Raw genomic sequence first — 142,773 nt, 5'->3', positions numbered from 1 at the left:
ATACCTGTCATACAAAAAAGCACCGTGTGTGGTGGTTAACAGTGGGGTATCTCAACAAGAGTGGGAGAACTTCCCCCTACCCCACCAGCAGCCTACAAGAACAAGATTTAAGGAAGCAGAGGATGCTCCCCATGGGAGAGAGGTCATGAATGTTATCCAGGAGAAAGGATCCACCAAGGCCAGGGCTTTGATCTGAAAGGAAGCTGTGCACCTTGATGCCTACCAACCAGGATTGGGATTGTGTGGTGATCTCTACAGAGCAACATTCTTTCTTTATTGTCTGACACAATCACTGAACCATCTTGCCTGTGTCTTGCTTGTGGCCTCATCAGACAGTTCTGTTCTAAAACACTCTTTTCAGGAGATCCTACAGCTGACTGAAAGGACCTGGACAGCTCCTGTTGTCCAGGGTTGTCTGTGTCCTTCAGAACAGGGGTTAAACCTGGCACAGAACAGACTGGCAAGTGTGACCCTACCTGCCCAAGAGGTTGCAGCATGCAGGGTAGGTCTGTGGAATTTGTGCAGCTGAAACCAGGGGCATAGGGTGGGGGCGGGGGCAAGTTGTAGCTGGAGATCAGGAGTGGATCTAGTGTGCCAACTAATCATAGAAGATAACGGAGTGACTGCTCTCTTCAAGGTAAAAGTGCGGGCTCTGGGAAGGATTAACCTTATCTCCAGCTCCTTCCACCCTGGATGTTGGCCTGAAGGGTCACAAGCTGTTCAAAATCTTAAAGCCTCAAGAGACAGGAAGAGAAAGGACTCAGCACAGCAGAAGCCAGAAGCCAGAAGCCCAACCCAGACAGGCAGGCTAGCAGGACTGCTATTTATCCTGAGGACGGCCCTGACCTTTCCCCAACAGGGACAGATGCGGGGAGCCTGGCTACATCCTTCCCTTTAAAACGAGAAATGGAAGCATTACTCACAAAGCCCAGCCATTTATCATGGTCTGGGGACATTAATTTGACAGTGTGTCATTTTCCATTTGGTTCGGGCCCGGTGGAGGCTGCCCTCGAAACACCTTCAATTAAATGCAGCTAATAGCACAGAGCTATTTTGAGCAAGAAGGGCCTCTGCCTCCCCCCAGGGCTGTGGCATGCGTGTGCTGGGGGAAGGGGTTACTGCTGGGAAGTGTGGTTCAGGGTGATCCAGGGACGGATGGCTCTTGGGCTCCGTGTGCAGACAGAGTGCACGCAGGGTGGACAGAGTAAAAAGGTGTCCCCTTTGCCTTTTGGATGTCCCCCCAAGTAGGCAGCACTGTGGCCCTGGACGTAGGAAGAGGATGAACCAACTCCTTACCTAGCATGAAGAAAGTTCAGGATTCAGAGCCTTGGATGCGTGCCAGTGGATCTGCTCTGTCTCCTAAGCTGTGACCTTAGAGCTGGGCCTCAGTTTCTTTTGTAAACTGGAGACAAGACTTCTCCCACATTGCAGTTTGATGGTTTCTATGACCTTGTAAACACACACCAAACAACATACACCAGAGAGGCATTCATTTATAGGTGATAACTCTGAATAGCTTTGTTTACCTTCTGAATTTTAAAAATGATGGAAAGACCACTACATCCTGAACACCTGGGTCTCCTCCTTCATTGGAACTCAAGAAGGGCAGAGTGGTTCAGGGTAAGCTGTGAGCTCCAGGGGTAGAACCTAGATTGCAGTCTCAGCTTGACCACCTCTGTGGTCCACTTAACTTTTCTGTACCTCAGTGCCCTGGCCCGGGAGACAGAAACCAGCCTGCCAAGGCTCCCTGGCAGCGGTGATTGGGTGAGAGGCTGAGTGACCGCCAGCAGCCTCGTCATCATTGCTGCTATGCTTTTCCTCGCCTTAGCCCTGGGCCTAGAGGACAACAGTGATGTCACTAATTACCTCATTTCAGACGTGTGCTCGTCATTAAGTGCAGAGGGCTGTGTCCTATCCTCATGGCGTTAGATGGCAGGTGGCATTAGAATCTGGGTCCCTATGAGATCTGTTGTTTCTATTTTCAAAAATGTCTGTAAAGGGCAGGAGGTGTGGCTCACTTGGTAGAGAGTTCTCCTAGCATCCATGAGATCTTGGATGTAGTAGTAGTATGTACAGGATCCAGGTGTGTGTTTACAAGGTCATAGAAACCATCAAACTGCTTTGTGGGAGAAGTCTTGTCTCCAGTTTACAAAAGAAACTGAGGCCCAGCTCTAAGGTCACACAGCTTGGGAGACAGAGCAGCTAGATCCAGTGTCAAGCATCCAAGGCTCTGAATCCTGTACTTTCTTCATGCTGGGTAAGGAGTTGGTTCATCCTCTTCCTACGTCCAGGGCCACAGTATGCCTGTATGTAGTGTATGCCTGTGATCCTAATACTTGGAGGTAGGGGCAGAAGGAACAGAAGTTCAAGGTTATCCTCAGTTACACAGTAAGTTTGAGGCCCCTCCAGGGTATATGAGACCCTGTCTCAACAAACAAACAAACAAAAACAATTTCAGGCTGGGCCTGAGGGCATAGGCCGATTATCCCAGATTATCCCAGCTCCTAGGGAGTCAGGATAGTATAGTAAGTTCAAGGCCTGCCTGCCCAAGCCACCAACAGAAATAGACCACAGCCAGACTGGGCAACTTTTTGAAATCCTGTCTCAAAAAACGAAATGAGGACCTGGGGTAGCACTCACCTCTGTGGGGCCAGGCCCACACTCTCCAGTACCGGAGGGGAAAATTGTGGGCAATTTCACATGTTCACAATCACACCTTCTGCTGTACTGAGAAGGTCCTTGGGCCTCAGCCTGCTATGCTCAAGGCTCAAAGGTGAACAGTGGAGTCAAGATGTTTTGAGACAGGTAGCATCAAAGCCTGTCCCTTCAGTTTGTGGAGTACAGAGGCCTATGAGAAGCCCCAGGCTTTGAGAAAAAAAAAGGGTAATACAGGAGCCCTGTTTCCACACGTTCATCCATTCCCAACTTGAACCTCTTGGTTCCAAAAAGCTATGGTCAGTTAGGGGTCTAAAAGAGCTAGTAAGAATCAAAACAGTACTTTATACACAGGGAGGGAGGGGCACCCAAAGGTCAAGCCATCAGGCTCTCCCGGATTCTCACTCAGAGTGTCAATGCCCAGTCAGAGCTTATCACAGGAAGACCTCTCACAACCACAGGCACTAGGAGCCCCAATTTACAGCTCATCCAGCAGAGCTTCCTGCTAAGTGCCTTATCGATTCCTCCAGAGCACTGGGCTGGAGGTAAGCCCCTGCTCAGCCTGTACTGCCTCCAACATGCTGTTTGTAACAAGCTAGATGCTTTGAGTACCAGCCATGCTCCAGACCTGCCTGATTCAGAGAGATTTCCTTAACTAGGCAGCACCAGTACCCTGGACTCTTTACCAACCTGAATGGGCTTTTCTGTGACCCTAGCCTTGCACTGGCTTGTTTCTCTCTCTGGGCCTTGTCTACAAAATGGAACCCTGTAAAGAAGGGAGCTGGAGTCAGGCACGCCGGTACAAGCCTGTAATCCTAGGTACTCAGGAGACTAAGATAAGAAGGTATCGAGTTCAAGGCCAGCCTAGACAGTGATAGAGAGCTTGCTTAACACATTTCAGGCCTTGGGTGCAGTCCCCAGTACTAGCTGGGGCTGAGGGGGATTACCATGGTATATACCTGTGGCTCCAATTATTGAAGCAATTCAGGAGGCTGAAGCAGGAGGATTGTAAGTTCCAGGCTACGCTTCAATACATAGCAAGAACCTGTCCCAGTTCAATGGACACAGAGGGATGGGAGGTGGGACAGACAAGGGGAGGAGGGGATAAGGAAGGAGGGAGGGGGGACCACATTCTTTTTTTCCTTCCATATTATTCTTTTTCTCACTGGTTGAGCACAATCCTATACAGACATGTCTTAGCAAAAATGAACACCTTTGTCAGCCTCCCTGGGTTCTCTCGCACATGGGTGCCAGGGCTGAGCACAGGAGATCTGAATGTCAAATGAGACACCACACATAGCCACCAAAACCTAACTTGGTTTCTTGAGAGAATGTTTCTTTCTCTTCCCCACAGGTGTGAGAGTTTCTAGATGGCAGCCTGGCAGGATGTGTCAGGGTTTTACAAAGGTTCATGTCCTTCGTAGCCGCCCCATGGCAAGGAGGCCAAGTACCCAGCACACAGGTGTTCCTTGCTGGGGGGGAAAGAAAGCCAAATACACTCGAAGCCACAAGGGACTCGCTGGTTAAGTAACCATCCCTTGTCTTCTTGATGAGATATAAAATATTATATCGCAATAAAGAAAGAAGTCCATAAAACTCAGTTACATGGGAAAGTTGATGTTTTAACAGTAGGAAAAATAAATCATGGTTCCAATCCGGTGAAACATAGTCGATGAAATGTGTCCTGCCCTTCTCTCACTAGCAACATTCCCTTACATTAGCCATAAAGGAAGAAGAAGAGTAAAACGCAGAGTCTGGAGTGGTTTGTGACACCAGTGGATGAAAGACCTCAACAACTACCTGGGCTCTGGAAAGCAGAGGGGTCAGAACGCAACAGAGTGGGGAAGGCTATAAGCCACAGTCCTCCCAGAGGAGAGGCCAGTGAGAAGTATGGATTTGTCTTAGGAACTCCAAAGAGACTCTTAACTTGAAAGCTTTAACCTGCAAAGCTCCACAGCTGGGCAGAGCTGAAGGCAGTTAGAAGTCCCCAGATGGGGCAGCTCCCCTCTCAGGATTCTCCCACCTCCACAGCAGCAACAGATGGACGGACACGGACAGATGCCATGGTGTCTGAGTTCATTTGGAACTACAGAAATAGATGACAAGAGCATTACGTTTTTAACACATGACAGGAATATCATTTCCAACAGACATCTGTACTTAACCTGACCATAAGTCAAGCGTGAATATGGATAGGTGCCTCTCAGACCAGCGAGGAATCCCTTGAACCCCTGCTTAGGAAGTTACCATAGCATGTGCTTCAGACAAACAAGATGGTAAACAAAGAAATGGAAACCTGTTGAACACTGGGATAGAGCGGACCTGAAGTACTGGCGAATCAGGGATCTGTCTTGAGTCAGGCAAGCACCAGGGGCAGCTCAGCAACCCGGCATTCTGCTTGGTTTGGGCTATGAGCATTCCTCTCTCCAAATAATGTACCAGCAACTCATCCCCTCCGCTCCACACTACACCGACCATCCATTCCTTTCAAACACTGCTCCTAGCAACCCCAGAAACCCACCTATGTCAGGCTGTGACCCTCTCTGATAACTATCAGCCTTGTACAGTTTCTGTTTCTCTGGTAAATCCTGGTCCAAGAGTAGGAGGACCAATCTAGCCTGAACTGGTTTAGGGTACATACATGCTAAGGTTAAACTGTGTCCTCAAGTGAACTTTTAAGGGAGAATCTTTTATTTGCCATCTTATGCTTGTGTATAACTGGGTATGCAGATGAATAAAACCTGGTGCATGATGGGAAGGGATATACACAGTAGAAAACTTAAACAACTGAACCAATCAATGAAAACATAGCATTGTCCTCATGCCACCCCTAGTAGCCGAACCCCTTCTCTCCAGCCCCGTTAAGGAGAAGCCCACACAGTATTCAGAGGGTATGAGCACTTCCCTGCCTTGTGGCTTGCAGAACACTCTGGCCCATCCGATAGTTTTGCTTTGAGTCAAACGTCCTTGCTATGGGTGCAGTCTGTGTGAACCTTCACTTCAACTCCTTGAATAAAAGGCCGCGAACCTGGAAACACCTGGTCCACACCCCTATTACCAGTAAGTCACAGAAGTACAACTGAAGGATGAGGTGGGGGAGGCTTGGAGGCAAATTTTAAATGTTATTCAGGGTGTTGCTTTAGACATTTAGAAAGCAATATTGGTAGACACTCAGTGCAGTTCTTAGAGCAGAGAAAACTGAGCAGATGACAGAGGCAAAGAGATAAAAATAAAATAAAAATAAAAAACCAAACTGATGATGTCGTACCAGAGGGAACAACAGAATCTTAGTCGTGCGGCAACGGTGTCATCACAGCTATGGTAATGTAGACACAGTCCCAGCCTGTGATTTAAGAAGACAGCACCAGGTGGGAACTTCTGAGCAGGTACAGCAGTGAATTCCTCAGTGATCAAAGCAAGAAGGCAACAGGTCATGGGGGCAGCCTGGCAGTAGGGCGTTTAGAAGAATGTGAAGACAAATGGGGGAGGGGAGCTGGGATCACACTCAGCCCCACACCACACAAGGCTTGCAGCTGGGCGCACACCTTTGATCAAGGTGCACACACTTGATCCCAACACTTGGATAGGCAGAGGCAGGCTGATCTGTGAGTTCCAGGCCAGCCTAGTCTACAGAGGGAGTTTCACACACACACACACACATACACACACACACACACACACACACATACAATATATATATATATATATATATATATATATATATATATACATATATATATGTGTATATATATACACATATATATATATGTGTATATATATACACATATATATATATACACATATATATATATATATACACATGAAAAGAAACACAAAGCAGCTAAGGCACGCGAACCTTTCCTTGGAGAGCAATGGAAGGGCGTGCACTCGGAAGCAGCATCCGGCTAGTTTGCATCCCAAGCCATTTAGCTTTATTTATATTACTTTGAGAATGGTAAGAATTAATTTCCAATTTTCTCCAGCTCTGTTGTAAATGTCAGCTCCCTGTGTGGTTTGTGAAGCCAGGCTGACCCATCTCCACATTTCAGCCCAGCGTAACTGCTAAGGGCGAGCAGCAAGGCTCAGTACACTACTGAGTTCATGAAGAGGGCTGTGGCTTCCTGTTTGCCCCCAACCTGATTCTTTCACTTTCCTGTTCCTTGCTCTGATCCCCTACAGGGTGTCCATATTTTTGGCCACTGACGTTCTGTGGTTTTAGAGAAGCTCTTGATTTGAGTCAGCACTTCAATCTTGGTTTTCTCTCCCTCCTCTCTCTCCTGGGTTCTCACTGCCCAGGATCAAGGGTTCCCACCCCTTCCCACCTTGCCTGCCATACTCACACTGCCCCTACCCATCAGCCTGCTGCTGTTGGAGTGAAGGTGAGTGCCACGCCCAAGCACAGCAAACCCAATCTTTGGGAAATGTGTAATTGAGTTTGAGAGTTAGCCAGCCAAAGGGGCTGTTTTCTCTGACACTGGAAATGTAAATGAAGACACTGTGGGATGGAAGTGTTCCAGGTTATATGGGCATGAAGGGCAGACAGTCAAACAGTCATCTGGAGAGAGCTCAAAGGAGAGACTTAGACAATCAGCAGGAAAGTGGCTGGAGAGGCAGGGTTAAGTAGACAGGCCAAGGGAGGAGGTGGTTGCTAATGGCTCTTCTTAGGGCCTTGAATTCCATGAGTTTGTGTTTCATTGGGTCAAAGCTCCTCTCATGATAAAGTTAACTTGAACTAATTTTTGTTACTTATGACCCTACGAATCTTAAGTGAAAAGCAATTCAGCTCCTCATCCTACCCCCAGCCTGGGTGAGGCAGCTTTAAGGAGACAGCGACACCTCTGAGCCCCTGGTCTCCCATTCTGCTCCCCAAGACCTTCAGCGCTGCTGTGAAGAGGTGAAGGCTGTGGCTCACTGGGGTGAGAGAGTAACAGGCTCCCTCCCTCCCACTGCCCTGCTAAAGCCAAGGATGAAGTACAGGGCCAAAAGACTTCTAAGCAGAGATGGGGAAGGTGAGGGTGGGCTCCTTCCCCACCACAGCCGCTCAGGGCCAGTACTTCTGCTTCTTCCCTTCTTGTCTGGGTTAGCCTAACTTCCTCTTACATGAAGCCCGAGCGCCCTAGGGGGAAGGAATCAGAGCAGACTCTATGTGTAGGTCTTGCACGTAGCTCCAACAGTTTCTCACGGAGGCTATGCCTCATTTTTTGAGAACTGTGGGGACAATGATGTTCTCAGTAGTAATAGTTGTAGAGTCCGGCTAGGCTTGGCAGGCAATGGTCACTTTGGAAAGAGTCCCCAAATGACTGATGGCCACTGGACAGACACAGTACCAGAGAGGTGGAAAGGACTCAAAACACCACAGCCTGCGGATCTGTGGGGCCTGACCTAGGGGCTGGCTTCTTGTGGCTGTAGGAATGTGTTCCGGTGTTTGTCACCTGGCTACCTAGACCTGGGAAGCAAGCTGGGACTCAGCTGCAGGGAGACTGTATAGTGAAGACGGAGTTTGTTTTTCTCCATTTTTGTCTAAGAATTCCATCTCCTTCCCCTGTTTTCACACTGTCATCTCGGTAGCCATGTCTCTGTCCTCTCGTGTCCAGATTCCCTTCACTCCCCCCTCTCAGATAACCACATGTCATAATTTTTCTGTCACTGTGATAAAACACTGACCAAAAGTAACTTGGGAGAGAAAGGGTTTCTTTGGCTTATTCTAACAGGTCCCAGTCCATCATTCCTGAGAAGTCAGGGCCGGCCTGGACTCAAGCAGAAACCATGGAGGGATTCTGCTCGCTGGCTTGCTTGCAGACCTCTCTATGCTCAGCTATCTTCCTTAGACAGCCCAGGTTACCACACCTAAGGATGGTGCCGCCCACAGTGGGCGGGGCTCTCCTACATCAATTGATGCTCAAGACAATTCTTCACAGGCCAATCTAATTTAGGCAATTCCTCAACCCGGGCTTTCATCTCAGATGACTCTAGTCTGGCTGTCTCAAGTCAACAAATAGTGCTAACTAGGCCACCACGTAAACTTAGTATCTATCCTTTGTTTATATGTAAGTGGGTCCAGTCCTAAATAGACTTTAATAAGAAACAGAAAAACAGGTCATAGTGTTATTCAAAATATGGATCATGCTATACACATTTTCCTGCATCTTGCTGTTCTCTGTCAATATTGTCTCCCTATCCACAGTTAACTGGAACTGGTTCTTTTTATTGGGTTTATGCACTATCATGCATTCAACATTCTCCTAACAAAGGTGCCACTGTGCTGTGTGCATGTGTGTGTGTGTGCACGCCCACGTGTGCATGTGGGCGTGCACACAGACACACAAGCACCACTTAAATAATGCTGCAATAAACATCCCTGTCCTTATGTTTATACCTGATGGGGTTTTTATTTCCCTGGGCGAGATTCCCAGGAGTGAGATTGAGAGGCCGAAGGGTGTGCGCACTTTATTTTATTATTTTTATTTTGGGAGCTGTTGCCAGGGTGCTTCTGACAAGCATTATATCTCTTTTCATTTCCCCTGCAATATGAGAGGGTACACTTTCCCTACATCCCCTAAGAGTAGCAGAGAATACTTAAAACATTAGGAGCAGTAGCCTTGGGATAGTGCGACAACGGAAGGTTTTCTCCCCTGTATATCCTCTAATACTGTTTTTCAATGCTTTCCCTTTAATAACAGGGAAAGTGGCAATGTGTCTGTTTTAAGCATCCTTACCCTCCTCCTCCACGCAGCACCCCTGCCCGAGCCGCAGCAGCCCTCGGCTCCATCACAGTTTCATTAGCTCATTTTAGCGTGTGGCCTGACCCCCAAAAACTTGAGAATGCTGATCATCCTGAAGGTGGTTCACAGAGGTCACCTGTGTGGACGGTACGTGACACTGCCGTAGACAAACTTCTGGAACTGGTCCGGAGATAAAGAGTGTGCCTCTCCCAAGTCGTGAACCTGGGAAATGAACACAGCACAGTGACTGTGCCCCGCACAAGGCTGGAAAGTGCTACATGTTTAATAGTCAGAAATGCTTAGAAGATGCCCGGCTCTCGGCCAGATGACCTGGTCTGTGACACATGTTTCTCTCATGCTCTCCCCACCCCCACACCCCCACACCCCGACACCCGCCCTCCTCAGATGCTCCTCTGGGCATGCCGAGAATATACAAAGGTCTGGGGTAGGCCTGAGAACGGAATCTTCCTGGGCTCCGTGCCCTCCTCTGCACTGCCCCACACAATTCCTCCCCTTGTTCCTTCAGGACCTTGCAGTTAGGGAAGGTGATGTGTCTGCTCCTCCAGTGCTGGCCTGCTCGGCAGCCTGCTCTCGACAGGTCCTGCATTTGGCACTTGAATTAACTCACTAGGTCACCATTTTGAAAGTCATGAGCACTGACCCCCACCTGATCTGTTCTGTCCTACACGCGACCCAAGGTCTCATGTATCCCATGTTGGCCTTGAACTGGCTGTGCAACCAAGGATGACCTGATCCTCTGATCCACCAGTCCTCAGCTCTTACCTGCTCGGATTACAGACATGCACTGTCACACCTGGCTTAGTAGTGCTCGGCGTTGACTACAGGGCTCGCGCCGGCTAGGCAAGCACTGTCCCTCCTGAGCTATTTCTCCAGTCCCGTAAGTGTGTGTTTAAACAGAGTCATCTGAACAGCCAGTGATACTGTTCCACCTTCTAAGTGCTCAGGTCTCACCGGGAAGAAAGCTACAGAAAATGAAGGATACCAGGACCATCCGTGGACTAGGCTGCGGCCACTTCTAGCCTCGGCTAGAGTCAAACTCCGTGCCCACTGTGCAGTGCTGAGCAAGTTTCTATAAACCAGAAGACAACCAACTGCCGCAGTGGAGGGGTGGCTCTGAGATTTCCACTGTAGGCCTGGGGTTGAGATGAGAGTCACTGGAGTTATCACCTGGCTCGGAGCTGAGCTCAGGCAGTCTCTGCCTCTGTGAAAGGCCTGTTTTCCAGGAGCTTGTGGCCCTTCTAGCCTGTTTTTGGTGTTCTCCAGTTGGCCTTACTGGGGGGTGCACACTCTAAAGTGGGTCCTCCTCTCAAATGAGGCCTTCCCTTAGCTGAGAGGAGGTAGCCTTCTTATACACATGAGTCTGGCTAAGACAGGAAGGCCACAGAGCTTTGGAGTGATGATAGGCAGAATCAGCAAACCCGAGGTTCTTAGACGTCCCCTGATGTGACAATCAGCCCATTTCTCCTACCCGCATATCCTGGGACAACACTCATCCCTCGTTTCTCAGCGTGGTCCCTTCTCTTTTCTCCACTACCCCCCCCCCCACTGTCTTCTCTCCAACATGGGGTCAGGCCTGGGGCACGGGGCAGGGGTAGGGGTGGGGGGTGATGGCACTGGATCAGCAGCTGCCACTCTGCTTTGAGTTTGCAGAGAGTGTGGGGCTCTGGAATGACTGCCAACATTTCACAAGCCATGCTCAGAATCACACATGGGCCTAAACTTAGACTCCAGGGAAGGCCTGCTGAACTCTGAGGGCTGAGATGTAGGTGAGACCCAAGTCACATGGCCAGTTCAATTTCTTTTACCAGGGCATTGATGCTGGCTAAGCAGGCTGGGCTATGTCTCGGTGGGCGGAATATGATCTATTGCAAAGAGCTGGCTCACTCCAGCACCCCCAGATTCAATCCTTAGCACTGCATGAGACCAGGGCTACTGGTACACACCTGTAATCCCAGTCCTTGGGAGGTAGGTCAGGAGTGCAAAGTCAGCCTCTGCTACATAGGGAGTTCGAGGCCAGCCTGGGATCCAGGACACTCTCATTCTCAAAAGTGGGAGTGCCTCTGATAAACAGCTGGGACTAAGTTATCCAGAGCAGTCTTGCTAAAAATTTACATTCATGGCCTTGAGTCCATCTGACGTCTGTCCTGCCTCCACTACTGCTCCCCCCACCCCAAATTCCTCCAGGGTTGGTCTTCTGCCCTGAATGAATTTAAACTAAAATTTACATTTTATAGAATGGTTCCTGTAAGCCCCGCCTAAAAGTTATCCGGGCTTTCCAGCGCCTGTCCCTCCCTGTCCTCCCCCAGGGTCGTCCTGAGGACAGGGGGTTTACCAACTAAGGAGGAGCAGGGATGTCACATCCCCAGTATCAACGAAATTTATGAGTCATGGGTACCGTCAGACCTGGCTTTCATTTGCCTTCACTCCCCACTTCCTTTCTCCGTATTAATTTCTCCCAACAGCCCACTTATCTTCCCTCTTGGAGCCCTGCCCACCCTCACTCTCCCTCCTGATACAGCCCTATCTCTAACAGGCAAAAGCACTCAGCGCTGCGATTTCGAAGAGCTGGCTCGCTCCAGCACTCACAAGTAACATGCTGTGGCTAATCAAATGTCAAAACAACCTCCCAGGTGATTTAGAGGAGCCTGGTGACAGGAAGATGTTGACCACCAAGCCACCAAGAACAGACCACATTTGGTTGGCAGAAAGCAGGGTAGCCAGCTTCCATCGCGAGGTGGGTTCTGGGGGACCGAACGTGGCTGCTTGTTCCCGGGATTGACTCCTCTGTGGTTGGTGGCCCTTGGTTTTTTAAAATTTCCTCTTTTCCTTTGAAGGCAAGGAGATGCTCTGTACCAAAGGTCAGTTGAGTAATGGTTGGATTCTTCTTTTTTTTTTTCAGTGACAAAATGTTGCAAGGCCTCTGAATCATAGCAGCAACAGTGTGGTGAGGGGGGGGAGAAGACGCTTTTGCCTTCTACTTGGGCAAGTTGAAGTCACTCTGAGCTTGCTTCCTCTCCTGGAATCCGAGTGAACTGGGTTAAATGGTCCCGAGGTCCTTGAAGCTGTAGGGTAGAACACTTCCATGCCTGCTGCTTCATTTGATGTTCACAGTAACCCCAACTCGGAGCCAGGAGAGGTGTAATTATCTCTATTTTATAGCACCAAAATGAACGGATCCAGGGCGCCTTCATCTCCACCCAGGAGCTAGGTTCAAGCCAGGAATTCATAGACCTCCCTGTCTACCTCAAGGTCTGCTGAGAGGGAAGGAAAAGGCCTCCTCCAGCTCATGCCACAAAGCAGTCCGTCCTCCTGGCACATGTAGAGAGGTGTCCCACTGTCCTGCTGTCATGGGTCCTGTAGGAGCAGGGCCCAGAAAGAGTCTCTGAGAAGGCTTGGGCACACTGGAGTTAGCACGTGCTACTGTCTACCTCTTGCCTTGAGAAATGGTCACTGTTCTCCCTGCTGCTGTTCATGGTGGAACCCTTCGAATGCACATGGAGACTGCAGCTCTCGGGGTCCACAGCAGCCGAGGCTCCCCCAAAGGCCCTTGAGTTCCCCAGCGGTGCCACTCACTGCTCCATCTAACCCAGGCCTGAGTGTAAGTGGTTCTCTGTCTGCAGCCTGTACCCACCCTGGGGTCACAGCAAACAGCTGGCAGGGCCTGACTGGTACAAGGCTGCTGTGCCCACTCCTTCCCTGGCACATGCTGAGTCTTCTAGGCACGGCTCTGTAGAAGCAAGTGCTTCCATGCCTTCTCCCAGGCCCCAGGATCTAACAGAGCCTTTGTGTGCACTGGTCACATGGTGACCAGTGGTCTACAGAACCATCTTCCCCTTGGCTCCTTGGAGGCAGAAGCTGTGTCCTATTTCTCTCTGCAGCTCCCATTGGACTGCAGCTCACTACTGTGAAGGGAGGGGTAGAGGAAAGGAGCAACCTGTTACCAGGAATGCCCTACCTTTGACACTATTAAACTATGTTGACATCTACAAAGTTCATATCCCAGAACCATGCAATTGAGCTGCAAGGCGGGGGTGGGGTGGGGTGGGGGTAGGGGAATATCCTATTTAAGTTCATGAGTTCGTGTTGGAATTCATTCAAAACTATCCCCGTCCAGGTGCTGGTCCCAGGGTGGACTGTGCTATAAAACCCAGTTCTATCTCTTACCAAGCCTCCCCGAGTCTCAGTCTTCCTATCCGATAAACAGGGACAACAGTAAGACCGATTTATGTTATTCAGATTAAAGAGAGCAGGATCATAGCTCATCCCAGGCAGAGCTGCAGCCACAGACACCACCTTTCTCGGGAATTCCCTGGAGATTGCTGTGAGCACCAAGAAAGCCCCAAGGTATGCAAAGTTTGCAGCACGGCCCAGGGGGAGCTGGCAGCGCCTTCCCCCACTCCCTCCTCCAGCCCCACTTGGTCGGGAAACCCCTTTGTCAGAGCAACCAGACGGCTGTGCTGTTTTCTTTTCCCCTGTTGACACAGGGAAGACCTGGCTACCCGCAGAGCCTGGCTGGGCCTCCCTCTCTTTGAAGTGCAAACACTGCGCTGTGTGTTTTGGGCCCCTCTGAAGGGCTGTTCCTGGAGAAAGACCAGGTTTTGAAATACTTCGCCCCTTGTTTGCTCTTGGAACCTTGTTGGTGCCCAGGTTTCTCCAGGCCTGTGTTCCAGTGTTCCAGGAGCTAGAGGTTCTGTGTGGCCCCAGCTGGGACGTACCGCCCTCTGCTCCCTGACTGGAGCTGTGGTAACGGCCTGAGGTGGAGAGGTCTGCTCCCTGACTGGAGTTGTGGTAACCGCCTGAGGTGGAGAGGGTCCGGTACCCAGACGTCCAGGCCTAGCATGGAGAAACTGTGAATGGGTCTGCAAATCTCCTCAGCAGGAACGGGGGTGGGGGTGGGGGGGGCGGGGGGGGGAGTTTGATCTGCTCTCCTAGGAGGATGGGGCACAATCTAGATGTCATGTGCACCTGGAACTTTACAACCCTGCATACTCTAAATCTCCTGAGATGGTCAGGACCAGCCCAGGCCACAGACAAACCTGATGGAGGTCAAGCACCCAGGTGCTGGACCACAGTGAGGAAAGCTTGTTCAGAGCCTGCACCAGTGAGTGATCTTAGATGAAGAGGCTTTGAGGGAGAGATTGCTGACCGAAGGGCCTGAGTTTCCAGGGAGTTTGGGACAAAGGCATCAAAGCAAGGCAGGTTGGGGGCCTGGTCTGGTCATATAGGAAGTGGGGAAGGGCTGGAGAGATGACAGAACTGCCCAAGAGAGGACTTATGGAAGGGCCTCCAGCCTGGCCTTGTATGTCACGGGAGCTCAGCCAGCAGTCACATCTGAAAGAGTAAATCCTGATGGAGTCCCAGCACCAGGGACCCCTAAGGAGAGCTGAGAGATCTGCTTCAGAACTGATTCATGAACACAGAGGCCTCCTGAGTACTATGTGTTTTAGTTAGCTTTCTGTTGCTGTGATAAAACACCATGACCAAAAGCAACTTGAGCAGGAAAGGGTTTATTTCATCTTACAGCTTGTAGTCCATCATCCGGGGAAGTCAGGCCAGGTGCTGATGCAGAGGCCATGGAGGAATGCTGCTTACTGGCTTGCTTCCCAGGGCTGTGCTCTTACACAACTCAGGACCTCCTGCCCAGGTGTGGCACCACCCACAATGGGTTAGGCTCTCCCATATCAATCATTAATCAAAAAAATAGCCCACAGATCTGCCCACAGGCCAATTTTATGGAGGCATTTTCTCAGTTAAGATTCCCTCTTCCAGGATATATCTAGGTTTGTGTCAAGTTGACAAAAACCCAACCAGCGCACTAAGCAAAATTACCAACTTTCTGGAGTTTTTGCCCCGAGCTCAGGCACCTTTTTGGAGCTGAAAAGATGACTCGGTCAATAAAGTATTTGTCATGTGAGCATTAGGACCTGAGTTCAATTTCCATACTTCACATTAAAAAAATAATAACAATAAACTTTTTTTTTTAAATTTGTAATCCCGGAGTTGGAGAGGAGGGTCGGGTATAGCCCTGGAGTGTCAGCTATTTAGTTGAAAACCCTGGTCTCCCCAACCACAGGCAGGCCAGAACCTCTGGTTCAGAATGGTGGACATGGGGGATGGGGAGATGGCTTGCTGAGTACAGGCACCTGCTGAGTAAGTGTGAAGACCAAAGTTTCAATCCCTAGCTCCTACCTAAAAAGTCAGCATGGCTACCTGCACGGCTGGAACTCTCGCAGTAGGAATAAAAGACACAGGGTGATTGCTAGGCTTATGGGTCCATAGCCTAGCTCCAGGTTCCAAAAGAGACCCTGTCTCAGAGGGATAAGGCTGGCCGAGAGTGAAAGAGGACACCTGGCATCTTGCCCTGGCCTGTGCATACGCACATGGGCATGTGCACGTGCACCTGTAACCCCCCCCCCACACACACACACACACCAGGATGGTGAGGAGGCCTCTGGGCAGGCATATAGTCTGCAGAGGGAGATACTGCCAGGAACTGACTGGGAGGGAGGAAGCACAGAAATCCAAAGCAAGGAGAGATCATGACTCAGATGGAGCATTCGCTAGGGTTGTCATACAGCAGAGCTTGCTGATGGGGCAGCTAAAGATCCCAGCTCAGCTGCTGCCGAGCTAAAAGAATGGGCCAGCTCCTGCTGTGCTGAGGCTCACTGTCCCCATCTAAAAAGTAGTTCTGAGATTACCAGAAAACCACAGGGATTAAGGATACAGGACACCTGGGCCAAGGAGCACTTGGATGCTATGTTAGATGATGTATGTGCATGCATTGTGAACACATGTGTCTGGTCATGTATTTGCAGGTTCACATGCATGTGTATGAATATAGGAAAGGCAGAGGGTATTGCTTAGTTGAATACATTGTTTTGATTTGTTTTCAGACAAGATTCCCCAGTGACCTGGTGACTACCCATTAGGTTAGGCTAGGCTGGCCAGAAAACACCAGGGATCTCCTTGTCTCCAAGTCAGAGCTGGGATTGCAGGGATGTGACACCACCCCTGGCTTTATAGGGGGGAGGGCAGGGGAGAACTAGCAAAGGCCAGATGGCAGAAGAGTGTTCCACATCCTGCCCTGTCCCCAAGCTGGTTGTGAGCCACTCACCATGGGTGCTGGGGAAAGAGCTCAGGTCCTTTGCAGAAACAGCAGGCACTGGGAGGGAGAGCTCTCTAGCCCCTTGTACCTTGGCTTTTTATGTGACTTCTAAAGATCAGACTCAGGTCCTCATGAATCTGAGGTAAGTACTGTACAGCCCAGGTCCCTAGACGTTACTGGAGGGAAACACTACTCCTCAAACTTGTCTACATGCTGGCATCGTCAGGGAAACCGTGGTAAACCCTCATGGTGGCCTTAGTCTGCCACCCAGAGACTCAGGCTTAAGCGGCCTGAGGTTAGCATGGGCATCAGGAGCCCTCAAAGTTCCCAGGATGGTTTGAATGTGCAGCTTGGGCTGAGAACCACCCTTCTCGAAGCCATTGTAACTCAACCCAACCCAGAAACAGATGTGGAGGGTCCAACCCCAGTTGCTGAGAAGCTGCCAAACCGCTGTCTGGGTGCCCAGGGTCTGGAGGCAGTGCTACATGCTTAGGAGAGCCTTCTGTCAACGTGGTTAATGTCTTTTAAGCTTTGGCTCTTGGGGGAATAAAGTTCAATTATCTGGAAAACTCACTTACGTGGAACCCCTCATTCCCTAATGACACTAGCTAAATGAGGTGTTACCGTTCTATGGATTCTCAAATTGGAGTCTTTGTGACTCTATGCACACGCACACGCACGCGCACGCACACACACACCCAAAAGCCTGTATTTGAAGTACACCCTGTGGCGCCTCAGGCTGCTGGGACCTGGTGCAAGCTTGCCTAAGGGCAAAGCCCCTTGGTACAGTGGGAAGATTTTTACTTCCAATCAAAGTGACATATCCAGTCAGCGTTGCCTCAGTGCCATGGGACCCTGTAGCTCATTTGTAATGAAACAGCAAGTTCCTTTCTCTTCCACAATTAGTAAGCATAGCATACCCATCATGCCACCCAGGGACACTCTGCCTCATCTCACATCCTGAAAAGGTCACAGATCCTTGGAGCATCACATAGTTTTAAAATATATGAAGAATGAGCTCTGGGGTTAAGGTGTCTCTTGGGTGGAAGAGTGTTTGTTGTATAGCACATCGGAAGCCCTGAGTTGAATTACAGACTGACTTCGGGTGTATGTCTGTAATTCCAGCACTAGGGAGGTGAAGACACGAGGCTCAGACGTTCATCCTCAGGTATACGTGAGCTACATGAGCTCCTGCCTTGAAAGGAAATGGGAAAGAAAAGTATAATAGAAAGATGTTTCATTTGCCATTTTTTTTCCTGGTTCAGTATGGGGGTAAAAGGACAAAGAGATGCTTTATTTTAAAGTCTCATTTTGTTCTTAGGTAGACCCAGAGATGGAACATTTCATCAGTGGATTTTCCTCACATAAAGGAAGCATGAAAAGAAGGGGTCTTGGCCCAGGTGCCCCCACTACCATTGCCAAGCAGGCACTTGTCTGTTTACTTACAGCCTGGCTCCCCACTGGAAAGGAAGTCCCAGAAGAGACAGTGTCCCATTTGTCTACTTCCTAGGATCACAAGCAAGTGTGCAGCAAACGTGTGGGATGAAACTGATCTGGGAACTCAGGGAACCGTGGTCTGGGTCTCAGTCCTGTGATGATGCACTGGGACCGTTTGCTTCATCGTCCACTCTAAAAAGAGCTCGAACCTTCTAAGCATCTCTTTTTCTTCTTGGTGTAAAAAAGATAAACTTAGAGCTGATGCTATAGATGTTGGTAGAGTACTGAACCTTGAGTTCTAACCCTTGTACCATGTAAACTAGGCACAGTGGGACATGCCTGTAATTCCAACATCACAGGGTTTGCCGGTAAGGGATATAGAGATAGGAGAGTCTGGTGAGCATGTTGTGGGGGAGGGTATGTATATCTGTATATGGGTGCTTTTGCGTATGTTTCTGCACATGTATAGAGGCCAGAGGTCAACATCAAGTCTTACTTGATCACTCTCTCCCTTATTTTGTAAACACGTTTTCAGGTGTTTTGTCTATGTGTACACGTACATATACACGTGTGTTCGATTTTACTTATTCTTTAAGTTAAAATTTTTAACTCAGCATTTAAGGTATTAGAGATCAAGGCATTTTTGAACAAAGTATGTTTTTGTGATTCTTCTTCATTGACCTACTCCCTTCTACCTCTGTCCCCAGGTGAGTCCTGCCCACCCACTGCTCTGCTCCCATTATTTTTTCTTCCCCAGGGATGTCCTTCATCATCACTGGAAAGAATAGCATTAAACAGGGTGACCCAAATTCAAAAGAACAGAACCCCACATTCTCTCTCATATGCGGATCTTCACCTTTATAAAGTCATTATAAACAGATACAAAGCCTGCACGAACTTGGGAGAGCCAAAGAGGGTAGAAGTGGACACTGCTTAATAGTTTTTGTGTTTTTTGTTTTCTTTTTTTTTTCTCTTAAATGGTACTTCTTAAACTTGACAGCCCCTTTGAATCAGGCGGTATACTTCACAAACAGCCAGATGCTGTGACAGGACCCTGATGTCATGTGGCGAGCGAGGGTGAGGCCTGGGACCAGAAGGTTCCAGCAGTCTCTAGGGCACAATCAAGACTGAACCTGCTCCTCTGTGAAGCAGGTGCTCGGGAGGACCAGGGTGCTCAGAGCCTGCGCGTGGGTAATATGACACGAGCCACACTGGGAAGAGGGTCCTGAAAATCTGCGACACTCCTCGGGGTACAAATGTGCTTTCCTCCAGACCAGCCATCTGTGAATGGAGACCAGCGTGCGGCTCAGTTCAGCCTTGGCCTCCAGTTAGGCTGTCTGCAAGGCGGGGACGGGCCATGTGGAGGCCAGCTAGCTTCCCAGAGAGATAGCAAAAGGAACCCATAGGCAAGGAATGGCCATCCAAGGTCAGTGTCTTAACCCACAAAGATTCCTTTCTAGGGTAGGCTATGGGGCTTTGGATTTCCAGGTTGTAAATGTGTCCCCCTGGCTCTCAATCCCTGGTCTTTATTCTCTTTCATCCAGGATACCCTTTCCTGCCTACAGCAGACCTGAAACACTGAAACACCAGCCCAGCCTGGAAGGGCCACAGAGACTATAAAACTTTCCCCCAACCCTCACACCACACACACACATACACACACACACAAGCGCGCACCCACACACCACATCCCACAGAGGGGAAGGGGAGGGAAGTGGGAAAGGGGAAGGGAGGAGAAGAGAGGAAAGGATAGAACAGGACTAGGCAGGACACAGGACAGAACAGGACAGGACAGGGCAGGGTAGGAGACAGGATCAGATCTTACTGAAGAGATTCTTGAAGCAAAATCAGAAAAGACCAATCAGGTATAGAGGCCTATACCAGCATTCAGCAGTCTGAAGGTGACCTACACAACAAGACCCTGCACCTTAAAAAGGAGTCTAAAATATAGCTAGGACTGTAAAGACCAGTCTCATAGAAGAGATGGATGACAAATAAGACATAAGAGGGCACAGTTCAGAATCGTCAGGTGAATGGACCAGCCACATACCACGCACAGTTGACAGCCCTGAGACTGGGGTGATCTTTGCAAAAAGGTGGCATGGTGTGGGCATGTAGGAAGATGTCACCACTTGTTCAATGGCCAGTTCACAGTCATCTCTTATGGAGAACCCTGAGGCTTTGTGTTAGATCATTCCCCAGAGGTTTTTCCATGCCAGTTTGTGATACTTCTCCAGGTTTCTGTGTGTCTTCTGCTGAACCCCCCCCCCCAGACTTGGCTACTGCAGAGATTCAGTCTCCATGGAGAGGCATCTGTGACCCCTTCCTAGTCCAGCCCAAACATCTACTGCCTCTGTCCTCTGCCCCAAACCGCCAGCTTGGCTTGGCGACGGTCTCTGTTGCTCTCTGGCTGGGCGGCAGAGGAGGAGTTGATTGGTTAGTTTCAAGTCCTTCACAATATTACCATGGAGGGGAATGAAAATCGGCCTTGCTTTTAGGGGAGTGTGTGATACTGCGGTGACCTGACTGCACTGCAGTAATCAAGGCCCATCCGCAACGCCAGCTGACAACTAAAGCCTCGGGGACCAGGTCTCAGTCTGCCAATATGCTGATTCCCAGAGCCTCTGACTTTGGACCTTGGCAGGGTCCCTACTTGAGTATGCACTCTGACTTCTGTGTAGCATCATTTTCTTTTAAACAATTGCTTTATTTATTATATGTAAGTACATTGTAGCTGTCCTCAGATAGTCCAGAAGAGGGCGTCAGATCTCATTTTGGATGGTTGTGAACCACCATGTGGTTGCTGGGATCTGAACTCAGGACCTTCGGAAGAACAGCCAGTGTTCCCAACCACTGAGCCATTTCACCAGCCCTCAGTGTAGTATTAAAGGGAGATCTCTGCATTTGGGGAAAGCAAGGGCTAGACTGGCCAAAGGCTGCACACTGGTCAGAGGACGACTGCTAACACCAGGGGAAGCAGCCATGACCCCTCACAATTCCAGTCCTCGGAGCTAAGAGGGTTGGAGACCTCGTGATGTGATCAGAGGCAGAGCACTTTTGTGGTGACCTGGTCCTGAGGATGGAAGCCAGGACTTTCATGCATGCTAAGCACACGCTAACCCTGAAGGTATATATTGTATATACCTTCAGTATAAATATATACTTTGTATATATTTATGCCCTTCCCTGATACTGACATACAAACATCCTTCCTCCTCCCCACTGGCTCTGAGATGTAAGTTGTTAGTTTACAAAGCAACATGAGGTCTCAGAAAGGCCACCATGAATCATAAAGAGCCACTGGCGTGGCACCCTGCTCAGACTCTGAGGCTAAGAGGGCTTATTGATGTGGGCCAACACCTGAAAGTCAAAGGTCGCACTGGGAAGATGGCTTCATGGATAAGAACACTTGCTCTGCAGTCACAAGGACCTGAGTTCAAATCACCAACACACACAAAAGCTGGGCATGTATTGGGGGTGGGGGAGAATCAGGCAGATCCTAAGAGCTCACTGGCTAGCTGAAATAGCAAGCTTCCAGTTAAATGTGTGACCCTGTATCAAGGCAAAGTATCAGACAGTGATAAAGACAAACACCTGCACATGCGCATACTTCTCTCTCTCTCTCTCTCTCTCTCTCTCTCTCTCTCTCTCTCTCTCACACACACACACACACACACACACACACACACACACACACACACACACGATGAAAAGAGAAAAAGAGAAACCTCCTAGGTATGCTGTCAAGAAACACTGCACTGGAAAATGGTCTGCAGGCCTCAGGGCTATTCCTGTGCAGGGGACTGTCTTTGTCTTTAATATTGTGACCAAGTCATGAGGTCTTTCTTCTTACCCAACCTTCCCTGGAGACAAAATCGCCTGGCCTGGTGTGGGGGCGGGGTCATCTGGCTGGTGTGGGGGCGGGGTCATCTGGCTGGTGTGGGGGCGGGGTCATCTGGCCTGGTCTGGAGGCAGGTGGGAAAGCAAGTCTTTTTAAAGATGTATGTGTTCTTTCTCTCCTTCCTGGAATAGCATTTTACATTATTCATCACTATACCACAGCTGAGCAGACCTGGCAGACAGATAACACAGAGGGTGAACTCAGCCACCACCGAAAGAGCGAAAGAGCAGGACGGCAGACACTCTGGGCCTGAGGTAGCATCTCCTCCAGTGTTTGTTTTCAAGTCATTAAATACTTAACAGAGAGGGAGACTGAGTGTTCCAAACCACTGCCGAGGGAGGAAGCAGCCATCAGAAATGAAGAGAACCAGCCTGACATTGTGGCGTTTCCTTTCTGAGGGCAAGATCATGTCCACTGAAAGATAACTTTAAGAACCCTGCCTGACAGGAAGCTATGCAGATGAGGCATGCATTTAGATGGGAGACACTTGGCAACTGGGCCCTCAGCTAGGTATCCTCCTTCTTGTCTTACATGTAATGAGCCCGGTGTGGGGTTGGCAAGATAGCTCAGCAGGTCAAGGTGCTTGCTGCTGCCAAGGCTATTAACCTAAGTTCAGTTCCTGGAACCTACATGGTAAATGGAGAAAACTGACTTCCAGAAGTTGTACTCTGATCTATACACACACAAACACACACACACACACACTCACACACTCACACATTTTCTGGATGATGAGGATGATGATGTTACCCAGTGAGTGTTCACAGACCTCCTGAAGCACCTGCTCATGAAGGCTAGGATTAGATTCCAGAAGGTGAAGGAATCATGGAAGAAGTGCTCCTGCCTGCCTGCCACTCCACACCTTGCGGAGGGAGGGATCACCTTCCGGTTCTCTCCTTTCATAAGGTTCCCTGGCAGAGGCCCAGTTGTCATTGGTGTGGCAGTGGGCCCTGGGCCACACAGTGGATTGCACACTCCCTGACTACTTCCTCTCTTCTAGGTCCTCCTTCAGTTACATCATGATCACCACAGTCCCCAGGTGACACCCACACTTCAGGAGCCTCACTATACCCATCAGAACCTGAAGGCCTGGACAGGCTGAGCTGCCTGTCCAAGCTGCCTGTATGACACGTGTGGAGCCACGTGTGAGCACAGCTGGATTCCCGGGCCTGCAGGCTTGGCCTCTGGGTGGACAGCTGGCCCCTACCCCAAGCACAGGAGGCGCTTCAGCCATCTTGGGCTCCTGGATCCCACGCTAAAGATGGGAGGGGAAAACCTGGTGTCAGCCTTTTCTAACTGGTTCCTAATTCTGGTGTTTCTGAAGTTAAGGCTTAACTGCCCCTTCAAAATGCAATAGAGGCCACATTTGGGGCCAGGCCTTCTGCAGAGTCACTTTGGCACTTAATTGCTTATTATTTAATTGCTTTATTGGGTAGTAAAAAATAAAGTGATCTACTGCAAAGTTATTAGCGAATTCTAGTTTTAAGGGAATAATTACTGAATTCTCCCTGTCTGGGTTGAGTAATTCCCTCCAAGATGCTCAGGGACATTAAGTATCTTCGCTGGGGCTGCTCACAGCTCTGTAATATGCAAATAAAGTAACTCTGTAATTACCAATAAAATGCTTACTGAAGTGACAAATTTTACTCAGTATCGAATTGGGTGTGTGTGGGGGGGCATCATTTGTTTTTAAGGCTCCTTTAACCTTGTTAGCTGGCACTTGTCTTGGAGCTGTTTCATGGTCATTTAAAAAGACAAGGAAGCCGGGGGGGGGGGGGGGGGGGCAATAGGTGTCGAGAAGGCCCTCCTGGAAGGCCTCTCTTCCCACCAGCCCTGCCCTGCTTCATTCTGTGGGGCCACTGTGGATGCACAGGGCAGGAAAGCCAAAAGATTTCTGCATATGCCAAGCACATGTTTCAGAGCTTATCTTTCCAGATGGACCAAAAGAGACCCATCCCTGGCATCCTAGAGGCAACAACACTGAGCCCAGTTGCCTGGGCCCTCTTGACTTTCAATAGTAACGTTTAATCAACGCTACCTCATTCCCAGAGCTATCCAGATCCTCACAAGGTTTGGTTTTGGGGGTTTGGTTGCTGTGATAAATACCCTGATGAAGGCAACAGTCATCCCGAAAGGCCTTTCTGGTCTCCAGTCTCTCACTGAGACTCCCTTCCCAGGTAATTCCAAATCCTGTCATGGAAGCAATCAACACTAACCAGGCCTTGGTCAGCGTGGGCTGGATGAAACAAGTCCAGACCTCCATGGTATAAGTAATCAAACTGAAATTCTTGCTCACTAGTATTCTCTCTGTATCCTAGGTCAGGAGGCACTTGGCAAAAAGAAAGCTGGGGAAACAGCCACCTCGTCAAGCACTGCTGGCCTGTCACCATTCAGGAAGAAACAGGAAGTGCTCGTCACCCTAGAAAGACGGCTACTTCCTCTCATACATCATTGGCTGGAACTGTCCCCATGGCTCCACCAAAGCACATTGGGTCAAGAAGTGAAATTCCACCCTGTGCCCGGAAGGAGAAGCAGGAGTGTAGTGCAGTCGCTACCACAGCGTGGGCTTTAAAAGGAGAATGAAAACCCACAAGACAGCTCAGTGGTGAAAGAGCTCGCAGGGCCAGCCCGGTGACATCTATTCAAACTCTGGGACTCACATAAAGGCAGAAGGAGAGAACGCCATAGTTTTCTGTCCTCCACACACTGTCCCTACACCTACACACACACACACACACACACACAACTTTAAAATTGAGTAGGAATGAAATCCTTTGCTGGGGCGTGGGGAGGGGACTGAGCATGCGCACATGCAGCGAGTTCAGCACAGCACCTCGGCTAAGCAATGTTGATTGGTACCGGATGCTCAATGCATGCTTAGAGACAAACATCCAGGTAACTCCAAGTACTCTCTTTGCCCCCTCTTTCTCTTTACTCTCTGGGTCCCTACTAATTGTGGTGAGAAGAGAAAGCCTTCATACAATGGATGATGATCGGAGGTGGATAATGATGGACGGAGGGAAGGTGTGGACCAAGGCTGGGAAGACCATGTGCATAGTCAGCAATGGGGGGACAAATGTCATAGCAGAAGGTCATTCGCGGATACTATCTACCTTCAGTAGAGGGCTCTTCTCAATTCATGAGAAAAGGAGCTTCGTTCTGAAGTCAGTGCACCAATCAGGAAAATTCCTTGGTATGCCTGCACAGAACTCTGAACTGGAGAAATTCCCTTGGGAAATGAGTCAGAGTTCGCTGAGCAGAAACTTCGTTCTGAGCTCTAGGAGATGGCTCTGTGGATAAGAGTGTCTGCTGTTCAAGCATGAGATCCTGAGTTCAAATCCCCAGTGCCCATGTGGAAGCCAAGTGACCCTCTTGTAACTCCAGCACTGAGGAGTGGAAACCAGGGATCCCAGCCAGCATCACCCCCTAACAGTGAGCTCCAGCTTCAGTGAGACCCTGTCTCAAGGGGACTAAGCAGACAGTAGTAGATCAGAGCACCTGAAGTCCTCTCCCACTGACTAATTCACGTGAACACGGTCACATGCCACTACCCTCAGTCTTAAGACAAAGGTGAGAAAGATAGAAACCTTTATCTGAGACCCAGCTCCCTGCTGAGGGATACACCTCCTGACTGAAGTCCTCAGTTCCCTCCAAAGTCCCAGGACATTCTCCCCAAAGCACAGAGCCTGACCTTCTCTTTCTCTTTCTGTCGCCAAAGGCTGCATTTCTGGGTGACCACATTTGCCCTGGGGATAAGTCTTTTCCCTTCTATTTGCATTAGTAACTTCTCGGAGTCCCACGAGGTCTTGGAGCCCTGCCAGCCACATCCTCTCACACTGGCCCAATTGTTTGTGGCAAATGCCTTGCTTTTGAACTCTGGACCTCTGAGAGGAAACAGTTTCAATAGGAATAACTCGGAACTCTCCCAGGCCCTGCCATCTGGGCGTCTGGAAAGACGCTTCCAGGATACGTGGCTCTTTTGAAGGAAGCCCATTCAATTGATAATTGTATTCTCATTTAATATGCCTGGGCGTGGTCTTGTATACTGGCCAGTGGAGGGTTTTATTTATTTATTTTTTCATTCAACAAACACTATCTCCTACTGTGACTGAGATACTGAGATGGATATGGGGGAAAGATGGGGAAAGCAGAGACCTTATTTCCTTACTATTTATTTATTTATTTATTTACTTACTTACTTACTTACTGGGAAGGTTGTTTCTCAGACTGGCCATGAACTCACTAGGTAGTTAAACTAGAACTTCTTTCCTCCTGCCTATACCTCTGGAGTGCTGGGATTACAGATATGTGCCCCACATTTTATTTAATTCCTGCTTTTAGTGGGTTTGGACAAAGAGCATGAAGAATTAAATTATCTTTAATGGGGCTGAGGAGATAGCTCAGCAGCTAAAGAGCACTCGTTCCCTCTGCAGAGAAGCCAAGTTCGATTCCCAGAGCCCACACAGTGGTTCACAACCTACTGTGACTCCAGTGCCAGGGACCCTCTTCTGACCTCCTCAGGAGCCAGTCACACACACAGTATACACATCCATGCAGGTGGAACACTGATACCCATAAAATAAAATGAATAAATGTAAAAATGTTTTTAAAGTTATTGTTAAATAGCTTCCTTGGCGCCCTGGGTAGGGTAAAAGATGTGTACAAAGCAGTTTCTGGCTCTGAAATATAGAAGGAACCAGAATGTTAAGGAATGGCCTTCAAGGATGGGGGACATCTCAGCTCTCCTTCTCGGGCCCCATAGCAACCTATGACAGAGGCCGGTAAAGCAGCTTCAGCGTCCCTCACCTAAGCCCGCCCCTACAGTGATCAAGGGCCTGAGGACTCATCCCACATCCCTGGCTCAGGTCATTGGACAGCTCCTGGCAACTCAGGCCACCACAGATGCCACACAAGGAACCTTGCTCAATCCTCCCAGGGCTATGTTGACTTTGTCTCTGAGTGAGTGGCGTGTTGGAGATGGGGACCCGTTTCTGGGAGACTTAAAAGCCAGACCTGCCTGGGTCCTCTCTATCTTCTTTGATTCTCTGGCTCAATAAAAGAAGCTGGGCAGACAGACGTAACCTCCCTTGGCAGTGTGCAGATAGATGATACTTCATGTTGGCCTTGGGGTAGACGGGGAAGCACTGGAGCCCATCTCTGCTTTTGAACCCATTCCCATCCAACTGGTCTCTCTCAATCATCAAGTTTCCTCTGCCCCACCCCACCAATCTTCACAGCCATCCACCCTAAGCCCTGAGAGAAGTGCCAGTCACCTCCTTGGCCTTGGTCCAGTCGGAGCTTAGACAGTGTCTCCTCTTTACAGAAGCAATAGACTAAGCAGCAGGCCTGCCCAAGCTGTGTCGGATGACCACATGCATCAGAGGATAGCTAAGAAGGTGATTCAATACAAGGTCATTAAATTGCTTAAAACATGAGGGTTTCTTTTATAAGATATGTTTTCTTTTATAAGTTGATTGCACAGTCATAAAGTCCGAACTTTGCAGATGCAACACTGTTGCCATGTAAAAGGGCGGGGCATCTCTAGAACTGGATCCTACCTCAGTCATCTTGGAATCTGACCTCCTCCTGCCCCAAGCTATCTCACCCTCCTACCAGGAAAGAAGGAGCCCAAGGACTCATTGTCCATAAAGAGAAGGTTCCAGAATCCAAGGCTCCATGCCTTTCCCCTCTGACTTTTGCTCAGCCTTGTATCCTTAGGGGAAGTCCCTGGTCTCCTTTGGGTGCCTCTCCCAACCCAAGAGCACTTATCTCTATCACGGGGCGGCTGGGGGGGGTGGGGGTGGAGAGGCTAATGAACAGTCTGCCAAGGGCTTTGAAGATGAAAAGCAGCCTTCAAGTGTAGCCTATTATCCCTCAACATCACTGGAGATAATGAGATCCTGGCTCCTAGAATCAGGTAGAAAGGAGAAGCGGTAAGGGCAGGAGAGAGGGTGGAGAGGGGTTGCTCTCTCCTTCACCTTCCCTGGCAGACCCACAGGCTGAAAGCGTGTGACCTGAGTGTGACCTGAGTCCCTGTTGTACCCACCAACCACCTTAGTTTCTACAAGAAAGAGGCCTAGCGTCCACAGGGTCCTGAGGCAAGTGGAGGAGTGGGAAGGGGCAGTTGGGGTGTAGACCGCTTAGACGCCATAGTATCCCTAGCATTGAGCCCAGAGCCCGGCACCAATGCAAGTAACCCAGGACTGTCTGGAGACAGAGAAGCTAGCTGCCTCTGGTCTGATTTTCTAGGGTTCTAGGACTTTAGGTCTGTCCCAGATTAGCACAAATAGCAAGGATGATCCCTCTGGAACCTCAAGAGTTTCCCAAAACTATATATCTCTATCTGTCTTACATATACACATATGTACAAATATATGCATACATATATACATACATATATATATATACACACACACAAATACATATATTATACACATTCACACATACGCATATACACATATATACACATATGTATACACACAAATATACATATATGTACATTCACACATACGCACACATATATACATACATATGTGCACATACACAGATACACACACACACACACACACACACACTATACACACCCAAAGCCCCCTGCACAAGGTTGGGTAGGGCAGCTGGAGTGCTGACCTCTTCTGTCCAGTCCCCACTGGTACCTCCAGGATCAATCTCATTTGCCTCTGGACTTTCAGTGCCAGCCACCCACTGGGGCAAAGTCATACAGTTAGATGCAAACTCAACAGTCTTGAAATTAACTGGTAATGATATTAGATTAAGGGGGCCTTGGCAAAGTCCTGTCAAAGCAGAAGGGTTGGGCATGGAGTTCATTTGGCAGAATTCCTGCCTAGCACGCAGGAAGCTCTGGGTTCTCTCTCCAGTACTGCATAAACTGGATGTGGTGTCACAGCATCCAGAAGGCAAGCGCAGAAGGATTAGAAGTTCAAGATCACCCTCAGCTATATAGTGAGCTCAGGGCCAGCCTGGGCTAATGAGATCTGGTTCAAAACAACAACCATGTCTAATCCTTGATTCCATCTTTGCTGCTGGAATAAGCTGGTTTCTCTGCCTGATTTGTTCCCTGTAAATCCGAGGGCCACAATTGGGCTTTTTTCTAGGAGCCCAGAGTCTGGGATAGCATCTGACTTTGTGCTAAATAAAGGCTGCATTCGGTTCTTATTATTTGGCTGTGACTGTGATCTTTATTACACAGATATCACTCTCTCTGCTTCTCCTCTACCACCTGAAAGGCCTTTTGCCTCTTCACAGAGAAGGGACATAGGGAACTAAGTGGCATTTGGACAGTCACAAAAACTAACACACATTAGCACCCAACAGCCCATGATGTCTGATCCTTACCACGGGCTTAAAACCCAACAGGACAGGTGGGCCCTGCTTTCCCCATTTACAGGTGAGAAGGAGGCACAGCCAGCAGGGAGTGGTCCTCAGTGACAGCTGAGTGGGGCAGCGTGCAATCACTACGGCCATCTGGAGAAAGGTTCTGAGGCTGAAGTGTCTGGTACTGGGTTGCCAGGATATAGAAGACAGAATTGTTCCCATCCTAGAGCCAGTCTAGAAGACAAGCCAGGGAAGAGTAAATTAACATCACAACTTGTCAAGACTATAAGGATGGTAGGCAAAGTTTTATACTCATAAGTAAAAACAATTCTCCAAGGAAATGCTAATGAGGAAGATTTGAACAGAACTCCCAAAGAGAGAGACCTTTGCTTCTGGCTGGCTGGCCACTGATTCTTACTGAAGTGGCCAACAGGTCCCAGTTCAGAAGCAGCACTTACAAGTGGCAGGAAAGAGGGATTTAGAAGACAAAGTGGAGCCCTCGGGGAGGGAAAAGAAGACTCTGGAGAAGGAGAAGGCTCAGAAATATGGGGAGGACCTGCCAGAGATAAGAATGTGGGTTGCAACTTCCAGGGGCTTTGCTAAAAACACAGAGCTGGGCTTGGAGGGCAGCTGAGACATTCCTAATGACAAGAGAGGAAGAATGTGTGGCGGCTGCAGCTCCTGAGAGACAGGCAAGGATTTGAAGGCAGCAAGGCTGAACATGGGAATTGTCTGTCCTGGGCAGGAGGATGCAGGAAGAAGGGAGAGCCCCAGATAGAGCAGACAAGAAAAAGGGCAGGGCAAGTTTCCAGCGAGCACTTCACTCACCTGTCCTGCCCTAGGCCCCTTCCTGCCTCTCCCCCTCCCCCACTCCTGTGTGTGTGTGTGTGTGTGTGTGTGTGTGTGTGTGTGAGAGAGAGAGAGAGAGAGAGAGAGAGAGAGAGAGCATGTGTGAGTGGGGGTCAGAGGTCATGGCTAGTTGTCTTCCTCCGTCATTCTCTGCTTTGTTTTTTGTTTTACTTTTTGTTTCCTTCCTTCCTTTTCTCTCTCTCTCTCTCTCTCTCTCTCTCTCTCTCTCTCTCTCTCTCTCTCTCTCTCTCTGTTAGACAGGATTTCTGTCTTGGTTAGGGTTTCTACTGCTGTGATAAAAACCTTGACCCAAAGAAACTTGGAAAGAATGCATTTCTTTCCCTCACACTTCCGGATCACACTCCATCATTGAATTTCTTCAGAGCAGGAACTCAAGGCAATGGAAGTAAAGGGAATGATGCCAAGACTACAGAGGAGTGCTGCTGGCCTGCTCCTCAGACCTGCTCAGACTGCCTTCTTATACCATCTAGGACCAATAGCTCAATGTTGGCATCATATTCCACAGTGATCTGGGCCTACACACATCAATCATTAATCAAAACAATGTACCTTGGACTTGCCCACAGGGCATAGCCTATTGGGACATTTTCTCAACTGAGAGTCCCTCTTCCCACATCTTGCATCATGCTGGCATAAAATGAGATGATAGCTCAGTGGTTAAGAGCACTGACTGCTCTTTCAGAGGTCCTGAGTTTGATTCTCAGCAAACACACGGTAGCTCACAATGATCTGTAATAGGATCTGAGGATCTGGTGTATGTCTGAAGAGAGCTACAGTGTACCTACCTAACCAGCCTAACCAGGACAGTCTCTCACCAGAACTCACCCACTGGCCAGACTGACTAGCCCTCCAAGCCCCTAGAAACCTTCTAACCCCACCCTCACCCACTATTAGGATTACTGCCTCAACCAGATTTCTATTGTAGGTGTTGGGGATCTTAACTTAGCTCCTCATCAGCTCCTGAGTCTCTACCACAGACCCCATACTCTATTCATCTTGGAAATGTGACATGCACTATCCACCCATGTTGACCTGAAATAGGCAGGCGTGACCAGAAGCAGAGTCTCTAAGGAAGCCCCATTGATGCTGAGGTGAAACTAAAGAGAAAAATGTGTTCCCAGCAGAAGACCACCTACCTGTATGGCGATCTACTGGAAAACTGCTTCCTTTGGACTCTGAGTGGGGACATCTGCCCATGACTGTGGTGTAATGCCCTCTTCTGTCTATCACTTAGCCTCGATAAGTAGCATTAGGCAAACAAATGGCTAGGTATTGGATCTGAGCCATAGCATAGAACAGCAGAGCTGCTGGCATGGGTGGGCCCTGTAGGTCTTTGGAGGCCATGAGCTTTTTAGTGAGCAGGTGGCATGTATAGGCAGTGGCTTCAGTCGTCTGCTTCTTCCACAGCTAACTTTAGTTTCTTCCCTGTTGCTGTGATAAAACCGTGGACAAATACAACTTAGAGGAGAAGTGATCTGTGCTGGCTCACAGTTCTAGGTTACAGAGACATTCATCCATTATGGAGGATGTCGACTCAACAGGAACTTCAAGAGAATGAGGGCCCACATGATTGCCCTTAGTTTGCTCTCTCTATTTTTACATAGTTCAGAACCCAGCCTGTGAAATTCTGCTGCCCACATTCAGGGTGGACCATCTCACCTCACTGAATCATTAAGACAATCCCTCACAGGCATGGCCACAGGCCAGCCTAATCTAGATAGTTCATTAAGTCTCTCTCTTCCCAAGTGATTCTGGGTTGTGTCATGTTGACAATTAAAGTTAACCATCTGATAGCTTGCTGCACTCAGAGCTTTGCAAAGTAACATCCCTGCCAAGAGTGCCTTGTGTTAAGTAACTGGGAGAGAATGGATGATGGGCTAGAGCCTCATAAGAACTGCTGATGGCTTTTTTTTTTTTTGAGACATTGTCTCATGTAGCCCAGGCTAGCCTCAAGCTATGTATACTGCTGTGATACTCGGGTTGCAAACTGCCTCTCCATAGCTCAGTGCTATAGGAACTGTAGAGGGCCCAGGTAATACCTTTGCAAGATCCTTAACATCTAACACACAGAGATCCCCAGAAAGTGCCTCAGTAGTGAAGAAGCCTGCAACAAGTACAGCTGCAAGGGAATCAAGCTTGTAACAAGTATAGCTGCAAGGGAATCCTCCATGAAGATCATGGCCACTGAGTGACATAGGGAAAATGAGGCCTTTATGATCTGTCATCTTCCTGGATGTGGATCTGTGAAGTTTATCCATTCTGGCTTTCCCAGGTTGCTTCTTTCTATTGATTCAGTCTCAAAAACAAAAAGTTTAATACATTTTAGTTTTTCACAGACCTTTTGAGGTTTGTAGAAAGACTGAGTTAGGTCCCCTAGGTCCAGTGGGTAAGGGCTCTTGCTGCACAAGCCTGGCAGCAATTCCTCAGGAGAGGAATTACTCCACAGGGCTGTCCTCTGACCTCTGAAATAGTGCTGTGAACTAAAAGACCCCTTTAGTTAATACATTTTAAAAACTGTTTATCTTATGTGTGAGTTTTTTGCTTATATTTCTGTATATGCACCACAAGCATGCTTGGCACTTGTGAAGGTCAGAAGAGGGCGTTCAATACTTTGAAACTGGGGTTAGGGATGGTTATGAGCTACCACGTGGTGCTAGGTCTCAAAGCCAGATCCACTGTGAGAGCAACATGTAGTCTAACCCCCTGAGCCAACTTTCCAGCCCCTATTTTTGTTTTAATCAAAAGCTAAACTGCATAGGAGATTCAGAGGATACCCTGAGACTCCCCCACACCCCTTATCTCATTATCAACATCTCCTAGAGAGGGCCTCTGTGCTTCAGTCCATCAGTCAACACCGACACGCCATTATCATCTGAGCCCATAATTTACACAGGAGTTATACATTCTCTGACTCCTTTTGGAAATACTTCTATGGGCTTGACAAATGTGTAGCACATCCTATTATTTGACAAGCATATGACATACATTGGTACCTTACTATACGGTAGAGACAGCTGTCACAATCTTACCAAGGGCAGGTTTATTATCCTAACATATCCCCCTCGCTCCACCCCATCCCTCCTCTTCCTCTGCACCAGCAATCACCATTCACCATTTTGCCCTTTCTGATCACTGTGTGCATCCCTTTCAGACTGGTAGCCACCTTCAGTGATTTGCATTTGTGGTTTTTGCCTGTCTTTTCAGGGCTGAGGGGTATACATCCCCTTTTTATCCCTGAATAGGATTCCATGAGTTGTATGTACTACAGCATATGCATTTGCATCTTGAAGGACATATATCCTGTTTGTTTCCAAGGTTGGGAAGTTCTAAATAAATGAAGAAAGTCGCCAGGCATATCTATGTGCACATCTCTAGAACAAAAGCTTTCAATTCATTTGGGTGATTGTGGAGTATTATGCTGTTGCTTGGTTTTGTTTCTGTGATGGAGGGAGTAGAGCCTGGGTCTCACACACACTAGGTAAGCCCTTGTTACTGAGCTGTATCTCAGCCCTATCTGGGTGCTCTTTGTAGGATAACTCTCACCATCTCCTGGTCTCACCAAAGAGTTCTTAGGAGGCAAAGGCTGTGTCTTGCCCTTCTATATCTCCAAGATTTACATGTAATATGTCCTTAATAAATATCTGCCAACGTGGAAGATGCAAATAGATGCCAGATTTTTCAAGGCACCTCAGATTTCCTGTCATTTTGTTCCCTACAGCAAAAGGTGATTTAATACAAACACAGTCATGTAAAGATTGAAAATGCTGGGTAAAGCCTTCTGTGTTAAAACATGTCACCGACTGATTTGAAAGTCCTCTACTAGATGAGAGTCTGGCTATTCAGTTGCCGGATACCACCAAGGCCCCTGTGACCTTAGTTGATTCCATATGGGGTTCTTGTTCTCTCCTGCACAATTAAGCACAAGGTTGGACCAGCACACTTCCAAGTTCTTTCATGGGGAGAGATAACCTAGGATCTTGAGCCAAGGAACCTCCTCTACCGCTCCCTTGGGTAGACAGGGGCAGAGGAAGAAGTTGAGTTAGTTGAGGTTAGGACTCTATCTAGTGAGGGCTCACTCAGTCCTGTCCCCAGCCCTGAACAGGGAGGAGGAATGTAGGAGCCCTCCCCCAAATTGTGGGGATGCTGTTTTATTCATTCCTTTCATGTTTCTAGTCCATTCATTTCAGCATATTAATCCTATAACATCCTCTGAGCTTATTGAAGGCCAGCCTGGACTCTGTCCCTAATGGATTCATGCCTACCCACTCCCCCCCTTTCTCTATGCTCGTGTGTGTGTGTGTGTGTGTGTGTGTGTGTGTGTGCGAGCGCGCGCGCGCGCGCGCGAGAGCCCCCGGATAGCTAGAGCATCATTACTTAGGGACCATTCACCTTGTTTTTTGAACAAGATCTCTCACTAGGTCTTAGGGCCTACTGATTAGGGTAGACTGTCTGCCTAATCAACCATAGGAACTCTCCTTTCTCTACTTCCCCAGTGTTAGGATTACAGGCTTGTGCCACCCACACCTGGCATTTAACATGTGTGCAGGTATCACCAATTTACACGGCATATGCTTTAGTGACTGAGCTAATGCCTCAGGCCTGTGTTGATTTAGTTCCTGCCTTGGCTTACATGTTTTACTGAGTGCATCTCCCTGCACCCAGGGCTGCTTTAAAGCTCCAGTAGTGAACAAGGTGGAGGCACTGGCCTTGTGGGGCTGATCCTCCAGGGCACAGGACAGTCAGCTAGTTGGAGGGAGTTCCACGGTTCATCGGAAATGAAGTCACAGGGTGTTAGGCTGAGTAAGACAGAGTGAGGCAGACTTAGCTCTTCAATGAGTGATCAGGGCAGGCCCTGCTCAGAGCTGAAGTGTCCACGGGAATGTGGTGGAAGTGGGAGAGTGCGGACATTATAGCTCAGTGAGTTTGGGGGAAAAAAACCTTACAAATAGGGGTGAACCAGTACAAAGGTTTATAGGGAGGACTATGTCCAGCACCCAGGGATGAACCAGTCATGGGGGCAGAAGACACCAAGACAGGTCTGTAGGGCCTGCTGGACCACATAAGGACTTGAGCTTTCTCAGATAGAATCGGGAAGCCAGTGCAGGCACTGGAGCAGCACAGGGGCATGGTACCCACAACCTCCGTGAGTAGCAGACTAAGGGTGGAGGCCGGGCAGGCTCATGGGGCTGTTAGAGTCACCAGCTATCCCGTGGTCCTGACGCTGCTGCTCCCTGACACTTACTGAAATCTTGACCTGGAAGATGTAACCTCAGCCCTGTGACCAGGGCAGCTGTGGTGACCAGGGGACACCAAGGAAGTGGCCAGGAAGCAGACAGAGGAATGCTGGCACTCAGCTGACTTCCCTTCTTTCCTCAGTGCAGGTCTGCAGCCAGGGACTAGTGATACCCACATTTAGGATGAGTCTCTTTCCTCAGGGTAACCAAGTCTAGAATTTGCCTTGGAGACATGGCCAGAGGGTTGTCTTTTTGCTGATCCTGGATCCCATTAAGTTGACAATCAGTGTAAACCTTTATCCATGTTACTTCCTAGAGGAGAGCCCTACAGATGCCCAGTTGCATGTGGGTAGGACACCGTGAGTGAGGTCATCACATACCAACAAGGGCACTTGGGTAGCACAAAAGAGATGTGACTACTGCAAAGACTTTGTAGAAGAAAAGGGTCTCGGAGCAGAAGGGAAGAGGGGTCGTCCCTCCGCAGGGTCCAGGTGGAAGGAAGGCCAGGGTATGAAAGGTCCAGGCTGGTGGCTACAGGGAGCTAGAGAAGGGTTTCAAGCAGGGAAGTGGAAATGCCTACGTTGTTCAGAGGTCACCCTGGCCGAGAGAGCAGTACCCAGAGGGATGGCTCTGCTGGATGCAGCCGCCCCCATCCACTTCTGCAGCTAAGAGTGGGGGCTACTGAGGGTGGGAGCTTGGGCCAGGCTGAGCCAGCTGGCTGCCTGCTCCCTTCCCCCCAAGCTTACAGCCCCTGGGAGACCCCAGACTTGTTTGTTTTCCCTATAAAGGGGGGAGGGAGTCCTGCCCTTTGTGGGATTTCTGCTTGGGATGGGGAGGAGATGTCTCCGTGGGCTGTGCCTGGATTTCCAGCTATTGACACAGACTCTGACAATGAAAGCAAAGGCCAAGAGAGGCAGAGACAAGGTGGCTGATTAAAATGTTCTTCCAGGGGGTTGCTCAGCCCTGCCTGGGAAGGCCGGCTGGAAAACCCGAGCTGGAGCTCTCTTCTGGAGCTGCGGGGAGGGCACTGAGATACAGGTGGTGCCTTAACCGTCCTTGGGTTAGCCTTTGTATTCCACCCCAAGTCCTGAAACCCTTGCTTTCGTTTTTGCTCTTCCATAGAAATCAAGGTCACACATAGAACCACAACTCTGAAGTCCAGCTTTCTGTTTCTAAAATGGGGGTGCCACTTGTTGGGGTTTTAAAAGACTTAAGGTAGAGGAGAGCTGCCAGGCAAACAAGAAAACACAGTCAAATCAGAATGTTAAATAAATGGGTTTGTTCCTTGGTTTAGTACGAATTTGTCCCAGGCAATATTTGAGATACCATCCTGCTAAATAACAGCTAATCATTGTTTAAAAGATCAAACTAGAGGCCCCGCATTTTGATTTGCTAAACCTGGCCAAAGCAAAGTATAAAAGGTTCTGTGTGCCATTTTGGAAAGTTGGATGGGGGAGGGGAAGATTGGTGAAGTCACACAGAGGCGGGCCTCCCACTGGGAGCTCTGTAGGCTTTCCAAGGTGCTCTAACCAAGGAGAGGTTACAAGCCTGTCTATGTGCACTCTGACCTGGAGTCCCTGGGTGCTTGCTGGCTTTCCTGAGCAGGGGGACAAGAGCTTGGACGAGGTAGCTGTCTTCTCTGAAGGCTGTCCCTGGGGTCTTTGGTCTAGTGGTGCTGCAAAGCAACATGTATGCAACCTTGGTCCTTGTGCCCTACAGTCTCCCATGAGGTGGTTGTGCAAATATGTCCAAGTCCAATCCTGACACCCACCCAGTTGTTATTGATTTTAATAGTGTGTGAACACACAGGCCAAGCAGCTTAGCCAATAGCGGACCAGGGCCAAGGCATAGGCTTCTGTGGGCTCTCAGTCCTTTTGGGGAGCCCTTCCTAATTGTGTATGTTAACATTTCATTTATGGGTCCCGAGTTCCCAGTCTCCCTGTGTTGATGAGCTCATGTGTCAATCTTCACCAGCTTGCAGCTCTGTTCTCCTGACAATGCTATCATGAGGTCTCTGAGACCTGTGTGTGTGTGTGTGTGTGTGTGTATGCACGTGCACGAGCGCTCCTTCCAAGTAAATTAAATGTACTTTTTAAAATAGTTTTAGCCGGGCAGTGCTGGCACACGCCTGTAATCCCAGCACTCTGGGAGGCAAAGGCAGGCGGATTTCTGAGTTCGAGGCCAGCCTGGTCTACAGAATGAGTTCCAGAACAGTCAGGGCTATACAGAGAAACCCTGTCTCAAAAAAAACAAACAAACAAACAACCCCCCCCCAAAAACAAACAAACAAAAAACCCAAAAAACAACAACAACAACAACAAAAACAAATCCAACAAACAAACAAAAAAAGAGTTTTAAAAAAAAATGGGAAAAGATATAGTCTCAATGGCCCAAGTCAGGCTGAAGGCATCTTGGTAACGAACAGAAGAAGCAAAACTGTATGAGGCCAGGCCAGACACCGGGACCAGAAACCATGTCCATTTCCCCCATTTGAAACAGGCTATGCTAATAGAAGGCTATAAGAGAGGCCTGGTCTTCAGGAACCGATCTTAAAATGGCAGAGAACCCATTCGCCAAAGGAGGAGAAGGGTACCTCTGTTATTTTAAGTGTAGTAAAAACACACAGTACATAAAATTTTCCCGTTAAATGTACCAAGAATCGTGTTAACTATACACAGTCACACCACTAATTTCCAGACTTCTTCATCTTGCCAAGCTGAATCTCTGTAGCCCTAAGCACCCCTCAACGTGTCCCTCCCCAGCATGGCAACCAGCATTCCCCTTTCTCCTTCTCTGAGCCCAACTCCTTTAGTAGCTTATGGGAGCCGATCCATAAGACATTTGTCTATGACCACCTTCCCCTCCGTGTCAGCCTCTCGAGACTCATCCTCACTGTAGCTCGTGCCTGGATTTCTTTCTCTTTGAAGGCTGAATGATATCTCCTTGGATCTATGTGCCACATACTCTCCATCCGGTTGCTTTCTGGCCTACATTTAGGTTCCTTCTACCTCTTCCTCATGCTGAGGAAGGCCGCAATAGCCCACACAGTTGTGCAACTATCTCTTTCAGATTCTGTTTTCAATTCTTTTGGGTATATACAAAAGAAGTGAGACCGCCCTGTCCCATGACAATTCTATTTTTAACTGCCACACTGACCTCATGGCACAACTCTACAATCCCACCAGTAGCACACAAGGGTCCCTGCACAGCCACAAGGACACCGTTTTCTGTTAGACCTTAAAGTTTGCTTTTTTGTTTGTCTGTTTATTTGTGTGTGGGTATGGTGTGTGTGTGTGTGTGTGTGTGTGTGTGTGTGAGAGAGAGAGAGAGAGAGAGAGAGAGAGACGGGAGCAGCACACATTTGTAGGCCAAAGGACAGTGCTGCGAGTCAGTTCCCTCCTGTTCCTGTGGCATTCAGGAAGTGACGTCAGGTCTCAGGCTTGTTGCACCAATTACCTTTGCACTCTGAGTTATCTTGCTGGTCCCCTCCTTATTTTTATTTATTACCTTAAAGTAATTTTTTTTTTCTGAGAAAGGGTTTAGATATATAGCCCTGGCTAGCCTGGAACTCATTGTTGATCAAATTAGATTCAAATTCACAGAGATCAGCTTGTCTCTGCCTCCCCACTGAATTAAAGATACATGCCACCAGCCCAGGCTTTCCCTCTTTTAATTGCATTCATTTATTTATGTGCTTGTATGTTAGTTTGGGTGCTCCATTATGGGGTTGGAGTGGATAATGAAGCCAGGAGGTCAAGGGTATATATTAGGGGATCTAACTGAAAGCACCAGGCCTTGCTTAGCAGAACAGACGTTGTTTCACTGGGATCTTTTGTAACGAGAAGGAGGCAGGACACTGCTGAGTGGCCTGTGCAGTGACCATGGGCACCTGTTCTGTAACTACTCAGGCCAATGTGTAAACCCTGACCTCTCATAAAAGTCACTCCCAGCTAGGTCTCTCTCCAACCTCCTCTGTCAAAGGTGAGAGAAAAGGCTGGCTCCTCTATGGAATCCATGTCTTAACCTCTGTAGGCCGCTCAGCTATTTCATACTGGACCTGAGCTTGGCCTGCCTTAGCAATCTGAGAGGCAAAGCTAGAAGAATTGGAAGTTCAAGGCCAGGCTTTGTTCTAAGAGATCCTGTCTCAAACCAAACCAAACCAAACCATACCAAACCATGGGGCTGGAGAATGACTCAGTGGTTAAAAGTGCTCTCTGTTCTTGCAAAGGACTGGAGTTCAGGTGCCAGTACCCACAGCAGGCAGCTCACAGCTACCTGTAAATCTATGTTTTGTGGATCTGATGCCCTCCCCTGATCTTCACAGACACCTGCACACAAGTGACATACATACCTTGAATGTGCACACTCACAAAGTAAGACTAATGACAAAAACAAAGAACCCTGATATTCTCCATAATAGTTCTGGGGTGAGAGGTACTCCCCACTTCTCTGGCAATGGTTCCAGGAGTGAACCCTCAGGAACCCTCCCTTGTAGGGCCCTTACACAGGAATTGGCACTGCTGGGTTGGAACAAGCAGACTCTTTATGTGTGAAGAGAGCACAAGGGCTGATGGTGTGAAGCACCCAGGACACATCCCCACTCATGGAACTATAGCCTTGCTCTCCGAATTCAGCAGTCACACCGAGAACCTCTATACTGATGCTAGGAAGTTCAGAAACCCTAAAACTATTTTTAAGCTCCAGGAATCCACCTGGCCCCCCAAAAGAACTTTAAGTTAGTCTACATGACAAGATAATAATCAGAGCTATTCTGATAGAAAGTGTGTGTGTGTGTGTGTGTGTGTCTGAGGTCACAATCTCTACTTCCCCATCTTCTCCCTGCCCTATCACCTTTTGAAGGTCCCAGGACTTCCCCGGAGGTCTGTTTGGAAACCCTGACTGCTTTACGGAAAGAATCAGTTTCAGTGTGTCAGAAGACCTGACTTTCACCACCATGTTCTCCCCACCATGAAGGACTAGACCCTTAAACTATGAGCCAAAAACGAAGCCCTCATTCCTTACCTTGCTTTTGTCTTCATTTTGTCAAGGCAACCCAAAGTAAGTACTACAGAATATACAAGTTACCTAGTTTTAGCACTGTTATGATTCCATGCTGTGGTGGCTTTTCTTGACACTGTAGTGTGCTTAGAAGCCTTCACTCTGACTACCTGAGTTCCATTCCTAGGATGCACGGGGTGGAAGGAGAGAACTGACTCCCTAAAGTCATCCTCTCACATCCACATACACACTAACAAAGAATAGTGAGAGAAAATAAACAAATAATAATTATTATTATTAATCACAAGCCAGATAACAGTGCACCCCCGTTCTTGAATTGGGACAACAAAAAAATGTCTCTGGATATTGCCTAATGTCCCCTAGAGGGCAAAATCACCCTCAGTTGAGAACCAGCAGGTACGAAAACCTGATAAGCAATCAAACTGTCACTGTGTATATATGACAAATACATTTGTAAATCCACTTATTAAAAGGACAGAAAGAGAGTAGAACTGGAAGGGGAAAAAAGCTGTCAGGCAAATGCCCTCCCCTCTTTCCTCCAACTGCTCAGCCACACCATCACAGAGCATGCGCACCGGGCCAGAGTTCTGCACCAGCCTTCATCCAGACTCCATGCTTCCCTGAAGCGCCCATCACCAGCCTGCCCCACGCCACTGGCATGGGTAATTCTTCTCCACCCTTGCTAAGATGGATGCGTTAATACCAGCAAACTATTTCTTAATCTCCTAAGCCTCAGCTTTGAATCTTTAAAAAGGAAAGAGAAACGGCACAAATCTCTTAATTAGGACGCCCAATCACTTCGATAAATATTTACCCGGTTCCAGCATGAGGCATGGAAACCCGGCGCCATTAGTCAATAGAGGTCAGCAAAGTGCACCTTGGGAACAGCAGGATGCAATTCAGCCTAGCTTGGAGGAGGTGTCAGGGAGAATGTTTCCAGTCTCAGGCTCCTGCTAAAGACAGGTGAACAAACACATTCCAGGCCTACAATGCACACCTGCCCCCCACCCCCAAGTCCCAGGTGGACATGGTAACCTATTTGTAAATCATCACCTGGCAGTCTGGTTGCCTGAGCTTTCTGGACAGAGGTAGTGAGGCTACGGAGCAGATCCAATATTCCGGGACTCTCCAGAGAGTCCTAGCTGAGCTGCTTTGGTATTATTGTCTGGAACTCTACTCTCAGTCAACCAAGGTCACAAGCACTTCACAGGCAGCTACCCCCATTGTCAACTCCAACTCTTCTGTCCAGTATTATTTCCTGAGCCAACTTCTAACTCTGCGGCTCTACACGCAGCCCAGACTCGGATAGCCTTCTGTCTATTCAAAGGCAAGGGCTTCTCTCACATTCTGGTACTGCATACTGTAGGCTCTCTGTAAGCTCCTGGTGGACTAGCACCCCGACACCATTCTTCTCGTTTTACAGCTGTAGCAACAAATACTGAAGGAGTCGACGCCTCACTCCTCATCTGAATAGCCAGCCTTCAGGGACATCCTCCGCTGGGTAAGTAATTCTAAGATAGGTTTGGGATGAGGATGAGGGGTTTTTGTCCATCTGTCTGTCTGTTTGCTTACTTATTGTTGTTTTGTTTTGCTTGTTTTTGGAGAAGCCCAGGGCTTAGCTTCTTTCTTCCTCAGGACCAAAGGACAGCCTGCTGGGCGGTAAGGGAAAGTCTCTAAAGGAGGAAGACTACCTTGGAAGGCTGCGGGAGAGAGACAGCTTCTCTTGGTCTCCGCTGCCCACGAGAGCTTCTGTCTACACTCCTGAGCTGAGCTTGAGCCCTGTCTCCCCAACAGGTCCTCAGAGAATCCCTTCACACTACTCACATTTCCTCTGAATCAGATTACTTTATATATATATTTTTTTTATGAACTCAACAGTTTTTCTTAGAAAACAGGACTGTGGAGGTGGTCAGATTTCTTTCTGCCTCTACCCAGCCCTAACCCCTCAAAGGTTAGCTTTGAATTATCTCCCCCTCCCATTCTTTCTTTCCCATCCACACCCAAGCTTTCCCAGTTGGCTTCAGCAGGGGGTAGGATATCCAAGGTTATCAAAGATTATGGAAAAGAATGGACATTCCAGAGTCAGGAGACAGGTGTGTGTGGCTTTCCTGGAGGGTCTAAGGGAGCTAAGTGCTCCTGATGGGCTTGGGTCAGGACTTTGCTGTCCTCTGGCTGGAACACACACACACACACACACACACACACACACACACACACACAGAAGAAATGTTCCAGATGCTATATCCCCCAGCTGTTGATACTTCATCAGAGCTACCGGAGCTAACTGTTATTGATCACTTAATGTGCCAGGGCTATACCAAGTAGTACTTGAACAATCTCCATTGATCTGGGAAGCAATGCTCCAAGGTGGACAGGGCTATTCTCTTCACACAACAGAAGAGGAAATAGAGGCTTAGAAAGAGTTCACAAGTGCCCCTAAGTCACAAAGCGTGACCCAGCTAGAGAGTTGGAAGACGGTTTAAGAGACTGTGGGAAGTCCCTTCACCACCAGGAGCCTCAGCCTTCTTTGCTGAAGTGAGCTGGCCTCTTCTTACAGGCCTGACTGGCAGGGCAAGTGTCTTTAAGTTGCGGACTCTGGAGCTGAGTCGCCTGGACTCAAGTCCATCAACCCCCATAGTGACCTTGAGGAAGTCATTGTACCAAGGAGTAGTATCAATTGCCCATCTGCTCCGGTGTGGGTGACATCAGTGGCACTGCCTTCATTCTTTGGGTGAGGATTAAACTTGTTAATATTTGCCCAGTGCTTAGACTGGAATCTGGTGCAGAGTGAGCACTATGTTAAGTTTGTTAAACAAATAACAAATTCCCCTTCTTCTGACCCCACAGTGAGGCACTAGCCTGTAGGGGAAGATCTGGGATTAGTGATGGATGGGGGTGGAGGTGGGGGTGGGGGTGGGGTGAGCTTGCTCTAGCAATGAACAGGTCAGAGGAAGAAAACCACAGAAGCAACCAAAGAGAGGTAGCTGGCCATGAGGGAGAAGACTCTCTTTTTTGGCCAGCTCCAACAAGAGGTTCCCAAAAATCCCAGCCAGTAGCTGGTGGGGGTTGGGAATGGCGGGAGAGGAGGTTTACAACCCCACCCTAGGCCCCTGACATCAGTTCCTCAAAGGACAGGCCACAGTCTGGTGGCTAGCCAGAGGCCGTTTTCTTAATTCCGGGGAAAAACATATAACACTCATCTAATGTGTGTTTTGGATTTATTTTTAAGGAACCAGAGAAGCATCTCTGTCCCCACCCCAAGTTCCCACAGTCATCCTACATCCCAAATGAGGAGCTGGGGGCCCTTCGCTGCTTCAGATCCACCCCAGACTTTCCATCTCACCGTGTGACTTTTTTTTTTTTTTTTAATGTGCCAGGAATTCCTCTCCCACGTGGGGTGGACTCCGAGGTACTCAATTAAGCAGCCAATGAAAAGTAAGCTCTCCGGTAGCAAATGACCCTGACACTTCTTGTAACATAAACAGTTGAAATGCTTCCAATTAGAACTGGAGACAGAGCTGTTTGAAGTCTTTTTCTTCAGTCCCCTCCTTCTTTAAAATAATTGTCAAGCCGCTTCGGACAGTGTGTTGTGTGCATCTTTCTCTAGCATAAAATAAGCTCATTTCCATTTCTTACAAAATTTGTGAGGTGGCATGGGGGCGGGGGTTCTAAGCAGTAGCGAGCTTTGAGCTTAAGGGACCTGAACCTACTTATCGAGGTCCCTGCTCCCTTTCGGGGCTCTGGGTTCTGGTAACAGAAGAAGAAGGGAAAAAAAAGACGAGGTGATAAGGCGAACTGGGAGCCAGAGGGTCCTCAACCAGACCTTCAGAGAGTGCTAGAATGAATGAATGAATGAATGAATGAGTGAATGAATGAATGAGTGAGTGAGTGAATGTCTTTCAGTAAATGTTCGTATAGATTCGGCTTGCACAAACAAAGAAGTTCCTGAGTTTGGCGGTGCATCTGGCTGTCCTGGATTCCAATTCTAACCTCTCTGCCTAGCTCGCGGCCTATTGCTAAGCTTTGTTTGTCTGTCGGCCTCTCTTCTACCCTATAAGACGGGCCGTCAGCCAGGCCTTGGGAGTGCAGTGAGGACGTAGTGGGTAACCAAGGCCTGCTTTGTACCTATTAAACGCTCAGGGCTGCCCTTCCTCACTGTGGGGAGCTCTGCTGCATGCAGTTCGTCTCTGCCGTGGGGGCGGCGCTCCGCAAAACCGCATCCATCACGCTCATCCTCCGTGTGGCAGGCCGGGTGCTGGCGCCTGGCTTCGCAGGAGAACTCACTGTGGAGTCTGCCTGACACTAGCTCACGCTGACGAGTGGGGTCCTGGGGAGCACCACTGCCCGGGCAGGAGACGCGGAGACCGGAGACAGAGCTGCGGCGCTTTCCCGTACACAGTCCGCGTAGACTCGACCTGAAAGCCCAAGGCATCGGCGGCCGCCAGCAGGAGGGCGCCGTCCGAACCAGTCCAGAGGGAGACTGAGGAGAGCCAGGCCGAGTAAGGCGCCTTGGCTTGGGCATCTTGAAGGCATTGTGTTTAATAAATCTGGGCGACAAGCACACCCGCTCTCTCCCGCCTCTCTTCTCGGCTCCCAAATCAAGACCTGCTGTAGGACCCCCAGTTTAAGGGGTCTTAAAACCCCTACACTTTGATTAGCAGCTTCAAAGAGATCCCTTTAAAGTTCTCCTTTCTCCCCAACCTCACCTCTCCTCCCCTTGACACCCTTCCCCCAGCACTCCTAGGACCAGGACAACAACAACAACAACAACAAAACCCTAAATGCAAGTTTAAAGGGGGGCGGTGAAGAGGGAGAATCTCAGACTTCTCCAGAACACGGCCCATAGAAATTACCTATTTCAGACGTGCGCAGGAGTCAGAACATCGTGGAGTTGGGTTTTGATTTTCTTTCTTTCTTTTTTCTTTCTTTCTTTTCTTTTTCTTTTTTTTTTCAGAGTTTGTGTGTGTGTTTTTACCTTTTATTATTTAAATTGATACGTTTCATTACTAGGGAGAAAAATAAAATATTCCTTTGATACACAAAATCAAATTGATATTTAGCCTCTGCTTACTTTTTTATGCATGGCTCCTTTATACCACATGGTAGTGACAGATTGTTTGAGCTGGAAGGAAAAGCCATTCAAAGCTAATTAAGCAGCCATTCCAAGCACTATTTGCAAGCGGGAGGCTCAGAAGCCTCGGCATTTGTCAGCGCTCCCCCACCCCTCGTGGTTTTGACTGACAGCTCCGGCCAAGGACTGACAGCTCTCGGAATCTCCACCAATTACTAGTCGAGAGTCTCTTTGCTGGTCTGTGATTGGTTTCTAGACTTGCTCCGGGACGTAGCCAGCGTGCCCCACGTGGGGGCTGGAGCGAGAAAGGGGCGGGCCGGGTAGGAAGCGGGTGCGCCCACCCGTGACGTAAGGGGGAGGGCAGAGAAGGGGGAGGGGAGAGGGAAGCTCCAAAGAGGAGCCATTTTGAGACTAATGGATGCTTTGGCCAGATGCTCGCATCTGTCGAGCTAGGCTTCTCCCTGCCCCCTCCCCTTTTCGGTGCGCACCGTACACGATTTATGTTTTTATTTAGGAGAATAAATAAATGAAGAAGGGAGCGCGGTCGAGGCCGGAGCGGGCGCTGAGAGGCTCCATCTCGGGGCGGCCGCTCACGTGGAGGTCCCCGCGCGCTCCCAGCTACTCATTAAGATGCAAACGCGAAACTCAGGCTCCTAATGAGGGGAAAATATAGATTCCGGGGGCGCGCGGCCGGCTCGCGCGCGCCCGCCGTGGGCCTGGAGCGTGTGCTTGCGTGCAAGCTCGGTGGGAAAGCAGGGAGGGTCCCGAGGACACCTGGGCGGTCCACTCGTTGTTGGCTCTCCGAGGCCCGCGGACTTGGGTGGGCAATGTGCCCCGACGTGACCCTTGTCTGCGAGCAGATGGGCCCCATAGTCGAATGTCTATGCCTCCTTGGGTGTCGATGCTGGTGACCAGGGACGCTCCAGGCTCGCAGTCGCTCTTCCACGGGTGACTGCCAATGCATGTGCCCGGGCAGGCCAGCAGGCCAAGAAATGGGGTCTGAACTCTGGATCGTAGCCAGGAGGGCCCCAACTCCGTGCATTCCCTTCTTCACCATCTCGGACCCGGAGCACAGCTGATGTACCCGCCTTGGCAAGGCTGTGGCCAGGACGTAGCTGTCCCCAAAGGGCAAGAGCCCCAAGTGGGGCTAGCCGCACTACTGAGCCTGTTGTCCGCAGACAGCCGGGCCCTTCCATCTGCGCAGCCCGCCAAGCCAGAGTTCTCAGACTTCCCCCTTGCCGGCAGCCGCCGTGCATCAGAGGCGCTGTTTATTTGGCTTTCTGAAAAGAAGGGCGAATGAACAAAGGAGAAAAAGCGGGGCGCCCAAGGGTGGGAGAGGGGGCAGAAACGGATAAAAGAAAGAGAAACTCAGTTTGGAGAACAGTCTTAGAGGTCGGAGGTAACTTTGGGAGCCAGCATTTTATCGGTCCTAAATCTTTTGAAGTGAAAACATTAAACTGACAAAGTGATTCTGTTTGTTTTATAGTATCTAATTGGGCTGCTTTGCAACCCTAATGAGATTAGAGGGGGGCAATCGTTCGCCGCCTCTGCAGAATCAACTGATCCATTACTACCAGCCACAGGTTTTAAGGATTGTACAGCTTGTCCTTTTTTCCCCTTTTGTTGTTATTCGTTTTCTCTTTCTCCCCTCCCGCCAAATAATTATTTGCTAGTAGATCGTGGGAAAAAAGAGGGAAAAAAAACCTAGCAGCCCAGGACTATAATATATATCTATTTATTATATGTCTTTCGGTTAATTCCTGATGTGAGGAGCGCTGTTTTTCACTCCCAAGCGAAAGTCACCAGCGGGTAGGGCCTGATTGCTACTTTTCATGCATAGTTTTAGACACAAGAGGGCATTGTGACGTCGCGCCCGGCGGCGCCCAGTCGCAGTCCGAGTCCCGTGGCCCCACGTGGGAACCTCGCACTCCCATTGGCCAACGCTAGGCGAAGCCGCCACATTATTTTGTTACTTTTCAGTCCCTATTTGGAACTGCTCTCGCGGCAGTTCAGACCTCGTGCTCGGCCCCCTTCGCCTGTCTGTGTGTGGTATCCGCAGGTCCGAGGCACTTTTTTTTTTTTTTTTGAGTGCGTGTACGTGTGTGTTGAGTGCGTGTGTTTGTGTGTTTTGGGGGTTTGTCGGGACGCGGAGAGGAGAGCCAGGCTGGGAGGAAGGAAAGAAGCCGCAGAGCTCCCGGGCTCGGGCTACGTCTCCCCCTCCGGTGCTCTCCAGTCTGCGCGCTCCTAGGCGGCAGGGACGCCGACCGCTCCTCGTCAGAGACGCGGCCGATCCACTTGAGAGCAGAGGACCCCTTCGCCGAGGCTTCCTATGCCGGCTGGAGTTAGGATGCCAGGGCTCATTATTTGCACCGACTGAGCCCGGAGTTCCTCCTCGGCCCTGGGAAGGGCTGGCGGCGGCGGCGGCAGGAGCAGACGAAACAGCAGGCTCTCCTCTCCGAAGGGGGGGGGGGGGCGCGTCGAAGCGCCCTCGCTGGGCTCTAGCCCTCACCCACGGTCCTCAAGCCGTCACCTCGGTGGCCTGCTTCCTTTCTCTTGTCGCCGCGAGCTCCGGGACCGACCGCCTCTGGGATCTGACCCGCGCGCCCCGGATGCTCCGGGCTGCCCAGACGCGCCCCCCTCCAGCCTCATCGTGCTGATTGACCCGTAAGGGGACAGGAGAACCCCCCCAATCCCACCCCCGGCCTTGGGATCCCGCACTGGAGCCGCCAGGGAGCCGATGATGTCCACGCAGACCCGGCTTCTGACACTGTCCACGCAGCCGGGGGAAGGTGGCCGGCCGAAGCCGGCCGAGCCCTAGGCGCACAAAGCGCGAGCCCGCCGCCGACTTTGCCGCTCGCTCCGCCGCTCTTTGTCTGCACTCGGGGCGCACGCCCGACTCTGGGATTTCGCTGCGAGAGCGGGCTGGGGGGGGCCGGGGGCGAGCTCTCGGTTCCCCGGCCGCCCCCCGCTCGGGCTCGCCTCCCCCCTCCCCCGCACATCCCCGGCTCGGGCTCTCAGCGCTTCCAAGCTCTCAGAATCGCGACCCCTCCCTGCCATGTATCCGCAAGGCAGACATCCGGTGAGTAATTGCAACTAGGCTTATTTAAGCATCTATCATGGCAGGGTAAACGAGGCAGTTTATCTAGCACCTCCATTTTGCTTGTTGCTACCTTTATGGTGCGCGCGCGTGTGTGCGCTCACACAAAGGGGCTGGGTGGGTGGGGGGCGCCGTAGAGAGCCAAGGGTAATTGCGCTCGAGTGGCCCGGGCGGCCTGCGTTGGAGGGGGACGCTGGCTTCCGCCCCGGGCCCCTCTCCTAAGTCTTCCAACTCGCTCCCTCGGCACTTGGCAGCCCCTTCTGCTTTGGGGGTGGTCGGGATGCCGGCTTCCCGGCTTCGTCGGGAGAGCGTTGGAAAACTTACTGGGAAGGTTCTGGGTTGTGGGGTGGTGGCCTTGCCGGTGGCTCCCTGCGGGGAGGGGCCAGGGACCCAGAGGAGGTATGGGGCCGCGTGGAGCCCTTCTGATGTGCCCACTCCTCTCCCCTATGTCGTCCTTGTGGGCTCCAGGCACCCCATCAACCCGGGCAGCCGGGATTTAAATTCACTGTGGCCGAGTCCTGTGACAGGATCAAAGACGAATTCCAGTTCCTGCAAGCTCAGTATCACAGGTAAGGCGGGTGGGGGTTGGCCCCGGGCTGGCGAGGAGGGCAGCCTTGCTCGCTCCTGCTACCTCCCAAGGGGCCGAGGGGGGGGGGGGGGACGTCGACCCCCGGCTGCGGGGCGGCTGGGCCTCCGCCTTTTGTTTCCCCTCACCGAGCGCGCAGCCTTAACCCTTTGCGTTCCGCGGTCGCTCAGCTCCCAAAGCCCGCCCTGTCCGAGGGTCGGGGTCTTGCTCCGGCGTCCGGGCCCGCCCCCGCGTGGCCGAGACAAGTCCCCTCGCCAGATCAAGGGAAGTTTGGAGTTGGTATTGCTAGGCTCCGGGTAGTGGGCAGCTACCCTCACTGCCCGGAGGATGCTGGATAATGGGGGTCCTCAGGGTGCGGGGCAAGTAAAGTGGCCCTCCGAGGCCCTAGGGTCCGGGTCTCGAAGGAGGCCGTGTAGAAGCCAGGCCTGAGGACCTCCTCCTTCCCTCACAGCCTCAAAGTGGAGTACGACAAGCTGGCGAACGAGAAGACGGAGATGCAGCGCCATTATGTGATGGTGAGAGGCAGCCCGCAGCAGGGCGGGGGGGAGGGCAGGGCACCCAGGCTTTGCGTCCAGCTGGGACAGTCGCAGGCCAGAGCGAGGCCCAGCTTCAGGGCAGCCCCCCGGAGGGCTCCCTTCTTCAGCTTCCTCTTTTCTGCCACTTGGAGGACCGGCTGAAAGAGAAACACATTCCTGGCCACCTTTGTAAAGAGCATTTCAGTTGTGTTTTGAGGGTTTCCCCGAGGGCTGGTTGCCTTAAACTGGTTAGAAACATAAGAGTTGGATGAACCCGTGTCAGGGTTGTATAAAAATCCCTCTTGGAGCCCTCCTGGGAGTGTTCGGAAACTTTTGTTTGGCAGCTGGGGTCTGGCTAGAATAGGACAGCAGCGCCTACCTTCCTTCCCCAGAGTTTTTCCAGAGTGGAGGAGCCTTTTTAAAGCCTTCTGCCTCCGGTGTTCCCTCAAGATTTCCTCCGTTGGCAGTCTGGTCCTCCCCCAGCTAGACCATCTTTTAACCCTGAGTTCAAGTTGACATCTCTCGTTTGGGAGTGGGTATGGGAGCCACGTAAGGGCAGGCCAGCAGCAGGCTTTCCACATAAGAGACCTTCCACCTAGTGCTAACCAACTCTCAGAGGACAAGAGGGGGCGGGTACACAGTGTTCCCTGTAGAGCCCGCACCTTGTATAAACAGCTGTATGGTATATGGGGTGCCTGTGGGAGGGGAGGGGAGGCCCAGCCCATCTTACTTTTGTGTATGATGTTCAGAGTGGGGAGGAACACCTCCCCCTCTCAGCTTCTACACCTCCTATGCTGGTGGGTGAACTTTAGTGGCTTTGGACCCAGTGAATGGATTGGTTAAAGCCTTTCTGGAGTGAGGGGTAAAATGAGAAGTGTCCCTTGTTGCCTGTCAATGACCCCTTCCCCTCTTATGTTGTAGTACTATGAGATGTCCTACGGCTTGAATATTGAAATGCACAAGCAGGTGAGTGCTTTTCTTTCTATATAAATAGTATATATTTACATTATAAGATGTGTGATTTCTTTGGAGGGTCGTCCATCCTCTCGTTTGAAAAGGAGCCTGGTTCTTTTGGTATTCCCGCTTGGCCTAGAATGGTAATACTCGGTGAGTGCTCTGAAGGGCGCCTGGTGTCTGGACTTTGCTGGGTTATGTTGAGCTTTTAGCATTTGTGAATTTAGGCCTGGTCTGGGATCTGGGTGGAAAAAAGACCTACGGGAAAGTTGTCCAGTAGGTCTCCCAGATCTGTGTGACTCCTAGAGGGAGAGCTGTCTGTCTGCTTCTGTTTTAATGTAAAATTCTCAAAAGGGAAATATAGGCAGAGGTCCCCCCCTTTTCTTTTTCTTGCAGAGAGAGAGAGAGAGAGAGAGAGAGAGAGATGTACTGCCTTGATAAGATTACACTTCAAGGGCCTTAAAAGCCAGGCTGAGCTGTCGAAATGTAAGGGAATGAACCCACTAACGGCCTCAAAAACTTATGAAATGCAATCCTCGTGCCTTGCGTTTAGGAGCGAGTTTCTCAACTCTCTTTATTTGAAGGCAGCTGTGTCCCATTTCACAGGAGGAAGCTGAGCCCAGAGGTGAAGTAACTTGCCAAGGGGCCAGCCTCACCAGGCCTTTTGAGCTGGCTGGCGGTTGAGCTCTGCTTTGTAATCCTGAAGTCAAACCAGTTTAGCTAGTGTGGTATCCTTTGATGGATATGTAAACTACCTCACATTGTCACCCTCTAATAACAGTATACCTCAAACCCAGCAAATACAAACACTCTTTATCTCGAGCATATCAGTAGCTAGTCCTGAGCTAGGCCAGGCTGTGGGAGAGGCCTGTTTGTCTATTTGTGTTCCAAGGAGAGGCTGCCTATAATTTGGCTTGGCGGACGTTTAGCTTCGACTTGGCACGTATAAATGGCGAAGGCCGGTTGTTCTTTTTAACAATTGGTGTTCTTGAAATCTCAGAAGGCTGTTGACTCATTCTAGCCTTTGGTGACCGTGACTTGAATGGATTTTCTGCTCTAAATTAACAGTCATTTACAAGGTTTAAATTTTGCTCTTTAAAGGGGGCAGGGCCTAGGGCAGGTGAGAAGGGCAGGTGACCCAGAGGGGAAGTGTGCAGATTCCTGCTCGCTCCAGTGGCTTCTTACTATAGACCGTTTGAATCTAGTTTTTTCCCCCTTCCTGTATGGAGCCCCGCCATTGGGTGAAGGGTAGCCAGAGAGGGCCCAGCATTTAGTGAGTGATGTGGGTAGCCAGCTGTGGTTTCCTGAGGAATTGGTTCCCTAGGCGTGCACACATGGAGACTACCACATTTTGAGTTCTTGGCCCACAGAAATAATAAACAGACATTGCTTTATATGTAAAGAAGGTTCTGGGGAAGGATAGACCAGAAATGGGTTCTGCCTCCTTCTAGGTAGAACTGGTCCAGGGTCTCTGGTGTTTTAAGGACTTTGGTGGGTATTTATGTTCTGTGCAAGGTTCCGCCACTTCCTCCCTTTTCTCCGGTCCTCCCCCTCCTTTGTGAATAGTATCTTGGGTGTGTTTTAAAGAGGGTAATTGCACCCAGGTTCAAAATTTATAGCAGTAGTTGTTGTTGTAAGAGCTTCTAATTAAGGTGTAATATGTCCTTGCATGTTGAGGGCTGCATGGGTGGTGTTGCCCGAGTCTGAATACATGGTTGCTTGGCACAAAGAAGTCACCTTGGCTGGCAGAGCAAAGCTATTCTGAGCCCCGGGGATGCTATGAACTCAGAAGAGCTAAGCATCTCAGTGCTCTCTCGGTGGTGGGACTTAATGTACAGAGCAGCTGTGTTCATCTGGGATATCTGGCCATTCCTCAAACAGGGCTTTGAGATGAGAGAATGCCTGAGATTTGGCCACCTTGTCTTTAGTCCTCTCGGCTGCTGGTGGTGGGATAGAGGGATCTTTGCCCTCTTTTTTGTAGGTGGGGAGACCAAGGCATCCAGGAAGCCACCATGGCAAGACCTAAGGGCTTGTTTCAGAGCCTCAGAGTTGTGCAGCTGAGTGAGCCCTTTGCTCCAGGTGCCTTACCTTTGCCTTCCAGCCCCTTCCCAGCATGAAGGAAGGCTGAGCAGTCTCTGGGTTGGGTGAACTCACCCTGTGGCAGTGTAGGAACAAAGAGGCAAAGAGGTGGAGAAACCCTGGCCGGGAAACCGGGCCATACACCCCTGACCTAATGGCGTGCTGGCCACTCCCTAGGCTTGCAAGGTTTTGTAGAAGAAAACCCTGCCACTAATTGTAGTGTGGGTCTCGGGTGCATTTGGCGGATGGTGGTTAGGCCTGAGCAAACAAGTTTATCAGCTGACCTGTTTAGCGGTTGACTGGTGTTTTATCTGCACACACAATCAAGTGACTGGAGTGCCTGAATTATTCATGCAGTGTCCTGCCCTCTAGACTTGACTGTGTGATTACATCTGCCTGGAACAAACAGGCTGGATTCTTCATCTTTAAGCAAGTAGGGGTGGGGGTGGGGACTGTATGTACTTTTATATAATGGATGATGGTCTACAGAGCTAGCATCTTGGGAAAAGTGTGTCTGGTCATCTTCAACCTACACACACACACACACACACACACACACACACACACACTTCACCACCACATATTTTTTTTCAAAAGCTCTTCTTCACTGGCTCCATGGGAAATACCAATTAGCCGAGAACCTTTCGTTCTGCCAGATGGTCCCTAGTATTGACAGAGGGCAGCTGAGAGGTACGTCCAGCTCGTTTTTATTTTACTGAGAGGTTAAACTCACTGAGGCTGGCTCTGTCCCTCCCTGTCCCTCGCTGTTTTTCTCTTCCCGCCCCCTCCCCTCTCCCATCTCTCTTTCAAGCTGTCAAATTTCAGAGAAGTAATAAATGGGTCCTCCTACTCTTCTGCCTCCCTCCCTAATTATGGTAAAGCAAAGATTACAGAATCACTGGCCTGGCCTGTGACTTGAAGAGGTCACCACCTCCCCCAGGCTCCTGCTTCCAGGCAGAGTGTCAAGGATGATTCAGCGAGGGCCAGGGAGGCGATGACGGCTGACCGGCTCATCAGTTCCCTTCTTGTTCCTGCAGTGCCTTTCCAGTGTCAGCAGCAGATGACAAAGCCAGCTTAGAAACAGACTCCAGAGCAACTGCCATGCAGTGGCTTTGAGACATGGTGCTGGGGGAAGCCGGCAGGCTGGCCTTTCACCCTCGGTTGGGGAGCACTGATGTTTGGCAAGCTGACTCGAGGCATTTTGATTTGGGGGCAGCATCATGCCAATACTAGACAGTCACTATTTTCAGTCACCCGAGCGAGTCCCAGAGCCCCAGAGCTGGAAGAGCGAGAGCTTTGGCTTCTTGTCCAAACCTTTGAAGTCATAGATGAGGCTCAGGGACTGGAGCTGGCATACCCAGACTGCCACAGTCACAGGTGGTGGGTCCAAATGCTGTACTGCAGGCTTGCCCTCCCTCCCCCGGACTCCACCGGAGCCAGCCCCTTTTGGTAACTCTAGCGTGCTGTTTCTTTAATTACCTCTGCTTGTCCCATGCTATTATCCAGCCAGGCTCAGGCTGCAAAGTTGACTCCACCAAAGTCCAAAGTACCCCATTTGGGGTTGTATAACTGTGTCAGCTGAATGCTCTGTGTCCACAGTCCTGTCCCCATTTGCCAGCTATTTGCACAGCTAATGATTGTGTGTTTGGTAATAAGACAGAGGGCAGGTTCACAGATGAGGTGAGGGTGGTAAAAACCCTGACTGTTTTACCCTGGCCACAAGGTGGCCATCTACACAGGGCTGAGGACCGCAGGCTGACCGCAGGCAACCGTTTTCTGGAAAGACCATGCCAAAGAATTGCCAGACCTTGGTGGCAGTAGGATGGGGATGCAGGTACTGGCGTTAGGGCAGTTTGTGTGGCATCTGGGTTGATCTGGGAGCTCCTTCATTCACCCACCCACTGGGTTCTTTGCCTTTAGCTGTCCTGTGACTCCTTGGAATCACGGAGGTTGTGTGATCTCCCCAGCAGGGTACCATCCTTGCTGTACCTTGGGAATAACTGAGCCTGAAGCTCTTTTTACTTTGTCCCATCCAGCTAGAGGGTGACCTCACCCTCAAGGCTGCCTCTCATCTCGAGCTTCAGTGGATCCCTGTCTGTGGTAGAAGATAGAGGTGTACAGAGCAAAGCTTTCTGTACTCCCCCCGAGTCTGTTCCTTGTACATCTGAGCATTGAGAGGACCCTAGGACTAAAGACAGAAGCCCGCTGGGAAACCCTACTCCCAGTTCTTCTATTCTAGAGGCTCTTCTGAAGCAGGATTGTGTGATTACTAAGAGTTCCTTCTCTCCCTCCTCTTCTTTGGAATCCTCCCTTCACCCAGGAAGGATCTCATTTACTTAGGGGTTCCTTTACTCTTCCACGTTGTTGAAGGGAGAGAGAGTTGGCCGAGAAATATAAGGATGTAGGTCTTTCCATATAGGAAGATGTCTTTTTTGTATCACTGTATAAAATCCCGAGACACCAGGAGCCAAACTGCTCTCGGCAGGTCTCGCCCCTGTGATCCCACACAACACAATATGAACCCCTTTATCTCAGAGCTAGGGAGGATGTCCCTTTGCCAAGCACACACTGTATGTAATAGGTGCTCAGTAAACCCGTGGGGTTTCCTTCTTCAGGTTGTGGGCGGGTGGGTGGCCCTACACTGCACAGAGCCCTGGGAAGGAAGTGGGGGGGGGTTGTAATTGTGGGCTGCCTGCTGGTCCGCAGCCTCTCTCTGTGGTTCAGCATACAGTCTCCTGATCAGCAAAATGAGAGAGTTGGATCCATTCCCAAAATGGTTATTAGGGGTCTGGGATGTGCCGGGTGTGGCCCGGGGTTGGTTACACAGCCGAATAAGACACCATTCTCTCCACTGGGGCGTCAGGCCTCTAAATAAGTAATTGCAATGCGGTGAGGTAAGCGCTAATGTGGCCACTGCTTCACTCTTCCTGGGAAAGCGGAGACGGGTCAGAGAGGATGTCCCTGTAGGAGGACTGTTACTTGAGTGGGGACTTACAGGGAGGGTGGGAGGGGAGTTGTTAAAGTCAGAAGCCAGCAGCCAGGGCTCCTCCCAGGTGACAACAGCTCCTGGGACAGCGGTGAAGTACATTCAGGAAGCCACAGTCAGGAAGAGTGGATTGGGGGAGGGCAGGGGCCGCACTTGAGAACTGAGAAGGTGGTGATATTGTGCAGCACTGCATTATCCGAAGGCCTCTCCACCCTCACATTCACGTCTCAGTGGCTCCCTCTGTCCCCATATGGCTCTCTAGGGCTGGCTTCGGTCCATCTGGCAGAGGGTGGGGGTGGGGGAGGCTCCCCTGCGAATGTGCGGCCTCCCCTGTCTGCTTCCCCACCGTCCTGCTCTGGTTTGAACTCTATTCCCCAAAGTGGCATTGTCTCCTTTCTCATACTGGTAATTCTGTAATGACTGGGTATGACCTGCCCCTCCCCCATATTTAATTCTCATCAGCCCGGCTCTCCACTTTGCTATTAATGATAGCAGCCAGCAAAATAGCTTTCAACATGCCATTGACAGTCTGGCTTAAGAGCGCACTTGAGGCAGTGCTAGACAGCTGAAAGCACCCATAATTGTGTACCAGAGTGAGAACTGCATGCTCAAGGGCCTTGTTTTTATATGCTTAAAGGGACAATATCTTGTTTTCAACAAATGCTCTCTGAGACACATCCAAGATGCTTTCTTCTTTCCTCTTGTACCTCTCCTCCTCCTCTTGGCTCCTTCTCTTTCTCTGGCCTTTCAGAATAAAGCCCTCCCTCTCCCCCTCCCTCCCCACCTCCCTTCCAGCTGGGGCTGAGAGAACTTATAGAAGAGGAGTGATCTACTCTGAGGGCAGTGGCAGAAATCCACTGGGCTCACCTAAGGCATCATGCACTCCAGACCCAAAGCCCACAGAGTCAGCCTTTCCCTGCTGACACCAGAGCAGAGACTCCCGTGCTGGTTGGCACAGAGTTTTCAAGTCCTTTTGTTTACTGGGCATGTTGCTGTCAGCCAGAGACCGGAGACTCCTGAGCTGTGTCTGAGTGTAGAGGCTGCCACAATAGGGCATGGAGAACAGGTAAGAGTGTTGGAGCCAGACTGAGCGCCAAGTCTCCCTGTCTGGTCAGATTCCGGGAGGCCCACCCTTCTGCAGAGCCCTAGGGTCTCAGGGGCCTGTGTGGAAACCAGGAGGGTGGGTAGTGTGGGACTGGTATTCTTAAGTGAAAGGTTGTACCAAGCTCGAGGGGAACCAGAGGAGATCCCTAGTGACTCCAGAGATTTTACTGGACAAGAGGTCCCCCTTTTCTTTACCTCATCCACGATCAGTGGCAGAGTACGAACTCAAGTGTGGGAAGGGAGGGGGGGGAGTGATGTCCAAGAGTTGGGCAAGCCCCATCAGCACCTGGAGTTCGGCTCTTTGTGGTCCTCATGTCTCTCCATAGCCAAGTTCTGGCAAAAAAAAAATTGGAGCCTGGGTCCCTTTCTTTTACACACACACACACACACACACACACACACACACACACACACACACACACGCTCGCCTCGAGTGTCAGTCTGAAGTTCTGAGATAGCTATTACTACATCCTTGCATATGGACACAAAATTGGTGATCGTGCAAATGACAGAGATGAGGGTAATACAGCCACTTGAGATTCCTGCAGCGCTTGATTGCCAAACAGATGAGGCATTTTCTTCTGAAATACTGGGGCGTTTGCTTCCAGAACAAGAGTATCAGACACCTGAAGAGCTGGGTGTGGAGATGATCTGTATGTGCCTGGAGGGGGCTTGCCTGGCAATTTGGGTGTGGTGAGGTGGGGGTGTGGAGCACAGGACTGAAGAACGGGCATGTTTTGTGTTGACTGAGCCTTTCTGTCTGCCTGGCAGTGAGGTGACAGTTCATTCTGTAGGAGACTTGGAGGCTGCGGTGTAGGGTTCTCTTCCTGGGTCTAGGGCTCTCTTCCTGATTGTGTGCTGACCAAGGCTGTGGTTGTAAAAGGGGTAGACAGTGACCTGCACCTTGGTTTGGAAAGTATTTTCTGTTTGTTTTTCTTGCCATCTCATGTCAAGTCAAAGGGGGATGAGGGGAGATGCGGAAAGATGCTGATGACGAAGGGGTGATAAAGCTGAGGTGTGGAAACAGGAATGAGGAAGTGCCAGGTGACAAGGCCTTGTCTAGGTCGTGAGAGGGAGCTGAAGGAAACCACAGGCTTGCCTTACCTTGGCTTTTGGTGGTGGGGTTCCTAGGGCTCGGCCTTTGTTTATCTTGGCTTTACAACCTCTTCCAGGTTTGGGTTGGTTGCTTGTAATTCTGAGAATGACTCTGACCTTCTTAAACTGTTTTATACTGGAAGGGTCCATCTTCCCTCAGACGGAGACACAAAGTCAGGCAGGGTTCTTTCCCATCCCACGGGTCTGTCTCAGGGAACCGTGCAGTACAGCCTGGGTCAGGCTGGGTGCCTCCTTCCAGCTGACTGAAGGCTTTGAACTTCACCCGGTCCAGTGACCTTGTGAGTGAAAGAGAGAAGAGGGTCAAGGCCACCTCCACTCCCAGGACCCTCAGGTCTTTCTTGACTCAGGGATTGAAACCGAGGGCATTGGTCAGGCAGGCAGCACACACTTTGCTTCAACCAGGGGAAGAGAAGACTTGGGTCCACACCACTGTTTTTCCCAGCAGAGCCCCTTCCTTCATTCTCTCTAGGAGGACACCGCAGCCCAGTTAGCTTTGCCTCAGAGTAGAAGTGCTGAGAGGCAGCCTGGAAGAATTGAGCTCCTAACAGCTCCTGCCTCTGGGTCAGGCGTAGGGACCTCACTCATTATCATCCCATAGGAAGTGAAGGACTTCCTTGAGTCAGAGCCTCCAGCAGCTGCCCTCTGCTGCCAGGGTCCTCCTGTGTGGCTTTGACTCTCGCTTGCTTTTATGCCATAGCCTAAAGGGGGAGGGGTGTCCGGTAGCCTTTAGCTTTCCTCCACCTTGTTCTTTCAATGGAAACTTATCCTGCTTCTCAAGAGAACCCTTCTTTGCAGACACCGTAAACCCCTATGTCAAAAGCCTGGGGCCATTTCTCAGGCCTACAGAATTGGGGAGGTTCCTGGCAAGCCTGTTTTTACATGGGCGAAGAGTGGAGGTGTCAGCAGATTTGGAATTTCTGCGGAGTCCAGGTCAGAGAGAGAGAGAGAGAGAGAGAGAGAGAGAGGAGAGAGGAGAGAGAGAGAGAGCCAGGAGCTTGGAGGGTGGGGGTGGGATTCTTTGGAAGGCTAGAGAGGGGCTTTGGAGTCTCACAAATATGGGCGTCTGTACCTTCTGTACCCTACCAGTGTGACTTTGGACAGCTTCTTGTCCTTTGTGAGATTTTTGTGAGTGGTAGGTTAGGTAATGGTAGAGTAGCGGCATTTTCTAGAATTTTCACTGCCGTGGCAGTGCAGTGTATTTGCATTGCCCAATGTGGTCGCCATAGCTACACGGACTGTTGAGCAATTGAAATGTGGCCCTGTGGTAGCTGAAAAACTGAGCTTTAGAATTGATTTAAATCCAGTTGCGCCAGGCCCTGTGTGGCACCTGGCTTTCTAGACATTGGGGTTTTGGGTAGTGCAATGGGATTATGGGAGTGGATGCACAGGAACTTAGCACACAGACTCTTGTAGGGTGTTTTCACACTGGGACAGATAGAGCCTCAACATTTCCAAGGCCTCAGAGAAGGAGAAGGGAACGGGAGGAGAGGAAGGGGCCGGGGTCCTTAGGCGTCTCTGAGCTCAGCTCATTGTTACGTAGCTATTCTATATTTCAGCCCTGCAGTTTCTCTGTCTGGCCCATCCCCAGCATCTAGAAGCAGGTGCGCTGCTGTTGGAAGGGGTCGTATGACTGTGTGACTGAAAGGTGGCCCGTTGGTAGGGTCAGATCAGGACCACATCTGTTTGACCTGGGCCGTATCATGATCATGAACCACTTTGGACTTTGGTTTCAGTGCCCACAAATCTTTATATAAAACCTTTTAAGAATTCAGTTTTTGTTTTTTTTTTAAGTGGGTTGGAATCAGCCTGCCCCGGGGCTCTCGCCTACTGGTTGGTTGTCAGCAGCACTGCTTGAGGGCCTGACTAATGTTCGCAGACATTGCTGACTGTCCTGTCCTCCAAGAACCAGAATTCGCTAGCGGCTGAGAAAGACCCTTGGTATACAGCCGCTAGCTGTAGACCTGGGAGATTTGGTTACCTTCCTCTTGATCTGTGGAGAGCGACCCCTTGCCCTCTCTGTACCTCATCTACAGAATCTGTGAGGTGGCAGCTTTTCTGTCTGAGAAGTCGGTTTGAGAGTGAGTAGATGGTGAGACAAGGGCTGAACTTGATTTCCACGGCCTGTGAAATGTCTCCACTTACTTGAGGACAGGAGACCTGCTGACCCTCTGACTTTTAATGTAAGGAGGGGACGTGCTTTGTGCTCTGAGAGCACATAGAATAGGGCCCTGTTTCTTCTTACTCGGTCTGCTACGTGCTACCTCAGTTTCCCAATGAACCCCTGTCCTCAAAATGTCAAAGCAGTTGGTTCATTTGTAACCCTGACCTGGTGAGGAGACCCCCAAAATTTAATGAGCCGCCTCAGCAAGGGTAATGTGACTTTTACAGCCTGTTGAGGGGCAAGGGGGAGATTTGCATAATGCTCCAAGGGGGGGGATTAGGTAGCTGGGGGTTGCCATGGCAACCCTACAGGGATGAATTGAGAATTTTTCCTCCTCACAGGAGTTGGCCAGAGGAGTCTGGGAAGGTGGGGGAGGGAACAGGGGGTTATCCAAGGGGAGGACTGAGGAGAGGGGAGGGGGATCCCTTGGATGAGTGGGCAGCTTGGGAGAATGTGTAATCTGAAAAGCCCCCTCTGTTCTAACCATACAAGCAGGCTCTTTGAGAGCCGTCTGCCTTCGTAGGGGTTGGGAGGCAAGCAGTTTAATGTGTTTGGGAACCAAGAAATTAAAGTGAACAAATATTTAAAGATTATTGGATCTTGTTAACAGGAAGCTGGATGGGTGGAAAGTGAGAGTTAGGGAAATGAAAGTCTTAAGGAGTCTTAGAGCCCAGGAAGAGACCGTGTTGTCCTCCTTGGACTCCGCTCTGTCTTATGGAGTGGGGTGCTTCCATCCCCCCACCCAACCCCTGCATTTCTAAGAGCCCTCAGCGTGCTGCACTCCTCCCCTGCCCTCCTCCGTGCTGCAGAAAGGCCCAGTGGGAGGACAGCCCCTGGCAGGGTGCAGCCCCGCAGACTGGGTTGCAATTCCTTCCGCCTCTGCCCCTCCCACTCTCGCTTTGCCTGGCGAGTAGACATCTTACAAGAACAAGGCCCATTGCTTTCAGGAAAGTGCCTAGAGGGGTCATGTGACCACTCAGAAACCCCAGATTCTCCTGCTGGGGAGGCCCTCGTGACTTCCTTCTTCTCTGCCCTCCTCACTGTTCCTTCCTCTTTTGGGAAGGGCACGGGGGCTGATGCAGAAGGTGTCTGTCTCTTGCAGGCCAGCCTCGCCATTCTTGCCCTGTAAGAGAGATCTTGGGGTCATGCGGAGACACAGGCACTTCCCTGTACTCGGTCTTCCTAGCATAAAGACTCCAGCAGGCTTCCTCAGAGGGCATAAATATTTAATGGTGTTGTAGTTATATATAATTTGATCAATATGTCAGTGCTAAGAGGGCCTTTAAGGAGGGGCACCTATCACTAAGCAGTCTGTGATGTAACACAGCCCCTCTCCCTCCCTCTGTCCCCAGAGTGTCACCTCCCAGACTGCTAAATGGACCATTTATCCCTTTCTTAGTCCTCAGTGGGGGTTTGTGGCCCGGAGGGACTGGGTCCTGGGAACAACACCCTGGCTTTTGTTCCCTTCCTTGTTGCTCCCCCTCCCCTGATTTTCTTTCCTTTGTTGATAAATACCACCTGTCTCAACCCAAGGAGTAACTGCCTGGCCAAGGGTACATCTTACTCGGTAATTGAGGGGCTATCAATTTAGAATTGCCAGGAAATAACAAGGGATATGTCAAATCAAGATTGCCCAGACATTTTGCTCTGGAATCTTCTGATATTTGCTTGCTGGATGGTTATGGAGCTTCTGGGAAGTTAAAGGCCAGAGCCACTTCCATCTACACATAGCTACAGGCCCCAGACTCGTCTCTTTTTAATTCAGGATGAAACAGGTTTGCTTTTGAGTTACTCCAAGAACTAGGTAGGTAAAACCTGGTTGAAATGGGGGCTGGGGGAATCCCAGAGCTGCTTTGACACCTCACCTCATATACAGGAGTCTAGATGATTAACTGGATATTGAGAGACAGGAGTGTGACTCTCCTGAGATCACAGCGGTAAGCTAGTCAGCCGGGTTGGACATCATTGGTTCTGTGTGGCTTTGAAGTGTAGCTCACACATCGGGTAGTCTGTTCCTCGTCTTTCTCACACATATCTGGAAATGGGTCTCTAGACTCATCACAGAAAGCAACCCTTATTTTAGAGCTGGAACTTGGGATTGCTGGGTGGGCAGACATGCTGCTGCTTCTGGTTTTGGGGAAGGAGTGTTTTTCTGTGCCCCAAGAGATCTGTACAGGAGGTTCTTTGAGATACGTCATTACTGCTTGCATTAGCTGATATCCTTTTGCTGCGACAAAAAACCTGGCCAGAGCAACTTAAGGGGGGCTAGGAGATGTCTCAGTTGGTAAAATGCCCACCGTGAGGACCTGCATTTTGATCCTTGTCTCCTGAAATGCACCTGGGCTCTAGTTAGCAGAGATAGACAGAGGCAGGCTGACCACCTGCTTGCTGTTCACTGGCCAGCCAGCCCAGCCAAATTGATGAGTTCAAAGTTCAGTGAGAGACCCTGTTTTTCAAAAAGGTATGAATGATCAAGGAAAGACACCTCTGAGTTGACCTCTGGCCTACACGTGCACACACACATGCGCACATGCCTACACTCAAACATGCATATCCCATACACACATACATAAAGTTAAGGGAAGAAAGGGCTTGACTCATGGATTGAGCACTTTCTCCTTTTTGTATGTAAGTTAGGGCCCAGTTCATGGGGGATAGCCTAAGTCTACACATAGGGTAACTCAGTCTATCTACCACCTCAGCCCCACCCAGCGAGTCTTACTGGCATGCTCTGAGGCTTGTCTCCTGTCAGGTTGATAATATTGGCCACCGTGTTTGTGTTTCTCTTGCTTGAGGCTCTAGGACAGTTGCATGTAGCTTAGGTATTGGGCAGATTGAATGGCTCGAGGGAAGATGGGACTTCAGGACCCAGCCCTAGGGAGCCCACTGCCCACCACTCCTCCAGCTGTCCGGGTGTGTCTTGGTACACGCCCATTGCTCTTCCTCTTCCACGTAGGCATTTCTGTGGCTCTCCATTTTGCAGAGCCGGGTGAGGAAGCGGGAAATTGGAGGTCACATAGCAAATGAAGCTGTTCAGAATTGTGTGACGGTCTAAAGTCTGAATATGACCTCTGAGACCTAAATGAGCTGCCTGGTTTGCCCCTCCCTTTTCCAGGGAACATGAAAGAAAGCCTGGAGAAGAAGTAGCCTTGCATAAACTTGGTGGAGACACCTGGGAGTAGGAGCTGGGTTCTTTCTTGAGGCTTTAGAGCTCACTCACGTGCCTGGCTTCTCCCCTCCTCCCTTTTGGTCTAGCTGAGGTTAAAATGAATTGCACTCTCATGGTCCCCAGGCACAGGCGACCAGGCGCTTTAAAGCTAACTAGCAGTGAGATGGTCTAGTGGAGTGACTGTCAGGGACATTGTGTGCTACGTCAAGCATGGTCAGCTAAAGGAGGCAAATAGGCCAAAGACTGACTGGATGCTGAAGGGCCTGCAGCAGCCGCTGGTTGCTGTGGGTGAGCGTAAGGGCTGACACCATCCTCTCCTTACTTACCTCAGGGTCAGGGATGGGCTGAAGCCGGCGCAGATGCAGGTAGCAGTTGCTCTCACCGACAGACAGGCAATTTCAGGGTATGGCCTGATGTTGTGAGATCTTGCTTTAATGAGGAGAGGGACGCGGAGGCCAGAGAAGGCACAGGGAACAGAGTGCTCTTTGGGAAATGGCACTTGTCCCCCACGATGTTGTTTTCTGTCGTTTATTTGCCTAACAGTCTCAGCAGACACTCTGCAGATGTTCCTCCCAACACCCAACTGGTAGCTCAGATTCTGAATGTGTCAGGACTTCTGGCCCTTTCCTGACTGCTTCTGTCTCAGAAATCAGTAGCCTGGAGCAGTCAGTGTCTTTCTAACGCTGCCACCTTTGAACTGTACTTAAAAAGCACTTTGAAAGGCCAAAGCAGCCTCCCTAGACACCTTTCCCTTGATTGTTCAAAGCAAGCCATACTCCCCTCCCACCACCTCTCAGGTAGATCTGAAGACCAGGCTTAACTGCAGAGAGCCATCGCCTTGTGTCCTCCCTCAGGAGGTGGGAGGATGGGGCCAGGCGTGCCAGGCTTGCTGAACCCTAGCTGCCACACTGGTAACGCCTTGTGCCTGTGTGTTTTCTAGTGTACGCATTAGTTCTAGTGTGGTGTGTGACCTGTCTTAATTGTCGAAATCACACATCTAGATTCTTGTCCCCACACCCCCCCCCCCCATTTTTTTGGAGCGAGTGCTGAGAGGTTGTTTGAGTTGGATCAAATGCTGTTTGGACAGCTGTTGTAATCAGAAATGCTGTCAATCATTAGCCTTGATGGTCGATTTTCTTTCAAAATCATTTCTCTGAGCTGTCTCAACCTACTGAAGTCTGGCTTCCTGGCCGGAAGTCATTTAGTGGAGTCGCCTAGTGGGTGGGTGTCAGTTTCCCCATGTGGAAGAGACTGTTAGTAGATGCCTTCCTGCTGGGCTGTGAGAGTTGACACATAGAGTGCTGATAGCAGTGGGCAAGGTAGATGTTTCCCTGTTACTGGTTAAAAGCCTTTATGTCTGGGCAGCTGGTTCTCCTACCTCCTTTAACACAGTAACTCTCAACCTTCCTAAAGCTGCTACCCTTTAATACAGTTCCTCATATTGTGGTGAGCCCCAACCATAAACTTATTTTCATTGCTACTTTATAACTGGAATTTATTACTGTTAAGAATTGTGGCACATGCCTTTAATCCCAGTACCCCTACCAGGGAGGCAGAGGCAGGCAGATCTCTGAGTTCAAGGCCAGCCTGGTCTACAAAGTGAGTTCTAGGACAGCCAAGACTACATAGAGAAACCCTGTCTTGAAATCAGAAAAACCAAAACCAACCAAACAAACAAACAAGAATCATAATGAAAATATCTGATATGCTCCCCTAAAGGGGTAGCAACTTACAGATTGAGAACCACTGTTCTAATACAACCCCCAAGAAATTGTTTGGTAAGTAATTCTCCTATTCATCTTTGAACTCATTAGAGTACATAGCAGCCTGTGCACAAAGACAGGAAAGGCTCAGTCTGTGCTTCTTGTGGAGAGGAGAGTAAGAGAGATGTATTAACAGCTCATGCGGTGAGGGAGGGCAGTAACAAGCAAAGGCCGGCTCAGGCCCCAAGACAGTGAAGTCTGGTGGTTATAAAAGTTCTCCAGTTGTAGGAGTCCTTTCTGCCAGGCAGAGGTCTCTATCATGCTTGAGCCCGGTGTCAATACCCTAGGCTTCTAGAATGTTATTCCTGGGAGTTGTTCTCACAGCTCCTGTGCTCAGTTGGTGTTTGCTGTGCTGGAAGGCGGAATGACAGCTGCATCTCAGCCACCCACGGGTCTCCTGAGCAGTCCAACTGTGGTCACTTAGCTGGGGTACCAGGCCTTGACCTGAACATGGCTGCAAAATCCCTTTTCTTAGTGATAGAGGGTACTGGGCTCTAGACCCAGTAAGGTGTGAGAAGTTTCCTATGGGAAATCAGTAGTCACAAGTTTCCTATAGGTCAGGGAAGGAGAACATGCAACGTCTTTTCATTTTCTCTAACCACCAAGACCCTGACCCTTGACCTGATTAGTAAAAGATGGAGGCTGTGTCTGAAACCCTTGAGAGCTATAGTAGGTCAAATGGCTGGCAGGGACCAGAGTCTGCCTCCTCCTTCCTGACTGTGTGTGGGGAGTTGATGGGGCAACGAGAAACCCATCGAGCTGGCTTGCGCTTGGCCAGTCTTGGCATAGACATTCACCCTGTTTAAAGGGCTTAAGCCATTGCCTATCTCCCACCTCCCTTCCAGGTGACTGTCACCATTTTCCTACCACAGCCCCTTCCACAGATGCTACCCACTTAGGGAATCATGGCAATAGACATACTGCAACGACGAGTCTATACATACACGCACACAAACACAGTGGAGGCAAGGAGATGGCTCAGTCACCAATGCCCTTGCTGTGTAAGCATGAGGACCTGAGGCCAGAATCCTAGTGCCTATGAAAAGGCCCTGTGGGGTCAGTGGGGATCTATGACCCAGGGACAGGAGGATCCTAGGAGCTCCTAGAGTCAGGAAGCTCTAGAGCTCGTTGGCTGTCAGCCTAGCTGAGATGGTGAGCTCCAGCTTTACTAAGAGATTCTGTCTCGGTAAATAAGATGGAAGGTAGAAGAGCAAGGCCCCAGATGTCAGCCTCTGGGCTCCACGTACTCACGCACATATATATGTACAGGCAGCATACATACACCACACAGACAAGAAAAAGAATGGGTACTAGTAATGTTATTCTTTGCCTGGATATTTATTGAGCACGTGCTGTTTTCCAGTCATTGCTACTCTTGACTGTTTGAGGCAAGAGCACCTGGGCCAGGGCACTTCCCCAGCAGCTGGGCTAATGATGCGTTGGTGTTTTGCCGTTCATAGGTCCTGTCCGTAGTTATTCGTTTTTTGCCAGTTCATAGTGAGATGCAGGCTGGCTCAGTGATTTCAGAACTCTGGTGGAGTACAGCTCTCACTCCTGCGTTTCCTCCCCCTTCCCTATTCATTGTGAACAAGTGAGGAGGGTCCTGTTTTGGGGTGTGGGTACACTTACTTCCTGCTTACGGAGGCTAACTTCGCCTATACAAAGTGATCCTCTAAGAGCCCTTACTTAGAGCAAGAATGGCCAACATCCCTGAAAAAGGCCAGAGTCGCTGTGGTTAAGAGTCTTGCAATATATAGAACAGCCCAACGGAACAAACAATTTGTGACCAGGGAGGTTGAGAAACCAAACCTTGTCCTGTGTCATCTTAGTTGCCGTCTGCCACCATTGTGCAAATGTGGGTCCCACCAGCTCTTAGCTGGAGTGCTACCTGCCCTACTCCCAGAGAGATTCAAAATTGGGGACCATACTGATGCAGATGGTCTGGGGTTTGAGGGACGGTCCTTCACAGTAAAGAATTGTTCTACTACAAAAGCCCAGAGCAGTGCCTGCTGGGTAACGCTGGCCCTGTTTGTGAGGAGACCCAGTTATTCCCTCATGGCCCTGTCCCCACCCAAGAATTTCTCATATACTGGGCAGGTTGTCTGGTTGTATCATCTGGCCCCACAGGACACAGGGCTGCTACAGCCCTGTCAGGGCCTATTTTCTCCATAGGATAGGAGACATTCTCTTTAGTGCCCAGTGGCCTCCAGACTCTTAAACTAGGAAGAGGTGCTGGCCCCAGGAATTCCCCAAGGCCAGAGTCTGCTGGTGAGGCTTCAGAGGGCATTGTTTTTATCTGAGGCACACTAGATTTCGCATGCAGAGTCATCTGACATGCAGATGATCACAGCTTTTTAAAAGGCTGTTGTCATGGTTTTGTCAGAAAGATTGCCTAGTGCTGATGAAAGCTTTGAGGGCTGCTTGGAGACCTTCGTCCTGGCTGCTCAGGGTTCAGACAAGATAAGAAAGCCAATTCCAAGGGTTGTCTGTCAGCGTCCCAGGCCTTCCTGCCGGGCCCACTTAACCAGTTAGCAGCTCTCTTGATCTGGGATCTGAGTCACACGGTCCCACTGGAAATTCTTGGTATTTTAAACATGGGCTTTGCTGGGAAGCTGGGGCAGGCAGAGATGCGATCGGATGCTTTGTGACCAGCTTGTATGAAGATGTGGGGAGGGGCTGCAGGGCTGGTGCAGTGTGTAAGAGGGCGTAGGAGACCTGGATTCCATTCTTAGAGTAGGCCCTAAGGATTGAGGACTTCCCATACTGCAGGCGTTAGAAGACATGGTCAAAGAGCCCTTCCTTCTTGGTGTTCTGGGCTCTCCTGCCTTTGACCTCTAGTTTGGGGCATCATTGGGCAGTGCAGTTCTTTCAGCACTAGATTTCAGTTTGTCACAGGTTTTCTGGAATATGGAGTGGTTTTTGTTTTGATACAGTAGGGATTCTTTGTAGAGTATGCCAGCTGTTTACCTGGGTCTCACGTAGACTTCCTCCCTTGAAATGGGAGCTTTCTAACACATGACCATGGAGCCTATGGTAAGGGGCTGCTGTGGGGGGGTGGGGAGGAGTGTGTGTGTGTGTGTCTGTCTGTCTGTCTGTCTGTCTATGTTTCAGTGACTTGATTTGTGGTCTCTTTTCCTTTGCAGACAGAGATTGCAAAGAGACTGAACACGATTCTAGCCCAGATCATGCCGTTTTTGTCACAGGAGGTAAGACCTTCGTCTCTTTCCTCTTCCGCTTAGGGCAGCCCAGTGTGCCTGTGCTTCCTGAAGCTCTAACACGCTGATCCAGCTGGTAGGATTAACAGGCCTTCTCCGCTGACCCAGGGCCAGGGGTCACGTCACAGGGACCATGCTTCTTTTACAGCGGGAGGATGGTCTCGGCACACCCGAGAAGGGTTTTGGTCTTCATCTGCCACAGCAATGAGCCCCAGGAGCAGAGTCCTTCATGGGCTTCACCACCACTGGTCTCAGCTTTCCAGGGTACAGTCCTATACCTGGCTGGTTGGTGCCAAAGGTCAGACCCTGTGTGGGGTACTGATGCTAAGTGCCTTCAAAAGGCATGACATAAGTCTCGTCACTTTGGGAGACAGCCCCCTTACCCTCCAAATGGAGGCAAGGCCTAGACTCTGCAGCATTTTGAGAAAATATCTCCAAAGAGGAGGTGCCAGAGGTGGTGGGCAGACCCCTGGCTGTTTCTGTCGTGTCTGACCCTACACAGACACAAGCATCCCTAAGTTGTGGGCCTGTTGAGTGGGTCTCTGTCTTCTCTGGGGAGGAGCCCTGAGAGATTCCTTGTGCCCCGAATTGGACGTATCGATGGCCACGCCTTGATTATACTTCATTTCCCAACAGCATCAGCAGCAAGTGGCGCAGGCTGTGGAACGCGCCAAGCAAGTGACCATGACGGAGCTGAACGCCATCATCGGGGTACGTGGACTCCCCAATCTGCCTCTCACCGTGTGTATAGCCCTTTTATTCCTCTCATTTACCATGACCAGAGATGAACTCTGACCTTAGGTGCTCTCAAAGAATGGCAGCCCCGGGGCCCGTGGCATCCCTAGGCAACCGAGGGCTTGGGTTCATGGGGCTCTTTACACAATGGCTTTACCGTATTGTCTCCTGGTCCCCAAACTAAAGAGACACCAGACACACCTTGAGTCCACCCGTAACTTTATTAGCTTCCACATTCCCCAGCATCTGGTGCTCCTGGCTTCCAAAAGGTACTGATCAGTCCCTGGCTGCTGCCTCCTCCCCTCCCTCCCCCACTTAGGCTGCTCTTCTTTGGCATCCTGGGGTCAGAACCATCTCTGCTGTTTATTGATGTGCACCGTGCTGTGACCGTATTGGGGTTGGGGTCTTGCTGCTCCATGTGCTGGGCTGCACGATGAGCACTCGCTCGCATCCTTCTCAGTTTCAGCTGTATACCTGGATGGAACCTTCTAGAAGGCCCACCTCATCCCCCAACACAGGAGCATACATCCCATAGTGCTCTGTAGGGTCCTCAGTGAAGAGAAAGGAGAGGGTGGGCTAGTTCCTCTTTCTAAGCCCTCCCAGCTGTGGGCGTGGCAAAGGGTCCATGGATACAGAGTCCTCCGGATTGTCAGCGGGTGTAGTTACTGAGGCAGTTCAGAGGTTCTTTCCGGTGTTAGCCCCGTGGGAGCCCCTGGAGACTGGAGGGCTTAAGCCACCATTGAATCTTGGTGTTGAGGGGCGAGTATACCCTGCCCACTGTGTGGGAAGGGCAAGAAGCCAGGTGCTGGGAGGCAGCACTCTAGGGAGAGACACTGTGATATTTTAAAGCTTGAAGTATTTCCTGTGATCATCCAGCTCAGGGTTCTCTTTAAGAATTTTTTTTTAAATTTTGCTTTCTGAAAATTTTATCATACGTACAGTGTAGTTTGGTCCCCACTCCCACTACCCCCTTCTGAAAGGGTATTGTTTTACATTTTTATTGAACCCGTGTGTGGTCATACATGGCACCAAGCACATGCATGTGCTGCCAAGGGATGGTGCGGAAGAGCTGGCATCCCCCTCCCACCACGCCCGACTCCACAATCAAACTCCAGCCATGAAGCTTGCCGAGAAGTATTCCTGACCCACCGCATTGTCCCCCCCATCCCCGTGTCCACTTATCCTCTTGTTTCTTCTGAACCCCTTCTTCCCCCAAGTCCCCCTTTCACTGAGTCCATTTAGGGTTTCCTGAGAACAGGGGTGGGGTGTGTGGCATTTACTGGACCAAAGAGCTCAGAGTCTGACACTGTTGAAACTTGGGACCAGATAGTTCTTTGTTGCTATATGCATTTTGGGGTATGCAGCAGCAGCCTTGCTGTGTACTGGGTGTAACAGCACCCCCCCCCCCACACACACACACACCGGCTCACGTACACACACATCTGTGCACTATGTCTCCAGATGTTGCTTATATCTACCTGGGCAAAGGGGCCTCTGATTGAGAACCACTGGTTTAGTCTAGTGCCATTATTTCGCAGAGATTTAGCAGTCAGGCCAGCCTGAGAGCATCCCTGAACCCGAGTCCTACAGTGGTGGTGTAGGGGTTAGAAGTGGGGCCCAAGCCCCAGGTTGTTGTCAGAAGAAGCCTTTTCTCGTCAGCTCCTTGTCTTCAGGGCAAGTCCTTCCTCCAACCTACAGGGGCTACAGTCTGGTCCCAACTCTTACTCTTTGGAATTAAAATCCACATATTGAAAATACTTTTTTTTTTCTTTTCAAAGAAAAAGTAAAATCGGGAAGCAGCACAGCTGGATTGGCTCCAGCTCCTTTAAGTAGCGTTTAGGAAGCTACAAGTTAGGTCAAGGCGGCCCTAGGCAGATATTGGAATTCAATTAAAGCCCACGAGTGGGGCCTGTGACCCCCATTTTCAAGGTAATTGCTTCTCCGGCTCTGAGTGAATGCGGCCGTCGCCCTGTCATTAGGCAGGCAGCCGTCTAATCGCTGCGCGCCTGACAGAGCCTCACAAGGCAGGAATTGCCGACAGCTGGGGCACCAGGACTGGGGAGCTGTGCTTGACTGCCCTCCAGTGAGGGGCTTGTTCCTTTTCTTCTAGAGGCGAGAGGGGAGCCACCCTGCTGAGATAAGGGCACAGGCAGGGCCAGTGCTCCAGTCTTGATTTCCTCAGATAGAAAGGTTCCTAGTGGCACACCTGCTCCAGTTGGCTGCTGTGGTCTCCTGACAGGGGGTTGGAGTCTGGGGGCCTCTGTGTAGCTGGGCTGCTAGCAATATGAGGAGTGTGGATGTAGCCAGAGGCATGCCACAGGGTGGAAATCTTGTGGGAGAGCAGAAAGGAAGGACAGATGAAGGGACCTGGGCTTCTGGCCATCCCTATCCCCCAGTTCCCAGTTGGTCTTTAGGGAACTCATGTGCCTTTGCATAAGGTGTCTCTAGAGATGGTGTTCCTTTCCAGAGCTTGGTTTTGTACACACAGGGCTGTGTGCTGGCCTGGGAGGTGGCGGGCTCTTGGCTCCTCAGTCTGGGTTGCCTAGAGAATTATTTAGTGGGTGGTGTGTGCGGTGTTGACTTGGTGTTTTTCTTAAGAGGGAAGAAGAGAAAGGAGGAGGGAGGTTAGAGTTGTAGTTTGTCCCAGACTGTGCAAAGATCTCTGAAGCTCTCTCAGGGCTTCCTGTCTTCTGCCTGGAGATGGTCAAGTCAGATGGATGGTTGGACAGGAATTGGGCGGTAGAATTTTAGAAGGGATAGAACGGCAAAGGGCTCTGTCTGTTTCTTCACCCACAGAATGAGTTCACCTCAGGGCTGCTGAGTTGGGAACGTGGCTCAGGTTTTTGCTGTTATGGTGTAGTTACTTGGCCCACAGGGCTGTCCCATCTCTGAAGTAGGGATAGCAAAGATCACCGTGACCTCTAAAAACTGCTGCAAGGGAGCGTTGGGTACCACAAGGCTGTGTGGAAGACTTGGAGGTTGAGTTCTCCTCTGTCTTACCAGGACCCTGTCCACTCCCTCTGGTGCAGCTGTTGGCCTGTTTGACTTTAGAATTGAAGCAGTTTGACAGCGCCCCTAAGTTTAACCCAAATAACAAACCTGAGAACCGAAGCATCTAATCAGCCAGCAGAGGCATGAAGCATGAGGTGTGTAATCCCATTACGCGTGCTCCTCAAGCAAGCTCTCCCATCAGCCTCTGCTGCCAGCCATTCCTGCCAGTCCCAGACCAGGGGCACTAGGCACTCAGGGGTGGAGGGGACAGGAACCACCACGGGGGCGTGATGTGTTTGTGTTTGGTTATGAAGTGGTCAAAGACGGAGAAGTGGATGTTTCAGGATTATGCTCGGTTTGGGGTTTCTCAGCCCTCTGGGGGTTAAGGCCAAGAGGGAGAATCACTGAACTTCCTTTCCTCTCACGCATGGAGAAGAGCCAGTATTAGGAGAAACAGTAAAAGGTGGAGGCAGGTGGCCTCAGACGGTGTTGTTTGTCACATTTCTCTGCCATTGAGAAAGCTTCCAGTTGAGAACAGTGTGACCCTCCCACTCAGACTAAACCCTTTGAGTACCCTGCTCTCTGAAGCCACCAGACGACCTGATGCTGAGGACAGAAACACAGCGAGAGTGGCTGCATCCCGCTTGCCTGCTGAAGGAGGTGACACAAGCCATGCTCCTTCCTTCCTGCCTGTGAGTCACCTCATTGCCAGTTGCTCCTGGCCGCATCAGGGAGAGCACTTGGCTTCGCTCTGAATCGCCACCAAGACCACCACTGGCAGAACCTCTATTCAGAGGGCACTGGCATCCAGATGCATCCATTCTCACCTTGTAGGAGAATTTACAGCTTGGGTCTTCCATCAGTCTGTCTGCAGTCTTCTGGGCTGGCCCCCGTGGTACCCTCAGACCATCCCGATGAGACCAAGGCAGTGTTTTCTGGCTGTGCAGAGCCAGCTGCTCTGCTTGAAGATGAGAAACATTCATTTTGCATGGAAGCTTCTTGCAGAGGATACAGACCCGGAGGCCGAGGATCACTGTGATGGTCTTGGAAACCAGTCACCGCTGGCCGCCACCCCCGCCATTGTCACAAGTCTCTGCTGTGGATTTACTAGCGGATATTTGGGGAATGTTGTCGCTGACCGACTGCCTCTAACTGGGCCTCCAGGACTGTGTCATCACCTTTGGCTTAAGCTCTGTGCTGCCTCGCTCTCCTCTTATCTGCTGCTAACCTTCCCCTGCATTTCACGGACTCACTAAGTGTGGGTAGAGGGAGAAGCCCGCGCTTGTTGGAGGTGTTGGATGGCTAACGCAACGGCTCTACTTCCTGCAACTCTTCAGTTGCTTAAAGACGCTGGTGATGACTGTGCCCATTTGCTGAGGTGGCTTGCACTCGGACTTGGCTTTTTCATGGAATAATGTGAGCTCTGCGCAGCCCGAGGGTGAACTTCGCTTTGATGTCCATTTTGCAGACAAGGAAATGAGCCCAGAGAGGTCGGGTGACCTGTCCAGGGACTCGGGCGCTAATAAAGGAGGAGGCTGGAAGGCCCCGCCTTCAGCAGCTCTGCCTGCATCCAGAGTCTGGGCTTTTGAAACTGGGAAAGGAAATTTCCTTCTGACCAGAAGAGTGGGAAGGGAATCTGTTTGGACTGGACAGAGAGGGCAGGGTGGGAGAGGAGACCCACACACAGTCTCACCTGTCTGCAGCCAACAACACCTTCCACACAGGCTTTTGTCTCCTAGAAGCGTCCTGCCCCTCTGTGCCATGCAGACTAAGTACCCAAGTCCTTACTTTCTGGGCTTTTATTAAGAAATTGTCACCAGCAGACTTGAAAAGGGCTTCCCTGTAAGGAGTTTAAAACCAACAGGGCTCCGGTAGAGATTCTTTGTAACATAATGTCTAGATAAAAGCTGTAGGGTCCAGCCGTGCCCTGGAATACTAAATACTCATTCAAAAGGAAAGTGCTCTCCCCCCCTTTCAGAACACCTTTTAAACAGGGTCATATAACAGTGTGGACAAGAGCCCATTTGTGGAGAATTGCATGGAAAAATTATAGATCTAAAAACCTAGATTCTAGATAGACTGGCAGCTGGCTGGCATCCTGTGAGGTAAATGGGGAACTTAAAAAGAACAAAACTTAAACAAAAAAAATTCTTACAGTGAGCCTGTGTTACTTTTGTAATAAGATGTTAAAAATTCATTTTCTTTAAAAGGGAGAGTGGGGGGGGTGTGTTTATCTCCTGCGGGAGAGGCGTCCAATCTTAGCTGAGAGGATTGGAGGGCCTGTGGTCCTGCTCTGAAAGCTCCCTTGCTTAGGTGTGCTGTGACACAGGCAGACCTACGGTCACATCGCTGTAAGACCCGTAGCCGCCAAAAGCTTGCACAGTGCCTAACGGGAGGTCATTTCAGGTCCTCTGTGGCCCAGGGCATGGCTATGGGTGCCAACCTTACACATAGAGCTGAGAGATGGAGCCGCGGGAGCCAGAGGTGTAAGACTGCCAGCAGTCTGCGGCTCCGTTCATTGAGGGGAATGTGGGAAGTGTTTTAGTCCTTGATGAGATATCTGTAGGGATTCCCCAGGTCTCATTGGTTTTTGAGAGCTGCCGTTTCACAGTGACGACGGGCACGAGCTCCATCAACCTTGGCTTATTACATCTTTGTTGCATATCTCACCTCCCTCTTGCTTTGAGCACGCTATAGTGGTTGACAGATAAGAGTCCAAATCCCATTTAGAGTAATGGAGCTGGGGCTGCCTATTCCAGTGCCACTCTATCCGTTTGCTGTCTGTAAAATGGGCACAGTTACTGGTGACTGTCAGAGTTACGGGTTTTATTTGGATAGTGTCCAGAAATGTATATGCACATACAGGTGGTGTTGGTCCTTTTATCTTGGGGCTAGTCAAGAAGAAAAATGTGTGCACAGATGAGGTTAAGCATGCCCAATGCCCCAGCCAGTCCCAAGAAATATTTCCATCCCTGAGAGATAGTTGATACCATATAGCTTGCCCTACAATGCCAATGGTTGTTGGCAGTCTTAGGAATAACAGGGCTCCTGGGGAAGCATGGAAGCCTCTGAGCTAGGAACTCAGGCAGGGGAGCAGAATAGTCGGGGAGCCTTAACGTTGGCAATGGGAAGAGGTGCCAGGCAGCAGGGTCCTGGGTTAGGTTGGGGAGGAACAGGAGAATGAATGTTACTCTGTGGCTGGGAGTGCTGAGGTCGTTCGAACAGTGGGAGATCCCTGTGAGAACCCTGTAGAAATGCCAGTGACTGCCATGAAGCCACTGAGCGGTGGCTGCGTGCCCAAGCCCACGTTACCTTACTTTAGTCCCCTGCCGTGGGCGCTGCCTCCAACCTTGTGCAGATGAGGAAATTTGAGGCTTGTGGGGTTTGGAAGTCCCCGTCCCAGGCACACAGATAGTAAATATCAGCATCAAGACTAGGATCCTGACCCATCTGCTTTCAAAGGCTCAGCTCTCCCTGGTTCCATGTTCTCTCTACTCTGATAGCCAAGGACATTAGCTTTAATTCCACCAGTTCTGGGACTTCTCTGCTCTGGCCTGCCCTGTCCTGATTTTAGAAGCCCAATCAGGGAGGCTTTCCCCAGGTTCCAGCTGTGGGTGGGAGGCTCTGGCTGCTGATGTTAAAAGCATGTACGCATGAGCTTAAAAATGCATTCCTCTCCATTGAAAAGAAGCCCTAGCCACCGAGTGGGTTTTAAATGCATGCATTATTTATCTTGGGATTGGAAACGGGCATGGGAAACTGTCCTGACACTGGAACTGGGGGGTGACGCTTGAAGACATAAATCCTCCACGCTGCAGTCCATTCACAGATTTTGTTCAGCAAGATGAGCATGTGGCTGAGGGGAAGGTTTTGGGGGGAGGGGCGGAGGTGACCCACCCTCTGCCCTCCCCGACCTATCACGGCTTACCACCAACTTCGTTACAGCAGCAGCAACTCCAGGCACAACACCTCTCCCATGCCACGCATGGTCCCCCGGTCCAGCTGCCGCCCCACCCGTCAGGCCTCCAGCCTCCTGGGATTCCCCCAGTGACAGGAAGCAGCTCTGGGTTGCTGGCACTTGGTGCCCTGGGAAGCCAAGCCCACTTGGCAGTGAAGGATGAGAAGAACCACCATGAACTGGATCACAGAGGTGTGGCTCTGGGTGGGGTGGGCTGGGCGGAATGGGCTGGGGCTGGAGGACATACCATAAATGGACGTCGCCAGTACTGTCACCTAGAGCCTGGTGTTAGCTAAGACTTGGAGCCATCTGTTGAGTCCTTAGTGCATGGAAATGCTGCAGTTCCTGATGTAGGCCCTGGTGACTTCCGGGGAAACAGTCTGTTTATTTACAACGGCCCCCATGTCCCCAATAGCACCCTGCTTATTTAGGGCCAGCCCAGCATGTCCTTCAGGGTGTTTTTATGATTGCATTGGGCACCTTTCTTAAAAGAGCTTGAGTTGGGGCCTCATCGTAGCCTTTTGTTGCTATCTTCTGGATCTCTATATCTCGTCATTGGGAAACCTTCCAAGACGCAGCACTGCTGGGGTGTTGCTCAGTTGGTGAGAGTGTTTGCCAAACATGCCTGAACCCTGAGTTCATCCCTTGGCACCATGTAAACCAGGGGTGGTAGTGCATGCTGGTAAGCCCAGCACTGGGAGTAGAAGCAAAAAGGGGGAAGGTAATGGTAATTCATGTCTGTGCAGTGAGTTCTAGTTCGGCCCAGGGTATTTGAGTGAGACTCTGTCTCACAAGAGTTAGTGGACCATCTCTGAATGCAGGGGCTCAGGAATACTCCAGCGGAGAAGTAACTAGAGAGATGAAGAAGTGGAGCTCTTGTCCCAGCCCTCTGAATAGCACTCCTGGGGCTCAGTCGGACATCAGAGGGACCAAGGGCCTGGCCCCATGCAGCCACTGCCAGCTTGTACATTCAGTTGGCTTTTAGGTATTTACTGGGCCACATAATCAACATCATCCAAGCTCCCAGGGACTTTCAGGGAGGAGTCGCCGTCCAAGCCCCAGTCCGTGCTGTATCCTAGGAGCCGAGCCAGAGGCCAACTGTTTTGTCCCTTCTTGACAGAGGAGAGGACAATGAGAACTGCTGCTTAGCTGGACTGGTGTGACCAGAGGTCTAAGCTTCTGGGGGCTTTTTGGCAAAGAATCAGAGAATGGTGTTAAGAAAGCAAAACAGTAGAAGTCATTCCAGATTGCATTTTTTTTTAAGCAGTAACCTTCCCAGCGCTCAGCTCCCAGCTCTCACTTAGGATTCTAGAAAGTCCTTTTGACACACCAGGAAGAAGGCTAATTCAGGCCATGGTGGGCACTGGTGGGAGGGGACCATTGGGATGCCATATAAGGGACCTGCCTTCACTGCACCCAGAGAACTAGAGTCAGGCTAACCTGTGAGAGGTGGCTAATGAATCACAAAGGTTAGCTGGCTGACCTAAGAGTGACCTTTTACCTTGTTCCTCCTCCCCCTTTCTTTTTCCTTGTGGATCCTGACCTGCTTCCTTTCCTGGCCTTCCTGCCTCTCAGAGAGAGAATCCAGCACGGTAAGTGAGGGTGCTCTTGGTGTAGGGATGGGTACTGGAGGAGGGTGGGCCTGCCTAGAGGCCTGTTCTTAGAACTCCAGGCCTGGCGGGTAGCCTGTGCTACCCACAGCTAACCTCAGTTTCCCATTCTGCCCTGTGGGTGGAAGTTGGGGGTTTTATTTATCGTTTGTTTATGTGTGCCCACAACTGGAAGACCTGGCTTCAGGACTGATGTGTGGGTGACAGTGTCTCTGTCCATAGTCAGTACTAGGGGTAGTTACTGTCTGTCATAATGTAGGGAGTTGCTGTCCTCTGTTGAGTGACCTTTGATTAGGGACTCTGTTAACTCTAGGCACTTGCCTGAGTGATCTCTAAGTCCCCTTTACAGAGACACGATCAACTGAAGCCATGAGCCCAGCCCCCTACATCTTCCAAGGGGCTTTTTGGAGTCATTGGCCTGAGCCCAGGACTCTTAAACTCTGGTGTGTGCCTGGTGCTGCCTGGGGTGACGGTTCATCAGCCTGGTACACTGGATGCCTGCTTCCAGCATAATCCCCATCCCTGCCTTCTCCAGGTGCCTGAGCTTTCTCCCTGCCTCTGCACTTTTACTCAGTTGAAGAAAGTGCTAGCAAGCAGGTATTAAGGCCAGGCCGCCTGCGTGTCTGCCAGCTCAGAGATTTGCTGTAAATCTTTCTGATCACACTGAGGCTCCAAGGTTCTGTTTCAAGTGAATAAGCCCTCTGAATAAGCACAGTGGAGTCTGGATAAAAAAAAAAATCCTCCAGCGATTAGCAGAGCTATTTTATTCCTCATCGCCGGGCTTGTATCCGGGACCATCTTAATCTGCTAGGATGGCTTTCCTTATTACCTCATGTTAAGTAGGGCTTGGAATGTCAGGCCTTTAACTAGCCACCAGGCTGCAGCCTCCTGAGGACACTCCCTCTGCCTGACCCGCCTTCCTTTCTAATCCCTCCCTCCATCCAGGCTGTTCTCAGACCTCCCATTAGCTGTCTCTTCTTGCCTGTCTGCCTGCTCAGAAATCGAGCCCCACCCCCTCAGGCTCAGGAATGGCTAAGCACAGAAGAAAGGAATGGTTAGAGCTGAAATCCAGTTTGATTGCTTTGGTGTTGATCCTTAAACATAGTTTTGGAGAGGCGGTTTCCATACATATAAGCAGAGTTGGAATAGGTGTGTCCCTCTGTGTTGTCTCCCCACCCTGAACCTCTGCCCCTCCCCACCTTCAACCCAGTCTTCACTTTGTGAGGTCTTGTGTCTTGACCTTGGAGCCCCCTCTCCTTCTGCATATCACGGGAATCACCCTGCCCAGACAGTTTCTCATCTTTGATAGGCAAACCCCTGTAACAAGGCTCATTACTTGGTCAGGGGGCCTTCCCCAGGAAGTGGGTATTTGAAGCACAGCACCAACTTCATACTTACTCGCTTTTGGCTTTGTGCCCCTGCTGAAAGCTTTCTGCCAGAAACCCAGAGGGACCCCCAAGTGCACAGCCCCCATAATGCTCCTGGCATCCAAGCTAGGCTGACTCAACCTGGGGACTGGAGAATGAACACGGATGAATCCCATGACATCCTAGGGCTAGGCAGCTTAGAGAGGGTACTGGTGGGGGATGGGGAGTACTCTGGGGGTTGCATCCTCAGGGTCATGGTGTTGGATGGTGGAGATTGAAATAATCAGCCGTAGGAAAACAGGTTGTCAACAGACCAGGCCTCCGGCAGGAAGGACAAGGCTGTGTCAGAGAGGGGAGGGGTCTGGGTGGACAGGCTGGAAGCTGTCCCAGAGGGGTTAGTCTGGAGTCCAATTAGAGGTAGCTTCATTCATATTTCCTTGCCTAGCTGAAGCAATAAAAAATACTTAGTTTTTTGGCTGCCTGCCAACCAGAGGCGGGCTGGATCGATGCCGCTAAATGCCTGACATGACTCTCCGGTAGCGGCGAGGGTTTTCAGCCTGACTGCATGAGAAGAAAGAGTTCCCTGTTCTCGCACTGGGTCGCAAGGAGAAACACGAGCAGCCACCCCGTCCCCTCCCTCCTCTCCATCACCCGCCTGCGCAGGGGCAGCCAGCCTGAGGGGCTGGAAGCATTTCTGCTTAGCACGGGGTGGCCGCCACCGTCGGAGGAAATGAAATGAAATGACGGTGATTTTTTTTTTCTGCCTGTGCTTGCAGCAACTAATTGAATTGCGGCTGTGAGCGCATCGCCGCCGCTCGCCCGACTGCGGGGAAGGTTGAGCTGCAGTTCCATTATAACCTCCATTTTTTTTCTTCAAGGCTTGATAACTCTGCCATTTTAATTTGCTTCAGGCAGAAACTTGGCAGGGAAGGGCTGCCCAGAAAACCGGCTTAGGAAAGGAAATTAAGTTCTGCGGCTGGCTCCCTCCCACACTGTTCTCCCAAACCCATCCACCTGCTGGCCACCCCGCCTCGTTCCCTTCCAGTGAACCCCATCCCTTGGCCAGCATTGGTCTCTAGTAAAATGGGGAAAGGAGAAGGATTACCCTCCCTGCCTTCAGTTTCCTTTGTGAGCACATCACATCATCTTGTTGTGTTCCCACACAATTTCAGCATGCATCTTTAGCATGTGTCGACTTGTGGCCACTCTTGTCGTTGTTGTTAGACTAGGATCATCTGACTCTCCATTCTGTCACTCCTGACATTAATGTCAGTCTGAACATGAATAGGTTTATCAGTACTTTTCTTATCACTATGATAAAATAACTGGAGAGAGGGGGGGCGGAGGAAGGATTATTTGGCTCGCGGTTTGAGGGTGTACAGTTCGTTATGGTTACATTGTGGATTGGAGGAAGCAGGAGTGTGAGGTGACTGGTTCCATCCTAGCCACACTTAGGAAGAAGCTGAGCTGTATCAGAGCCTGCCTATAATCCTATGTGGCTCTGTGTCTGCCAGCCAGACCCCATGTCCAGAAAGTTCCAAAACCCCTCCCATCAGCTGGGACCAAGTATTCTCACCCCTTAGCCTGTGGGGCATTTCACATTCAATCAGTGGTTATGTGGTACTAGAGGTAGCTATGGAGTTCCTAGTATCCTCAAGGGGCACTAGGCCTTCAAGGTTTGCAGACAGCCCTTGCCAGAGGTCCCTTCTCCCTGTGCACAGCCACAGGACACACCCCGCTTCCACCCTTCTCTGCTGATCACCTGCCTCAGATCTTCCTCTTTCTCTCTGTTGGCCTAGGGGTTCCCCTCCCTCCTTCCCTCTGTAGCAGAGGAAGAACTGAGCACTCCCAATGCTCTCCCCAGCATGCAACCTTACCTTCCTCTGCTGCAGATCTTAGCCTGGTCTTGCAACTACACAGGGCCCTGTCCTCTTAGGACACTGGTCCCCACCCTAAGGGAGGTCCTATCTTTTCAAGGGAAAGGCTTAGTGGCCTTGCAGGGGTTGGTGCCTTTGTGACACTGGTTCCTCTCCAGTTTGCCAGAGGCTTGGCAGTGGAGGAGCCAGGGCTCAGAGTTGCTCATCCCCGCTTAGGGCTTTATCTGCAGCCCAGCACCTTTTCCCATTCACTGCCAAACTTGAAATGGCAATTCCACATGTCTGCCTGTCTATGGCTCAGGTCTGACTTGAAAAGGCACATCTTTCCTTTGAGTAAATTGAGGGACGGGTGCCCCTCGCCCTCTGGGGACCTCACCTCAGGCCAGGAAACAGAAATAGCAGTACCTTGCTTCCAAAAATTGATATTTTGGGTAAGTTCCCAGGGACCCAAGGTGTCCTGGGAACGTCCTGGGTAAACCAGACCTGCAGACACAGGGTGTCTGCCCACTTCTTTCTTCTGGCCCTCCGTCATCCGCTCTTAGTTGACTCAGTCTGTGTGCAATATTGCATTCAGCATGGAGTTTTGACCCCCAGATCCTCTTCTTCCAGAACAATTCCGTGTCACCCTCAGAAAGCCTCCGGGCCAGTGAAAAGCACCGGGGCTCTGCAGACTACAGCATGGAAGCCAAGAAGCGGAAAGCAGAAGAGAAAGACAGCCTGAGCCGATACGTATGTAGGGGTCGGCAAGTGGCTTCGTTGGATAGGGTTATGTGCTGGCTTTGTTTGGCCTCAACTCTGGCAGTTGAGTTCTGAGTCTGAGAGACTGGTAGTTGTGTCAGGGCCCAGAGGGAGGTTCATACATACTCTGGTCAGGTGAGCCATTAGGAGAGAAATGGACAGGGAAATTGTCCCAGCTTACATGCAATCTGGGGAGAGCTGAAGGTTCTTCCAGACAGTTCTCTGCTGCACCCATGCTCCAAGGGAGTGTCCTGGTGTACTCCAGTGTAAGCTCCACGGTCTTCACAGTGGCATTCAGCCACAGAGACAGTTTGTAACAATCTGATGGCATGACCTTGACCTGTGAGATCCTAGTGGGAGCACAGTTATATGTCCTCCATTGCCAGACAGAACGGGTGAGATCTGAGTCTAGAGTGGCTACCACCAAGCCACCTTTGTCCCATCTGGCTGTCCTGCCTGTGACTCTGAACGGGTCACACAAAGCTCAGCTGCACTGCCGAGTGAAGCCAGTTGCCTGCCCCAGTGTAAAGATGAGACTTGCCTTAATGAACGACTCTAACCAGAATGCCAGCTGGGAAGGAGGTTCTGGCTTTCCAAGGCTCAGAGCTAGGATAATGAAGCTGCTTAGACCTGTCAGAGCCCCAGGGGCTGGCTACAAAGAACTGGGAGGAAGGAATTCCGAGACTGCTCATAGAGGGCAGGGGTCTCAGCAGCAGAGCAGCATGGGCTTTGGGGTTTGGTTGGGGACGTTGTTGGGGTGCAGGGTTAGGCTTGAGCAGATCAGGGTCAACATGGGCTCTTACTGGCTTCTCTCTTGCTTATAGGACAGCGATGGGGACAAGAGTGATGACCTGGTGGTGGATGTTTCCAATGAGGTAAGGGCAGGCCCCAGTTGTAGGGAGGCCCATGGGTGGGGTGGTTTGGGACAGATCCTCTGTAGGTAAGGTCTCTTCTGCCTGCTGCTGGAACTGGGCAGTGGAGCATCTGGGAACAGGGGGCAAATGAGTACTAAAAGGTCTCAGGAAGCAGCAGTCTTCGAGTCCCATAGTTGTCTAGGTGGCCCTGTCCACCCACTTCAGGGTTGGGGAGTTTCCTGGAGAGAATCTCCAGTAAGTGCTACCTTGCCACTTAGCGTTCTGGACTTGTATGTGACCCAAGGCGGGTCACTCCTCCCTTCCTCCAGATCGCTGTTCACCCCACCTGTGAGGTAGAGGGCTCAGGGTCTGTGTTGTTCAGATCTAATCGCCTTCCACCATGCCCACTGCCTTCCTGTTGCTGGGACAGGGATACCTGCTTGCAGCTTAAGAGCTCTGTAACACTTGTCCTTTCAGGACCCAGCGACGCCCCGGGTGAGCCCAGCACACTCCCCTCCTGAAAATGGGCTGGACAAAGCCCGTGGTCTGAAGAAAGATGCCCCCACCAGCCCAGCCTCCGTGGCTTCCTCCAGCAGCACACCGTCCTCCAAGACCAAAGACCTTGGTCATGTATGTAGGGTCTGTCTTGGCACCTTACAGGGGTGGGGGAGGGGAGAGACATGAGTTCCATCCAGTCCTGCTCCTTGCAGGGTGGGAATTGGGTGTGGAAAGAATTGGGATTGCCTGTGTTTAATCATGAACCCACATTAGTGAATGTTTCAGAACCCTGGTTTCTACATCTTTAAATTAGAACCTTCACCATGGTCCCTGCCAACCAGGGACTTCTGTTCAGCCCATGCTTGGCTTCATGTGGGACCAGAGCTAGGCATTTTGCCTAACTCTTGGGAGAAAGGAATCCTCATGGTGTCTCTTGGTCTCTGTGTCTTCCCTTCTCAGAATGACAAATCTTCCACACCTGGGCTCAAGTCCAATACACCAACGCCAAGGAACGATGCCCCAACTCCCGGCACCAGCACCACCCCGGGGCTCCGGTCAATGCCGGGCAAACCTCCAGGCATGGACCCGATAGGTATAATGGGTAGGCACCACTGGACCCGGGTCTGATGGGGGAGGGGAGGTTGGTCCCTGGCTAGGTGAGGTGAAACAGATGGCCTGCAACATAGTGTGTCCAAGCTGGGCCTTCAGGGGTCTTTCTTGTCAGGTTTAAGGACATGGAAGCCTGTACCTTTGACACTGGAATATGAGGGTTTATGAGGGCCTTTAACATTGGTATGTTAGAATCTACGAGGCCTCTGCTGGGCCAACTGTGTGGAAAGAGCATCTAGCAGGTTGTCACCACCCTAGACCTGTATTCACTTCTATTAATGGTTTTGTGAGCTTCTGAGCAAGCCCTCTTCTCTGGGCTGTGAGCTGCCCTTGGGGGAAAAAATGACCTCAACCTGAAATTAGGGGGTCCAGTTGGGTAGATGCTTCTGAATGTAGGAGGGTTTGTGTGTCAGAAGGGTTAGCTTACTCTCACGGTTGCCTCCGCTCCATTGATCCCACCTTCTCGCTCATGTCCTCACAGCCTCGGCCCTGCGAACACCCATCACCCTCACCAGCTCCTATCCAGCACCCTTTGCCATGATGAGCCACCACGAGATGAATGGCTCCCTCACCAGCCCAAGCGCCTATGCTGGCCTACACAACATCCCATCCCAGATGAGCGCCGCCGCAGCCGCTGCAGCCGCCGCCTATGGCCGATCGCCAATGGTGAGCTTTGGAGCTGTACGTAGACCTTTTGGCTCCTTTTGGTGGTTGGGGGAGGGTGGGGCTGGGTAGGGAATGGGAGCTGGCAGGGTTAGATTAATATAGCACATATCTCTGCATGTTCAAGGGGTCCTTGCGTGTTCTCTTAAGGTTTCTATCACTGTAATGAAACACTATGACTAAAAGCAGCTTGGAGAGGAAAAGGTTTATTTCACTTGGTTCCATATAACAATTCATCCCCAACAGCAGTGAGGGCAGGGATTCAAGCGGGGCAGGAACCTGAGGGCAGGAGCTGAGTCATGGAGGAGTGCTGCTTACTGGATTGCTCTCATGACTTTGCTCAGCCCGCTTTCTTAGAGAAGGGGGGGCAGCCCAGGGATGGCTCCACCCACAATGGGCGGGGCTCCCACCTATCCATCACTAATTAAGAAAATGCTCTACAGCTGGATCTTCTGGAGACATTTACTCAATTGAGATTCCCACCTCTCTGATGTCTCAAATTGTCATTGTGTCAAATTGACATGAAACTAGCCAGGATAGTGGTGGGCAACTGTTTAGAGGGAGTTTACTTAGGGGTGCGTGAGACCACCAGATAATACCCTGAAAGTGAATAAGGGTCCCAATAAGAACTTAGTGGCATCTGGCCAGGTAGCAGGGTTTTGGGAGGTGGACCTGGTGGTGATAAACAGGATTAAGGCTGGCAGAGGGGATTAGTTTTTCAGGACAGTTTTCCTCTACTCTTCCATACTTGGGGTGGCCCCACTCAGGAAGTGCACTCAGAAAGGAGACAGATGGGGCGGGGCCTGCTCTGTCTGCAGAGCAGAGGGGATACTGGTTGAGATGGTTTACTATTGCCATCCTGTCTGTTCCCGCCCTGGCAGGACACGCGGCCTTTTGGCTTCTACCTTCTCTGACACAGGCTCCGCTCAGCAGTGCTGTCACTTGGTTCTGGGGAAGTCACAGGGTGCAGCAGGCCCAGATGACAGTGGCCATGGGGAACAGGGTGAAGCTACATGATGCAGACTGACTGAGCCATTCTCCTTTCTTTATAGGTTGGTTTCGACCCTCACCCCCCAATGAGGGCCACGGGTCTGCCCTCCAGCCTGGCCTCCATTCCCGGAGGGAAACCGTAAGCACTTGGCTATTCTTTCTGCATGCTTTCTGGGGTAGACAGGTAAAACATCCTCGTCTATCCCCTGAGCATAGGGTCTTGCTGGATACAATGTCCTCTAGGAAGGTGTCTGTCCCTCCAGACACATAGGCATGGTCATCACCCAAGGAAGTCAGTCCCAGAAACCCCCTCTACCAGGGGAACTTAGGGGCTCTGAGGCCCGGTTGATGGCTCTGGGAGGGCCAGGATGCTTGTAAGCAGAGTACAGAGAGCGATGCCTGGGCCCTGGGGACTCCTTCAGATTCTGCCTGCTGCAAAGGCCCAGCCCCTACCCTGCCTCCAGGTCCCCTGCTCCTCTGTGGAGCTCAGTATTACCCTGCTCTTTGCCTACATGATGGGTTATTGGGAAACTAAGGGTTGAGCCGTGCGTACCACATAGAAACCTGCCCTGGACTGTATTGGATCTCATGCCACCATGGCCTCGGAAAAGGGCGCTCACAGTAACGGCAGACCAAACTGAGTCCCTGTGGCTCAGACACCCTTGTCGTTTTTTGCCTTTCGTGGGACAGGAAGGTCCTCCATCTCCAGTATTGTTGACTTCAGAGGCAGATTGGGGCATTTAGTTGAGTCCTTTCCTAGACTGGCATGTCTGGAGACTTTATAGTCTCAAGTGTGTGGATGGGATGGGTATTGGAGGGAGCACTCCACCATGGAGCACTTAAGCTGATTTGGAGCGAGGCTGTATGGTTGGAATATTAAGTAGGTTCCAACCTGATGGAGTCATCCCAGTACCAAGGGGGCTCCTGAACTTAAGGGATTTACGGGAGAGAGGGGCTTGGAGTCAGGGCAGTAAGTCACAGTATGTGTATTGATTTGGATGGGGCTTGTGGGACATGTTGGGGTGGACGGCAGGAGTGACCCACCTCCTTCTTGCAGGGCGTACTCCTTCCATGTGAGTGCTGATGGGCAGATGCAACCTGTGCCCTTCCCCCATGATGCACTAGCAGGCCCCGGCATTCCCAGGCACGCCCGGCAGATCAACACGCTCAGCCACGGGGAGGTGGTGTGTGCCGTGACCATCAGCAACCCCACACGGCATGTCTACACAGGCGGCAAGGGCTGTGTGAAGATATGGGACATCAGCCAGCCGGGCAGCAAGAGTCCCATCTCCCAGCTGGACTGCCTGGTGAGAAGCTAGGGCCACAGGCTTCTGTAGTGTGTGGGAGGCAGAAGAAAACAGAACAGGCACACCCAGGACGGGAAGGGCCAGGGGCACTAGGCCCATGGCCAGGCTCAGCTCTGAACAGCTTTGGGTGAGCTGACTAACTTCTCTGGCCCTAGGTGGGGGGCATCTGCAAATGAAAATGACTCAGGCTCAAGATTCTAGAGAAAGGCACGAGAAATTGACTGGGTGTAGGATTGAGGGTGGAGTAGTCTACAGGAACTCGGATACTTTATAAGGGTGTTAAGTTACCTAATGTGGCCCACGGCAAAGCAAGATAGCACTTAACTCTGTTCTTTTCCTTCCAGAACAGGGACAACTACATCCGCTCGTGCAAGCTTCTCCCTGATGGGCGCACGCTCATTGTGGGTGGTGAGGCCAGCACGCTCACCATCTGGGACCTGGCCTCGCCCACACCCCGCATCAAGGCTGAGCTGACGTCCTCGGCTCCGGCCTGTTATGCCCTGGCCATCAGTCCTGATGCCAAAGTCTGTTTCTCCTGCTGCAGTGACGGGAACATTGCGGTTTGGGACCTGCACAACCAGACCCTGGTCAGGTGAGGTTGGCAGGGGAGCAGCGAGGGTGTTTATACTCACCCAGCCCATGATGTTGGTCCTTTTGGAGAAGTGAAGGGTGGTCAGGTGCTGAGGCCAAGGGCAGCTCATGGAGGGTACCTTGAGCCTAGGAGCTTGGGGGAAGGTGTTGGGGTAAGGCAGAGCTTTGAAGAGTTCTGGAAAAGCAGCTGCTTGTGGAGTGGGGATAGCAGAGGGTGGAGAAAGGCAGCATTGGTTAATGGTGAGGCCCATTGGTTAATGGTGAGGCCCATTGGTTAATGGTGAGGTCCATTGGTTAATGGTGAGGCCCATTGGTTAATGGTGAGGCCCATTGGTTAATGGTGAGGCCCATTGGTTAATGGGTGGAGCAGAGTAGCTGAGCTTTGTGAGTCCTGTCTCCGAGCCATCCTGTGCAGCCCAACTGGGTTCTGTGTGACCTGGGTGGTGTGCTATCTTCTGAGTCACACTACCCGCACGATAGTGAATGGCAGTTCCTGCCCGCAGTCACTTCCCAGTGTTGCCCATGACACCCTTTGGGCATGTTTTGGGCCAGAATCTTATAGATGAGTTAAGTTAAATAGAGACGTGAAGACTGGGTTGAGGAGTGTGTCCCAAAGGCGGGTCCAAATAAACACGATAGAAAATCCTTTAGAATCTTTCTGCCTTCCTCTCCATTACCTTCTGTAGAGCAAAGGGGTCTAGGGGTCCCACCTAGATACATTGAATCAGAGGTCTTTTCTCAGGGAATCTGTCCTTGGCAGCACCCCTGAATGGGATAACAGGGGCCTGGTCTAGCTCTGCTTCCTGTTTTGAGTCATGTGATCTAGCCTTTTGGACTTCCAGTTTCTCTCTAGCTTGACTGCATAGCTGGCCCAGTCCTTGGGATGATTAGCAGTCAGGGACTCCCTGGGGCTCACCCTTCTTCCTTGCTCTGCCTTCATAGGCAGTTCCAGGGCCACACAGATGGGGCCAGCTGCATAGACATCTCTCATGATGGCACTAAGCTGTGGACCGGGGGCCTGGACAACACTGTGCGCTCCTGGGACCTGCGTGAAGGGCGGCAGCTGCAGCAACACGATTTCACCTCCCAGGTATGTAGCCCAAGTACTATGTGCCTCCTCTTGAGCCCTAGCACTTGTCAGGGACAGAGTGACCACACAGGGTCATGATTGACTGCCAAGGGACCAGCCCGAGGTATCTGGGAAGTTAGCTCGGAAACAGCAGCAGTGGTGTCGAGTGGGCATAGACTCAGAGGTGGGCATGCCTGACTCATCCCAAGTCCACAGCTTGCTCCCTGTGCTCTGCAGTTCGCTCCCAGCTCCCTCCGAGCTCTGGTGTGGGCACCTGACTCAAGCCTCTTGTGGACCTCACCCGTGAGCCTTGATATTTCTTGCTTGTTAGGCTTGCTTCATTATTTTAACAGTTGTTGCCAGTTTCTTAAGGAGTGAGCTGAGCGCGGCTTGCTGAGCCTGGGAACTGCAGCCCCTCCTGCTCCACCTCCAGAGCAGGATACAAAAGACATCCCTGGGTAGCGGGGAGGGGCAACAGACAGCTGGTTATTGGGTTTGTTTGGAAGTGGTAAGGACAGAGTAAGGAGGATCTGATCCTGCCCAAGGCACTGCTCCAACCCCGTGGGCAGAGGGGACACTGAACTGTCTGTCATTGCAGATCTTCTCCCTGGGTTACTGCCCCACTGGGGAGTGGCTGGCCGTGGGCATGGAGAGCAGCAATGTGGAGGTCCTGCACCACACCAAGCCCGACAAGTACCAGCTGCACCTGCATGAGAGCTGCGTGCTGTCCCTGAAGTTTGCCTACTGTGGTAAGCCCTGAGGCCCAGCCTGGCGTGAAAGCCAGCGTGGGAAGCCTGGTCCAGTAGAAGATGGGGAAGGGGGGAACCCACAGTTTTGAGTCAGCCAAGCCCATGCCTTTAATGTCCTGGAGCAGAAAAGTACCTTTCTTGTTACCCAACCTTGTCTTGGATATAGATGTCACTCTGGGACACTAAACTCTTAGGACTGTAGGCCAAAGGCTTTCCTTGTTGACCTGCATCTTCTCTGAAGGTCATGGCCACAGGTGTCTATGCAGCTGTGGACACATGGTGCCAACTCTTAGCCTTAGAGAAACTGGCTGGGAAGAGCATGTGGCTTTGGGGGATGTTAGGAAGCACAGCTAGAAGCCCTCTTGGAGGGAAATCCTCTCTGACTATTGGGTTTTGGCTCTTTCTGGTGCTCTCTCCACCTTCCAGTCATAGGCTGGGAAGGCCTCCCTGACCTTAGTGTCTTTAGCGGGGATCTTTTTGGGAAACATGCTCAACACAGTTAGCTGGGTTTTGTTTTATTGTTCTGGCTCTCTCCCTGGACAGCAGGGAAAGGCATCCTTTAGGTATCTGTGTGCCATGCTTGTAATTGCTCTTCAGGAGCGGAGAAGAAAAAGCACTAAACCCTGCCTAAGCATGTCAGGATGTTTTCGTGAGGGGCAGACCCAGCTGGGGTGGGTCCTGCTGCACATGGCAGCAGGCCACAGTCTGAGGGTGTCTTTGCTTCGGCTTGCAGGCAAGTGGTTTGTGAGCACTGGGAAAGACAACCTTCTCAATGCCTGGAGGACGCCTTATGGAGCCAGCATCTTCCAGGTACACTCCTTCTGACCTTCCTCTCCACTCCTGCCAAGTCAGGATGTGGCCACGGTGATGGATGGGGCTGAGGGTAGCAGGAGGCAGGACAGGAGAAGTCTGGAGCTAGGAGCGGACCTGCTACCCCCCACCTCTACCAGCCCTTACTAGATGGAGGACCCCAGAGGGGAGCATGTGTGGACTAGAGAAAGACACAGCCTCTGTAGCTAAAGGCTAGTGTTCCCGGAGTGGAAGAGCATCTAGGAAGGGACCCATTCACATGGTGCCTGGTGATTAAAACAGAGTGAGCTTGGCTGGCTCTGGGCAGCTGGGCCCATGGAGTAGCTATTTAACCCAGTGACATCCATTCAGGTCAGGATGGCCACCCTGAGCCATCATTGAGATGCTCGAACAGACATGCATTTTTACAGATTTAAAGATCTAGAGCCCCTCCATCTCAGACACACAATCCTCCACGGTGCAACTCATTGTCACTTGTTTTTCTTTTTTTCTTTTTTTAACTTTTTTTTTATTCGATATATTTTTTATGTCATTTGTTTTTCTTACAATCACTCTTGCTCTTACACACACACACACACACACACACACACACACACTTCCGTTTCAGCTTCCTGCACATGTCTGGTTCTATGTGCCACTCGTATCCCTTGGAAAGTCTATAGATTGGTTGAGAGCTGAAGGGTTTGTCTCTTGATGCTGCTGTGGCTCTGAAGCACTCTTTTCCAAGTGTCCTGTTTTCATCCTTAAACCTGGAGAAGACCATACTACTGTTCCATGTGAAGAGGCAGGTGGGAGGGCACTCCAAGCCCTAGAGGAAATGGGCCTCTTTCTACCAGCACCTGCTCCAGCCTGCGCTGGAGAGTAGGAGGAGATTTCGTTCAAAGCCCTGAGGTGCCAGGGAGTACCCAGAGTGAATCCCTCTCTTGTTTTCTCCCCACACTAAATGTCTTCCTGTTTCTCCATGTCTTCCTCCCCCAGTCAAAAGAATCCTCATCTGTCTTGAGCTGTGACATTTCAGCGGATGACAAATATATTGTAACAGGCTCTGGTGACAAGAAGGCCACAGTTTACGAGGTCATCTACTGAACAAGGACTCTAACAGGCCTGTCAAACTCTGGGAGACACCCACACAGCCCTGACAGGGAGATGCTGGCCAGGCCCCGAGGATGGCAGAAGAATGAGGGAGCAGCATTGTGGGGCTGCCCTCCCGAAGGTGGAGAGGATGCACGCCCCTTCATGGATTGATGTGTCTGACAGACTTGAAGGACTTTCTCCTCTCCCCTAACCAGTGCTGGCAGATGCTTCAATTAGATTTCTCTGGAGGCTTCTGCTTCCGTTTCCCCCACAGACATCCTCATGAGTCTGTCTCTTCCTCCCCTTTCTGACCTGTTCCCTCCCTACTCTGGGTTGGAGGGGGGGTGCAGGAGTAGACATTGTTTCTGGGGAGGGGCGCCTCATTCTGATTGTGCAGTGCACAAGGTTTGTGAACAATGTAAATAAGAGACTGTGGTTGCTGACTGGCCCGGGGGGAGGAGGCCCCTTCCCACCAATGCTCGCCGTGTATTTTGCCTGCTGTATTTGTGACCCACTCATGGTGGTGGCTTTTCTTTCTTTTTTTTTCTTTCTTAATTTTTTAAACAGCTGTTCTGAGGGGAAAGTAGGCAGAGATAGAGAGTTGGGGAGCAGAACCAGAAGCTTCCTGGGGGTGGGCAAACCATCCTGGCCCACTGGAACAGGCGTGTGTCTCCACACGGGTTTTAGCGCCATCTTTAGATGGAATGATAGGCAGATGGACAGACAAGCTGATGGACAGTCCTGGGATGGGCCAGCCTGGGCTATTACCCACAGGAACAGCGAGGATTTCCTGTGGGTTCCTTTGCTCCGTCTGTCTCTTGCCTTGCCCTCACACCTCCTGACCTTCATCTCTCCCTGTCCCCCGCCCCCACCCCATCTTTCTCTTTGGTGCACACTCAATCATTGTGATGAGGAACGGAAGTTCAGGGGAACTCCCTCTCTGACTCTCCTCCAGCGCAGCCTAGAAAGGATTCCATGTGGGGGTGGGGGGGAGACAAAGCGACTCAGCTCAGGGAGCTACCAGAGAAAAACAGCGACTGGTGTGGGTGCTTTTTTTTTTTTTAATTTGAATAAAAATAATTAGAAGTGATATCCTTTGATAAGATGCCGTCTCCCCTTTCCTGCTCTCAGCCCTTTCTGCTCCCTGAAGCGGGGAAATGGTGACCCCCAGGGTTGTAAGTCTGAGAAGATGGGCGGGACAGCGGGCTGGGGCCTGGGGCAGACGGAAAGTCACCTGCAGATATCACCCTAGGGTACCAATGTTTGTGGTATTAGGTTTGCCTTGTTTTGTTTTGGGTCTTTTTGTTGTTTTATTAAAGAAAAGCTAAAGACCGCGTGAGCCCGGCTGGTGGGCTCTCCATGGATGTAGCATATGGAAGAGAGTTTTTATATTGCATTTTTATGGATTATTTTATAATGTGGGACTCAGTCTGGGAAAAAAGATGAAGGTGTCTAATACCTGCCCATCGCCACTGCTCCAGTTGAGCGGCTGCCCCGAACAGGATGGATGTTGGGACATGGAAAGACCGTGGCACCCTGCACCTTCCTGAGAGGCATGTTGTCTTGCCTGTTTGGAGTCTGTCCGTCTGTCTTTGGGTTTCAGATGGTCACTGGACACCACTTGTTAAGGCTCTAGCCAGAAGGGAGGGTTAGGGTGGAAGAGAGTTATTCCTGAAGAAAAAAGAAAAATTGAAAAGTCATTGTAATGAAGCTTTTTATATTTTTAAAAGTTACTATTTAAAAAGGTCGGTTTGATTGTTGTGTTTTAATTGCCTTTTTCCCTCCAGTGTCTCAGTCATGCCTGGGAAAGTGGGGTCCATGGTTGGTCCAATTGCATTCTGGAACCTGGGAAGCAACTATGTCATCAGGCAGCCCCTATACCCATTGTCACCTCGGCCTCCCTCCTCTCTCCTTCCTCCCACCCCATCAAAGGTCCATACAGGGCTTTTGGGCTTTTTATAGTCCAGAGCCTGCCTACACCACTGCCTTAGGTCAGGCAGAAGTAGGCTGGAAATCCCTGGCTAAGATGGGACTCAGGGGCAGACAGGTCATGGGACAGCACCATGCTGATTTATGGCTGTTCATGGAAATTAGGAAATTTCAAGCCACTGTCATGTAAAGAAGTAGTTTAAGTAAGAGCCATGATCCTCAGGACCCAGAAAACCTGCATTTTTTTGTAAACTGCATTGATGTAGATGTGACAGGAGATGTGCAGTCTCTGGATCACAAAAGTGTACTTTTAAATGCTGAGCAAGGCAGATGGGGCAAGGCCAGGTGGGTGATGCCAAGAAAGCCAGAAAAGCAGAAAAGACTGAAAATGAATTCCCTGGCCTCCATACACCCACTGCTGAAATAAGCCTCTCGGGGAGGACCCAGGATTTTAATGGTTCTCCACTTATTACTGTGCCAAGGTCACTGGCAGTCACACCGGTTGCCTGCTGTCCTTCACGAAAGAAGAGTGCCACTAAACAAGGGAGGGTCTCAGAATGAAGCAGTCTAAACCAAGACAGAACTGCTGCCCACCCAGATCGTTTTGCTTGATAGACTGGCTTCAGGGAGGAGACAACCTCAGACTGAGGGTTATAACAGCTCCATCTTGGCTAGTATCCCCTTTTCTCCGTCCAGGATATAGCAAGGAGCCAATGAGCTGGTTGGAATTGGTACTTGTGAGGGGGGAGGGGACAGAATTAGTTTCTGACAGCTCAAATACTTGGATCTGGTCAAAGCTCCAGAGAGAAGGCAATTCTCCAGCCTTTCCCCCTCCCCTGCCATTTTTTGCTCCCCAGGTAACCCCATCTCCAGATGATTGTTCACAAGGGCTCAAAGTATGGGGGTTTGGGGACCTGATATCAGGGCTAAAGGATCTCTTCACAAGGGCTACAAAATAGCCACCACCCCAAAATGATGGGAATATAGAATAGGGAATTAGAAAATAGGTTTTTAGCACCAACAATATAAAATATTCTACACCAAACAAAACTGAGGAAGAGGTTCAGATTTAAGGCATGTGGTGGCTTATGCCTTAAATCGCAGCACTTAGAATGGAGTGGTAAGTGGATCTCTGAGTTCAAGGCCAGCCTGGTCTATTGAGTGAGCATATTCGATATTCATGAAGCACATAAAAACTATTACACCAGCTGACATAGTGTCTCCTGGAATCCCAGTACCTAGGAGGCTGAGACAAGATGAATGCTGTCTATTTGAAGCTAGCCTGGGCTATCTAGTGAATTTCAATTCAGCTTGGACTACAAAGTAAGACCTTGCCTTGCCCTTTCTCACCACCCTACTGCATCTCCAGCCACCAACTCTGAAAAATTACAAAATGGTCTTTGGTGTGTGAAGGGACATCTATATTGAGTCCTTTGATTTTTTTGTTTAACACCCAAGCCTAAGCCATTTCAACTATCACAGGTCATCGTCTCAGGAAGGGTGGAGGACCGCTGGGTAGGACTCAGCAGCTTGTTTGGAAGACTTATGTAGGGAGTAAGGCTACCTGGGCTTTCTCTGATGCTATTGGTGGAAAGATTCCTTATGTTGGGCAAATAGCCTAGAACAGTCATGGGACTATTCTAGAACTCACCTGTTCGTCTTGCTTGTCCATCACCCACCCACCATTACCTACTCACATCCATCAACTCTTCACTCATTTATCCCATCCATCCATTTATCCCATCCATCCATCCATCCATCTGTCCATCCAATGGGTGCTTATGTGATAGAATCTTATATGTTGTCAGGCCTGGTTCTAGTTGCTAAGACGTAAGGATCAATAAGAATCCCTTCACAGAGCTCTCTGTCATTGAGAGACAGTGACAGAAACCAGCTACTATGCTGTGAAGTGTCATGCCAAGAGACTCAGCAAAAGGACGCCCAGGAAGAAAAAAAAAACTGAGCCTACCTGAAGGACATAGGTGACATGCCAAAGGGAGGTGGAGAGGAAGGTTTCAGAGAGAAGAAACAATGTGTTCTAAGGTACCCAACCCAATCTAGTTCTCACTCCTCCTCCTTCCTGCCCCAGGCCAGCTTCTCAAGCTCCAGTTCTTGATGCCTCTTCCCTGTCTCCATTCCCCAGTCCAGGAGTCAGGCTAAGGGTACAGGATGAGCAGACTGGTGGAGAGCCCTGGGCAAAGAAGATGCATGGGACTGGGGGAAAGATGGAGCCAGGGGTACAGCTCAGGGGCAGAAGGCTCAATGCCCATGCTGGACTCTAGACCTCTCTGGGCTCCCAGTATGGCTGCCATTAAAAGACCCTGAACTGACCACTGTCAGGCCCTTGCTTGGGTAGCATGCCTATTCTGAGCTAGCCACTGCATTCACTCCATGCTCTCCTGGCTCAGAGCATGCCTCCTGTGATGACAGTAAGGGGAAGACTTACTAAATGTGACACGCTGAGGTCCCAGGTGGAATAAAAAAGGAAAAAGAAAAAGGCCATGCAGCATAGGCCTTCCTGGCAGAGCACATTTTCTACTCTCTCCACCATGATGTTCTCATCCACAGCCCAGAAATAGCCAGCAACTATCAACTGAGAACTCTAAGACAGTGAGCCCAAATAAACCTTTCCTCCACTAGGCTGGCTTGGGCATTATGTCATAGTTATGGCCAGGCTAGCACACCCTTCTAGGCATCTCAAAGAGCAGAACTGATGGCTCACATGTGAGACCTTAGGGGGTTGGTGACTACATGAAGCCAGGTGGCTGGGGCTGTACACTGTGTGTCTCCTGGGATGCAGGTAGAAGGTTTCCTGTGCCACTGTTTGCCTATATGGTTCTATGAAGTCCATTAACTATGCTTTTGGATTTGTAAAGAGCAACAGTCAAATGTCCAATTCTAGCAATAAAACTGCAAGTGAAAGGGATGCCCTAAGCTGGGCCAGCGGCTCCGGAAATGGTCTACAGGGCTAAAATGATTTTATAACAAGCATGAGTACCTGAGTTTGAATCCTCAGCTGTGTTAGATAGTTTTTATGTCAACTTGACACAAGCTAAAGTCATCTGAGAGAAGGGAACATCAATTAAGAAAATGCCTCCATAAAATTGAGTTGTAGGCATTTTCTTATGCCTATTAAGCATTTTCTAAGTGACCAATGGGGGAGGGCACAGACCATTGGGGGTGGTGCCCTTCCTGGGCTGGGGGTTCCTGAGTTCTATAAGAAAGCAAGCTAAGCAAGCATGAGAAGCAAGCCAGTAAGCAGCCCTTCCACAGCCTCTTCTTCAGCTTCTGTGCCCAGGTTCTTGCTCGATTTGAGTTCCAGTCCTGACTTTGATGATGAACCAAGTAAGCAAAATAAACCCTTTCTTCCCTACCTTGTTTTTTATGTTATGGTGTTTCATCACAGCAATAGAAACCCTAACTAATACACCAGCACACATGTAAAAGGTTTGACACTAAGAGGGCGGGTATCTAACTCCAACCCTTGGGATCTGAGATAGGTAAATCCTGGGGAACTTGCTGAGTAGCCAGTCTTAACAGTGAGCTTCAAGTTCAAGGAGAGAGCCTGCCTCAAAGAGTGATGTGGAGAAGCAGTTAAGATATCCAGATGCTGATCTCTCTTTTCTACATGTAGACCTCACCCCATACATACATAGTATATACATGCAAAAAGGGGGGAGTTAATATGCTGGATTAAATCTATTTTACTAGCATATCCGATAGAAAGAGAACCCTTAAATAAATGAAAACTCAGAAGGCAGAATGAGGAGTCCCCAAGCTTAGACTAACACACCCAAAACTACATAAAGCAATTGACAATCATTTTGTCATGACCTAATCATGAGAAACAGAGGTTTTTAACAAGGCTTAAGAGGAACTGGTAGACCACATGGAGAAGAGTGGACAAGGGTAAGAAGGGCATGAATGACAGATATCACTGACAAAGGGCTATGACACAGAACTGTACGACCAACCTTTGGAAAACACACAAGGTTTGGAAAACACCAGGTGACTCAGGCTTACCAATAAAATGAAGCAAATAAAGCAGCTTACAAAGGTCAACACTCATTCAAGACTCTTCTAACTTTAATTTTGTGTATGTATTTAAGATTTTATTTGTATTTCATGTGCACAGGTGCTTGCCTACAGATGTCTACACATTGTCTGTGTGCATTGCCCATGGAAGGGTAAGAATATGTCAGACCCTCTAGAACTAGAGTTCTAGATGGTTGGGAGCCATCATGGGGGTGATGGGAATTGAATCCTGGTCCTCTGAAAGAGCAGATAATGTCCTTAACACCTGAGCCATCTCTGCCAGTTCCTATGACTTTTCTAAACATATCAAAGTAGAAAGCATAGTGTTTGTCTATACTAAGCCTATAGCCAAGTATTGAAGTATGATAAAGTTTTAGAAGCATTATTTTAGCAAGAATAAAACCAAGAATATTCTTTTTATGATGTAAAATTTTTATTAGCATATATCAATTGTACAAAGTAATGGGTTTCATTATGGCATTTTCAGTGTCTGTGCTTTTATGATATTTACCCCTCAAATTAACCAATGTAATAAGGCAAAATGAAGCGATAAACATGGATCCAATGATTGAAATGAAACAAGGCCGTAATTATTTGCAGACGTCTTGTCTGCATATGGAGAGAATATACAACAATTAAAACAAATAAGAGATTTAAGTAGCAGGATCCAAGATCAATATTCATTAATCAGTAGCACTCATATTCATAAGCAAGAACCAATGGGAAACCCAATATTAAAAAAATGCACTTAAGACAACAATAAAAGCTACCCATGGATTTATCTACATAAGATATTTATGGAGGAAAAACTACACCATCCTATCAAAAATTTTAAAAATACTATAGATCATAAGCTAAACTAGTGTATGATAAAAAAAATTCAATTTCATTTAAAAGAATGCCTTTCTGAGTGGTCTACAAATACAGAATTATGCAAAATCTGAGCAGGTTGTTCTCTGTGTAATCAGATACTAGAATGTATATGAAGAGTAAGAAGCCACAATATCACATATGACTTTGAAGACAAACATGGAATGGACAGAGAATTGCTGGGTAATAAGATGCATTAGTAGTAAGAAAGCACGCTATCAGTATGGTGTAGACAGACCAACAGAACACACTCTTATGAACCCATAGGTGGACCTTATGTAGAGGGAAGTGAGTCCAAAACACAGGTGGTGATGGTGGCTTCAGTGGAGGAAACCATCATGTGGCAAATATTTCCTGGACAGTGGACCACCTTTCCCCATACCCACAGTGCAAGGGTTAAACCTAGGACTTTGCATATGTTAGGTCACCAAGCTTCCATGACAGCCAATAGGCCACATTTACATTGCCCAAATGGCTCCCTAACTCACAGAACACACAAAAATTAACCCAGGGGCCTAGGGGCAGTAGTTAAGGACTTTTTTAGCTTTTAGGATAGAATATTTGATTAACATGTTAGTTAGCTTTTGCACCTGTGTGACAGACAGACAGACAGACAGACAAAAAACCAACAACAACAAAAACAACAACAGCAAACCCTAACAACTTCTGGAGGAAGATTTCTCTTTGCTCACAGTTTCAGAAGCGTCAACTCAAAGTCCCTGGATCTGTTGACCCTGGTCTGTGGAGAAACAAGACATGTAGGCAGCAGGAACCTGTGGCAGAGGCTACTCATCTCATGATGAACAGGAAGCAGAGGCTACAGTAACAAGAAGAAGGAGGGCAAGATCCCAGTGACCTATTTCCTGTCTTAGGAGCCAGCTCCCACACTTCCTCCACCTCTCCATAGTCTATTCAGAGCTTGAGTTCATCAGTAGAATAAGGCCAAGCCGCATAGCTCAGTCACTTTCCATGACTGGCAGCCAAGGCCCCATGTATGGTTCTGTGGTCTTACAATCACCCCATAACCCTGAGGAGAGAAAGGACCATTGAACAGAACCTAGGAAAAAAAGCTACCACAATAGATAGATGGATGGATAGATAGAAAGAAAGAAAGAAAGAAAGATAGATAGATAGATAGATAGATAGATGAATTTGATGTTAAACTTCAAAATGCTTTTACAACAAGAAATAAGAAAACAGTAATGAAGTATGGGAATGCAATATTTACCATCAGCAAAACGAGGACATCTAGATTGTATAATAAATTCAGATTCTTCCTAATCAGTACATGAATGGGAAAAACTAGAGGGGTAGGTAGAAGATGGTGGCAGGTACCCAAGGGAAAGGGAACTGGATAGACTGGTAAAGGTTCAAGGATGAAGACTGGTCTTCATCTTGCGAGTTCTGAGGGAAATGCGAACAACTAATCACAGATGGAACAATCTCCTCCCATTGGATTGGCAAGCACGTTGGTTTGACAGGAAACATCTGGGAGAACCAGGATAGATTCATCTTGTCAAATACTCTGGGAGGGTGTAAACAGATTCAGTGGCAATCTGCAAGTGGGAGAAGCCTCACCTCTCTAAGACCTGGCAGCTCCATGCCTAAGAATGGACCCTAGAGAAACTCTTCCACAAGTCTACAAAGAAATGTGGGTGGGACCTGAGTTGCCTCCTCATTTGAGTAAAAATAACCCAAACACCCTGATCTTCATGAGGAAAGAATTCCTTTAAACCTATGCTAGTTCTTATGTGAAAAGATCATTTACAGGTATTAAAATATATGAGCCAGAACTTTATGTATCAACAAGGGTAAGTTTCAAAACACAATGCTATTTGAGAAGAGCGAGTCTCAGAGACATCACTCTGTTTATGTAAGACATAAATCCACACAAAATAACTATTTGAGTGTAGACATTTAGATAGGTGATAGATAAATGATAGATAATAGATGATAAGAGAGACGATGCACAACAGATTATAGATGGGTACAGATGATGTAGACACAGACATATAATTAACTGAGCTGAGATACTGCTCCTGCATGCCAGGAGAGAGAAAGAAGAGAAACAGGAAGAGGCAGCATTCACATCCAGCTATCACATTTAAAAAATGTAAGTCTAGGATTGTGGCTCAGTGGTAGAGTACTTACCTAGAATCCCACTTATATGGCACCGAGTTCTCTAGCACTGGAGAGAGAGAGAGAGAGAGAGAGAGAGAGAGAGAGAGAGAGAGAGAGAGAGAGAGAGCAAAAAAAACCTTAAGAAAACATTAAAATGTAGTTTAGATATTTGTGTAGTTGATCTGGTATGTTTTTTTCCTATGCTTATATACTCTACAGTTAAAGAGATCTGGGAAGATCAGATCTCCATAAGGAGTTGCCTCTGCAATGGATTTTGATGACTGACAGGGTCTCTGGTGGCATGGTATCCCCCAGGGTAAAGAACAAAGCTCCTGTAGCTCACTGGGATACCTGGGACACACTTGATCTCTCTAGTCTTCAGCCTACATCTTACCTTCTACCAACGCATTCTGGGAGCCTGTGCGAGCCACCCCTGGCTGTCTCCTGATGCTAATGATTTTGTTAGTAAACAAGAGCGCCCAGCTCAGGCAGAAACGATGTGGGTAAGGTTTGTTTGGCTTTTTTATTGTGAACAACATGCATAGAAAGTTGAGGGGACAGTGTATTGACTCCAGGAAGCCGTCACTTGTCCTCAGGAAACCGCACCTGAGCACCCCGGGACATCCACTCATCATGTGGTTGCCTCCACTGGATGCTTATCTGGGAAGCTGCAGACATTTCATCACTAAAATAGTAAAAGTTTTTTACCAAATCCAAAAGGTAGGATTGGATTGTAAGATATAACCTGAATAGCACCATTTAACATAAGTATCTCTGTTCTGTTTGACTGTAACATGCTCTCCATGGGCTCATGCACTTGAACACATGGTACCCAGCTGGCATGGCTGCTCTGGGGGTTTGTGGACGCTTAGACACTTGTGGTATTTCTAGCAGAAGTGGGTCATTGATATCCCGTGATGTGTGACATCACGTCCGGTTCCTGTCTGAGCACCCTCCTTCCTGACCTATTATAAGGATGTGAAGAGTAGCTGCCCAACATTCCCACTTCCTGGCCACAAGTCACTCCAGCCCGCTGCCACACCCACCACCACCATGATGGCCCGAAACTTTGTACCACAACAATGTCCTCCAGCTTCAGTCAGGCGTTTGTCACATAGATGAGAACAGTGATAAGTACAATAATAAAATGCATTTATAGTTCTCATTCAGGACTCGTAATTTCCAGTATTTCTTTCTGTGATTCATGAGTTTCATGGTTTCGATTTTTTCTGATTGCTAATCTGCAGTTAGGTTCTAAGGCCCGCTCAGATCCAGGCAGGGTGTGGGGAGTCCTTTGGGAGTACCTATGTGTGTCTCTTTCTGAATGTTGCCCTCACTGATGATTATTATGGAAATCCATTAGATAGTTAGTGTAACTGAAATCCTATGCCAGAAATGCCAGTCTGGTTTACCATAACTTAGTTAAGTCCAGCTTCTCACCCCAGAAATCAAAAAGTAATAGTTGAATAGTCTACAGTGCCATTTGGGTTTGTGTCAGAAACTTTAGCTCATGTTCCTAGTGCCAGATGAAATAATTCCTACTGTAAAACAGTTAGAGAGAGAGAGAGAGAGAGAGAGAGACAGAGACAGAGACAGAGACAGAGACAGAGACAGAGAGAACCCCATAAGAAACCACTTGAGGCTTTTGCATCCAATGCAAACTCAGGCTGTGCTCACATAACTTACCATCTTCTCCTTGGCTGGACCAGCACTCTCCTGGGGCCTTCCTCACAGTACAGACTTGGTACTCCATGTTATACAAAGCCCAAGAGAGATTTCCCAACACCCTGCCTCCTTAAGTTACCTTGTATCTCTGCCCGACATTTGGTACAGCTGTTCCTGCATAATTTCAGATTTCCTTGTCGAAAACAAATGGCTTGATTCCAGGATCTCAGAGTTTAAACAAACAAAAGAAAAGCCAAACCAAACCAAACCAAACCACTGCCACCACCAGCAGCAGCAGCAGCAACAAAACCTTCCAAAAATCCAGAACCCAGTGTGCACTGTAGGAAAGGATTGTGGCATTTTACTGTGGGTCCACATACTTATTCCTCCGCTTCATCAGCAGTGGTAGAAAGAATCCCCAAGCTGAGGATGAGGAGAGGTCCCAAGAGTAAAAGGAACCTCAGCAATTGTGTGGGACCATTCAGTCTCCCCATTTCATCAGAGACTGAGCCACTGTGATTGGCTAATGTCCAAAAGGCATCGTTTCTCCTACTAGCTGGATCATCAAGGTTTGTCATCAAAATTACAGGGGTAATTTTAGGTCAAAGGCTCCAGTTCTGAGAGTCGAGATAGGCAGGGATGCCATCTCAATATGCCAATCAAAGAGAAGAATCTTTGATGGGTGGGAGCTCATTAGGAAAAGCAGACAGAGCTGGAGTAGACCCAAACCTGTCTTCAAGGGACTGAAGGGGATGCTGAGATTTTATAGGAAAGGAAAATAGTGAGAGGTATTGGGGAGCTAGGGGTGGGGTTTGCGTAGTCACCGGCATAGGTGACTAGGCAGGCCAGTGATGTAACTGAGCGGTTATTGCCGCTGATCTGTGAGGGAGGCAATCTAGGTCCCTTGGGATGATTGCTCCTGCTCTGAGATGCACCCTCAGTTTCCAACATGGGTAATTTCGCCACCTTTGGGGGTGATCTCATCAGGGGCATTCTGTCCAGCAGTACTTGTTTCAGGGATATTGATCTATCTTGTCATTTTGGAAACCCAGGGTAATTGCAGAAGAGAGTGTCTCAGGAGGAAGAAAATGGGTAAAGAGGCAAAAGAGCTGGCAGGAGAAAGAATGGAGTTAGGGAGGCCAGGTATTGAGTGTGCTTTTGTGCAGCTACTGTGAGTAAAGAGAAACTGCCTCTCCCTTCAACCATTCTGCAACTGTGAAGCAGTATGCATAGAAAGCACATCATGAATGCTTGGTGTACTTGTATGTTCCAGGTTTTTTTAATAGTAAGTTAATACCTTAGTGACAATGGCAACATAAGGACATGTGAGGACAGCAATAGGGAAGCTAGTGAGATGCTGGTAATTCTAGAATGCATTTGGTGTGGGGAGATGGCTCAGTGGGTAAAGCTCTTGCTGAGTATGGATCCTCAGAACTGAAGTCAAGCCATGGGTCTGAGGGCAGTAGAGTTTGTCTTTAATCCTCAATGCTCCCAGGGTGACATGGGAGGCAGAGGAAGGCCAGCTAGCCTGGTGTATACAGCGATGAACAAGATACCGTATTTCAAACCAGGTGGGCAGTGAGGGCCAGCCCTGACCTCCAGGTGCACACCCGTGACACATGGACTTGTGGGCACATGAACAAATGTGTATCAAGATGTCTATTAAAAAATTGACCTCTGAAGATTTCTCTTTGAAAATATTACTGCGGCAATATGGATTTAAATAATTTGGTGTATGTTTCAGTCAAGAGGCATTATTGTGCTCACCACTTATCAGATTGTCCCCACTGACACCCGAGAGCTCGCAAGGACTTCCCAGCATCACTGCTGGCTACTGCACCTGAATGGTCTGCTTTAAACATGGAGGCAGCCCTTCCCCCAACAAAGCTGAGTCCTTTCAGTAAGAAGTAGAATCAGACACCACACCTGCATGTCAGGGGAGCAGGATGCTAAGAGGATGGCCACTATTTGGAGGCTTTTCCAGAAGAGGGGGTGGCGAATTTTGTGCATGCATGTGTCTGTGTCTGTTTGCATATGCATGTGTTTGTGTGTACATATGTGTATGAGTATGTGTATTTATGTGTTTTTCTGGGCATTTGTATGCATGTGTATGTCTATACACACATGTGTCTTTGTGTATGTATTCAAGTGTTTTGTGTGCATATGTGCGTGTGTGTGTGTGTGTATACGTGCTCAAGTGTGTATATTAATGTCCACACAGAGAGTTACAGGATGTTATTTACCCTTGATGCATCTGATTCTCCTTTCCAAAGCAGATTCAACTGTGAGTGGTTCACCCCTAAGGGAAGGGGAAGGGGAAGGTCAAATCTGCCCTTTGCTGTAGCCCTTTGCCCCTCCCCAACCCCAACCCCCCCACCCCCAGCCTCACTTCTCTGACACTTGCCTGTGACTTTCTGAAGGACTACATCTGGCTTTGGTCACTACTGTGTGTGTGGCACCCAGCAGAGTGTCTGCCATGCACAGACGCCAGATCAGCAGTTACTGAATGCCTGGAACACCATGCTTTCAATGAACAGTTTCCTTTCCTTAAATAAAGAAGTAGAAAGAATAGAATCTGAAAACTCTTCAGCTCAGACCCTGAAGCCAAGCCTCTCCCACTACAACAACACAGGCAAAGCAGATCTGGGCTGGAGGCTAGGGGAACAGGAGCAGGGCCACGCCCTCCTAAAATGCCCCTGCTGATAGGGAAAGCAAACCCACCAATTGCAAAGCATTGCTTGAACACTGTGCTGCAAGGCTCCTCAGAAGGGGATGTATCCATGAAGGCTTTGCAGAGGAGATGATTTTTGAAGTGGTTTGCTAAGAGAAGACCTAATTTAGACGCAGTGGTCTCTGAGCTGATTAACTCACCTTAAGCTTAAGGAGTGATTTATTCCAGAGATGGAGAGCCCCTGGGGAGCTACTCTTAAGAGAACTCCTAGTATCCTCTAAAATGGGCAGAGCCTCCTGGACCCAAACATCCAAGTCACAGCGATCAGTCAATCGTCCCTTAGTGATACTTTCTCTAGCCCAGTACCCACCAGCCGACAATGGCTGACTTATCTTTAAATTGCTTTTGAAAGAAAATGTCTATCTAAAGAGTAACTGGCATAGTAACCCTCAATGAAAACCCAACCTCTCAGGAGCTAGCAATGAACACTGTGCCAGAGCTAGCCAGCCCTGCCTGCAGCTCTTCCCGCTCCTTCTGCATGAACAGAGGTGAGCCAGGGTCTTAGAGGAATGCGGGTCTCAATGCTCACACCCCACATTCCTGATGGCTAATCGTCAGCTTCGCAGGTTCTAGAATCACCCAGGTGACAGGCCTTTGGGCATGCCTGAAAAGTGTTATTGAGATTGGGTTAACTGAGGTGGGAAGACCCGCCTTAACTATGGGTAAAGCATTCTATGTCAGACCAGACCTAAAGGAGAAAGCTAGGTGAACACCAGCCTCCTGCTTCCTGACTGTGGATGCAATGTCCCAGCTGCCTCAAGCTCTATGACATCTTCAACCCGCCATAATGGACAGTACCTTTGAACTGGGAGCCAAAATACTCTTTCCTCCTTCCTTACATTGCCTTTGCCTGAGTATTTTACCAGAGCAATAGGAAAGAAACTATTGTGCCTGTTCTGTGGGCTGGTGGCAATCAGGGCCTTCTGAACTTATAGGTTGATGGAATCCTGATCTGGTCTGACCTCTTTGTTACAGATGGAGAAACTGAGGCCCAGAGAGCACAGAGAATAAACTAGAAGTTGCTCGGAAGCACTGTCAAATCTTGGTATCCCCGGTGTCCAGTGTCCAGTGCCCAGTGCAGTTGCAGAACAGAGGAACCAGTTGCTCACGCTGGGTACCCAGAGCCAGGTGCCTGGAGTTTTGCATGGTAACCCTCCCCACCCTCCCAGCTCCACCGCCCTGATCGGCTTCCTCTTTCAGTTCTTGTTGGGGGAATTCCAGGGCCTGTGCCCTCCAGGGGAACAAAGCTCTCCTCTCTGGGTCTCATACTTGGTATTGCACCTCCAGGTTTCTCAGTCTCTAGGTGTCCTGACCAGCCAAGTACTGGGGACAGAAGCTGTAGCTTGCCCCTCTCTACTCCTCAAGGGCTCAATAGGCCACAGTTCCAAGACCCTGCTTGGGCCATCATCTGTCCCATCCACCTGCCTGGAGGCCCGAGGTGGAAGACACCATGGGATGGGGTGGCTATAGGAGTGGATTCATGAATGAAATGGGGGAGGGTAGCCATCCTAGGACCTTCTGTCCTCCCACACTGGTCCTCCTCCTTGTGGGCAGCACCTGTCTGCTCTCCCCTCCCTGCTTCAGCATCTTTGCAGTTGTGACATTTCCTAAGACCCTACTTCACTTAGACTTCAGAAGCTAATAGGACCCAGCCAAAAACCAGTTGTGACGATACAAGCCCATGATCCCAGCAATCAGGGGGCGGAAGCAGATGGATCGAGAGTTCAAGGTCATCCTGGGCTATCTACCAGTGCAAGGCAAATATGAGCTATATGAGAACTTGTCTTAAAATAGCCCAAACAACAACAAAGGAAAACATAGTAGTACTCAAGCCCTGCCTCCAAGCTGTTGTCAGGGGTTGAAGACAACTAGTGGTCCTGTTCCCAAGATGACCCTAATATCCCCTGATTAGGGTTCCCAGGACACTAGCACAAGGACACAGGACCCCATAGAAAGTGTTTCCTGAGTTTTGGGGTCAAGATAGCTTCATGGAGGAGGTGAGGTCTGAGCTGGACTCTGAAAAACTAATGGATGAAGCAGGAAAGCCCTGGGGAGGGCCAGCTTTGGTTTGCATAGCTGCAGTATGTGCAAAGCCTGCTCCACGGAGAACAGGGAGAGGGGTCCACTGAGAACCCATGAGAATCAGACATGTCCTCGGCGAGCCAAGGGCATGCTTGTCTGGGGTAGGTTTGGAGATTAGTTAGCTACTAAGGCAAGGAAGGGCCTGTCTGGCAGTGGGCAGCTGGCACGTAGACTCAACCATGGTGAGTGTGACTTGGGCCATGTGAGAATCACGAGCTTGAAAGAGTGACCTATAGCAACCAGGGCCTGGGGTGGAGCTCTGTTGGTAGAGTGATTGCTTAGCAAGCACAAAGCCCTGGGTTGGAGTCCCAGCATCCCATAGAACTAGGTGTTGTGACATCTGCCTAAACGTCTCTTGGGAGATGGAGGTAGGAGGATCATACATTTAAGGCCAGCCTTGGCTACTTAACAAAAGGGCAACAAGGGCTGCACGAGCACCTGTCTCTACATACATACATAGATACATACACACATACATACATACATACATACATACATACATACATAAAACAAGCACACAAAGAAGTATTCTGAAACAATCGAGAGAAAAAGAGCCTCACCCCCCCCACCCCCTTACCTACTATGTCACACAATGCATCATGGGTCCCTGGAGCTCAGCAAAGGCCCACCGTGATAGGGAGCAGTCTGTCTGCTGGGCCAGTGTACAGGAGCCTTGTTACCCCAAAACTCAGAGCTGCAGGCCCCAAGGTCTCGGTGACCTGGGTCACTGTCATCTTGCATTAAGGAAGGCAGTTCTGTTCTTCACCCCGCAGGCTCATGACGCAGATCTCACCTCTGACCTTGGCCTCCATTTCCCCTCCCAGTCCTTCCTGGTAGCCATGACCTGAGTCTCCTCATATCTGGGACAAATGTCATAGTCCTATTTTTCCATAGCACCGTCTGGGCTTAGCACTCCCTGCACTACCTCACAAACCCCTCTGCTATCATCAGGGACTTATTCAGGGTCCCAGGGTGAAGGGCTTGATCTTGGCTCCACCTCCCTGAAGCTAAGTATGATGGTAACTTCCCTCTCCAGGAAAACAAGAGAGGGGGAGGGTCTGAGCTGTGACTCTGTTCCAGATAACTGTCTTAATTTATTTGTCCTTTGTGTATCTGTGCCTCAGTTTCCTCTTCTAGAACATGGAGGGGAAACCAGATCTCAGAAAGCCAACCTGTGCTACAGTGGATGAAAAACCCTCCAACAGTCTTAGCCCCCTGCCCTGCCACACACAACCCCAGTCTGCACGTGGGATGTCAGAGCCAGCTGTATGGATGCGCCCAGGACTCCTCCCCCCTCCCCCCTCCTCTCCTCCCTTCCCCCCCACACCCGCAAGCACCCCGCTCAAGTCCTAGCTTAGCCCCCAGGCGGCTCATCTCAGCACTCAAGGCCACTGTGAGCACAGCCGCTGCTCTTGCCCCTCAGGCGGCCACACGGAGCAGATGGCAGGGGAGGCGGCGGGCTGTCAGCTGCTGTTATCTCTTGCTGATGACACGGAGTGTAAATTTTGTTGGCAACACTCCCTCCTGCCTCTGCATGCCACCAGCTTTAATCACTGTAATTGAGTTATAATGAATGATTGTGCGTTCACATTGTCTGAGCCAGGCACAGCCGGAACAAGCCAGTGAGCTGGGCGGTCCAGGCAGGGATCTGCACTGCTCAGAGAGGGGGCATCGCCTCCCCCCAGGCCTCAGGATTGAGTCCCCGGCTTTGCCTGCCCTCAGTTTCCTCCCCCAGTATGAAGGCTGCTATCTCCACAGTGGGTGCCTGCCTAGTGCTTCACTCTATTATCAATTTGAAACGACAGTGAATTCAGACTGTGGAGAATTTGGGAGATACAGATAAACAAGAAAAAGAACAGCAGTGACAGAGGCCACTGAGTCCCAGACACGGGGATATAGTCACCCTGCTGGCCTCTTCATTTTGGTATTCTTTCAGAACTCAGGCTGTCCTTGAACTCCCTATGTAGCCAAGGATGACTTTAACACCTCTGCCCCTCTACCTCCCAAGTGTCAAGATCATAGGCATGTACCACTACGTTGGATTTACGCCATGCTGGGGCATGTTAGGCTAGCACTGTGAACTGAACTACAGAGTCAGCCTTCAGATGTCTGCTCTGTTCTGTTCTGTTCTGCTCTGTTTTGTTTTGTTTTGTTTTGTTTTGTTTTGTTTTTTGAGACAGGGTTTCTCTGTGCAGCCCTGGCTATCCTGGAACTTGCTCTGTAGACCAGATCTGCCTGCCTTTGCCTCTCAAGTACCGAAACTAAAGACATGCACACGACTGCCCAGCTTTTCAGACTTTAAAAAATATATGAGAGGAGTCACAGTTGCTGCTCCCCCACACTGCTGTAGCAAAGTCTGAGAGAGTCCTCATCACAAGACTTATTGCAACAGCTCTGCTGGGGGAGGGGCACTCTCCAGAGCTGTCAGCCCAGGCACAGAGGCTGCGGGTCCCGCCTCCTCCCACTTCACACAGCTGGAAGGCTGGCTGCCCAGCTGCAACCTCTTGCTGAGCCTGCCTAGGGTAGGGCACTCAGCATGCAAATGACAAATGACTCTGCTCGAAGACTCTGAGTGCATTTCTCCCTCTGTACTTTCTCTAGGCCCCCTCTACTCAGGAGAGAAGCAAGAACTTAAGGTTAAGATTAAGGCTCTTCAGGCACACACGCGCGCACATACACACAGGGGTATTCACGAGGAGTGAACACCCAAGACCGTTTATCTTTTCCAGGAGACCAGCCATGTCCCCTACGCTGTCTCTGGGTAATGAGCCTCACCCCTAGCTCTGCTGCCTCTGGCTGAGTTGGAGCACAGCTGCGATGGTTAATCTCCGTTGACGACTTGACAGAATCTAGAATCACCTGGGATGGGCCTCTGGGCATGATTAAGGGGAATTCTGTTGATTAGGCTAATTGAGATGGGAAGTCCTGCCCACTGTGGGTGGTACCATTCTCTGAGCTGGGATCCTGGACTCTATAAAGGGAGACCGTGAGCTGAGTCCAGCATCCATTGCTCTGTTTCCTGACTGCAGATACAGTGTGACCAGCTGCCTCACTCCTGCCTCACTCCTGCCTCACCACGTCTGTCTCTTCTGTTATGATGAAGTGTAACCTGAAACTGTAAGCTGAAACAAAGCCCTTTTCCCTTAAGTTGCTTTTTTCAGAGTTTCTATTTTTTTTTTTTAATCAAAGCCACGGGAAAAGAAACTAAGATAGGGCCCTACATAATTTGCTGTTCCATCTGTTGGGGAGGGTGAGAGGATCTTTTTAGGGCATCCTGTCAGCTCTGACACTACCCAGGCTCCTGTGAGCTATGGCAACAGCTGATGCCACTCCATTATATCCAAGGATTAGGGATGACAAGGGGCAGAGGAGTCACCTGAGATGGGTACAAATTACCCCCAGTGGACAGTGGGGGAAAGAAATGGTATGAATCCCTATACCAGGCCATGGTCATGTGAGGCAGATCCCGGTCACCCTAACGTGAGAAGCAGTGGGCTGGAGGCCAGCTGACAGGATCACATGCAGGATCCACATGGTTTCTTTCCACATTTGCCTAGAGCCCAGGCACTGAGCTCAGAGGTCAGAGGTCAGAGGTCATCTGATGTGTCTTCCACCCTTCCCTTCCCTTCCCTCCCTTGCCCACCCCACTCCCTCTGGTTTTATTGAGAATGTCTTCTGCAATCCATGCAGGCCTTGAATTCACTCTGTGAGTGAAGAAGACCATTAACTCCTGATCCACCTCTACCACACAAGTGCCACGCAGCTGCAGCTTTTATTTTCTATCAAATGATGATAATTTTATATAAAAATGTGTTATTTACATCTTATAGGGATATTTATAAATAAATAAGATTTACAACACTTAAATAATACTTCTTCTTAGAGAGGTGCCCACTGAGCCCAGGCTGTAGCGCAGGCGCTGTGTATGGGCTCTGCCCTCCCTTTTTTCGCTTTTCTTCTGCACCCACAGACTAGGCTAGATGCATCATTCATAGACGCTCAGCTTTGTGGAGCCTGTGCTTTGAAAGCCAGGCACCAGCAGAGGTGCTGGCCGGTTCCCAGCCTCTGGCCCCTTCACCCTCATCATTTTCACAGAGTGGTCACCTGGTGCACGCCGCCCTCTCAGCAAGCCACGGTGCTTATTCTTGGAGTACCTCTTGGGAAGGCACGTCAAGTGCCTTTTGGAGACCAGCTTCTCAGAAAACAATGATTACTTTGGCAGAGTGTTCTTTGTGAGCACATGGCCCAGGCTTTAGGGTTTTCTGGGCCTTGCACTTTCTCTATTGATGAAGCACCCATGTCTAGGATGAAAAGCTCCTTCTCTTGCTGTCCGGGGAAGCCAAAGCAGTCATCGCCAGCCTTCGTGTTCTGTGGGCACAAGGGATACCAACAAGGGATACATGCCCTGTGCATTTACTGTTTCCCAGTCTTTCCTTCCTCAGATCCAGGACCAGAAGAGTCCCACAAGTACACGAAGATCCAGTGGCATACATCCTGTGTGCTGGGCTAGGCACTAGGGCATGTGCTTCAGGTTTGTTCCCAAACAGTCACATTTCCAGTTTCTTGTTGGACCTCAGGGCTTCATCTGAGAGCTGATGCTTCTTTGTGCATTGCTCTTGCACATACATACACACAGGTGCATGGGCAGGCAAGCATGCACATGCGCATTCACAACCCTGACGGTTGTAGTTCAGTCCCATCTCCACTCTGCTGTCTGATGCTGGCCTTTCTACCTGAGCTCCGCTGGCAGGGCCTGTGAGCATAAGTGGGAGCACCTCCTCCTCTCAGGAGATGCCATACTGACCCCTAGAGTATCCTGGAGCAGAGACACCACCCTCTCACAAATGTGTGACACAGTGGCTATCCCAGAATGACTGCTCTGAAGACACCTCTAACGTTGCCCCCACAGACCTCTGAGGCCAGACTGCTTCAATAGTTTCCTCCTTTCTCCTGGTGTGAAACAGAGGCTCTGTTGCTTTCTCCAGACCTGGGGTAGCTCTGCTTGGCCGAGGCTCAATCTGCCTTTCCTAACCTAAATGAGACCTGCTGGTCCACACTATCAGAAGGGGACTTCCACCAAAGGCCAGGGATATAGGAAGGAGGAAGGACGCAACTGGGCCCATAGGCCTGGGACAGGGGACGTCAGACAGTTAAGGTTTTCAGGAAAGCACCTTTCATTCCAGGTGTCTCAGCTGACCTTACCTTGAGCTCACAGCTCTGACACCTGCCTGCCTGGACTTCCTGGTGGAACATGGGCAGGGTGGAGCTTGGAGTCAAGGCAAGCGCTGCCTCTTTCTGTCGGACCTGACATCCGCATCTTCTCAGAGATGCAGGCTCTGCCCTGGATCTGGACAACCCTGGACACTCTATCGTGGAAAGCAACTGATGGCCCAGAGCCACCGAGCTCCCCCAGTTCGCCTCCTTGAAGATCACAGTGGCCCAGGAGGTGGGCTCTAGCCATGCTTCTTGGCTGGTCTGGGTGACCCTGGGTGACCATGTGTCGGCAGTGTGGGGGAGGCACAGGGACAGAGTCTGTCTGGAGCCCAGTCTCTTGCCCTGTCTCCCGGGGTTACAGGCTTGAGAGGAAAATTGGTAAAAAATAAGTCTTGTAGGGACTGAGGATGCAGCTCAGTTGGTCCAACTCATACACCAAAACCTGGGTTTGGTCTCCAGCACTGCATGAACTTAGCACAGTAGCTCACACCTGTAACCCCAGCACTCAGGAGTGTGAGGACCAGAATTTCAAGGTTATAGTGGACTATATAGTGATTTTGCCAGTCTGGGCTATATAGACTCTGCCCCCCCCCCCCAAAAAAGATGTGTTTTGTGGACAGTCAGGTGATGGAAGAGAGATGAGGGACTCTGATTGACCTTGGAGTGTGACCACAAGTCTAACTTCCCTGAACCAGACCTCAGCTACTCCTGGAAGCTGGTTTGTCCTGCAGGTGACCCAGGCCCTGATCTTCATCTCTGAGTCTCCTGTATACCCTTGTTCTCCAAGGAGGTGCTTGCACGAGCAGTTCTTAGTTCTTAGGATTCAATAGGGATGCTTTTACTCTGGCCCAGGAAGGGTTTAGAGTCAAGTTTGAGGTCGCTTTTGAAGGGTGTCTCAAATGACAAGTGGTAGGTGATCTCTGACCGGTAGGTGCTCAAAACACACAGCACTTGTGCTATAGACTGACACAGACGCCTCCTGCTCTTACAATCATTGCTGCTGCTGCTGGACAAAGGGACCACTGGGTGCCTGCCACCTTCTGTCAGTCACTAAGGGTTTAATCCTCATGGTCTCCAGATTGCCATACCATATCTCCACATCCCATCGCAGAGATGGATGGCCAAGGGGTGAGAGATGAGCCCCTCGAGGGCCTGCATTGTCTGTTCTTACCTGCTGCCACTACAACGTGCTGGGCAACAACATCTGTCTACCTGCCAGGACGCCCTTGGCTAGCAAGTTCTTGGCTAAGTCTATTGTTCCACTCTAGGTCAGGCTGACCCGGGCCTAGCTGTATGGGATGAGACTCAGGAGGCAGCTGTGACAGCTGCTGCCATGTGTCGTGGCTCTGTAGCCATGGATTTGGTGCCACAGCAGCCATTCTTGGCAGGGAGCAGACAGCGCTCCATGATTCCTCCTAACTGTGGCCATTTAGGGGACACAGGGGAGGGGGGGTGAGGAGAAACAGCCATGAGATTTAGAGGAGAGGTGACCAGGAGAACCATGTCCTCCTCCAAAGAGAAAGGCTACCTTCCCCATTCCAGGGCAGACAAATCCATGACAGCCACAATAGTGCGTACTTCGTGGCATAGTGCATACTGCGTGGCATAGTGCGTACTGCGTGGCATAGTGCATACTGTGTGGCATAGTGCACACTGCGTGGCATAGTGCATACTGGGCCGGGCCACAGCCACAGCTTGAACAGGGCTCCTAAAAATGGCACTCTTGGCTCAGGGCCGGGGAATTAGCAGGGACTGCTCACATCTGACCAGGTAGCTTAGGGGACTGGAGAGCCCCTGAAGCAGAGTCCACACAGGTGAGGAAGGCAGACAGAGACAAAGGGTCCCCCTAAGAGTGCAGCCTTCTTAGGGACAAGGAGCACAGGATAAAGATGTTTGTTTGACCCTTGCTGAAGTCCTGGTAGAACCACATGAACTATGGCGTGCAAGGCACTTAGCAGACTGTGGAACACAGGTGGGCGGTAAACAACGACACAGCACATTCACCAGGGCGGTCCTCTCTCCTGCAGGGAGACCATGTGGTCATCTCCCCGGATCCCTGGCTAGGGTTTCCATAGCAGTCTTCTGACTCCTTTAGCAGCTCATGAAGGTGGGATTTGCATCGGAGCATACAAGGCACTGGATCATGCTGCTTAGAGCTGCTTTGCCTGATGTAGGGCCTGGCTGCTCCTTACAAGAGCTAGCATCACCCAAAAGGGGCTGGTGGAGCGCCTGGGGAGAAACAGCCCAGGAAGCCAGGGTGGAGCTTCCCCAGGGCGAGGGGCTGAATGGTGGAATTCCCATGGGGCACTCGGCCTGGGGGGGGCTCATCACCTACTGTCCTAGCTGTCTATTGCTATGACCAAGAGCAGCTGGGGAGGAAAGGGTTTATTTACCTTACAAGCCCTGACCACAGTCTATAACTGAGGGAAGCCAGGGCAGGAACTCGAGGCAGGAGCCTGAAGCACAGATGGTAGAGGGTGCTGCTTACTGGCTCCATCCTGGCGGATACCTCCGCCTGCTTATACAACCCAGGATAGCCCCTCGCCCCAGGGGTGGCACCACAGTGGGTTGGGCCTTCCCACATCAATCAGCAAGTAAGAAAATGCACCACAGGCTTTAGGGCAATCTTATGGAGCCATTTTCTCAGATGAAGTTTCTTCTTTCCAGATGACCCTGGCTTATGTCAAGGTGACCAAAAACTATCACTGCTCCGACCTCCAAAACTCATCTTCTGAATCAGAGGCCCGCCTACCTTCCTCCCTCTCAGCTAGCGAGCCCTCCAGAGAGACCATCCCAGCTCTCCAGCTCAGTCACTAACAAAAGTGGCTTTTTATTTTTGTCTTTGGGGAAGTAATATATTCAGTCTTCAGAGTCCACTGTTATCCACGCTAGTTAGTTCATCAGCCTTTCCCTCAAAGACGCACACCCTCGGGATCTGCACACATGATAATTTTTCAGCATCAGCAGACTTAGAAAACTAATGTGGGCTTGCTTGGGCAGTTATGCCAGAGGGGGTGTTTGAGCGTGGAGTTTGGAATAACCATCAGTATGCCGTCTGCTGCCTCCCTCCCTGATGCAGGAAGCTCTCAGAAAGTGGAGGTTGCTAGTTCCCTGTAAAGGTTTGGGGGTGCCTCAAGTGTCCCTTAAATGTAACCCTGGGTGTGGATCTGGTGTGTCCACATGTGTCCTGGCTCCACGTGTCTCCGTGCAGGGCTCTCTTTGATGCCTGTGTTTTTAAAGGTCAACAAAACCAAGCACACACTTTGTGAGCCACCCCTGCCCTGCCTTGGAGCACTTGACGGAGAACATTTTGGAAACCCTTGGGAGGCAGGTCTTCCCTTCTCAAAGGTGAATTCCATAAGGATGAAGGCTGTGGAGGACGCAGGGAGACAGCTGGCTGGTGGCCAATTCGCCTTGTAAAAAGGATCCCTGGTGCCTGTGGAGCCAAGATGAAACAATTCTTTGGAATTAACCAAGCTAATTTTGACGAGCAAACATTTTGCTACAATGAAAGTTTTTATTGTAGCATATAAAAGTCAAAACAACACCCAGTCCCCTTGGGGGAGACAGGCGGCAGGAAGATGAAAAACTGGCGAGCGCTCAGGCTCTAACTGATCATTGTGAAATCAAAAGTGCTCAGCACCACCAAATTAAATGCACCTAAAAATACCCAGAGAGGAGCCTGAAGGGGAGCCCCGGAAGCTGAAAGAATCCCACATTGCAGGCTCTTTAACACAAGCCATTGTACTCCAGGAAAGAGGAGGGCCAGAGAGAAAGCTTCTGGAACATTCCTTAGGAACGGTTGCCTGGCTCTCATCAGGACCTAGACTATGAGTTGTTAGGGGTTCCAACCTGGAAGCTTCCAGACATGCAAAATAAGTCTGCGACACTAAGCACTTCTTAAGCCAGCATCAAAGGCCCAACCCTATAAGAATACATCACAGCATCACAGCAAACATCTGGAAAAGGGGTGGAGTCCCAGCACCATTGCAGGACAGAGCTGCAAAAGGGGAGTCCCAGCCACCTCAGGACAGAGTTGCAGAAGGGTGGTGTCCCAGCCATTGCTGGAGAGAACTGTGCATGGGGCTGAGTCCTACCTTGGATTCAGGCTTGCCATGGGATCCAGAAGGTCTCTTGGAATCTCTGGTCTGGGTGCCCTCCTCTAAGAAGTAGCATGTACTCTGTGGAGGCCATGCAGTCAGTGAAGACCCATCATTGAGGGGTCATTTAGAAGGCAGGCTGAAGGCACTGTGGGGTGATCTCATCTGAGGATGTTGTCCTGGGCTTCCTCAGCAGCCATCCCTGGATTGTGCCAGGCCCTGTCCCTGTGAAGCAGCCCCACCTACACTCAGATTAAAAGCTCAGCTCTTCTCCAGACAGCAGCGTGCTGCTGAAGCTCTCAGTCTCAGGTAACTCACACACAGAAGAAGGGACCACTTTGAGATCGCAGTAGAGAGTGTCCCTCACAGGAAGCTTATGAAAGGGATTAAGGATGTATCTCAGGGGCAGAACACTTGCCTAGCATATATTATCCTGAGTTTGAGTTTCCCCATTGGGAAGATTGGAAAGAACAGAGAAGGAAGAGAAGGAAAGTGAAGGGGAGGGCAGAGAAGAGGGGGGGAAGGGCAAGGGGGAGAGGAGGAGAAAGCAAAAGAGCAGAGGCAGGAGTGACGACTGTAACATAATGTGCCTGTAATCTCAGAACTCGGAAATGGAGGCACAAGTGTCAGGAATTCAAGGTCACTCTTGGCTACATAGTGAGTTAGAAGACAACCTATCTCAAGAATAAAAAGGAGGAGAAAGGAGGAGAGAAAGAAAGAAAGAAAGAAAGAAAGAAAGAAAGAAAGAAAGAAAGAAAGAAAGAAAGAAAGAAAGAAAGAAAGATAGAAAAAAAGAATAGAATAGAAAAAAGAAAAGAAAAGATAGGTAAATATAAATCTACCTCAAGCCAAGGCACAGTGATACATAGCTATAGGCCTTACAGTGGAGGCAGGAGGATTACTGCTGCAAATTCAAGGCGGGCTGGATTGAGCTAAAGAGTTTCATCCTGTCTCAAGAGTGGAGGAGGTTGGAGGAGGGAGAGGAAGAGGAAGGAAGGAAGGAAAAGAAGGAAGGAAGGAAGGAAGGAAGGAAGGAAGGAAGGAAGGAAGGAAGGAAGGAAGGAAGGAAGCTTTTGAAGCCTTTAAGGACTGTTACGCTAGGTCTGCTCCTCACCATCAGTAAGTTCTGGGCAAGTGTGAGCTGTTAATATTTCCGATTCTCTCCCACTCCCCATTCTGGTTTTACAGATGTGCTCTAAGGGGTAAGGAGACTTCCCCATGGCCCTCCAGCCAGTGAGAGGGAGAGTTAGAACCTAAGTCTGCTGACTCTGCCTGGCCTCTCTCCTGGAGTACACTCCATCCACGGGGTTGGGGGTGGGGGGTGGGGGTGGGGGGGGTGGGGTTGGGGGTGGGGGGTGGGGATGCTGGGAGAGTGTGAGCTTGTGGGAGGGCCTCAGTGAAGCTGTCAATAGCAGTAACAGCTGCCTGGCTTTAACATTTGTGATTTAATCCTTAAATGGCTCCATGAGGCAACTGGCTGTTCTTCTCTCCAGCTTACATGTGTCACCGCCATTGTGTTCGGGGAGGGTGAGAAGATATGTAAGATCCATTGTGTGGGATCAGATATGTCAGGCTCCAGGGTCTGGGTCCTTCTGAAAGGCCAGGATGGAGTGAGTTAAATTGTCCTTGGGCTCACAGCCCTTCTTGCTCCTGAGCTGGTTATTTCTAGGTTCCCATAGACACTCAACTAGTGCCCCAAGTCCTGTGGCCCAGAAGGCCTGAGGGCAGCCAGCTGCAGCCTCCCTCTGAAGCGTTCCAGGTCTGCTCCAGCATGGCCTTTTCTTCCTAGCTCATTCCTCTTCCTGCGGCTGGGTGACTACAGGTCACATTGCAAGGATGAATCGAGTGGTCCAGGGAAGGCCTCAAGTGTGTCATGAAAACCAAGGTGATGGGTCACCAAACATCATCTGACTTAGAAGGCCAGAGAGAATAGAGGGGACAAGGCCTAGAAGGCCAGTGAAGGGGATATACTGGGACCTCCCTCAGCTCATGCAAGGTACACCATTTCTGGGCATGCATACTCAATTCTAGCTTCTCTATGGAGGAGGTTGGCAGATATTACCTGCCATGCACCCCATGGGGAAGCCAAGGCTTCTCTGTATCCAAGATCACATGGCAATCAAGAGCTCTTGGAAGGGAGTTCTATCTGGTCTCTCTTTACCCAGGCATATCCTACATGTATGCTGTAGCTGGGAGGGAAGACTCAGCTCAGTGACAGCAGCTCTGTTTCTTCCTGTTTCTCCTGCAAACCAGGCCAAAGCCAGCTATACCAAGCCTTTTGCATCAGGTAAGGAAACAAAGCAAGAACTCACATCAGCCACACAAGGCTCAGAGCCCCCCCGCATGCCAGTCTCTGTGTCCCCCTTTCAGACTTAGATTTTGAGGTATAGACAGTGCTGGTGAGGCTGGGTCTGGCGTTGAACCTTGGAATATAATATAAGTTATTTACCATCTTAGTCCTCTGTCTAAAGTGAGAAGACTGGGCAGGCGAGATTGCTCAGTATGTGGCACGGTACTTGCCACTAAGACTGATGATCTGGGACCCACAGAGTGGAGGGAGAAACTAACTCTGACAAATTGTCCTCTGACCTTGATATGTATGCTATGGGCTATGCATCAATCAGCCATTCAATCAATCAATCAATGCAATTAAAAGACAAAGTATCTGCAGCCTTTCTTAACCCTGCTGCACGCCATGCATAGACAGCACTTCCTGCGTCACACATGCTCAAACCTTATCACAAGTTGGTCATCCCAGAACTGACATCAGTGTTTGCCAAACATCAGAGCTTCTGGGAGCTTTAAATGATCCCTATGCTTGGCCATGCCCCAGACCCATCAGACTCGTGGGCTGACTCCAGCCATCAGTATTGGCAAACGCCTCTGGGAGAGTCAAGCTGGCAGTAAAGTCCAACCTTCCCACTTCTCCACCCACCAAGGCGCCCTAACAGTTCCAGAGTCACTGTCAGCAGCAGCAACAAAGCCCAGGAGGCCAACTGCACTGGCCTCTCTCCAGCTTGTCCAATAGCCATAGTACCTTGACCTCAGTTGCCTTTATAAGGACTCGGGTTGTGCCACCGTGAGTCAAAACACCTCTGTTACTTTAGAGAAGGCTGAGCAAAATTTACCCCCTCCATTCAGACACTGGGCAAGGGGAACTGTCTCAGACCCTCAGAGGAAAGCTATTTAGAGGACTATGTATGGAATCTCCTGGTATACATACAGTGGGCTAGCCTAGAAGTCGGATAACCAGGCAGAGCCTCAGGTCTGGCCTTGAGTTGATGTGGCCTCTTGCCTGTGACCTCTCGGCTCACCTAGTTTCCTGTGTGAAACACGCATGGTTGGTCTGAGGCTGAGGCATGGAGTGAGAAGGTAACTGAAGGCTCATTTCATTTCTGTGCATGCTGTTAGTATGCACTAACATCCTGGTCCTTCCCGGCCCTCCTTGGATGACTGAGCTTGGATATCTGTGCTGTCAGGAGGTACAGCAGGGGCAACCTCATGTCTACTCACTGTGGATAAGCAGTGCCAATGGTAGGGAGTATATATCATTAAACCCCTCCATGCATTGGTCAGCCCAACTATTAAGCTGTCACTATTAACTAAAGGCCCCCCTGTCACCACAGGGATGCCCTTTGAGCCTGGACTCTGGTGAGTCATGGAGAGAGATGAGGGAGATGAGGAGGAAGCAGGATGGTTTTGAGCCCTTGCCGTACACCAAGAAGTTCCTGGAGCATCCATTTCTCACACTTTACTGCATCCAGCCCTGGGCTCAGGCTCATCTCTGCAAGCTATGAGAACAGACTGTCCACAGGAGAAGATGAGATCTGTCCCTGGCACCAGGCAATCGTTGCAAGCTGGGGGAGAGCTAGAAGTTTGTGCTCTTTAGCTCAAGTCCCCTATGACAAACCTCCTCCCCCACGTGTGACCCATCAATCCATGTTACTGGCAGCCTCTGGCTCGGCCCAGTAGGAGCTGGTTATGCAGTCTCTAGGGTACCAGCCTGGCTCCTGGCCTGCTGCTCCCTGCCCCTTCCAGCTGCCTGGGGTGTATGAAAAATCTGAAGTCAATAGGCTGCTTCAACAAGATGGTTCAAAGGGAGATAGAGATCAAAGGCAGAGGAGGTCAAAGGAGCCAGAGTTAGATTACCCTGGGATTAAAGTGGGGAGCAGTTCTCCCTCTGGCGGAAACCTTCAGGAGGCCTGCCTGGTGTTCCCCTCCACCCAGCAGCTCTGGCTTGGAACCCCAACCTCAGACAAAGCAAGGGGCAGAACAGGATGGGGTGGGCTGTGTTGGGGGAGGGACTGGTAAGGAACAGAAAAACATTAGGCTTGCCACCATGGGGAGAAAAAAACCAAACAGCCCAAGAAAGAGCCACAGACAGTGAGTGTGGCAGTGTTTCGTAGAAAAAGAGTAACAAAGAGGAGGAAGAGAAAGATGAGGAGGAAGAGGGAGGAGGGGGAGGAGGGGAAGGGAGGAGCACAGGAGTACCAAGGTAGGCCACAGAGGTCTCAAGCTGGTGACCAGGGTACCTTCCCTTCCCTTCCATGGAGGCTGCCAGGCAGAGATTGATAACCCAATAGGCTGGGGGAGTTCTAAGATGGTGGGGCTTTCATTCCTCAACCTCTTAGTGATTCGATCCCTATCCCTTCCCCAGAGCCCAAGAAGAGCAGGCCCATGTCAGCCTATAGTGGCTGGGGCTTCATGTTCTAGAGTTTTCTCCTCCAGGCCTGCTATCTCTCTCAGCCTATGTGCCTGGAAAACCTGCTCCAGGCTCTCCTTTTTTTCTTCCTGAAGCCCACCGGAGTCTTAGCCCTCGGGGATCTCATCAGGCTGCTGTCACTTTGGTGACTTAACATCTGTCCCTAAAATTCAAGCAAGTCAGCACCCTGTTCCTTTCCTCTCACATCCCAGGCCTTCTGGCGTGTTCAGGGAAGGCTCTCATAAGGTTCTGAAATGTGTGCTGCTTAGATTCCTATAAGGCATGTCACCTTAGTTTGAGCCCCTACCCTTAACTTGGCCTTTAGTCTGGAAAGCAGGGAACAGAGAAAGAAAGGGACAGACAAGCCACTCAGGCCTGACCTGAATCAGCCCCACCTCTATCCCAGCCCTTATTCTGAAGTCTCCCCAGGATCCCAGCAGAGCAGTTGGGTGCACATTGCACCTTACTGACCTGCCTGGGGTCTGAGAACCCCCAACCTGGCCCCATCTGTTTTCTCACTTCTCCTTCTCAGTGGCTGGCATCTGCTGAGCACCCCACATCTGTGTCCTCACCTCAGCCAGACACACCCTCTTCCTTTCCCCAGAGACTTCGGGCTGGACTGATCCTCTGAGACAAAGTGAGACCCTTGGTCTCTTCCAGTGGATGAAGGAATGTCCAGAGGATGAAAGGCTGCCCCAAAGGTCCCATGTTCCATGTGCTGCACCCTAGGCTGGAACAGATAAAATGGGTCAGGAGGGAAGAAGAGCAGCTCTGCAGCTCCCAGCCACAATGTTGTCCCCATTGGCTTCAGTGACAGAGGCAACAACAGGGGAACAGTAGGTGTCTAAGCACAGCACCAGCAGTGTCTAGGCTGACAGAGTGTCTCAGATGACCAAAAGGCACCAGACATGGGGCCCAGAGACTTGCTGGGATCACATAGGCAGTGCGTGGTAAAGAGTCACAGTCACATCTCCTGAGGACTCTGTTAGGCAAGGCAGGGTGCTGGTGGTTGTCCTGTGTGGCCTTGGGTGAATGCCCTTGGTCACGTCCCAGAGAGCAACCTGGACTCCTTGGCTTCTTCACCCCGCTTTTGTAACCATCCCTGCAGGAATTGCAGATTCTGAAGAAACATAGGAGCTCCCTCCCTTTGACTGTCAGATGGTTAAACAATGAAACTCAAGACACTGGGATTTCCCTGGGACTCTCATGCTGGGAGAAGAAAAAGAACATTGGGTCTCTGGTGCCAGAAAGGGACAACTTGTTTCCCAGAAAGTGATCTCACAGAATTCTAATAATTTGTCAGACCACCGTGGAAGAGAGATGAGGTCAAAGATAACAAAGGGAACATACTTTGGTCACAATTGTTTAGCTACACACAGCTCCTGCCTTCTATTTAAACCTGAGTCCTTTGTTCCTCTTCTCAAGTGAATAGATCCCTATTTCTGCTTCTCACCATTACTTGCCTGTTCGGATTATTGTGGACCAGCGGTGGAGCCTACTTTGGTAGGGCTGCCAGAACCCAGGTCTCACTCTAATAACTTTGACAACATTTTCTCCACTGGTTCTTAATTCCATGGAGGAACTCTGCCATTCCATGTGGGGGCATCCTATGGATAATGAGTCAAGTACTAACTGGAGGCAGGACTCTGTCCAGTGCTGTCCAGTGTGTTTTCTAGCACTGTGACACACACCAAAATCAACTTGCCTACATCAGATCTGAGTCCAGTAAGGAGAGCCAGGGTGGGAACTTGAGGCAGGGACCTAGAGTAAGAACAGATGCAGACACACCACTTATTGGCTTGTTCCCCATGGCTTACTCAGCTTGATTTCTTATGATACCCAAGACCATTCTCCCAGGGGCAGCTCTACCCATAGTGATCTGGACCCCCCCTCATCAAACATTAATGGGAAAATGTCCTACATATTTATCTACAGGCCAATCTGAAGGAAACAATTTCTCAATGGAAGTTCCTTCTCCAAACTAGATTTAAATATATCTAGTTTGGGGTCAGGTTGATGAAAACCAGCCAGCATGGGTATGGATCTTATAGTACAGTGGGCATGAGAAGCAAGTCATTTGAGATTCAAATGCCAGAGCCCAGGGACTGGCCTTGGCCAGGGTCTGTTGAGGAGGCTGCGGTGGGTGGGAACATTTGGCCGCAGGAATTGATCAGGAGGGTCGGATGGGAGAGTAAGGGAGCGAACAAGAGATTGAGGCATGGTTGGCAGCCTGCAAAGACACTGGCCACCAGGAGCAGAGAAAGAAAGCAACGACTTTCTAGCAATTTCCTTTTCAAGCCCTCTCTTCTAAGTAAGCGTCTTTTAATTTATTAAGGGAGAGATGTTAAATCATCCTCCCTCTCCCAGCCCACCTCTGTCCTCCACTGCTGAGATTTCCCGGGACTATAAATTTTGTTTTAATGACAGTTTAGAAAATGAGCAAATCTTTGCTGACACTTTTATCACCTCCAGAATACTTTTAATAAGAGGTTTCAGTAGATTGCATTCCTGGAGGGGGAAGGGAGAGGCCAGCCTGAAGATCTAGCAACCTAGGAAGACTGCTGTCCCAGGCCAGTTCCAGCTCAGTAGCTCAATGCCACCCACTCGTGTCCTCCTCACCTCCAGAGGAGTCCCCACTAAGTACCCCAGTTCCCCAGTGCTAGCTTCAGCCTGTCTACCCACTCATCTGGCAGCCTTAGGCAGATCTGCCCCTCCCCATGTCCTTCTACCTAATCTGTAAAAATCTTGCCTATGTGCAAGACATAATTAGTGCAGACCTATTAATAATGGTTAAGCATAATTAGCCACTGACATTCAGTGCCACACCCAGTTCTCAGACCGGCAAGTCAGGCCCTTGAACATTTCTCAACCTGAGAACAGAGCCAGCCTCAGTGGGCTGGAAAGCACAGGGCCAGCCACCCTATTGATGACAGCCTGGCAGAGCAAGCTGCACATGGCACAGTGTGCTCCCTGGTCAGGTGGGGCGGGGGCGGGGGCTGGCAGGGCTCTGCAGAGCCTGCAGCAAGGTGCTACCTTTCAGAGTTCTCAGCAGAACTAGGGAAGTGAAACATACCAGCCCTAGGGAGGCCAGGAGGAAATTTAGCCTCAGAGTGGATGGGCTGCAGCAGCAAGCGGGGTGCGTGTGTGTGTGTGTGTGTGTGTGTGTGTGTGTGTGTGTGTGCCTATGTGCCTGTATATGTGTGTGTGTGTGTGCCTATGTGCCTGTATATGTGTGTGTGTGTGTGTGTGTGTGTGTGTGTGTGTATGTGTGCCTATGTGCCTGTATATGTGTGTGTGTGTGTGTGCCTATGTGCCTGTATATGTGTGTGTATGTGTGTGTGTGTGTGTGTGTTTGCTGAGCAGCAGCTAAGACTGGGTCAGGGGACTGATTGGAAAGAGTGGTGGGACTTGTCACAGTTATAGACTAAAGACAGCAAAGCCTGAGACGGGTGAGCATTTAAAGAAATAGCTACAGAAGCTGAGAACTGGCTGGATAGGAGGCAGGCAACACCGAGTATCTAGCATCAAGGCTGGAGAAGGTGGGGCTTGAGGGCTACCACAAGAATGACAACCCTGGGAGGTGTGGATCAGACAGCGGGTAACCTTTAATATGGCTACTTTAAAATACAGTAGAGAGACAGACCAAGTTCACTTTCTTTAAGAAACACTCAGGTATGCTAGGACCGGGGAGGATGAGCAGAAGGATTAAGAACCCAAGCTAGCCTTAGCTACGTAATGAGATCCTGTCTCAAAAAACCAAGTGCCAGAGATGTCACTCCGTGGTGCAGCTGCTAGCACCCACAATGTCTGGGGTCCAGTCCATCCCCAGCACTGTGAAAAGGATTGGATACATTGTCGAGGGCAGACTTTTTTTTTTCTTTCCATATATTATTTTCACTTTATATCCTAATCACAGTCCCTCCTCCCTCGCCTCCTCCCAGTCCCACCCTTACATATCCCTCCCCCACTTTCCCATTTGTCCTCAGAGAAGGGGAAGCCCCTTTTGGGGACCACCCTGCCCTGGGATATCTAGTCCCAGCAGGAGGGACTAAGCACCTCCTCTCCCACTGAGGCCCAATCAGGCAGTCCAGGCAGGGGAAAGGAATCTAAAGGAAAGGCAGCAGAGTCAGAGTCAGCCCCTGCTCCAGTTGTTAGGAAACCCACATGAAGACCAAGCTGCACATCTGCTACAAACATATATGTGGCCTAGGTCCAACCCCTGCGCATGATTTTTGGTTTGTGGTTCAGTCTCTGTGAGCCCCCATGGGCCCAGGTTAGTTGACTCTGTAGGTCAGGGGTACCCTTGACCCCTGTGGCTCAGTAAGTTCTATTCTCCACTCTTCCACAAGACCCCCCTCAAGCTCTGCCTGACGTTTATCTGTGGGTCTCTGCACCTGCCTTCATCCACTGCTGGGTGAAGCTCTCAGGAGATGTTATGCTAGGTTCGGTCTGCAAGCATAGTAGAGTTATCATTAATAGTGTCAGGGTTGGCTCTCTCACATGAGATGGGTCTCAAGTTGGGCCAGTCACTGGTTGGCCATCCCCTCAGTCTCTGCTCCATCTTGTAGGCAGGACAAATTTTGGGTTGAAGGTTTTGTGGGTGGGTTGATGTCCCCCTCCCTCCCCTGGAAATCCTGCTTGGCTACAGGAGGTGGCTACTTCAGTCTCTGTACCCCTCTCTGAAGGAATCTCAGCTAGGGTCACCCCCTGCCCCCTGTAGCCTCCCCTGTCCCAGGTCTCCGGCTAGTCCCAGAGATGCCCCCCACCGATCTCCATCCTCACTCCCAGGAGGGCAGACTTTTTATTTGGAGCTGTAGTCACCCACTGGCGGACCCACACCTCCCGAGGTTGTCATTCTGTGGTAGACACCAAAGTAAGAGGTAATTTCTGTGTTCAGAGATCCTGACATTTACTGAACACCTACTGTGTGCCACTCAACATGTCTGACTCATTTTGGCATTGAATTTAAAGAGCTCACTGTAGGGCATGGCTCTGAGTGGCTTTAGCTTGCCTTTTATCTTTCTTGTTGGAGGAATCCTTAATGCATGGATGAGAGTGAGCACCAGCTGTGGTGGAGCACAGCACCGGGGTGGGATTCCAGCACCGGGGAGGTGTAGACAGGTACGACCTTGGAGCTTGTTGGTCGGACATCCTGTCCTCCTTAGTGAGCGCCAAGCCAGTAAGAGATAGTCTTTAAAAAAAAAAGACACCCGAGGAATGACAGCTGATATTCTGATATTGCCTTCTGACCTCCACATGCGTGTGCACAAACATGCATATGTAATTCCTCTATATGCACATGTGTACACACATGAATATGCATGCACACAGGGAGAGGCATAGCGAGCCTGAGGAGCTCTCGCAGGACCACACTGAGGCAGACTCAGTTTACGGTTTAAACCTGGCAACTTTGCTCCAGGCTTCACAACCCCAGTCCTCAGAGGGCTGAATCTTTTCTCTCTCCGACCCAGCAGGGGAAGGAGTTTAAGGAGATACTGGCCCAGAAGCAGAGCCAAGATCAGGAAACAGGGCTAAAGGGCCAGACTCATTCAAAGGCAAGAAGCTGCTTTTCCTTGCATTTTCCTCGGTATGTTTGGAAAGGTAGGATTGAGGAAGGCTAGTGTTGCTACGCCATGTCTGTGAGTCATGAGCAAGCCACTGACGCCTACTTCCTGGCTGCCAGTGACACTGCCCTCCTGGCTGCCAGTGACACAGAGTGTTCCAATCTCAGAAGTCCAGAGCTTCCCACACTTAGTTCCTGGCCCAGATCCAGCCTTCCATATTCTGTAATTGGTAGCTATTATTGTTATTATGCCTATAACTATAGATCATTAATTTACAGTTTAAAAATGCTTCACCTATTTCATTTTGCACTGTTATTTTATTGGAGAATTAAATTTTTATGGGAAATTCTCCTAATTGGCTGGATTCGGTGTCATCTCTGCTCCTTGCAGGCTGGTTGCACCTGTAAGCAGTGTCACACAGGGCTTCTCTCTGACAGTGCCCTCCAAGGCCTCTTGTCCTTGTCTCTTACCATCATGAAATGATGATTCTAGGCTAGTCTTGTTGGACTCTGCAGATGTCACTTCCCGTTCTGACAACACCGTGGGCACTGAGGTTAGAGGGCCTGTGTGAAGCCGCCATGCTGGCATTCGGAACTGAGTTTGCCTGTCTCTAAGGTCCATGGCTCCTAGAGAACAGGTGCAGACTGTAGGGATAATCTGTACTGGGCCAGCCTTGTGACAACAAAAAGAGTGACCAGCTAATGACTGTCCCCAGAACAACAGGGGCTTTCCAGGGATGCTCACCTCTAAGTTGAGTTATTAGTGAGCCTGGAAGACGCATCAACCAGGGGATGGCACCTATGCCATTCAGATGTCCTCCCCACCATGCCACGGGAGGCCAGGTCCTCCTTTGGAGTTTCCATACAGTTGCCTCCTCAGTTCCTGTTGCTGGTTTCTCTCTGTGTCCTGCTAAGGGACCAGATGTAGGGAAGGAAGCCACAGTAGCCTCTCACTCCTGTCCAGGCTCTAAGATTTGCATAGCCTTTTCCCATCCACCTTGGCCTCTGAGTTAATGAGGAGCAGCATTAGCCTGTCCTGGAACACACGCTTGAGGGGCTCCTGCCTTGGGATCAAGTGTCTGTGGACCCTGGACAAGTCACCTAACCTCTCCAACACTACTTTCTCCAGCTGAGGACTGGGGAGAATGCCTTCCACACAGGTGTTGTCTGGCACCAGGCATCTATCTGTACACACATCTGGTTATAGGCAATATTAAATCCAGTTAACTCTTACGAAACCCACGGATGACTAGCAGCTGCGGCTGCATCGCCACGCTTTAACAAACCAGCGTTGAGCATGTCCACGCCTAAGGTAGCTAATAGGATCTCTTATCATTAAGCCAAGTCCTTTACATTGTAGTTGGTTTTATTGGGTACTTGAGCTTGGATTTGCCCAATGTAGATTCAGCAAATGCCCAGTCTGTCTGCTCAGCACTCTACCCAAAGCACATGAATGCACTGTCAACGCAGCGGGCGCTCAATGCGTCTTTGCTGTTAAATCAATGATCTCGTTTGATGTTTAAGCCTCACATCAGCCCTTTGAAGTAAACCACCATTATCATCCCTACCCACAGACTAGGAACAGGAGAGTTGAAGAGAAGAGGGGAACAGGACCACAGGGCTAATGCTTGATGTGATCAGAGTTCAGACTTGGGCTCCTGGCTCACCTCCCCACTGTGAGCCTGAACTGTCCTTCAGTGTCCATCTCTCCCTGGACAGATGGCCAGGAGCCACATCTTATGCGTGGAGCTCTGATCAATTTGTACCCTGCCCCGTGAGCAAATTGAAGACAATAGTCTGAGGCTGGGCTGTGGGGTCTCTGGGACTGCATGAATGGGACTGTTACCCTAGGAGGTAGATGACCACAGATCACAGAAAGGACTGTGCCCAGCACAGCTGTGTCTCTAGGTGGCAAAAGCAGACAGCAGACAAGGAACAACATGCAATTTCTGTGTCCCTACCTAAGAGCCCAGCTAAACTGGGGGGTGGGGTGGATAACCCTATGCTCTTAAAGGGAAATTAGCAGTGGCTGGAGAGAGTGTGGGGAGGGCACGAGAGCTCCAGTCAGGTGGGACAGAGAGTCACCCTCCTGGCTTTGTAGAGACGAGCCCAGTAGCAGCTTTCAAGACCTACTTGGGCATGTGGATTTCTTCATGGAGTGACGGGGTGGTGACGGTGGGATTTCGTTAGGGATCCAGCAAGCCTCTTGGGGACAGATGCCATCAGCTCAGCTCCAGTTTCCCTGAGCATCCAGAAGGACTTCATTGACTTATCCACTCCCATCCAGGTCCGGAATGCTGAAGGTCCCAAATAACATGGCGTGCGCTATATCTGCTCACGCTGACATCCTCCTATACTTTAAACTGTTTCTCTGTGATGCCCATTAGAATTCAATATAAATGTCCCTGGATCAAAGTGGTACAGTATATTTTGAGGAGCAATAGCAAGAAAAACGTCTGTATGTGTTCGATAGGGAGGCAATTTCTCCTCCTGCATGTTTCCAACCTGCAGTCAGCTAATCGAAATTCATTGACCCAGAATGCTGATGGGACTCACGATTCCTTCTAGGCCACAGCAGGCTGAAAACTCCTGTGGGAAAGCATTTGCCTTATGAGAAAGGGCTCTCAAGTCTGCACCGGGGTGACTCCGAGGCCAGTGTTAGGGAGCTTGCTTTCGTTTCTTTGGACCTTACCAGGAGGAAGCCATACAATGACTTCTGTGCAGCAACAGGCCCTACTAGATACCGCCCCAGAAGGCCTGTTGTCTCCTAGTGAGGAACCAAGAGTAGGTGGAAGCTCCCTGAACAGGGGTATCACAGGAAGTAATTCAGTCCTTGGGTCTGGGCCACCGTGTCTTCACTTCTTGTAAGTACCAGGGAGTCAGACACTGCTGGGACCCTACATATATATGCACATGTTCGAAGCTCAGTGGGTAAGTTTGGGAGTGTCGCTCTTCCGCTCCAGCTGTGTATAAGCAGATCTTGGAAATAATTTGTTTCTTTGTTCCAGGTCACAAGAAAAGGATCAGCAAGGTGCTCCAGAGGACCCGTCAGCATCCTCCCCTCCTTCCTCGGTGTCTAAGCTGAGGTTGACGCCTGACTTTCCCAGGGCCAGTTTTTGCTCTGACTGTGAACTTCTGTGCACTTAAGAGCTATGAACTAACCTCTCAGGTCTCCTGGCCTTTCCCCCAAAAGGCAAGGATCACCACAGACACCACTTTCGCAAACACTTATGAACCCATAAGATTTCAGCATTCTGCCCCTGTGGTTCTTATTCTCCAGAGCCCTGATCTTCTGTCCCCAATTCCCCAACACTAGGCACAGACCGCTCTGACAAAACTGCCTGGCAGCTGTGTTATGTCTTTGCACTGTGGATTGCGTATGTAGAAATGGATGAGTTTATCCCAAGGCGCTATCCTGGGACATGTTCCTTTTCTCCATTTCTGGAATCCTGAGAGATTTGAATCCTCAAACTCTTCCTGTCAAAGGAATTTAGCTAAGGCTCAATAGTCCTAAACTCTTTCTTTCAAGTGTTGACACAAGCATGGCTCTCATTGCCCAGATGGAGAGACTTGGGGCTGAAGGACTCACCCTGGGTACCACAGCTGGGAAATGTAAGGTTAGAGTCCGACTCTGTCTCTGCAGATCAGATTTTGCTCCCTCTGTAGCCTTCCTTGATGTCAGACCCCTGAGACCTTTGATCCCGCACACCAAGTACCAAGCCTGTGACCAAGTCTTTGTTTAAGATTGTGAAGGAAAGCTGGGCGGTAATGGCGCACGCCTGTGATCCCAGCACTCTGGGAGGCAGAGGCAGGCAGATTTCTTAGTTCGAGGCCAGCCTGATATACAGAGTGAGTTTCAGGACAGCCAGGGCTACACAGAGAAACCCTGTCTCGAAAAAACCAAATCCAAAAAAATAAAAAAAGATTGTGAAGGAATGGAAGCACACCCAGGCAGGGGACGGGGTCACCTCTGCTTGAGCTGCCAGGCAACAACCTAAAGAGAAAGAAGTCAAGGGGTCACACCCAATGAGCCTTCCATCCACCATCTGTACCGCAGTCCCAGTCTGGCTGTTGTGGATTTGTTTCCGTCCACTTGAGTTGAGCACCAAAGGCCTGAGAATGAGTAGTCTGATGAGGGTCCTACCTCACACAGCTCCTCGCTCGGAGCTGGGAGCAGGTTTGGTGAGGCCACGCACATCTTGATGGGCTCTCAGGGCAGTTGGGGGCTATCAGAGCCGAACTGTCTGTTTCTATTCCAAGAAACCCTTCTGCCAGAGGACCCTGTAGAAATAGACTCTCCCCCCAACTTTATGAGGACAGCTGGATACCCAGGAGAGACCTTCAAAAGTCACTGCCAGGGCTGGCCTCCAGAGCACATCACTGGCACAGCTCCAGGGAGAATGGCCCCACTGAGATCCAGCCTCGGCTCACTGCAGCCTCGCTTGCCCTCTCAGTCGAGAAGATACCCCAGCATGACAGGCCTGTCTTCTATGGAGGAAGCAGCCCTATGAGGGGGCCTCCCCTAGGGACAGAGAAAGTGTGTACTGTACCCAGCCTGCCTACCATCTGCGGACATGGAGGCGGTGGGAACAAGGTGACATTTCAGAGGTTTCTGGTTCAGCAAAGGAAAGCCAATTCTGTTATTAGTTGGGCTTACGGTTCCTGCACCTCACTGCTTCCTGAGCCTGCGTTTGTTCCCTGGTGTCCCCTGTTGTCACCAACCCCAAATTCATCCTCCTCGAGAGCACGTTTATCCAGTGACTGCCGCCCACCCTCCCTGTTGCATTACTGGGATGCGGCATTCATCATGGCCATTTGCCTAATTAGCCCCACCTTCTCTCTCTGGCTGATTACCTACCATATGGTGGGCGTGTTGCACACTCTTGACCACCCCTGAGGGAGGGTAGCCTCTCCATGGGCCCTGATCTAGAATAGGCCAGTCTTTCCCTCTTTTGCTACCTAACCAATGCCCCCTCCCTCTCCTTCATAATAAAAAAATGGCCCTGTGATTCTGTTAAGTTCTCTGGCAAGGGAGAACACTCTGGAGAAATTGATTGTGACTCTGTTAATGACTGCTGGGTCAGGTGTTTATGTAGCAGAGGACAGTAGAAACTGTCCTGTTTGCAGTCTCCTGGAGGGCAGAGGAGCACAGATGTAAGGTGGTGAAGCACACACTTGAGGAGAGTTCCTGTAGGCCCTGAGGGGGAGGTGTGTTAACACAGTAACCTTGTACATTTCTTGGGAAGGAAGCCTCCACCTTCCAGTAGAGTCTGCAAAAACTGTGACCATTTTCATCGGTCCTCTGTAGTCTTGCTCCTGGTTGGCAGGGTCTCAATCTTGCTTCCTGCCTCTGCCTCACTGTCCTATCACCAGGGGACAGAGCAGGATGTTCAACGAGGGCACAGAAGGCTGACCCTACTTTCTGCGGCCATGTGTCCTGGGAGCAGGACTTTACCTCCATGATGTAAGCCTTGGCATATTTCCTGTCTCTCTCGGAAGCTATGGGCAGGCATCTTACATTTTCACCCATGCTCGCCCACGACAGTCGTCTCTGTTCTTTTTGTGCCAGAAGACCTCAGGAGGAGAGCAGGCAACACAGAGCAGTGTAAGCCCCTCCCCAGCACAGGCTCATCCAAACCAGCTGTGATGGAAACGGACAAGTCATGTGACACACTCCTGCTCCCAAGTAACAAAACAAAACGAATCAAACAAACAACCTGCTGGAGTTTCTGGGGAAATGTGACCTGCTCATGGCCTTCAGCAGTTCTGGGTGAGTGAGTGTGTGTGTGTGTGTGTGATGCCTGGAGCTACAGCAGCCATCTTCCAGGTATGAAGGTTGCTTGGCTGAGGATCAAAGCCAGCCTCCTGAGGGTGGCAGAGAAGGGCAACTGAAGGTCACTGAGAGCATCTCAGCTGAGGTGAGATCCACTGGCCCAGCCCTCCTCTGGCCCAGCCTGATCTGAATAACGACTAGTAGACTTGGCAGTGTCCCTGTGATCCTGTGCAGTGAGAGGGTCTCTGGAAGGGAGAACATTCCGACCAGATGTGAGAGAGGGAGTGCTTCTTCTGAGGGATCCTCCTTTGGGCCTACATGACAGCTCACCACTAGAGTCTAGGTCAGTTTTCAACCTTCCTAATGCTGCAACCCTCTACTACAGCTGTGGTGATCCCCAACCTTAAAGTTACTTTCATTGCTACTTCTTAACAATAATCTTGCTTCTGTTATGAATTGTAATGTAAATATCTGTGTTTTCTGATGGTCTTAAATGACCCCTGTGAAAGGGTCGTTCCACCCCCAAAGGAGTCGTGACCCACAGGTTGAAAACAACTGGCCTAGAGGAACCAGGAACAGGCTGGCAGAAAATAAACAAAGCGTAAGCAAAACAGAAGCTGCCCCGTCTCCAGAGGTTAGGTGAGCCGTGCCCTAAATGGTGAGAAGCCTAGTAAATGGCTGTCAGCTTTCCAAGCAAACAGGCTTTCTAAAGGCCCATCCCAAGCTACCCTCACACTTGAACTCTTGATCCTTCTGCTTCCACTTCCAAAGTGCTTGGATCACAGGCGTGTGCCATCTGGTTTTCTGGCATGCTGGAGATGAAGCCTGCTATACAGGGAGGCCTGATGCCCAGGGGCTCAGCCTTGAAGTCTCTTTTGGGGCAGTCCTTGCCTTCCAGCACAAGCGACTCACTGATGGGTGCCCCATCTGCGCAGGCCTTGCTCAAGGCAGGAGAAGTCTCTGAAGATGCTTCTGAGCTTCCAGAGAGAAGGCTGGGAGCACAGGTCCAGTCTGAGCACACCTCAGTGGGGCTGAACTCAAGGGTGGGTGAGGTATACATGACAGGAACAGGAAGGGTTGTTGTGGTACCTGAAAGTGCTTGTTCTTGAGTATGAGATACCCCTGCTGATACTTGGGGAACCTTCTCCATGCCTGTGGTTATGCCCTACCCAGTGAGAACGAGATCGAATCATTCCTCATGAGCCTAGAGGACTTGCCCTAGAGGCCACCCCAGAGGGAAGCCTGGACTCCTCCAGGTCACCTCCCTCCACTTCTTCCCAACTTCAGGGTGGCAAGGAAGGAGTTCTTGTTCTCTAAGATGAAGCTACCAAGAAGAACCAGGGAGAGCCTGACCACCTGGGAACTCTCCACAGAAGTGAATTTTATGCAAGGATTAGGAACGGGTCATGATATTTTTTCTTAATTGATTTTTCTAATTGCAAATCGATATAGCTAATTTGCCTCGTGGTTGGGTTTGCTTTGCTGTGAAACATTTGGGGGCCCTGTAGGACTGTGTGAGCGGGTGGACCTGAAAGATTCCCTTGAGGGATGAGATGGACAGCAGGGGGAGGTGCCTGATTCCTCTTCTTTTTCCATCACCTGCCACTTGAAAAAGTCAGGTGAACAGAGAAAATGGAAACAAAGGAAACCTTAGAGTCTGGGAAGCCCATGCAAGGCTCCCAGGACATGCGTGTCACACAGAGTTCTACACAGCCCTTTCCTCCAGGTTTCTCCTCAGAAGCAGCAACATGGTTCAGAAACAATTCCACTTGGGTGTTTGCATGGACAGGGGCTCATCATGAAGCACTCAGTGGCTGTTAGAGTTGCTAGGTGGTCTAGAAAAGCAGGGCTATATACACTAGAAACGTCTTTAACTCTGTAGTCGCTGGGGGAGGGGCAGCCTTGATGCCCGTTGCTTGGCAGTGAAGCAGGAGCCTTCAGGTTGCCTTTCCTTGTTCTCAGTCCAGTTCTGAATTCAAGTTTTGTCAAGGATGGCAGAATCTGATGGAAGCACCAGATACATGGGAGCCTGTGCCTGCTCCACATGCCACCAACCAGGGGTCATTAGATGAGAAATCCGGAACTTGGAGACTGGCAGAGTCTTAGATCCCAACACGACTACTGTTGGTGCCATTTGCAGAGATAGTTTCCCATAAGAGTCCCCCAGAGGATGCGGAAGGGATCGAGAGACCAGGAGGAGACTGTGGCTGCTAGAGTGGGTGGTGGGCCCCTCACACTGATGCTAATGGCCTCCAGGTCCTAAGATACCACCCCACACCCACTGTATCTGCTGTGCCCCTTCCCTTCCTGGCTCCTTCCACCTACAAGATGGCCAGCACTGTGAATCAACATACCCGCGCGACATCCTATAGCCTTCCACCTAGTTTAAGCCTCACGCTCAATAAATGCTCACACGTGCCCTCCTAAAGAAGCACAGACATTCTGCGTTAGTGAAATCAATCCACCAGCCCTGGGCGAATAGTCCAGCTCTCCGTCAGCCCCACGCTCAGGGAGGGAGATAAGCGCTGCTCAGTGACCCGCTTGTCCATCTTCTTGGCCAGTCTCCTGTGCTTGGCAGCCTGAGCAGATTAAGAGACTAAGCCTCCATGAAGCGATGCATATGAGAACAGACTGGAGGGGTGTGGAGAAAGGACCGAGTACATTCACAGAGGAGACGCACTCCAGACAAGCACCAGTGCAAAGGCCCTGGGGCAGGGGTTTGCCTGGAATGTCTTGAAGCAGTGTGACTGGAAGTCTGAAGGGTGGAGCAGTCGGGGATGTGGTAGAGGGGCACCAGGAACCAGATTCATGAAGGAGCTGCCTTGTTTATATGGCTCATGGAGTCTCAGGCAGGAAGCGGAGGCCAAACAGCTAACTACAGAGTAGCAAGACCCATGGTCATGTGGTTAAACCACATGGACATAGCTATTGTTCATCTTGACGTCTTAGCGAGCTAATGCCTGGACAATGGATGTATTTTAAAGGGGGCATGTACCTTGACCTAAGGATTAGCTGCCGCATCTCAGAGGATAGAAGGCCACTAAAGTGGAGATCCGGGAGGCATCAAGGAGAGTGCATTTCTGTTTATCCATCACTCAAGGCCACGGTCATTAGTGTGGACCCTGCTGGGGACTGAAGGATAGCTGTAGGGTAGCTGTGGTTCTGTCCCATGGCCACAGGTAGTGTGTCAGGAGTAGGCAGGACACAGGTGAGCAGACCCACTGTGGGCTGCTGGACACAGCAGGTGGCTTTGGAATGGCACTGCATGGTGACCCTGGCATCTCTGTTGCCATGAGCTGCCTCACCTTGAGCAGTCCTCGCTACCCCCCTCTGCAGACCTCTGCTTCTCATCTGCAACAGAGTGATAATAAAACCTCTTTCATCTGAGGATTAGATCAGATTATATGCAGCAACATCCATGAAGGACTTAACACCGGGCTTGACCCTCAGCAGGCGCAGTAGCGGCATGTTGACTGAGCAAACAGATACTGTTTGGAGGAGGGGCAGCTGACAGTGCAAGAGACAAAGAAACCTTTCATGCTGTGTGTCCTCTTAAAGTTAGGAAGGTCTCTAAAACTTAGGGGGGGGCGGAGAAAGTTGCTGGGGATAGAGGTCAATTGGTAGAGTTTGATTCCCAGTGATGCATAAATCAGGAACATGCTGTGATCCCAGCACTTGGGAGATGGATTCAGGATGATCAGTTTAGCCTCATCCTTCTCTACATAGTGAGTTTAAGACTAGTGTGGATACATGAGAGCCCCCGGGGGGGGGGGGAGGGTGGAGAGAGAGGGGGGGGAAAGAAGGAGGAAGGGGAGAAGGGGAAAGAGAGGAGAGGGGGCAGAGAGAGGGAGAGAGAAGAGAGAGGGGGCAGAGAGAGGGGAGAGAGGAGGGAGGGGGCACAGAGAGGGAGAGAGAAGAGAGAGAGGAGAGGGGAGCAGAGAGAGGAAGAGAGGAGAGAGGAGAGAGGGGGAGGAGAGAAAGGAAAGAGAGGGGAGGGGGAGAAGGAGAGGGAGAGAGAGGAGAGAGGGGGCAGAGAGAGAGGAAAGAGGAGGGAGGGGGCATAGAGAGGGAGAGAGAGGAGAGAAAGGAGAGGGAGCAGAGAGAGGAGAGAGGAGAGAGAGGGGGAGGAGAGAAAGGAAAGAGAGGGGAGAGGAGAGAGGGAGAGGGACAGGGAGAGAGAGAGAAGCAGAAAGAATAAACAAAAGCGATGGAGCTTTTGCTGGGAGCTGTGGGCGCTAGATTATTGCTTTATGGCTAGGAACTCCCGTTAGGGCTGTCCCTAGACGGGAAGGAAAGCAGGTTGAAATGAGCCTGGCGCTGATGACAGGAGGCAGGCCAACCAACCATCAGCTCTCACAGTATTCCTGGGTGAGCTGGCACACAGTGCAGCATTTAAATCTAAAGCAAGCATTTAGTGGGCTGATAAGCAGAAGCGTGCCCCTCCTGCCCTCCCACACCTCAAGCCCCCAAAGAGCAGTGATTCTGGTGAGAAGAAGAAAGGGCCACACAGACACGAACCATAACCTAGAGCACGGCGTGAGCAGGCAGCACCTGCTTCCCTGGATGAGCGTCGATGGCTCAGACTGACACAGTGGACATAGCAGCAGGAGACAAAGGTTGGCTGAGCCTCTGCAATGGGCGGCAGAGGTGGGACTTGAGAATATTTCAATCTTTACTACCCATTAGTCCTGAGGCTCAGCTCCACTTGTGTGTGTGTGTGTGTGTGTGTTTGCAAGCGCACATGAACATGCCTCAGCACATGTGGAAAGGCCAGAGGACAGCTTGCAGGAATCCATTTTCTCCTACTGTGTGGGTCCCAGGGACTGAACTCAAGCCATTGGGCATGGCAGCAGGTGCCTTTGCCCATGGAGACATCTTGTCAGCCCCTACCTTGGGGCTTGAATCAGGGTCTCTGGCTTGCCTGGGGCTGACTGAGTCAGCAGGCCCAAGGGTCCTGCTTGCCTCAGTCTCCTCAGTGTCTCCATGTCCAGATTGTTTTCTGTACACAGGTTCTGAGTATCAAAGTTAGGTCTTTACACTGGCATGGCTGGCGCTGTATCCTCAGAGTCACCGATCCAGCCCCTCTTTGCCTATTTCTTTGCAGTCCTCCCAAGCTGACACAGAGTGAGCACATGGCTTCTGCCAAGGCTCGCAGACTGCTGGGAAAACAGTGGGTTTGGATTGTGAGGTGTGGCTTGTGGCTCACCACTTCAAGCAAGTCAGAGAGGAATTTAGCCATCTATAGGGCCGAGTTACGGCAGGGCAAGTGGCAGTGGGCCCTGCCACCGGTGCTCGGTGTCTTCTGAGTGTCATGTCCCCATTGACCTCCTAGACAAGAGGCTGAGCTTGGTGACCATTCACAGCTCCCGTCCATGGCTTCCAGCCTTGCTGTCAGATGTGGAAAGACCCACTCCTTCCTCACCTGGATAGAGAGTCCCAGGAAAGGGGTCATGGCCAAGTGAGAAGTATCTTTATAACCACCCAGATAGTTACACAGCAGAGGACAGCTTCTCAAAGAAGCGACTGTTTAAATATAGGGCATGTTGAGCCAATAATATAGCAGTCCCCAGAGACCTAGAAAGTAGAAGCAGGGTTTCAATGTATTCCTGTTAACTATTGTGTGTATGTTAGCACATGACACATGGGTGCAGACCAGAGGCTCAGCTCCTCTGGAACTGGGGGTACAGATGGTTGTGAGCTGCCCCACATGGGTGCTGGGAACTAAACTTGGGTCCTTTAGAAGAACAGTGAGCATAAGCACTCACAACCATTGATCCTATCTCTGCTCCAAAGAACAGTTTCTTGAATTCTTTCTACTTGTTTCTTAAACTGGAACAATTTTGACTGTTTTTTGTTTTTGTTTTTGTTTTTGAGACAAGGTCATACCATGTAGCTTGATAAGATCAGGCCAGGCCGGTCTTGACCCTACAGAGATCCACCTGGAGTGCTAGAATTAAAGGTATGCATTATCACTCCTGGTTGATGGAATACTTTTATAAGCAAGTCATTCATACCAACAGACATGCAGTAAACCTCGGCCCTGTGTGCATGGACTTCTAAAGTCCATCTGATTACATTGAGGAAAAAAAATGCTATTTTCTATATCTGAATTCAGTCAGTTTTTACTTTTGACTCATTGGGGTGAAGCTTCTTGTGACATTGAATACTGGTAACTTGCATACACAGGAGTCACAATGACTCAGGAAATTGGGAGGAATCACTGAGGGACAGTGCCCATAGACTCTCCTCTCTCTCTCTTTCTCTTTCTGTCTCTCTCTCTCTCTCTCTCTCTCTCTATATATATATATATATATATATATATATATATATGTGTGTGTGTGTGTGTGTGTGTGTGTGTGTATGTATGTAGATGTATATATGTATATGTATATATGCATATGTATATATGTATATATATGTAGATGTAGATAGAGATAGATAGATATAGATATTATATGTATATGTATCTCAAACATCTCAGATGTGTTTGTGTGCTGATAACACTTTGCTAGGGCAGTGGTGGGAGAGTCACATTTGCAGAGCCTTCCATTATAAAGGCTTAGGAGTTTCCAAGCTATGGATCCTGAACCTGGAACCCAACCTCCTTTGTGTAACAGGATCTACTTGATTGCTCATGGTCCCATGGAATGAGAGGGCAAGAAAAACTAGTGCAAACCAGAATAGCCTTGAACTTCATGCTGCCTGTGTACCAAGAGTAGAAGGTCTGTGCCTCTGACCCAGGAGATTCCTATCTTCTGCTGACATACCGAATCTGTGGCAGGCTAACTCAAGTCAAAGTCCTGATTTTTTCATAATTCTTTATGGTATAAAGGGTGTCTTCCAAAAGTAAGTTAAGCTTTCTAACCCTAGGCTAATCTTATAGTTAAAGATGGCTGCTGAAATGCAGAAGAATGCGAATTGATCCATCCTTGTCTCCTTGTACTAAGCTCAAATCCAAATGGATCAAGGACCTCCACATAAAGCCAGACACTCTGAAGCTACTAGAAAAGAAACTGGGGAAGACCCTTGAGGACATCGGTACAGGGAGAAAGTTTCTGAACAGAACACCAATTGCGTATGCTCTAAGAGCAAGAATTGACAAATGGGACCTCATAAAATTACAAAGTTTCTGTAAGGCAAAGGACACCATCAAGAGGACAAATCGGCAACCAACAAATTGGGAAAAGATCTTCACCAATCCTACATCAGATAGAGGGCTAATATCCAATATATATAAAGAACTCAAGAAGTTAGACTCCAGAAATCCGAACAACCCTATTAAAAAATGGGGTACAGAGTTAAACAAAGAATTCTCACCTGAAGAACTTCGGATGGCGGAGAAGCATCTTAAAAAATGCTCAACTTCATTAGTCATTAGAGAAATGCAAATCAAAACAACCCTAAGATTTCATCTTACACCAGTCAGAATGGCTAAGATTAAAAATTCAGGAGACAGCAAGTGTTGGAGAGGGTGTGGAGAAAGAGGAACACTCCTCCACTGCTGGTGGGGTTGCAAATTGGTACAACCACTCTGGAAATCAGTCTGGCGGTTCCTCCGAAAACTGGGCACCTCACTTCCAGAAGATCCTGCTATACCACTCCTGGGCATATACCCAGAAGACTCCCCACCATGTAATAAGGATACATGCTCTACTATGTTCATAGCAGCCCTATTTATAATTGCCAGATGCTGGAAAGAACCCAGGTATCCCTCAACAGAAGAGTGGATGCAAAAAATGTGGTATATCTACACAATGGAGTACTAGTCAGCCATTAGAAACAATGAATTCATGAAATTCTTAGGCAAATGGATGGAGCTAGAGAACATCATACTAAGTGAGGTAACCCACACTCAAAAGGTGAATCATGGTATGCACTCACTAATAAGTGGATATTAACCTAGAAAACTGAAATACCCAAAACATAATCCACACATCAAATGAGGTACAAGAAGAAAGAAGGAGTGGCCCCTGGTTCTGGAAAGACTCAGTGAAACAGTATAACGGGGAAGTGGGAAGGGGTGGGTGGGAGGACAGGGGAAGAGAAGGGGGCTTACGGGACTTTCGGGGAGTGGGGGGGCTAGAAAAGGGGAAATCATTTGAAATGTAAATAAATTATATCGAATAAAAAAAAAAAAAAAAAGATGGCTGCTGAAGCACCAGTCAGCACATCTGCATTGCATTCCAGACAGCAGAAAAGAGGAACAAGAGAAAGCCAAAATCACTGTCTTTCAACCTTCTTGACATTCCACAAAACACTCTTTTACATACATACATACATACATACACACACACACACACACACACACACACAGTTAGTTACTTTGGCTTACCTAGCTGCAAGGGAGGTTGGGTATGTTGTTTTAAATAAGAATGCTTCCCATAGGTTCATATGTTTAAATACTTAGTCACCAGGAAATAGCACTGTTTGAAAGCATTAGGAGGTGTGGCTTTGTTAGAGGAGGTGTATCACTGGGGGTGGAATTTGAGATTTCAAAAACCCATGAAGTCTAGTGTCTCTTTCTGCCTTTGGTTTGGATGTAGCTTTTAGCTACTGCTCCAGTACCATGGCTGTCATCATGTCCCTGCTGTGATTATAATGGGCTAACTCTCTGTACCTATAAGCCAGTCCCCAATGGCATGCTTTCCTTTGTAAGAGTTGCCTTTGCCATGGTGTTTCTTCAAAGCAGTAGAACAATGACTAAGACAGAAGTTGGTACCAGGAGTTGGATATTGCAATGACTGGGGTGACCATGCTATTTGTTGGAGGAATATGGAAGACTTTGGGACTTTGAACTAGAATAGTGGTTGGATGCTTTAAGCAGGGGTTAATGGGCCACCCAAAGAGCATAGGCGACAGTACTGAGGGTGATTAGAATTCTGGGGGTCAAGCTCAAGAATTTTCAGAGAGAAAAATATTAAGTGACCTCGAAGCCATTTTTGTGATACTCTGGCAAAGAGTGTGGCTGCTTTTTGCCCTTGTGCTAAAAATCTACCTTAGGTTAAATTGAAGAGTTTTGGATCAATGACATTGGCAGAGGAGATTTCAAGACAGCCTACTACTGACTGTGTCATATACTTATTAGTTATCATTCTTATGCAGATCTATAATGAAAAGAAGCAAACCACTAAACAACATTTCTCCATAGCCTCTGCATCATTTCCTGTCTCTTCTCACTCTGCTTGAGTTCCTGTGCTGACTTCCTTCAGTTTTGAGCTATGGACGTGGAAGTGTTAGCCAAATAAACCCTTTCCTCCTTAACTTGATTTTGGCCATGGTATTTCATCATAGCAATAGTAACCCAAACTAAGTCAGAGATTAGTACCAGGAGTGGGGTATGAACCCATGCAGACACATAGCTCTTAATTACATATTTCTCTTGGTCATGGTGTCTCTACAGTGATAGAATAGCGACTAAGATGCTGGAAAATGTAATCTCTAAGCTAAACGCAAAGTTTCTCCAGGCAGCACTCTGTCAGCCATAAAGAAGGGATTATAAAGATATTGGGTGGCAGTTCTCAGGCACTGTTCAAGTTCTGGTCTCCCATCTACCACCCTCATCTTTGGTTAAGGACAGAAAAGAGTTCCTGAAACTGGGGACATGCTCCACAGGGTACAGCATCCCTGAAAGTGAAGAAGAAGAGAGAGCAGGTTTGGGGAAGGAAGTATTGCATGCTTTACCCAACTCCAGTTCCCTATCCACCACCTCAGGGTCTCAGAAGCCAGAGAAGAGTGGACATGCGGGAACAGTAAGCGGGGGCTGTAGACCCTGGAATCTAGGATTGGAGCACCAGTAAGAAATCTGCATCAACCGAAGATCAGAGATGCCTTCTTGGGGGTGGTTATACTTCACCTGAGCCTAGAAGGATGAGTAGAGCCTGCCACACTCATGGGCTGGGGCTAAAACTGGAGGACTGACTTTTCCTAAAACAGCCCCGCCTATGTTGAGGACTGTGCATTCATTCAAAGGATAGAACTTCTGTCACTATAAAGAGTTGGAATGTTGCACATCAAATCCCAAATTGTCTCAGGCTATGTTAATAGTCATTTGTTACCATCAGCCTCTTGATCTGACCTTCAATCTTGGTGACCACTGGGTAAACCTTCTGGGATGTATATTAATCAGCACAGCACAATCTTCCACCAATCTAACAGCTAAGAATGCCTTCAGCTAATGTTGGAAATCTGTAGCAAAGTTTCCCTTCAAGTTTGTTATAACTTGGTGTCTCTACCTCAATGGTGAGCAGATTGATTTGTCAGTTTATTCTGTCCTATGACTAGAAAAGCTCGCACAGTATCGTCTATGATGGAGCATGTCATTATGAATATCCTGGCTCCATGTTCCCAAGCCGGGCCACTCAGAAAAAACAAACAGTTCTCTCTGTAGGAAGAGATGTGCTTTGAGCAGACAACTACCAGATCACATGTGATATGGCTCAATTAAATTTAAAATTTATTTATTTACTAGATTTTGTGAGATAGAGTCCTACTATAAAGTCCTGGCTGGAACTTACTTGTGTAGATCAGGCTAGACTTGTACTCCTGGGTGATCCTCCTGCTTCTGCCTTCTAAATTCTGGGATTACAAGTGTGAGCCACCTTGTCTATTTTAAGTATTAGTACTTTAGTACAAGTATGATTTTCACAATATTCACAAAACACTGACTCAAAAAGGTCAGGTTTTGAAATCTAACCTTCACCAGTATACAACACTTTTACTAACTTTGGTGACTCTGTGGGTGTGAGTGAGCTGACTGAGAGAAGGGCGTGATAAGGAGATCATATGTGTGAGAGGGAGGCCAGGAATGGAGGCAGTCAACACCAGTAAAACCTGCCTACCAATGCTCGGTGCTAATGGTATTGTCAAGTGCTAGAGCTGTCCATCACTTCAGCCTTGACTCATTCCACTTGACCCAGTCCCTGGAAGGGAGGTTCCGTACTGTTCCCATTTTACAGATGGCGTTAAGCATAAGTACAGCTGTACCTAACTGGAAATTTCCATGGCATTTGCAGTGTGGCATTTCCCTCACTCTATCCTCCTGATACCATAAGGTAGGGCAGGGTTGGCAACTGCATGATTGCCCTAACAGGAGACAAAGTAGGTGGGGCCAGGTGCTTGAGGTCCATGGAAGCAGACACATGGTCAGACTTCTAGAGTTTTCCTTGGTGCCCTTAGGGAAGGGATGTATAGACTTTGGGGACAATCTGTTAAGATAGAGATGGAAACCCAGGCAGATCTCACCCTGGTGCTCCTTCATGAGCTGTAAGCAATGCGTTCTACAGCTTTGGAGCAAGGACAATGGAGACATGTCACTATCCTAAACTAATCCCACTACATCAACTCCTCTGGGCACCCTAAGGACTACCCCTCCCACTCTCACAAC

At 49.9% G+C, this 142,773-nt stretch overlaps 1 protein-coding gene across 13 annotated transcripts; it reads left to right on the top strand.

The window, feature by feature from the left end:
• The first annotated feature begins 47,345 nt into the window (after positions 1 to 47,345).
• Positions 47,346 to 91,978, top strand: Tle3 (TLE family member 3, transcriptional corepressor). 13 transcript variants are annotated; one of them, XM_052188126.1, is made up of 20 exons: positions 47,346 to 48,449; positions 48,936 to 49,036; positions 49,505 to 49,568; positions 50,490 to 50,534; positions 68,044 to 68,106; positions 68,752 to 68,826; positions 75,790 to 75,991; positions 77,375 to 77,391; positions 81,263 to 81,382; positions 82,216 to 82,266; positions 82,723 to 82,875; positions 83,203 to 83,335; positions 83,834 to 84,018; positions 85,068 to 85,144; positions 86,063 to 86,312; positions 86,657 to 86,904; positions 87,846 to 87,993; positions 88,571 to 88,721; positions 89,455 to 89,531; positions 90,510 to 91,978. In XM_052188126.1, exons 1-20 carry the CDS (start codon positions 48,426 to 48,428, stop codon positions 90,615 to 90,617), a joined length of 2,292 nt encoding a protein of 763 aa, XP_052044086.1. In that variant the 5' UTR covers positions 47,346 to 48,425; the 3' UTR covers positions 90,618 to 91,978. The 13 variants fall into 13 exon arrangements, with proteins under 13 accessions (XP_052044086.1, XP_052044082.1, XP_052044079.1 ...); XM_052188122.1 differs by having other exon boundaries at positions 83,203 to 83,344; XM_052188119.1 differs by having other exon boundaries at positions 83,203 to 83,344; positions 83,834 to 84,033.
• The last annotated feature ends 50,795 nt before the right edge of the window (positions 91,979 to 142,773 follow it).

This window comes from Apodemus sylvaticus, chromosome 7, assembly GCF_947179515.1.
Source record: "Apodemus sylvaticus chromosome 7, mApoSyl1.1, whole genome shotgun sequence".
Taxonomy (NCBI): domain Eukaryota; kingdom Metazoa; phylum Chordata; class Mammalia; order Rodentia; family Muridae; genus Apodemus; species Apodemus sylvaticus.
The sequence above is the reverse complement of the archived record's forward strand: the minus strand, read 5'-3'. Positions and strand labels throughout refer to the sequence as shown.

Bases quoted from the DNA above. Each gene is read 5' to 3' on its own strand.
- Tle3 (XM_052188113.1), top strand. From the start codon at position 48,426: ATGTATCCGCAAGGCAGACATCCG. The intron at 50,535-68,043 runs GTGAGTGCTTTT...TTTCCTTTGCAG, and splicing joins ATATTGAAATGCACAAGCAG to ACAGAGATTGCAAAGAGACT. The intron at 68,107-68,751 runs GTAAGACCTTCG...ATTTCCCAACAG, and splicing joins TGCCGTTTTTGTCACAGGAG to CATCAGCAGCAAGTGGCGCA.